At 36.1% G+C, this 144,179-nt stretch overlaps 7 protein-coding genes across 7 annotated transcripts in view; 2 read left to right on the top strand and 5 right to left on the bottom strand.

Moving 5' to 3' along the window:
• Positions 1-3,227: 3,227 nt before the first annotated feature.
• b4galt6 (UDP-Gal:betaGlcNAc beta 1,4- galactosyltransferase, polypeptide 6) lies at positions 3,228-23,593 on the top strand. Its single transcript, XM_073816817.1, has 9 exons — positions 3,228-3,963; positions 7,544-7,660; positions 9,019-9,132; positions 11,147-11,268; positions 11,358-11,474; positions 11,610-11,797; positions 15,256-15,378; positions 15,576-15,677; positions 20,241-23,593. The coding sequence occupies exons 1-9, from the start codon at positions 3,849-3,851 to the stop codon at positions 20,386-20,388; spliced, it is 1,146 nt and encodes a 381-aa protein (XP_073672918.1). The 5' UTR covers positions 3,228-3,848; the 3' UTR covers positions 20,389-23,593.
• Positions 23,594-25,464: 1,871 nt separating this feature from the next.
• On the bottom strand, positions 25,465-33,877 carry ttr (transthyretin (prealbumin, amyloidosis type I)). The gene is made up of 4 exons (XM_073816379.1): positions 33,740-33,877; positions 30,353-30,492; positions 27,876-28,011; positions 25,465-26,887 (listed from the first exon to the last, which is right to left on the bottom strand). The coding sequence occupies exons 1-4, from the start codon at positions 33,803-33,805 to the stop codon at positions 26,780-26,782; spliced, it is 450 nt and encodes a 149-aa protein (XP_073672480.1). The 5' UTR covers positions 33,806-33,877; the 3' UTR covers positions 25,465-26,779.
• Positions 33,878-37,986: 4,109 nt separating this feature from the next.
• Positions 37,987-54,858, bottom strand: LOC141283371 (desmoglein-2.1). The gene is made up of 14 exons (XM_073816652.1): positions 54,802-54,858; positions 53,114-53,221; positions 51,815-51,973; positions 51,283-51,421; positions 50,848-51,017; positions 50,613-50,747; positions 50,243-50,428; positions 48,633-49,294; positions 48,320-48,462; positions 45,305-45,526; positions 44,971-45,210; positions 44,768-44,886; positions 44,326-44,664; positions 37,987-41,007 (listed from the first exon to the last, which is right to left on the bottom strand). The coding sequence occupies exons 1-14, from the start codon at positions 54,856-54,858 to the stop codon at positions 40,150-40,152; spliced, it is 3,537 nt and encodes a 1,178-aa protein (XP_073672753.1). The 3' UTR covers positions 37,987-40,149.
• Positions 54,859-57,238: 2,380 nt separating this feature from the next.
• dsg2.2 (desmoglein 2, tandem duplicate 2) lies at positions 57,239-67,743 on the bottom strand. Its single transcript, XM_073816651.1, has 14 exons — positions 67,690-67,743; positions 64,793-64,915; positions 63,867-64,022; positions 63,563-63,704; positions 63,267-63,436; positions 63,021-63,155; positions 62,659-62,844; positions 62,110-62,513; positions 61,714-61,856; positions 61,346-61,567; positions 60,927-61,166; positions 60,703-60,821; positions 60,294-60,590; positions 57,239-58,312 (listed from the first exon to the last, which is right to left on the bottom strand). The coding sequence occupies exons 1-14, from the start codon at positions 67,741-67,743 to the stop codon at positions 57,239-57,241; spliced, it is 3,465 nt and encodes a 1,154-aa protein (XP_073672752.1).
• Positions 67,744-70,275: 2,532 nt separating this feature from the next.
• On the bottom strand, positions 70,276-96,034 carry LOC141283101 (desmoglein-2.1-like). Its single transcript, XM_073816378.1, has 13 exons — positions 95,885-96,034; positions 90,687-92,388; positions 89,521-89,662; positions 89,225-89,394; positions 88,938-89,072; positions 82,925-83,110; positions 82,413-82,783; positions 82,081-82,223; positions 80,460-80,681; positions 79,973-80,227; positions 79,672-79,799; positions 79,265-79,555; positions 70,276-71,210 (listed from the first exon to the last, which is right to left on the bottom strand). Exons 2-13 carry the CDS (start codon positions 90,861-90,863, stop codon positions 70,368-70,370), a joined length of 3,063 nt encoding a protein of 1,020 aa, XP_073672479.1. The 5' UTR covers positions 90,864-92,388; positions 95,885-96,034; the 3' UTR covers positions 70,276-70,367.
• A 9,725-nt stretch (positions 96,035-105,759) lies between these two features.
• dsg2.1 (desmoglein 2, tandem duplicate 1) lies at positions 105,760-118,609 on the bottom strand. The gene is made up of 15 exons (XM_073816380.1): positions 118,365-118,609; positions 116,529-116,657; positions 115,338-115,499; positions 115,072-115,213; positions 113,877-114,040; positions 113,497-113,628; positions 113,208-113,393; positions 112,721-112,838; positions 112,405-112,681; positions 112,172-112,314; positions 110,291-110,512; positions 109,823-110,086; positions 109,528-109,655; positions 109,109-109,411; positions 105,760-107,917 (listed from the first exon to the last, which is right to left on the bottom strand). Exons 1-15 carry the CDS (start codon positions 118,416-118,418, stop codon positions 106,889-106,891), a joined length of 3,453 nt encoding a protein of 1,150 aa, XP_073672481.1. The 5' UTR covers positions 118,419-118,609; the 3' UTR covers positions 105,760-106,888.
• Positions 118,610-140,810: 22,201 nt separating this feature from the next.
• The window catches only part of dsc2l (desmocollin 2 like), a 10,906-nt gene continuing 7,537 nt past the window's right edge, over positions 140,811-144,179 (top strand). The window contains exons 1-6 of the mRNA XM_073816649.1: positions 140,811-141,068; positions 142,581-142,683; positions 143,261-143,451; positions 143,541-143,654; positions 143,809-143,964; positions 144,083-144,179. The exon at positions 144,083-144,179 is cut by the window's right edge and continues 45 nt beyond it. Coding sequence (XP_073672750.1) covers positions 141,027-141,068; positions 142,581-142,683; positions 143,261-143,451; positions 143,541-143,654; positions 143,809-143,964; positions 144,083-144,179 — 703 coding nt within the window. The 5' untranslated portion in view covers positions 140,811-141,026. The remainder of the gene's footprint in view (positions 141,069-142,580; positions 142,684-143,260; positions 143,452-143,540; positions 143,655-143,808; positions 143,965-144,082) is intronic.

Below are 144,179 nucleotides of genomic sequence, written 5' to 3'. Positions count from 1 at the left end.
GACTATGGACATATCAAACTCTAATTGCATAGACCAAATATATAAAATATATATAGCACTTATTCATAATAAAAAAAAAGCCTGGATAATCTTATTTAAAAAAAAAAAAAAAATGTTTAAAGGTTGAGATGACATTGTGACATTTATTCATCAGTGAAGGCTTAAGTAATTACTAAAAAGTCTCAAGTCATAGTATTAATTATTAATTAGAAAGTTATGAAGCTAGTTTACAGGCTGTATTGTATTATCACTTTTGGTTTGGTAGCTTTTGACAACATATGATGTTAATATTCTGTGCAGTCCAATTCTGTGTGTTTAAGAAACAATCTTTTTTAAAACTAAAGAGAATAGTAAATCAGTAATATCATGAGCTGACGAATGCTGTAGTGAACTAGCTTTAGGACAGTTTGTTAGCAGAAGTTGTTAGCAGTCTTGTCTTATCATGTTCTCCCCAGTAACATAAACCTCAATTACTCTAGAGAGACAGATTAGTCTGTACAGTATAATTGCTTTACATAAAAAGCTTCCACCAGATAGTAAGTTATAACCACAGTTTAGATGTTTGTTCTCTTTCTAGCTGTCCTTTGCAATGCATAGCCTACATTAAAAGTCATATCCCGAAAGAAAGAAAAAAAAAGCTCATGGCATTTCCCAGGTGTCTTTTAGTTTTCATTTTCATCTCCAGTGGTGTATCAGCAGGCACTTTGCCAGCTGGCATTCTTCCAGCAGGCCTAAAAGCCTCGTTTCTGAAAATATGAAATCTAGTGCATGTTGTGTTTAGGACCTTGAAATGACATTGGATGAAAAGGGGATGACAATTTCCTTTAGCTGAGGTCTTGCGTCAAATGATCAACCTATCTGTTAGTTTATGTGCTACTTACAGCAAGAAAGCCAGAATTTCTTGTTGGAAAGTCATGCTAAGATCAAGCACTCTATATTATTTAGTCTGAATATGGAGATAGTAGCTGCATGACTGGTATTAATTTCAGAAGCAATGTAGATAGTGGTTGATGTGTGATTATATATGTGTGAAGGGTGTAAAGATTGAAGATAAAAGAGCTGTCTAACCATTTGCATATTGTCAAAAAAGTACTGAATTATTTCTCTCTAGAATATCAGAGTGAATATCTTAAATGATAGTATTTCTTCGACCTAAAATGAAAAGGAACCAGAAAATAATGTCCTGTAGATACATATATTCAAATGACATGGTTACTGGTGGTTACAGGTGTATATATAGACAGTATATAGTGTGTTAATGTATAGGTCACCCTTCACTGTACTGTAGGTTTGAACGCCATAGTGAGGAAGCACAATCAGGAACAATATGATAAACAAGGAAGAATAGATAACGTCTCAAACAAATGATGAGGTTACCATTTCTTAATAGACTCTTTTGAAACCTAGTAACAATCATGTGTTTTCACACACACACACACACACACACACACACACACACACACACACACACACACACACACACACACACACACACACACACACACACACACACACACACACACACAGGTTTACATGTTTTATGGGGACATTCCATAGGCGTAATGGTTTTTATACTGTACAAACCGTATTTACGAACTGTATTTTCTATCGCCCTAACCCTACCCTACACCTAAACCTAGCCCTCACAGGAGATTGTGCAAACTTTTACTTCCTCAAAAAAATTCATTGTGCATGATTTATAAGCCTGTTTCCTCATGGGGACCTGAGAAATGTCCCCACAAGGTCAAAATTTACTGGTATTCCTATCCTTGTGGGGACATTTGGTCCCCACAACGTGATGAATACCAGGTACACACACACACACACACACACACACACACACACACACACACACACACACACACACACACACACACAAATAAATGTTTTTTGAGGCATATTTGTTTTTCGTTTATTGTTCAAGCATTTTAAAATTCAATATGAAATAAATTACACCTAAACTAAAGCACCACTGGTCACTGAAAAATCACAAAGCAATTGTGTTGCGTTGTGTAGTTTTTTCAAAAAGTGGTGTGTGCATACTGTTTCCAGCCACATATCAACAATAATAGTGTTTGAATATTATTAATATATTATTTATTATTATTTGTAAAGACCTATAGGGCTGTAAGTAATATAATGGCATTTGATCTAATATTTTTTCAGCTGTAAAGTGTCTAACAATACTCTAACCTAGCCTACAACAACCTTGAAAAAATAATTCTTCAAGGGACTGACAGCTGAAGATCTACTGACAGACCCTGTTGGTCTTAGCTCAGATATAGTTGTTAAAAAAATATATATCTGTTCACAAACTTTTCACAAACTCAAAAAATAAAACTTAAAAACCCTGGCCCACAAAACCATATTTGTAGCAATAGCCAAAACACATTGTATGAGTCAAAATTATTGATTTTTCTTTTATTCCAGAAATCATATTAAGCAAGGATCATGTTCTATTAAGATATTTGTAAATTTCCTACCGTAAATATATCAAAATGTATTTTTTGATTAGCAATATGCATTGCCAAACTTCATTTGGACAGCTTTAAAGCTGATTTTCTTGCACCCTTAGAGTCCAGATTTTTTTTTTTAATTAAACTTTTCAGTAAAACAACAGTGGTACTGGTATCTCGTAACAACAAGTACAGCAGTTTTTGTTAGACATTCAAATGCATACAAATGCTTAGAATCAGAGTCTAAATATCTTTTAAATAGTGGTATCAAAGTCAAATATTGTCCTATCCATCAATGTGAAGTTTGTTTGTTCAGCTTTCAGATTATGTATAAATCTCAATTTCAAAAAAAATGACCCTTATGACTGGTTTTGTGGTCAAGGGTCACATTTGTGTTTCATATGCACAGTATTTCCCAGTTCTATTAATAAATAGATGAAGCCTTGAATAAAAAATGTTCATTGCAGGGAGCCCGCAAAAACGTCTATCAAAATTATTCTGAAAACAAGCCAAGAATAAACGTTAATAACATTAAATATTTAAGCACATTTGTCAGTGGTACGAAAATACATCGTGTTTTTCTTAGATTTTACATTAGTCATATTTTTATGCCTTTTGTGTATTTCTGTCAGCATCTTTTATCTAACGTTGGATACTTTTTGCACAATTTCGTTCTGTTGACGAGACTTTTATTTTGAAAACATTCCTCAAGCGTGAACCATGATGACGCCTCTTCACTGGCAGCCATTTTGTAGGTCACGCCTACCGGAAACGGTGTCTGCACCTGCACCGACAGCAGAACCGAAATCGAAGGAATCCCGGTCGAGCCCTGTCACGTTTCGCTCGTCTTTCCCACTCCCATCCCGGTCACCGCGGTTTCCTCTGCGGCGCGAGCGCCTTTTCACGCGGCCGTCTCGGAGGAATAATCGCTGGAGCGTGGGGGGATTTTCCAGAGAGAGGGGGAAGAGGGAGGAAGGGCAGGTCCCTCATCATCATCATCACTTTCACTCCCTTCATCATTTCCAAACATCATCATCATCAACGCGACGAGGCGTGTCTGCGTTTCGCTAGAAACATACCGGAACACTAAAACCAGCAGCAGCACCGAACAAAATGCACCGCGTTGACCGAACGCCGAGCCCGGACGCCGTTTGATGTAGCACGTTTTATTATTTATTTATTTTTTGATCTGGAAATTTCTTGACTTTGTTGAGAGCGAGCGAGCACTGCGGCCTTGCATCCAGCTGAATGAACGATGCGGACTTTACCAGCACCCTGATTTAGCACCGCATTTCCCACGGATGACCGTTTCAACGCACCAAACTGCGTCTCTTTTCTCCGATCTACGTGTTTTTATGGGAGTGACGGATAGCTAGTAACAGCCGAGATAAAATGTGGAAGTGGAGGCGGCTGATGCGGTTGTCCAACCGCTCCTTAATGGCCTTCATCTTTTTCTTCTCCATGTCCACGACCTGCCTCTACTTCATCTATGTGGCTCCCGGAATAGGTAAGCCCTCTGATAAGTCGCAGCATCGCTCATGTGTCTCATTGGGAGTGATGCGATTAAACGTGTTAATCGTGTTTCATTCATCACTGACTCCAGATACTGATCATCACCTCCCAAACAAACACCAGTGACAGGTTGTGTTTAAAAACCCAGTGAGCTGCCTAACTAAATGGCCATTATATTGTGATGCTCAGAAACGCTACACGCGCCTGTAATGACCAACAATGCCGTCTAGTTAGGCGGCTCACTAGGTTTTGGGACGCAGCTGGTATTGGAGCCCACATTAAAATTTGATTTGGCAATTAATTAACCAATAAAGGGTCTATTACGAAGTTTCCGCCCTCTTTAGGCAACAACTATCTTGTCCAAGTTTGTATATTTGAGGTATGACCGTTATTGGCTCTTGTTGGATCTGGTCATATCATAAACTCCATGACTACAGTACGTTTTTCTCTCCTTCGGCCTTATTTACAATATTAATTGAAAGTAATGGAAATTTATCAGTGATATTTGTAGTAGGGACCAAGTGAACACAGCTATAACAGTGTATGACTGCTCATTAGCATATGGTGTCTATAACATTTACTATGCATGCAATAGTTTCATTACAAATACTATGCTTACCATAGTGTACTAGCTATATACCCTTGGTTTAACATTGGTTAGACTTTTACTTTTGAACAGTATTTTTTTGGTCTCTTCTGTTCACCGAGTCTGCATTTATTAGATCCAAAGTACAGCAAAAACAGTAAGATTTTGAAATATTTTTAGTATTTAATACAAATGCTTTATATGTGAATATATTTTAAAATGCAATTTATTCCTGTGATCAAAGCTACATTTTTAGCATCATTACTCCAGTCTTCAGTGTCACGTGATCCTTCAGAAATCATTCTAATATGCTGATTTGCTGTCAAAGAAATTTTTATTATTATTATCAATATTTAAAACAGTTAAGTACATTTTTTCTTGAGATCAGCATTTATCTGAAACTAAAAAGCTTTTGTAACATTCTAAAAATTGAGGATGTAAATGATATAAATTAATACTTTGTTTAGCAAGGATGCATTCAATTGATCAAAAGGATGATAAAGACATTTTTAAAGTTTGAAAAAAAAATCAATTTCAGATAAATGCGGTTCTACTGAGCTTTCTATTCATCAAAGAAACCTGAGAAAATTCTACTTAGCTGTTTTCAAAATAATAATTATAATAAATGTTTTTTGAGCAGCAAATAAGAATATTAGAATGATTTCTGAAGGATCATGTGACTAGAGTAATGATGCTAAAAATTCAGCTTTGAAATCACAGGAATAAATTACATTTTAAAATATATTCAAATATAAAACAGTTATTTAAAATATTAAAAAAATTTTTTTACTGTTTTTGCTGTACGTTGGATCAATGTTTAAAAACATTACAAATCTTGCTGTTCAGAAACTTTTGGCTGGTAGTGTAAGTATATTTACTTTTATCTTTACTGTCATATTTGTCTTTTAAATGTGGTTATGGTACTTATTTACCATATTTAAATATGGTTAAATATGGTTAATAAGTGTTCTACCAAATACACCAAGCATGGTAAGGTAAAATATACTTTAACTTTAAATATACTTTAAATATACTTTTTAAATGTAATACCAAAGAACGCAGTACAAGGAAAATTAGAGTCCAGTACTTAATATGTCAGGTTAACTGACATACTAAAGCACACATGTTGACAAAAAAATAAAGACATAATGATATAAAATGTACTTAATTTGGCATTACTACAAAGTGTATTCTCTTGTCTTGGGATGCTCACACAACTGAAGTGTATCTTAACACATTTGCAGTTTGTCTTGACTTGCTTAACTGAATGTCTATACAAATGTTAAGTTGCTTATAACCAGATGTAATATTTAATTTTCAACAGACTGTTGTTGTCTTTAGAGAAGTTAGAAGAACTAAGGAATTTCACTGCCTTCTTGGCAGTCGCAGTTTTGTGTTGATTTGTGGACATGAAACAGATCAGTCTGCCGTCCCTTTTTCAGTGTCTGTACCAAAATCTTTATCTAGAAATCCAGGCAACCCTCCAACACATGCCACTACACCGACAAAACGCAGCCAAATCCTGTTTAATAGCTCTTGCTGTATTTGTATAATCAGTGCCCAAGAAAGGTAATGTTTTTTCCTCACCGTTGTTTGACCGGCGCTCACTGGACTGTATCTAATGTATGAAGAGCTCTGGTCGGTTAAGAAGAACCAATGTGTTTTTTTTGTCCCTAGGCTTGGGTTAATTTTTTTCTACCGTTAATGGCTGCTGTTTATATTCTGGCTTTCTGGCTTGAGGATTTGTATCAGCATTGGGAATCTTCTTGCTGTGGTGCAGTTTTCATAAAGCAAAGCTCATTTTTATAGATAGGATTGCTAAATCAACCTTCTTTTTCATTTCTAGACTATGTATTGCATTTTTTTTTTTTTTTTTTTTTAGAATATATTAGTGGACCAATGTAGGTTTTGCAGTATATCAATGTGGATGTGCAATAATATGTTGACAACCTATTTTAATTCACAATTTGTTCATCCACGTGGCGTTTTCATTTTAAGCGTGAGGATTATTTTTGTTATACCTTGTAACCCATGTATATATATGACCCTGGACCACAAAACCAGTCGTAAGTAGCTCTGGGATATTTGTAGCAATAGCCAAAAATACATTGAATGGGTCAAAATTATCGATTTTTCTTTAATGCCAAAAATCATAAGGCTATTAAGTAAAGATCATGTTCCATGAAGACATTTTGTAAATTTCCTAACATAAATATATCGAAACTTAATTTTTGGTTAGTAATATGCATTGCTAAGAACTTCATTTGGATGACTTTAAAGTTGATTTTCTCAATATTTGGATTTATATTATATATATTTTTTTGCTCCTTCAGATCTTAGATTTCAAATAGATGCATCTTGTCCTATCCTAACAATCCATACATCAATGAAAACTTTATTTAGCTTTCAGATGATGTATAAAGCTCAATTTCAAAAAATTAACCCTTTTTATTGTGGTCCTAGGTCACATATGAGTAAAGCTTGTCCTTTATATAGTCGCCAAGTGATTTTCTCATTTAGATTTAGGTTTACTCTTATATGCTTATATAGGTTTTCCCATCGAAGGATGTGAAACTCAGACTTCCCTTCAAACCTACAGCTGAAATTCAGCGGTAGACTTTCTGCTGATCTCGGTTCATTTCTCCTCATATCTGGATTCAGAAATGTTGGACTCAGGAGTGCTGACACAACCTGTGTAGTAGTTAAATTAAAACTACATTACACTGACAAGAACCGAGGCTAAACCACAGACAGCCGTCGATGCTTACAATGTTAGGATCTTGTAGTTTAAAATTTGCCATTTTCTCACAATGTTGCTCTTAAGAGCTTTTCTGTGAGAAGAAGAGATTCGAAAACAAAAGCCTGAATGCCCCAATTTGGGCATTCGGTTACAGGTGTTTTTAAAGTGTGGAAATGTACATTTCTCTTATGATTGCGTACTGTTTTGTTTCCTATTTACGTCATTACACGTTCTCTCTGTCTTTTTCAGTCAACACATATTTCTTCATGGTACAGGCTCAGGGTATCATGTTACGAGACAACGTGCGGACCATTGGTCACATGATCAGGCTATACACCAATAAGAACAGTACTCTCAACGGCACAGGTAAGAGTAAACGTCCCTTCATAATAACATTGACCAGACTGAGCTTTGATATAAACACCATTGCAAGGACTGCGGCCTGCAGAATGTTTCACTTTATGTAGCGTGCAGTTAAGCGTGCTAGTCTTTCAAAGTGTACACTTAACCGTAAGCGTGGACGAGTGCACACTACCTAGTGGACTTGTTTTTGAGTGCACTGCTGTTCACACGGATACAAAAATCAATGAAAATTTGGACGGTAATTACTTCACACAGACTGTTCATGAGACAGGAAGGGAAGTACGCTTTCAGTTTAATACATCCTTTTTCTCAGCTACAGAATCAACATGAAGTGAATTTGACCTTATTTCCTCACTCAATGAATGTCTCTGGTCTCATCTATTCATCAATGTTGTTCCACAGGAAAATAAGCAGTGTTTGTTAATCTTTAATCAAAATGTAATAACTTGGGTGTCTTCTTAAACAAAAATGCTCTGGTGTCAAACTCTACAGACTTACATGATCTTAAACAATTACCAAAGAGCTATTTAGATGCACTCATTCAGTCCGGCTTTTTTTCACATTGTATGCCTTATTATCAATATCCTGATATCACGATAGCAAAACTGTCTCGATATTATCATGGTCACATGACGATATGAAACGATAAAAAATTGTCTGTTTTCGGTGCACGTTTTAAAGAGAAGCACACACATTGTTAAGGCTATCAGCTTGTGATCCGGTGTTTTCCACACCTCAGAACGTCTCTGTTCGTAGTTAATGAATGCAGTGAACTTGTTTATTGCATGTACTGTGAGTTTAGTGCATATTTGGGAAGGCAACAGCCACCAGTTATGCTTTATTTTCGCAGCAGATGATTGCAGCAGTTCACTAGATTTTTAGTGAGGCGTTTTTGTAAGCCTATTTTCACTGAATCTGGAATTTTTCTTCAAAATAAAAGCTCTACTGCTGTTTTCGTCAAAATTAAAGCTTAAAAGTGCAGTATGAATTGCTAAAAACTGTAGTTTAAAGCAAAATGAAATGTTCATTTTCATTTATTTTGCAGTGCAATTGTTTTACAATGTATGTTGTTGTTATCACAAATAAAAAGAGGGTTTGAGTCCTCTTTAAAGTTTAGGTACAAATCGATTCACTGACTTTTTTTCTGATTCATTAGATAAAATAATTTATCTAAAAAAAAAAAGTCCAATTCTTCATTTGTCTTTTTTTATTTTAATTATCACATTAAATATTGTATTGTGGACATATTGCTATGTTATTGTATTGTGAGATTTTGATATTGTTACATCACTAGTATACCGTGATAAATAAGTCAAACCACTTTGACTTTAATGTGTATCTTTCGATCTTTACTTCAACAGATTATCCAGATGGAAATAACTCTAGCGAGTATATCGCTCAGCCAACCACATACCTCCCTGAGAACTTCACATATGCTCAGAATCTACCCTGTCCCGAACGGTTACCTTCTATGAGTAAGTTTCTTGTGTTACACACTGTGTTTGTTTGACTCCGAAATGATTTGAATATAGTTTGGTGTTGCTTATTCAAATAAGTATACAAATATGCAGAAGGCACATAAAGAGCGCCAAGACTGAGTAAACCAGTTTGCTGTCATTAAACTGACTTTTTTTGGCTCTGAATCACATACTTTTCTACTATACAGTAGATTACTAACAGTGTGGTTTATTAGAGTACTTTATTAAATGGATAGTTCACCTAAAAAATAACATTCTGTCAATAATTACTCACCCTCATGTCATTCCAAACTCGTAAGACCTTTGTTCATTTTCAGAAGACTAATTAAGATATTTTTAATGAAGTCCAAAAGCTTTTTGACCCTGCTGAAACGGCAACGCAACTGAAACGTTTCAAGTCATAGAAAGGTAGTAAGGACATTGTTTGAAATAGTCCATGTGACATCATTTTTTTTTACATTCATACTATATACAGTTGAGGGCAAATGTTTACATCCACCTTTTAGAATCTGCAAAATGTTATTTTACCAAAATAAAAGGGTCATACAAAAATGCATGTTATGTTGATTATTTAGTACTGACCTGAATAAGATATTTTGCATAAAAGATGATTAAATATAGTCCACGAGAAAATAATAGTTGAATTTATAAAAATGACCCTGTTCAAGTTTACATCACCTTGATTCTTAATACTGTGTTGTTACCTGAATGATCCACTTTTGTCTTTTGTGTTAGTGATAGTTGTTCACGAGTCTCTTGTTTGTCCTGAACAGTTAAACTTCCTGCTGTTCTTTAGAAACATCCTTGGCCCATAAATTGTTTGCTTTTCCAGCATTTTTGTGTATTTGATCCCTTTCCAACAATGACTGTACGATTTTGAGATCCATCTTTTCACACTGAGGACAACTGAGGGACTCATATGCAGCTATTACAGAAGGTTTGAATGCTCACTGATGCTCCAGAAGGAAAAATGATGCATTAAGAGCCAGGGAGTGCAAACTTTTTGAATTCGAAGTTCAGGGTTAATGTAATTTATTTTGGCTTCTGGGAAACATGTAATCTTCTGTAGCCTCTAAAGAGCAGTACTAAATGAAAAAATATGATATTTAGGCAAAATAAGAAAAATGTATCTCCATTCTGTTCAAAAGTTTTCACCCCATGGCTTCTAATGCATGGTTTTCCTTCTGGAGCATCAGTGAGCATTAGAACCCTCGGTGATAGCTGCATATGAGTCCCTCAGTATGAAAAGATGGATCGCAAAATCGTACAGTCATTGTTGGAAGGGTTCAAATACACACAACTGTTGGAAAACCAAACAATTTTTGAGACCTGAAGGATTTTTCTGAAGAACAGCAGGCAGTATAACTGTTCAGGACAAGCAAGGGACTCATGAACAACTATCACTAAACAAAAAACACATGTGGATCATTCAGGTAAGAACACAGAAAACATCTGTTTTGTGAAATATCTTATTCAGGTCAGTACTAAATAACAATAACATGCATTTTGTATGATCCCTCTTATCTTGGTAAAATAATTAACATTTTTAAAATTCAGTTTGACCTCAACTGTACAAAATGCTTTAACATTCTTGAATTAAGTAGTTATTTAAAAGAAGTACCTTCTCAGAGAACACGTGATTTTGGACACGTTCTCTTTCAGGTTTTTTTGTTTGGCCAAAAGAAGGCATTCTAAACAGTCTTAGAAGGCAGCATAAAAAAGCCTTTGTTTTGGGAGTGTGGCTATGTTGCCTTTCTAAAATCTGTCTATCCAATTAGCTTCTTAATCTAGACAACCCAGGATTAATATGCCTTTGTATCTAATTCGTCTCTGTGTGAGGCACGCCCGTCAAATTAGATGTGTAAAGCTTTTTTTGGCTAGTCTTCACACATTTTTCATTCAAAAAAAAGCTCTTCAGCTTTGCAAGTTACTAAGAAGTTTTATTCTCAAAAATCTCTTTCCAAGTAAGACCTGTTTTTACTTAGTTCCCTGTTATTGTATTTCCTTGCAGAGGGTCAGATGGAAGTGAACACGACGGAGGTTCCTATGGAGGAGATTGAACTGAGGCTCAAACATCTGGGCATTCAGTTTGGAGGCCATTGGAAGCCCAAAGATTGCAAACCACGCTGGAAGGTGTGTCATTGTTGTGGTTACATTATTCAAAAAAGGTCATTCAGGACATCAGCATGACTGGTTTGTCTGTCTCTCTTGTTTTCTCTCAGGTGGCCATTTTAATCCCCTTTAGGAATCGCCATGAGCATCTTCCCATTCTCTTTCAGCATCTCGCCCCTATGCTCCAACGCCAACGCTTGCAGTTTGCCTTTTATGTCATTGAACAGGTGCCCACATACACAATTTTAATGCAGTACCACCATCCAATAATGGTCTGCTTGAGTAGTTTATATTTGACCTCAGAGTACCATTATCATGTGCCAATGATTGAGAAAATCAGTGATGTGTTTGTGTGCCTTCAGACGGGTACTCAGCCGTTTAACCGTGCCATGCTGTTTAACGTGGGCTTTAAAGAGGCCATGAAAGACCTGGACTGGGACTGTGTGGTGTTTCACGACGTCGATCACATCCCAGAAAATGACCGTAATTATTACGGCTGTGGTCAGATGCCTCGACACTTCGCCGCCAAGCTTGACAAGTACATGTACATGTAAGTATATCACCTGAAAACATCTTTTTTAAAAATTACTTTTACTGTCCCTTTTTGTCTTTTTTATTGCTGATTGTTTAATGTTTATTTTCTTTATTGCTCGGCTCTTGATGTTCCACTTTTTGAATGCAGCTAAGTTGAGTTCAGTTTGTTTTCAAAGTTCATATTGTAAACAATTCAAGGCTTCTGTTTTAAACAATTCTAGTGTCATAGAGCACACATTACCGTGTTTAGGTCGTGTGTGAGTGTATAACCTCGTATGATATTATCCACTGCCTGTAGACCCGTACAGATCCTAATGTATATAACCAGTGTTTGTGTTGTTTAGTTAGTTGGTTGGAGTGTTTGTGAGTTACTATCTTTCTAATTTAAAAGGCACCGGTTATGCAAAATCCACTTTTACATGGTGTTTAGACTTAAATGTGTGTTGGCATTGTGTGAACACAACCACCCTACAATGATAAAAATCCACTCACTTCTTATTTTTTAACCCCCTATAAACCGAATTAGTCTCATTAGACATGCCGTTTTGATTCTGTGAGCAGTATGACGTCACATTGTTTAGGCCCCGCCCACGGCTGCCAACTGACAGTCCTACATTAGCACCATAGTTTCTGCCCTCAACGAGTTGTTTTCGGTCGTACGCTGTTCTCCAATTTCTCGGTGCTCAAGCAGCTGTAACATCAACAATCTCGTAAGCAATCCCGCTGTTCTTTGTTTGAATGTAAGACTGAACGTTGAGTTTTCATTTTCTCCCGACATCTGACCCACTGGGGACGCAGTTGATTACTTTTGAAGGTAACGCACCTCAAAATCTACCTAAATACGTTTATGTTTGTGCAGAGCATTTTTACTTGGGGCAAAACAAGGCAGGATTAGTGCTTAGCTAATGTTTTAACCTTGTTTGTGTGTATGTGTGTTGCTCATTCGTCATTGCAAATGTGCTGTGAAAACTCTAGGAATACAAAAATGTATCAAATAATCATTCTGATAGGTCCTGGTTCATTCTCATACAGTTGAGGTCAAAAGTTTATATCCCCCTTGCAGAACCTATTTAGTACTGACCTGTATAAGATATGTCACATAAAAGATGTTTACATAAAGTCTACAAGAGAAAATAATAGTTGAATTTATAAAAATTACCCCATTCAAAAGTTTACATCTTGATTCTTAATACTGTGTTTTTACTTAAATGATCCACAGCTGTGTTTTTTGTTTAATATTAGTTAGATACTGTTGCAGAAGATTTAAACGCTCAGTGATGCTTCAGATAGAAACACGATGCATTAAGATCCAGGGGTGTAAACTTTTGAACAGATGTCTTTCTTATTTTGCCTAAATATATTTTTTCATTTAGTACTGTCCTTCAGAGGCTACAGAAGATACTGTTTCCTAGAAAACAAAATAAGTTAAATTTATCCTGATATTCACATTCAAAAAGTTTTACCCTTAGCTATTAATGTGTTGTGTTTCCATCTGAAGCATCAGTGAGAGTTTGAATCTTCTGTAATAGTTGCATCTGAGTCTCATATTTGTCCTCAGTGTGAAAAGATGGATCTCAAAATCATACAATCATTATTGGATAGGGTTTAAATACACAATGCTGAAAAACCAAAGAATTTGTGAGATCTGAAGATTTTTTTCTGAAGAACAGCAGGCAGTTTAACTGTTCAGGACAAACAAGTGACTGATGAACAACTATCATTAAGCAAACAAACTGTGGTAAGAACACAGTATTAAGAATCAAGTGTATGTAAACTTTTGAACAGGGTCATTTTTATAAATTCAACAATTTTTTCTTAAAGACTATATGTAAACATATTTTATGTGAAAGAACTTATTCAGGTCAGTGCTAAATAAATAATAACGTGCATTTTGTGTTAATATAATTAACATTTTGCAGTTTCTGAAAGAGGGATGTAAACTTTTGACGTCAACAGTAGGTGTTTCTTCTGTCTTAGTCTCTCCTTCATCTGTGTACGTGTACGGCTGAACACAGGTTTTCTTGCTCTGTCATGTTGGTTCTACCGGCTGTTTATTGCTGTAGGTATGTAAAGCAGACATGTAAATGCTTCACCCTCTTCTAAAGACGGGGGCGGGAATATGCAGCTCATTTGCATTTAACGTGATATACACCACATCAGTTTTCTTAAGTAATTTTTCCCCAAGTTATAATAAATGATCTGTGGGGTATTTTGAGCTGAAACTTCACAGACAAATTCTGGGGACAGTCAAGACCAATAAGGGGTATATTAGGTGCCCTTTAGGTGAACCAAACAGAAAAAAAGTCTGTAGTTTTCAATTTCATTCAACCAAAATCTGGATACATTTTAAAAACTCATTGGAAATATAGTCAAGAATGTTCAAAGCTTAACCTTAAATGCCACCAGAATAGAGTTTCTCACTTTAACCTACAGTGCCATTTTGTGATGTTGTTGTTTTTCTATTTCCTAGTCATCTTTAGATTTACTGTATGTTGTCGTGTCACTTCCTTTATCACAACTTGTGATTATGGCCAGAAGAAGGCGGAAACTTGTCAACTTTTTGCTTGCAAAACTAAATTGACTTTAAGATAAGACTGCAGCATTTAACCTTGTGATGTTGAATATTCAGGGTGTATTTACATAGATTTGAATGTGCTTTTTATTTGGCTATTACGTTTCCTAAAGAAAATTGAGCTTGTTTGGCCATCCTTGTGCTTTTATGCCATAGTTGAGACTCTTTTATTACAACAGTGCAAAGATGTTGAAACATTTCCCTTTTCCTCATTCATCCAATTCATCATAATATCTGTCCAAATCTTTTTAAAGGACTACTGGAAACCTCTAATTTTGTAGATGTTGAGGATGTTCAGAACCCTACAGACCCTTAAGTTCACGCCCTGCTGTAATGTATCTGTAGTAAGTTGCAAATGCAAGAGTGAGGTTTATCCTCACTTGTTTTTTCTTACAGGAGTTCATTGAACTTGTTAGGTAGAACTGAAATGCTTTAGGGACATGCAGAATTTAGGGCTGTTTGTTATGCAGATTATGTCATTTGTGTAATGAGGTATAAACGCAGCTCTAATTGCCTCTCAAAAGTGTTTGAGGTAGTTGGAGAATTTACCCTTATTTCGCATGTGACCAAGGACTGATTAAAGACCCCGTGGTGCAGCTTTGCTCTGGTTGAGTTTGAAAGGAACATATTCTGGTTGGGTTGAAACCAAAACTGCTTTGCGGAGACTGCAAGGAAGTAAATGTGTCCAGTATCGCCTTAACGCCTTGTGAAGAAATCTGACATTCTGTACTATTAAAAGACTTTTTTGTTGCCTATTGCTTTCAAGTGATTCCTGATGGTAAGGTTTATGTTTCTTCTTTTTATTTTCCCCTTTTCCTTTTTTTTTTTCTTAAGAGTGTTTTACAAATGAACGCATATTTTTGATTTAGTTTGCTAAGTGTTACATGTTTGTGTGTTTTCAGTCTTCCCTACAATGAGTTTTTCGGTGGAGTCAGTGGACTTACTGTCGAACAATTCCTCAAGATCAATGGCTTTCCCAATGCATTCTGGGGTTGGGGCGGAGAGGACGATGACCTCTGGAATAGGTCAGTTATGTTTAATTAGTAGTATGTTTGTGTGTTCCGAAGAGCAGCATAACAAGTAGTTTATACCTATCTAGTTACTTTTGTGTAACAAGCAATTGTTGCTTCATGTGTGACTAAAATAGGTATCATGTTATCATAAACAAATACGAGTATATGTAACAAATCTGTGTGTGTGTGGGTGGGTTTCTTGTTCTCAGGGTTCATTACGCAGGTTTCAATGTGACCAGGCCAGAAGGTGATATTGGGAAATACAAATCCATCCCCCATCACCACAGAGGAGAGGTGCAGTTCCTGGGGAGGTCAGTGTGCACACATACGCAAACACTAAGGGGGGTTATACGTGCAGAAATATGTACTAATATAGTAACTAATTTAAACGACCATTCAAAAGTTTGAGATGAGTATTTTTATTTATTTTTTTTTTACTTGAAACTTGATACAGGAATGATGCAATAAAGGAGTAGTTTATTTTCAGAACAAAAATTTACAGATAATGTAGTCACCCCCTTGTCATCCAAGATGTTCATGTCATTCTTTCTTCAGTTGTAAGGAAATTGTTTTTTGAGGAAAACATTTCAGGATTTCTCTCCATATAATGGACTTCTATGGTGCCCCCGAGTTTGAACTTCCAAAATGCAGCTTCAAAGGGATCACAACCAAGAAAAGAAGGGTCTTATCTAGCAAAACAATGGGTTATTTTCCAAAAAAAATTACAATTGATATACTTTTTAACCTCAAATGCTTGTCTTGTCTAGCTTGGCAAGACGAGTGTTTGAGATTAAAAAGTATATGAGTTGCAGTGTTGTTTACGTCAACGATGACGATGACGAAATCATTTCGTTGACGCAACTTTTTTTCATGACGATAACGAGACGATGACGAGATAAAAATGGCTCGTTGATGACTAAAACATGAAGAGACGTGTGTGAGTTTTCGTTGACGAGACGAGAATAGACGAAAATGTTAGTGGGTGGTCCGTCAGACGTTTAAAATGCACGACATTTCTGCTTATTGTGCATGCCAATTAAAACCTAAAAAGTATCTGCTGCTATGGCAAGCCGTTTTAGCATTAAATACTCTTTGCCATACTAGTAGGCTATGGCAAGCCGTTTTAGCATTCCATCCTTGTTTGGTTACGCCCACCACCTGGCGTGCAGCGCACAACGCGCTCAACATGTCACATTGTTGTCACTCAGACAGACAGGCGATTAACCATGATGGCGGCAGTTTGCACATTATTTCAAATATATGTTTTTTATGTCTAAAACCATTCCTTCATTATTGTAATTATTGGTGAAAATAGTCGATCCGGAAGCTCACATTGTGTTGAACTATAGATCTGCTATTTTCAGAACTTATAAGTGACACTACCCAGCAGCAAAATACTTACTAACCTACATTAATTTGTTAAAAGACTACTTTTCCCCCTTTTTTTGACTAAAACTAGGCTAAAACCTTTATGACTTTTCGTTGACTAAAATTGGACTAAAACTATCACATATAGAAGTGACAAAAATTTGACTAAAACTAATAAGCATTTTAGTCCTAAAGACTAAGACTAAATCTAAGATGGTTGTCAAAAACAACACTGATGAGTTGTAAATGTTTTTTGAAAATAACCAATCGTTTCACTAGATAAGACCATTCTTCCTCGGCTGGGATCATTTACAGCCCTTTGAAGCTGCATTTAAACTGCATTTTGGAAGTTCAAACTCGGGGGCACCATAGAAGTCCATTATATGGATAGAAATCCTGAAATGTTTTCCTCAAAAAAAAAAACACCATTTCTTTACGACTTAAGAAAGAAAGACATGAACATCTTGGATGACAAGGGGGCGAGTACAATTTTTTTTTTTTTCCAAACTTTTGAGCAGTAGTGTAATATAATCCCAAACATTGCCCAAAAAAGGCCTTCATTTTATTTAAGCCTGTTTCCACCACTAAATAAAATAGAACAAAAAATAGAATAAAAAAACTTTTTCTCTCAGAATTCAGACTTTTTTTCTCGCAATTGTGAGATCTGAGATATATAAAGTCGCAATTCTGAGAAATGAAGTCAGGTTTGCTTGATATAAAGTCAGAATTGTGTGACAAACTCGCAATTCTGAGAAATGCGAGGTCATATCTCGCAATTCTGAGAACAGTCTTTTTTTCCCTCTCAAAATTGGACTTTATAACACACAATTGCAAGTTTATATCTCACAGTTCTTAGAAAAAGGCAGAATTGTGTGAAAAAAGTCAGTATTGCAAGATATAAACTTGTAGTTGTGAGGGGGAAAAAAAGTCAGAATTACAGGATACAAACACACATTTGCGAGATTTATTTTTTTCTCACAATTCTGACTTCATAACTCACAATTGCGAGTTTATATCACACAATTCTGAGAAAAAAAAAGATTTGTGAGAATTATTTTTTTTTATTCAGTGGACAAAACGGGCTTGCAACTTTTTAGAAATAAATCTAATAAAATACTACTTGGCAGTATTATTACTGTTTATTGTTTTCTTTTCTTTTATTTCATTTATTTATTTGTGACCCAGGACCAAAAAAACCAGCCATGAGGGCCTTTTTTTATAGAGATTTATATGATGTGAAATATATGGAATATATAAGCTTTCCATTGATGTATGATTTGTTAGTATAGGACAATGTTTGGCCAAGACACAACTATTAGAAAATCTGGAAATCTGAGAGGGCAAAAAAATCAAAATATTGAGAAAATCACCTTTAAAGTTGTCCAAATGAAGTTCTTAGCAATGCATATTACTAATCAAAAATTAGGTTTTGATATATTTACACTAAGAAATGTACAAAATATCTTCATGAAACATGATCTTTACTTAATATCCTGATGATTTTTGGCATAAAAGAAAAATTTTAACCCATACAATGTATTTTGGGCCATTGCTACAAAGCTACTTAAGACTGGTTTTGTGGTCCAGGGTCACATTTTTGAAAACTTGTCTTTTCCATTGTTTCTGAAAGCATTATACTTCTTTTTTTTGTTTTGTTTTTGCATTACATATTTAAGATTTTTCTTGGCTAGATTTTATCATGTCCAACAGTCTTTTTTTTTTTTTTTTACTTTTAAAAAAAATCTTACCAACCCCAAACATTTGAAAGGTCGTGTCATATAATTATCCCAGGCAATGCCCTAAGTAGAGGCGTAACACGTTAAAAGTTTTGAAAGATTGCATCAAGGAAATAACAACGAAACAGAAATAATTCTAATTAAAAATAAATTAATAATAAAATAAAAAATCTAAATCAACCAACCCCAAACTTGAACGGTACTGTAATATAATATAATTATCCCAAACAATACCCAAAGTAAAGGCCTAACACGTGAAGTTTTTCAACAGTCATGAGAATAACAATGAAATAGACATATTAGAAATACATCTGATAAATACTGCTAATAAAATAAAATAAAACAAATCTAAGTCTAATTAAAATTCTACTTGGGAGTATTATTACTATTTATTGTTTTATTTAATATTTTTACTTATTTATTTTTGGAAAGTGCTCTTTCTGAAGCAAACCTTTCCTTTATACTTTTTTATGATGTTAAACACATTACTTCACTAGATTTCATTACTAAGTCGTGCAGTAGTTTTTTGTACTTTTATACTTCTATCAAAAAAAAAAAAACAATCTTACTAATCCCAAACACTTGATCGAGAGTGTAATATAAAAAGTTGGTAATTATCCCAAACAATTCCCAAAATAAAGGCATAACTTATACAAACAGTCATGGAAATAACAATGAAACAGACCTATTAGAAATAAATCTAATAAAAATACTGCTTGACAGTTTAATACTGTTTATTGTTTATTTTGTTTTATTTTATTTATTTTTGATTTTTTAAAATTATTATTTTATATATATAAAAAATGATTACTTTTTATTGTTTAATTTAGTTTATCTATTTTTGAAAATTGGTCTTTCCATTGTTCCATTGCACTTACTTTCTTTTTTGACATTGAAGATGTTTCTTGGCTATATTTTATTAATAACTCTAGCAGTATTTTTTTTTTTGTACTTTAAAATACTTCAAAAAAAAAAAAAAAAAAAAAATCTTAGCAACCCCAGACTTTTGAATGGTAGTTTAATATATTTATCCCAAACAATGCAAAACAGTCATGGAAATAAAAATGAAACCAACTTATTAGAAATAAACCTAATAAAAATTATTACTATTTATTGTTTTATTGACTTGAATTGAATTATTTTTCCATTGTTTCTAAAGCAAACATTTCTATTATACTTTTTATTGACATATTGATGATGTTTCTTGGTTAGATTGTATTACTAAGTCTAGCTGTATCATTAATCCAAATGTTACTTAATATTTCTCAAGGTAATTCATCAAGTCCAGTTGCTTCTCTCTATGTGTCTATGTGTGCCTGGGGCAGAACCAGCACTAGTAGGAAAGCCTGACATAAGTAAAAAATAACAGGAACTACATGCTTGGCGGTGGATCAGGTTGACAACATTGAGGAAGCACCTTTTTTTTTGTTCTAACAAGCACTTTGTGAAGAGAATTGTTAACTAAACCACCTCCTTACTCAGTCTTCATTTTGTTTATAAGCAATTTTGAAAGTTAGGACTTCAATAATTAATATTTGCAAGGTGGAAAATGCCTTTTTTGTCACTGTGCTGTTCAGTCTTTATCTCTGACCTGCTTACACTCGACCTGATCTTAAAAGTTGTATTCATCTGTTTCTGTGTAACCCAGAGTGGATTGACCTATACGTGTGACAAAAACATATTTGCGGTCATACATGCATAGATCATCACACATTACACAGATTATCTCAAGGACGCACTAACCCCCGGTTCATCTCGCCCTCCCCTCAGGTACAAGCTGCTGAGATACTCCAAAGAACGACAGCATCTGGACGGCTTGAACAATCTGCAGTACTCTCCGGAGATCTCTCTGAGCAGCCTGTATAAGAACATCACGGTCAATCTGAATCCCGAGCTCGCCCCCATAGCGGAGTACTGACAGGCCGTGACCTCCCCGAGTCAAAAAATGTGATGTATGGATGCCAAATGCCCTTAAAAAAACAGGAGCGAGGAGGGCAGAGGCCTGTCTAATGCACAGTTAGTTGCGTGACGTGAGTGTGCGTGTATGTGTGCGATTTACTGGATCATATCTGTGAAAGTGTATTAGCGTGACTGCGTGCGTTTAACTGCATGTTCCTATGTCCATGCTGGCTTTAGCGAATCAGATCACAACACATTTCAAAAAAAGGTGGGGAGTGCCAGCGACAACAAATCAGATGTTTACTGCGAAGCCTTAATTGAATTTTATAGGCTATCAAACTCTGTAGATCCAGTCATCTGTGCTTACATTGTAGAAAGCTTGGTTTTACATCGCAACAGCACTCTTGACGCCAATAGACGTTTCGTCATGTTCTGTTAGTATAATTTTTTATACATATCTATCGTTTTTTTTTTAAAGAGACGTCAATGCAGTTTAAATGGATGTATTTTAAATCTGTTCTTCAGATCTTCAGAGGTTTTGTTCTTGTTTGACGAAATACATTTCACCTCGATGTGTTATGGGTTTTTTTTTTATCTCCAAAATCCCATGGCTATACAGAAGGCTGTGACAAGTTGCATGCATAACCTAAACTCCCCTGTAAATACCTGGCCTTTTAAACAACGCTTTAGCTTTGCCCCCCCCTCAAAAGACGCCTGTGATTCCAGTGGAAACACTCTTCTTTTTGGCAGCTATTTGTTGTTTTTGATTTCTGTTTAATTGTATTAATTTTTTATCTTCAGTGGTTCGGGACACATAACCGAAGGACAGAAATCAGCGATGACTATAGAATGCAAGAAAACGAATCAAAAATGACATACAGATATCATTACTTGCTGCATGCCTTAATTTATTTTTTGTTACGTGTCTTAAACTCTGTTTTTTAGTTGTCATTGAATGTTTTTTTTGTCTTGGCTTTTGTTCATAGCATAATCATTCTCATGTCTCGCTTTTGAAGTGCACTCCACGGTAGCGAAAGAAGATGAGGTCGTTCACGGGAAGACCTGGTGGTCGGTCGGGTTCGCAGCTGCTAAAGCCAAAACGCCCTCTCTGAGGGTTTGGCGTGTGTCTCAACCTGTGTGTTTTTGTCTGTTTGTGTGTGAAGTACTGGGTGACGTTGCGCTCCGGTAGGGCCGAGATGAGAGAGCGACGGCGCCGTTGCTCTTGAATGGCATTCGGAGTACACTTGGGCCATGACGACTTTATGCTGTTAAAGTTTCGAGCATTACAAGATGTTGGAAAACTGACTTTTTGTTGGTACATGTTTGCCTTTTGTATATAATTAAATTTTTTGGAGTTGTCGATATAACGTTGCATTCATTTTTGTGTATATTTTAAGTTATATATATATGTCCTCAAACTGCTGTTTCATATCCTCTCATACTGTCTGTGTGTGCGTATGTGTGTCCACACAGAGAATTTCACATTGAGGGCGAGATTTTGTCAGTGTCGTAGTTTGCGACACTAACTGGACTTTCTGACACTTGAAGTTGAGACACACTCGCAACTTTCCATCTGCGTGTCTCTGAGGTGTAGTTGAGCCATGGCTTCTCTTTGGTCTTTTTCTGAGTGGATGTTGTCAGTACAGTCCCCCGCCTTTGATAGTGACCCCGACGTGATCTCCAGTGTCCAGTCTGTTGTTTACAGTCTCTTCTTAAACCATCAGACTTACAGTTGGGTCTAACCAGACCTGTTTACTGTGGTTACGGGTTACACCATTTGACCAACTCAGTTAACCGTACTGAACATGATATGGAGGTTACTGGTGCCAAAGTCCGCTTTTCCTCGTCTCTTTCGCTCTCCTCATCTTTCAGCGTTGTGTAGTCAAACGTAGCTCTAGGGCATCAGCTCGATCCAGTCACATTGAGTGTGTGTTCAAGTGAGTTTGTGTATATGTGGTGCCACAGTCCAGTGTGAGAGGATGAAGGCTGAAAAACCTCTCGCCTCGCTTTTCCACCGCACAGGGCCGGGAAATTTACATAAGCAAAGTTTAAGCAAAATTTGTGGTACTGAGCTATTGGTTTCCGCCCTGTGTTTGTGTTGAAGCAGCCGGTGAAATATAACCACTTAATAAATGTTGTTTAATGTACAAATAGAGGCATTTTAGACTGGATTTAGGCTTTTGAAGAGGGAAGTGTGGCTTATGAGCACTAGTTTCCAGAATGCTCAAATTAACAAATATCATTCCACCTTCACAGTGCACTGTTTTCTTATTTTGCAGGCACTTTAATGAAGTAATGATTAGTCTTATGCCGCAATACGAAGGCAGATAGGCCTGTTAGGGTTTCATCATTAGCTTTGCACCACAGCGAAGTTGTTTTATTTTTTTGGTGTTCAAAAATTGGGACTGAAAGATACACCCAAGAAGCATTAAAGTGGGTTGCAATATGAATACTGAATGTTAAGCTGAATTTTTGTAATTTATTTTTCTTTCCCTGCTATGAAGAGGTTTTTTGTATGTATGTGTGTATGTAAAACATACCGGTGAGACTGCTCTGGTGTGTTTGGATCCGGTAGTTAGTCGGTCGTAGCTTTTGAGGAAGTGCTGTCTGCTAATTTAGATTCATCTCATTTCATTTTTCACCCCCTAACCCACCCCTCTCATAGCTGCCCCCATCCTGTTGAGCTGTCTGAAAATTATCAAGAAGAAATAATAGAGAATTTTAAAAGATGATTTATTCACCATTACAGATCTGTAATGTGTAGAGTGTTACATTTTTGCAGTATTCATATTCGTGCCTTGATTTATTTTTTTGTTTTTTTACTTTAAATTTTTCACTTTCGCATTCGCAATGTTTGTTGAGATGTGCAGTGGGGTGCGTGTGGATGGTGTTTAAAAATAAGACTGGGTGCACATTTACATTTTCTTTTACTCAAAGCTTTTTATTTCGATCTGGGGATGTGTCTTTAAAACTGAAATGTCCGCTGGTCGTTGAATGGGAACTGAAAAACATTGAGTTTGAGTTTCTCCAATGTTGAGGGTCCACTTTAACTGTAACATCAGTACGAGAAGCAGAATGTCTTGAGATGCCAGCTGCTTTGACTGACATGTACAATCCTGGTTCCAGACTTCTCTTTTGTTTTGTTTTGTTTTTGTTGTTGTACCGGTCTATTCACTGCGTTTCGCTCTGTAATGATCATTAAAAGACTTTATAGTTGAAACTTATTTAGAGTCTGATTCTCTGTCATTGGTTTAGGGATGAGCAGGCGTAATTAAGGTCCAAAATTAAAGGATTAGTTCACTTCCAGAATAAAATGGCATAAGATACTCATGTCTTTCTTTCTTCAGTCGAAAAGAAATTATGGTTTGAGAAAAAAATTCCAGGATTTTCCTTTATATAGTGGACTTCAGTGATGGCCAATGGGTTAAAGATCCAAATTGCAGTTTCAGTGCAGCTTCAAAGGGCTCTACACGATCCCAGCTGAGGAATAATGGTATCATCTAGCGAAACGATTGGTTGTTTTCTCAAATAAATTAAAATGTATGCTCTTTAACCTCAAATACTCATCTTGCACTAGCTCTGCGATGCACATGTGCGTCTTCCTCAAAAGCCTTAATTTCTTTTAGCCCGAAAGAAACATGAACGTCTTGGATGACATGGGTGTGCAAAATTGTAATTCTCGAGTGAACTAACTCCTTTAATACTTGCCAAAGCACCAAACCCAAAAAACTGGCTTAAATGAAGTGAATAACCATTTGATTCTTGATGTGATTCAAATACCTTTTATTTGTTTTATTTAATACTGAATAAGCTATTTCACACAACATATGTTTATATATAGTCCAAAAGACAAAGTAATAGTTGAATTTAAATGAATATAAATGACCCCATTCAAAAGTTTACATACCTTGAATCTTAATATTGTGTAGTTTCCTGAATGATCCACAACTGTTTTTATGTTTTGTGATAGTTGTTCATGAGTCCCTTGTTTGCCCTGAACAGTTAAACTGCCTGTTGTTCTTCAGAAATATCCTCCAGCTCCTACATTCTTTGGTTTTCCAGCATCTTCTGCATATTTAAACCCGTTTCAAAAGTGACTGATTTTGTGATCCATCTTTTCACACTGAGAACAATTGAGGGACTCATGCATAACTATTACAAAAAGGGGAAAACATGTAATGATGCTTAAGAAGGAAACCCAATGCATTAGTAGCCAGTAGTCAACTTTTTCATTTAGTATTACACTTCAGAAGCAACATAAATACTTGCGTGTTTCCCAGAAGACAAAATAAGTGAAATTTAACCTAATCATCCAATTCAAAAAGTTTACACCCCACGGCTCTTAATGCAATGTCTTACTTTCTTGAGCATCAGTGAATGTTTTCATTATTTTGTAGTAGTTATGTAGGAGTCCTTCAGTTGTCCTCAGTGTGAAAAGATGGATCTCAAAATCGTAGTCACTTTTGGAAAGGGTTCATATATGCAGATGATGCTGGAAAACCAAAGAATGTACAGGAGCTGGAGGATTTTTCTGAAGAACTGGCAGTTGAACTGGTCAGGACAAACAAAGGGACTCAGGAGCAACTATCGCTAAATATTAAAACAGCTGTGGATCATCCAGGTAACAGCACATCATTAAGGTTTAAGGGTATGTAAACTTTTGAACATGGTAATTTTTGTAAATTCAGTTGTTATTTTGTGTTATGGAGTATATATAAACATCTTTTATGTGAAATAGCTCATTTAGGACAGTACTAAATAAAGAATAACATGCAATAATGATCCTCTTATTTTGTTAGAATTATTAACATTTTGCATATTCTGCAAGGGGTATGTAATTTTATGAGCACAACTATATAACAGATTTTTATAATACATTTGACAAGAAAATACTACTTCATTCTTTCTACTTCAAAATTTCATGTTTAATTCAATGTGTTTCCAATTGTGAAAAATTTCGAGACTTAAGCAGTCACTAATTTCTGAGTAAAATTTGTTGCTATCACATTTGTTTATCACATTTTCATCATTCTGGAATATTTATTGCATAATGTTTGCAAATATGCAAGGAAAAATAGCCACATAAATAATCAAATTGCTGCCAGGACAAAATTGTATTTATTAAATAAAAATGCAGAATACAATGCAAAATACAGTTTCATGGCTACTTTGGAAACATTCTGATGTTTTAATGAAGTCTTTTATGCTCACCAAGGCTGAATTTATTTCCTTAAAGAGGGGTCCAATGCTGTTTCATGCATGTTAAGTTATTTACACTGTGTTACAAGAGTTGGATTTCCATGCTACACATAGCCAAAGTTTCACAAAAACGATTTGGATGTATAACAGAGAATTTCTGTGCCAAATACACACTTCCGGGTTTCTTACAAGTTTTTACATTTTATATATTTTTTTAATTAATACAAGAAAGAGTTGACAGATTGTTTGCACATAAAGGTGTTAAGAATACAAGAGAAAAGCATGGGAAAAAAAGTTTCGGAAAGTTCTTGTCGATCATGGACATCCTGAAGGGTGAAACTCCTTGTATGGTCATTTTTCTCCCGGAAAAGCGCGTCCGCGCATACATCGACTAGAGCGAGCGCAGGAGCGTGCTTCATTCGACTGCACTGCTGCACGGGACTCACTCGGGAAGAATGTCTCTAAAAGAGTGTGGTTTTGGTTGTAAGGCAAAAATAACCTTGCTCAGCTTCCCAAAGAACCCAGCGTTACGTGAACAGGAGATGCTGTTTTTTTCCGGGGCAGAAATAGTTTTGCAAGTGTGTTTGTTCACAAACGTTTTATAAACAAGGCCCAGTTCGACACTGGATTTACACATCGTTTGATACTGAAAGATGGAGCGGTCCCAGCTATGAAAAATCCCGTTCATGATTCGGAACAGCTGGTAAGTGAAACGACGTCAAATGTATGTTTTGTAGGCACTCGCTCGTCAATCTTTAGCTCCGCCCACGACGCGCCTTCAGAACCTCTGCTGTTTTCGGAGAGAATCGTAAAGCTGAATCTTTCTTTTGTAAATATGATAAAACTAAAGACCTTTTGGAGATATGAAGGATGCAGTACTACTCTATAGGTACTCAAGATTAACATGAGATTGGGTGAAACCCCCTTTAAAAATACAGTAGTATTGCAAAATATTTATTTTTTTATTGTGATATATATTTTAAAATGTAATTTATTTCTGTAATACTGACTTGAATTTGCATCCCTGCAGCCTTTGTGAGCATTAGAGACATTTAAAAATCATACTGTTTCCAAACGTTTTGACAGGACATTGACATTGTGAATTTCATCAATCAACCTGACGTCGCAAGGTGTGACAATACTTAATCTTGAACCCTGGATGTAAAGTAACATCTCTTTGTAGGTTGTTGATGTGGATCTGTTGTGTGCCGTCACTCATGTGCTTTGACGACCACAGCTGTTGTGGTGTACGAGAAGGGGCTCAGAAGAAGAGCCAGAGTGTAATGCCGATGCCCCTCGGCATGAGCCTCAAACACCACCTGCAAAAACACAGAAGAACCACTGAGAAGCTCAAACGAATATGTTTTTACATCAGTGTTCATTTTGACAGCAAATTTTGATTTAGTCTTAGTCTTTTGATTAAAATGCCATATAGTTTTAGTCATCTGAATTGTTTTAGTTTTTTGGTCTAGTTTTAGTCTAATAAATAAAAGATTTTAGCTGACTAAATTTAGTCGGCTAAAATCGAATGGGTTTGTTTACAGTGCAATGCGTTTATTAAGCATTTCTCTAAAATGACCAAACTCATTGTACAGGCTTGATATTAAGGGTTTATCATGATAGACAGAGATTTAACGGCTGTGGCTTGCAACATGTTTTAAATTAAAATGAAATGAAACCACCTTCTCATAAATTAACAAGAACGTGGTCTTCTTTTCAGTAAAATACCAATGGTTATATAGGCTTATGCATTCAAATTTAGAATAATCTTTATTAGGGCTACTAAAGTGATTCAGTCAAGAGCAGTGAGTGATTTTCTGTTTTTCTTTTGTTGTTTTATTAGCATCAATGCAACAGACAAAAGCAGACAGATTAGGCTGCTGTCCCTTTAAAACCGGTGAAAAAATTACCACTGCTTTACATACGTGTATATCTGTCAGTGCCTGTGTGCTCAGTATGTTTGTGCATGTATGCATGTGTTGTCCTTGAATGCTCTGTCCTCTTATCTAGAACTGTCCATTACTGTGTGTCTTTAGAAAACAAGATATAGGTTCTTAAATATTTACCTCCCCACAGTTATTATAGCTCTTGGTTCACATCCAAGACAATCATTCAGGGTATTAATATACACATATTTGCTGCAGAAACAATCTAGTGGATAGCTGTTATAAATCATGATAATAGAAGCAATCCCAAGTTGACCTAGAGTGGAAAATGTGCTTTCTTGTGGTTTAGGTGTCTTGATGCAACAATAACCCATCACTTGGCAACTCATGAATATATGAGTGCCGTCAAAGCGTTACTTACGTCGGCCAGCTGGTGGAAAGGTGTACGACCCTCCGCCTTCCAGTAGGCTTTAGTGTCAAACTCCACCCGATACACGCCAGGAGTGAACTCCTGCTCGGTGATTAAGTTGTGCACCTCACCAGTCGTATCCACTTTACTGTGTGTGAGAGGAAGAGCATATATATGATAATGGCAGTGACAGGAAAGCGGAACCATCAGGATGTGACTAAAATGAAAATGTGCAGAATAGAGAACAAAGCTGTTTGCCCTATAAAGACAAAACCACAGTAATGCAATCACTAAAACTGAAACTATTTTAAACTATACTGTTTCTTATGAATTAGCATATTTTTTAGTCAAATCTGTATTTCAGGACAATCATATTATCAATCAGTGTTATTTTAGGATAATTTAGTAATGGTACGTGATGTAACTATAGCTTTTGTTCATATTTTTTAATTAGATTGTATTTATATATTTTCTGTTTTCTCTCATTTTGTTGTAGTTTAGAAAATGATAAATAATGTATTGGCAACTAGCTGAAAGAAGTTTTATTTATTTATTTATTGTTTAACAATAAATAGCCCACTATCAGTTTTAATAATTTTACATACATTTTCCCTTTCTTTCTTTCTTTCTTTCTTTCTTTCTTTCTTTCTTTCTTTCTATCTATCTATCTATCTATCTATCTATCTATCTATCTATCTATCTATCTATCTATCTATCTATCTATCTTTCTATCTTTCTATCTATCTATCTATCTATCTATCTATCTATCTATCTATCTATCTATCTTTCTTTCTTTCTTTCTTTCTTTCTTTCTTTCTTTCTTTCTTTCTTTCTTTCTATCTTTCTATCTTTCTTTCTTTCTTTCTTTCTTTCTTTCTTTCTTTATTGACAATAATAACCCCACTATCAGTTTGAACAATTTTTCATACATACATTTAGTCACCTAGTTTTATTTCACAATAATTTCCCCACTATCAATTGTAACAATTTTTTATTTTTTATTTGACAATAATAACCCCACTATTAATTTTAGCAAATTTTAATACATTTTTATTTTTTCTTTCTTTTATGTCTTTTCTAACTAACTAACTAACTAAATAATGGAAAATGTATTAACATTTTTAAAAATTGATAGTGGGGTTATTATTGTTAAATAAAACAAAAATAAACATGTATATTTTTTTTAATTGATAGTGGGGTTATTATTGTCAAATTAAGACTAAATAACTAAATAAATAAATATATAAATAACATTAAAAATTTAATAAATTGATAGTGGGGTTATTATCATCAAAAATAAAACATAAATAAATGTATTACATTTTTACAATTTATAGTGCAATTATTATTGTTAAATAATGTATTAAAATTGTTAAAATTGATAGTGGGGTTATTATCATCAAAAATAAAACATAAATAAATGTATTACATTTTTACAATTTATAGTGCAATTATTATTGTTAAATAATGTATTAAAATTGTTAAAATTGATAGTGGGGTTATTATTGTCAAATAAAACAAAAATAATTTAATGGAAAAATATTAAACTTAAAATTGATAGTGGGGTTATTATTGTTATATAAGTAAATGTATTCAAATGTGTTAAAATTGATAGTGGGGTTATTATTGTTAAAAAAACTAAATGTATAATTTTTTTTAAATTGATGGAGCGGTTATTATAGTCAAATTAAGACTAACTAAATAAATATATAAATACATTACATTTACATTTTTACATTCGATACAATTACATTTTTACAATCGATAGTGGGGTTATTATTGTTAAATAAATGATTAATAATGTATTAAAAATGTTCAAATTGATAGTGGGGTTATTATTGTCAGAAAAAAAAACATTTAATAAATTAAAATGGAAAATTAAACTTTAATTAATAGTGAGGTTATTATTGTTAAGTACAGCAAAAATAAATAGATGTGTTGAAAATAATTAAATTGATAGTGGGGTTATTGTTAAATAAAAAAAATAAATAAAAATTGAAAATGCAGAATTGTTAAATAAAACAAAAATAAATAAATGTATTAAAATAGTTAAAATCAGGTCAGTATATATTATCATTGAAGTATCAGGGTTAATATTTAACTTTATTGACTTAAAATACTTATCCATACAATTATTAGCATAATTAGATTTTTAACAACATTTATTAAAAAATCCTTCATGAACAGCTTTTTACATTTTTGTTCCAAAGACCATGGTAACAGGAATAGTGCAATGAATAAAGCACTGAATTGTCATTTTTTATAAATCTCTGATTCAAAAATGTCATTCCTGAGGTCAAATTGGGCCCGAACATAATGAACAATAATACCAAATTACATTGGATAGCATTCGCACTTAAACTCACTCACAAGATTCTAATTAGATTAGATGAAAAATCAGAAATGTAATTAATTAATGTTTAATATATAATATAAATATATTTGAACTAAAAAGTCTCTATAGACTGTGACAGCTAATGTGATCTTACCCACTGGCAATCTTTTCCCATGTCCCACCTTGACCTTGGCGATGGACATCCACAGCTATATTTCCAGCAGGAGTCCCTTTCACAGCATCGAGGATCTTTACTGTGAGAGGGCAGTGAGCATCCGAACCACCATGAAAACCCTGGAACACAGTCAATGTGCATTCAAACACTCCTTGGTTTTGCTTCGTCTAAACATGGTACTTAGTTTTTCTTGTTCTTATTTAGGCCTGGAGATAGTGCTTGAGATGAGCTTATCAGTAAGTCACTTTTAAATAAAAAACATCTGCTAAAGAGAAATAACGGAAGTAGTTGTATCAGCTCTGAGCCGTTTGTTGAGTCAGTGACTGCCTGGACTTACAGCACTGTATATGTGTGTTTTCCAGGTAAAGAGTTTACTGCAGCACTTTGTAGTATGGCAGAGTGCAGATAACATTGTGACCCATGTGTTAGCCCATCCAACAACTGAAAGTACCTTGTTTCACCCAGAAGAGGCCAACTTAGGGGACATTTTATCTTTCATATACATTTCATAGATTTTGTGTCACTGCCAAGTTAAATATAACTAAAAGGTGCTGTAAGGGATCTCAGCTGGTTCAGTTCACAGCCTCTCTCCAAAATTCACTCGTCCAGAGTCCTGAACATGTAAAATCAAACGGAAAGCAATTCTCACTGGCTAGGTTTTTTTATTCTTAAAGTGATAGTTCACCCAAAAATGAAAATACTGTCATGTCAACCCTGTAAGACATCAAATATATCTTAATTTGTGTTTCAAAGATGAGCAAAGACATGAAGGTGAGTAATTAATGACAGAATTATCATTTTAGCGTGAACTATCCCTTTAAAAACTTAAACTGGCCTTTTTTCTCTGTATAAAGACAGACGTCATCTCTCAGAAAATGGACGCTTTTTACATTTTCATGGTTCTCAGAAGTGAAAGCTGTCATAGTTTGGTAAATTTCTATGGTGGTAAATGGAAACTACAGCAAATATAATTTTGTGTTCCCATTTGCTCTATAGCAAAGAAAAAATACATAGCATTTCTATTACCCTACAAAAGAGGGAAGAAATATGGAGATATCACTCTATTATTTTTATCAGGGGTGTTTTCTCTGAGGAGGCAAAAGAGGCAGTGTCTCCTCAAAATATTGTATAGTTTTTTTTTTAAAGAAACATTGTCCAATAGCAACACCAGCAGGTAAAGTCTCTCGCCTCCCCTGAGCCCACTGAGTTCTCTTACGAGAGGTCTCTCGTACTGCGTAAGTATCTTACGCTAGGGGAAAATCCTTTTCCGCGAGATATTGAAGCCAAAAATTATCCTTAATTTTGTAATAATCCAAAACGCGTTGCAGCAGCATACAGACATAGGCGAGACAGCTCGCGCGCCTATTGGCTGTTCTGCGGCAACTGCAGCAGCCTATCGAGCGAGGCCTAGCGTGGCGTCAGACCCAATGAGGACGCTTCACGCCTACTGCGTCATGTCCCGCCATTATGGGCGTGGTCTAGGCCTATAAATATCGCTCACAGGCAGCTATTATCTGATTTTTCATCCTTCAAGCGAAGCACACGCCTTGCTGGAGCTGGAGAAGAAGCCGCGCCGTCGACAGAGAGCATCTCAGCGGGACGAGTCACGAAGCTGCTGGCTGCGCCGCCTTCTTTGCCTTCCTGCTGCGCTTTCCGGCGCCCGTATCCTTACTAAGCTCTGTGTGTGTTGCCGCTGCGACACACACACTATTTCTAAACTTACTACATCTTAAAGATGCCTTCCTGCGGCTCGTGCCGAGCCACGCTCAGCGAGGGGGATCGTCACGTCATCTGTGTTTCCTGTCTGGGAAGGGAGCACGCGGCTATCGCTCTCGCCGACGGCGGATGCCCTCACTGCGAGCCTTTGCCAATGGCGACTCTGCGGACTCGTCTGGCCTTTTTTGATGAAGTTGCTCCACTGCCTGTTGAGGTGTCGCGCCGTAAAAAGCGCTGCGCTCCCAGCGGCCCCCAGAACCTTCCCCCAGCCGACTGAGCTCGCCGGTTCGCCCGCCTGCTTCACCGTCCTCCTCGGCTTCCGTCCCGGATGTGAAGCAGCCGCTGTCCACCGCTGCTGGTGAGGCCATTTTGATGGAGGAAGAGGATTCATGCTCTATCCTAGCATCAGGCAGTGAGGATTGGGCGAGCTCTACGGATCTTGCCACTTCTGTCCACGCTCCTTCAGGAAAGAGAGCTTCGATTGAGTCAGAACTCATGAGAATCCTCACCCAGGCCACGGCAAGCCTGGGCCTCGAGTGGTCTTCGCCCGAGCTACCCGCTCGCAACAGGCTGGACGGCTGTTTCCTACCTAAAGGGGAGCGTGCTGCACACGCAAAACAGCGCCTTTTTCTTCCTGAGCTTCACGAAGAATTGACGAAGTCCTGGAACGCCCCCTACTCGGCGAGAGTGCGTTCATCTACTTCTCTGGCGTTCTCTACGGTGGACGACGCTGAGAGCAGAGGATATGTCTCTCTCCCGCCGGTCGAGGAGGCCATTGCAACGCACTTATGTCCGCCCTCCGCTGGACGGCGCGCTAAGTCAGCTCTACCCTCTAAGGCCTGCCGCCAAACTTCAGGCCTGCTTCAGGCCTGCATATCCATCGCGATATGATTGAATATGACTGGTTATGTTCGGCTGTGATTGGTACATGCAATAAATCCCGCCTCTTGTGTTCCTGCGTGTTCCGCATTCGCGAATCATTCTGATTTAACAATATAATAGCATTAATGAGAAGACTGATTTAAAAAAGAAAGTGAAGGACTCACACTTATATAGATATAACCACTTTATGTCAAAATAAGACTTAAAATGGCATGAAAACATGATCTGTGGGAGTTTTTAGTGAATAATCAGCTTGTGGAATTTAAAGTAAATATCCATGTCTGTGACTAATATTTACCGAGATTTAATGACTGATGACCCGAAAAAAATAAATAAAAAATAGTTAAAAGTTAACTATTAAAACGAATAGCTAAACATAAGTTCACAAACAAAATATATTGTTTAAACTGTTACTGCCTTGAGTTATTATTTTGGAATTAATTAAAAAGGTTTTAAAACATTAACTTCTTGAAATGTATGACTTAAAAGAGAAAAAAAGGACTTTGATTTATTTCAGAACACCAGAACTGAGAAATTTAAAATATATAAAACTTTGCTAGAATTATAATGGTAATAATTACAGAAACATGTCATCACAGTTTGTGAAAAGTGGCTTTTTGTAGGGAATTACACTGTCAGAACTTTAAGAATGTGTACAATTGCACTTTCTCTTGCTTTAATTAAACTAAATATTACATTTATTGCTAAATTCTGAAAATATGTTCCTGTTATGTAGCTCTATTCTATACAACAAGCAATTGAACTTACCACTGGTGCAGATCTACAGCAGGCAAACAGAAATGCAAGAAGCGCACAAATGACTGCTTTAGCCATGTTAAACTCAACTGCATGAGATAATACCCAGAATGTCCTTTATACAGCTGCCGACCCTGTCATCAGGTGACTGCGGTGCCCTGTTGACATAGTAAATAAACAGGGGAATCAGTAACTTCATACAATTTGGTTTATCCAGTGGAAACAATCAAGGGCCTTTGCCCGTAACTATTAAACAGCCCTCCTGTCCTTGGAATTTGTGCATTTCATGAATGTTAATTCCCAAAGTTCCTCCACTCTGTGTGAGATCTGATTCATTGCTTGTTTACTTTCTGAGGACCTTAGTTCAGGCTCACTGGTGAAATTTTTACTGGGCAGCACATATTTGAGAGCCTGAGCTGCTATTGACAGTTCAAAGAAAAGGGTACAGTTATCCGTTGAGAGGCGGGTACACGCTTGTTTTTCACATATTTTCATGTGCTAGCTGTATTGCTAAAGGCACTGAGAACAGCAGAATTCCTTTGCTTGCAAATAGTTTGTCAAATTCACAACAGACCCATGGTTGGGTCATACAGAAGTCATACAGTCTCATTTTTCTAAACTAAACTTACTTTATTTAGGCACAGCAACAAAAAAAAAAAAAAATCGAACAGGCACTTTGTATCTGTGAAATGCTGGCTCAGTGGTGTCATGCACAGAAGGTGTGACTGTACTGATGGAATTTGGATAATGCATGACTTTTGCCAGTGTTGAAAAAAACTTTGGGACTGTAGTAAACTAAACTAAAACCTACAAGCAAAAAGTAGCTTTAGCCTATCCTTAAAGGGATAGTTCACCCAAAATTTCAGTGTATTTCTGTGTGAAAGTGTAATCAATTGGTTGATGCTTTCCATTGACATAGTATTTTGTAACTGAGAAATTTTTTGGACACCATCCTTTGTTTGGTTACCCAAATTCTTTGAAATATCTTCTTTTGTGTGTATATATATATATATATATATATATATATATATATATATATATTTTTTTTTTTTTTTTTTTTTTAATTAATCAGAACTAGCCTATGTTTTGCTGACATTTGAATAAATTCATTAAATAATGTATGAATACAGTGAGGCTGACAATACCAAACTTGAACCTGTAAATACTAATGGCTAAAGTCATTATTACTGCGTGTACTACATTACAGGAAGTCAAACTGGGGAATCTTTTTGGTCAATCTGTTAATTTATGGATCCATTTAAATGAAGGGATTCGCTATAATGAATTGGACCATTAGGATGAATTGATTCTTTAGAATGAACTGGACGGTCCAATGCAACAATTGTAAGAGGTTAAACATATTCATTTGAATGAATAGGACTTTCCAACCCTACACATAAGAGAGTGGGGAATCATTTTGGTAAATCTGTTCATTTGCAGATTCATTCAAATAAAGGGATTCACTATAAAGAATTGGACCATCCACCGCTACCTGAGAGGACCATTTGGACGAATCGATTCACTAGAATGAGCCAGACATTCCAATGCAACAAGTGTAAGAGGTTAAACAGATTCATTTGAATGAATCAGATTTTCCAATGCTACACATGAGAAAGTGGGAAATCGCTTTGGTGAATCTTTTCATTTACGGATCCATGCGAATGAAGGGATTCACTATAATAAATCGGATCATATACCGCTACCTGAGAGGATCATTATACAATGAATTGATTCACTAGAATGAACCGATTGTTCCAATGCAACACATGTGAAAGATTGAACAGATTAATTTGGATGAATCAGACTTTCCAATGCTATACATGAAAGTGTGGTTAATCGTTTTTGTGAATCTGTAAATTTACAGATCCATTTTAATAAAGGGATTTACTATAATGAATCGGACCAATCACTACCTGGGAGGACCATTAGGACAAATTGATTTACTAGAATGAGCCGGACATTCCAATTCAACACGTGTAAGAGGTTGAACAGATTCATTTTAAGGAATCATAATTTCCAACGCTACACGTGAGCGAAGGTGATTCACAGACTTTGCAAAGCTACATATGACAGAGAGAAAACAGTTTAGGATGAATCAATTCACTAGAATGAACCAGACATTCCAATGCCACGTGTGAGATGTTAAACAGATTTATTCGAATGCATCAGACTTTTCAATGCTATACATGAGAGAGTGGGAAATCATTTTGGTGAATCTGTTCATTTACAGATCCGTTCGAACGAAGGAATTCACTATGATTCAGACCATCCACCGCTACCTGACAGGACCATTAGGACGAATTGATTCACTAGAATGAATCAGACGTTCCAATGCAACACTGTGAGAGCTTGAACAAATCAGACTTTCCAACACTACACATGAGAGAGTGGGGCATCATTTTTGTGAATCTGTGCATTTACGGACTCATTCGAATGAATTGGTTTACTAGAATGAACCGGACGTTCCAATGCAACACATGTGAGAGGTTGAACAGATTCAGTTGAATGAATCAGACTTTCCAACACTACACTTGTAAGAGGGAATTGTTTGGTGAATCTGTTCATTTACGGATTCATTCGAATGAAGGGATTCACTATAATGAATGGGACCATCCACAGCAACCTGAGAGGACCATTAGGACAAATTGATTCACTAGAATGAGCCAGACATTCCAACGCAACATGTTTGGGAGCTTGAACCGATTAATTTGAATGAATCAGACTTTCTAACGCTATACATCAGAGAGTAGGGAATTGTTTTGGTGAATCTGTTCATTTTCAGATCCATTCGAATGAAGGGATTCACTGCAATGAATCAGACCATCCACTGCTACCTCAGAGGACCATTAAGACGAATTAATTCACTAGAATGAACCAGACGTTCCACTGCAACAAGCGTAAGAGGTTAAACGGATTCATTTTAATGAATCAGAATTTCCAACACTACACATGAGAGAATAGAGAATCGTCTTGGTGAATCTGTTAATTTACGGATCTATTCAAATGAAGGGATTCACTATAATAAAACAGGCCATTTATCACTTCCTGAGAGGACCATTAGGAAGAATCGATTCACTAGAATGAACCGAACGTTCCAATGCAACACGTGAGGGGTTGTACAGATTAATTTAAATGAATCAAACTTCCCAAACGCTACACATAAGAGACTGGGAAATCAGTTTGGTGAATCTGCTCATTTACAGATCCATTCAAATGAAGAGATTTACTATAATGAATCAGACATCTACAGCTTCCTGAGAGGACAACCATTAGGACGAATTGATTCACTAGAATGAACTGGACATTAAAATGCAACATGTGTGAGGGGTTGAACAGATTCATTTGAATAAGATTTATAAGAATCAGAATAAGAATCAGATTTTCCAATGCTACACATGAGAGAGGATGATTCATGGACTTTGCAATGCTACATATGAGAGAAAGGACAATTTTTCTGAAAAGATTTACTAGTATAAAAAGGACTTTTTAACGCTACACAGAAAATGGTTTAGAATGAATCGATTCAATTGAATGAACCAGATGTTCCAATGCAACATGTGAGGTGTTGAACAGATTCATTTAAACGCTACATATGAGAGAGGATCATTTGGACGAATAGATTCACTACAATGAAAAGGACTTTCCAAAGTACACATGTGAGAGAGGACAGTTTAGAATGAATCGATTCACTAGAATGAAATGGAGAGACCATTTAGCCGGTGAGTACACCCTACAACTGAGCTACCTAAATATCAAAGATGCATAGTCTGTATTAATAACAGTAAACATGATGCTTGTCTGGCTCAAACTTTCTCAATCCTTCCTGATAAACAATTAGATCTGATAAGTTTGAACATGACTAAAGTAGCTGTCAAAATTCTCTTATAATAGTGACTCCCATCATCTATTTCGAATTGGGCAAAGCGTGGGAACTGGACTCCCTGTAATAGTTTTAAATCAAATAAGTGACAAAGTTTTGTGTTCAAACTAAAAAAGATGCAGTTGAGTTGTCATTCTCATTCCTCAGCTCATACCCTGTGGCATGAGTACTCACGTTGAAAGCGTTGCAAATTTATGACTGCATTAGAAAACTGCTGGTAAGGCAGGTTTCAGCAAGCAGCGTGAAAAAAATAAAATTTGATTTTCTCTTCTTTTTGAAAGAGCTCCTCAGGGTTAACAGAAAAACTGTCAAGCTGACAACACATGACTCACAACAGTAACAAATAGAAAAACAAGATTCTGCAGAACTGGGTGTCAAAGGACTTTATTATTATTGTCAAAAATCCTCACGATTAAAAATTTTCATGAAAACAGAATAAATCACCACTGGATAATCACCACAATTATCAGTATGTAATTAAACAGGAAAATAGGTTAGTCAGTGCATGCAAAAATACATTTTGGAAAAAAAAGGCCATTTTTGACATTATAAACCTTTTTTTATGTTTATAATATGTTTGGGTCCTTGCTAATTTTTCAAACGTTAAAATAGAGAAATAATCATGAGAACAGCAAGAGGACAGGTCAGGATACAACATTAGTTGGATTCAAACTCTCACATTCCAAGTTACTACCTGGAGCACATATATAACTTTTAAAGATTCCCTTTTTTAAGTTTTTTTTTTTTTTACAATTTCTTCCCACAGGCTGTCTCCATCTGTAACATTTAGCTCACACACAGCTACCATTCCAGTTTACTGATCATGGTCCCTCGAATGATTCCTCCATCAGCTGTCAGAACATCTAGCCACATGAATGTCTGTCAATGTGAACGCCGATAAACCTCAAGGCCAAATGGTCCAGATGGTCTCTCTGACTCAATAAACAGTGCACGAGATGATCTTTTAGTGAAGACATTTATTGACAAATAGTAGCTTCAGCTGAAGAAAAAGTGGCTGGATTTTCAGGTTGCGCTTCTCGTGCTTGTTCTCCTTTTCTCCGAAAGAGAAGCAGCCATTTGCTTCAGGGTTAAACGTCTTTTGATCCAAGTCTATGATCTTATCTGATCAGAAATTGAAAAGAAAAATTCCTTTTCTTTCTTCTTGTCATGCAATTTCTTTTGACTGACAGACATTGGCTGTGTCTCAAAGAATAGTAAGCTAATAGGGAGTTGTCTTCATGTGACTATACAGGCATCAACCAAAAAGAAACTTAATGAGTGATTAATTTGTTGTTTTTCATAGAGAGCAACAGCCACTGAATGATTCTTTGTGGAACCAAATATGGTTGTTCTATGGCATCACTGTGAAGAACCTTTAAAAAACAGTTTAATTTTGTGTAGAGGAATTATTCCATCAACAGAGTAGTGTTTTTCCTGATAAACTTATATTAATGCTAATATTAATTTTAAAAAATGATTCAAATTAACAGTAAAGACTTTTTCCTTGTTAAAAAAAATTAATTTTCCATTCATTAAAGAAGCATAAAAAATATCAGTTTTCACAAAAATATTAAACTATTTTCAACACTGATAAGAAATGTTTCTCGAGCATCAAATCAATCAATCTATCAATCTATCTGTCTGTCTGTCTGTCTGTCTGTCTGTCTGTCTGTCTATCTATCTATACTACGGTCAAAAGTTATTAAACAATATAATTTTTTATGTTTTTTAAGCCTCTTCTGCTCACCAAGCCTGCATTTATTTGATCTAAAGTACAGCAAAAACAGTAACATTCTGAAATATTTTTATTATTTAAAGTGACTGTTTTCTATTTGAATATATTTTAAAATGCATTTATTCCTGCGATTTCAAAGCTGAATTTTTCAGATTACTCCAGTCACGATCCTTCAGAAATAATTCTAATATTCTGATTTGCTGTTTAAAAAACATTTATTATTTATTATTATTATGTTAAACAGTTGAATAGAATATTTCCAGTTTCTTTGATAAATAGAAAGTTCAAAAGAACAGCATTTATCTGAAATAAAAAAAAATATTTTGTAACAGTATAAATGTCTTTATCATCATAATCAATTTCAAGCATCCTTGCTAAATAATTAATTTATATAATTTCTTTCCCAAAAAGAAAAAAACTAAACTGATTCAAAGCATTTGAATGGTATAGTGTATAATGTTACAAAAGTTATTATTTTTTTTTAATTTCAGATAAATACTGATCTTTGGATCTTTCTATTCATCAAAGAATCCTGAAAAAATATTACTTTTTAAATATTGATAATAATACTAAGTAATGTTTCTTCCATGTTATAATGAATTCTAAAGCATCATGTGACATTGAAGACTGATAATGATGCTGAAAATTTACCTATGGTGACAGGAATAAATTACATTTTAAAATATATTCAAATAGAAAACAGTAATTCTTAAATAGAAAAAAAATGTATCGATCTACAATGATATCTGTTTTTTTTTTCTTTTTCCCTGAATATGGGTTAATTTTGGAGCTTGGATCTCCTCATATCTATTTTGATGGTGCAGTATTTTTTCCTTTAGGCTCCACTCCTTTAGTACCCAGCGACTCGGCTGTCTTCTTTTTCTTTAGTTTGCCCGGTGTTGGAACATCAGCAAGCAAGATTGGTGGTGCGCCGGTCGCCCCTTGCAATGGGTTCTCCTGAAAGTGTGTTTGCATTAGCAGTATCCCACCAGGTGATCCGACGGGAGACGAGAGTGGGCTAAATCCCAGCACCGTCTCCTGTTCCTGTCCTTCCATTTGCAGCTGTATCGGTTGATTAGCAGCTACAGGGGATCCATTAATCACATACATTGCTTGTTGTCCTTGGCTCAGAGTTGCCTGTGAAACGTTTCTGCCTTGGAGCATCAAACCTTCCATCCCGGGGTTCCCATTTATTACATACAAACCCTGAGTGGGACTCTCAACAAAAACCGTGTTTGGAATTTGCTGCTCCACTAGGTAGTATAGAGGCTGCTGTTGCACAAAAACCGTCTGGCTTGGAAGCGTGGCTGATTTATTAACCGTCTCAACTTTGGTAACAGAGGTTTTTTGTATTTCTTGTGGAGGTGGGATGGTTTTGGAAACCTGGATGGTGCTGGTGCTGACGGAGCTCTCGGATTTGAAACTGGTTTCGACTGATTTGACTACTTGTTCAGTTTTGGGAGGGGGTGCAGACGGCTTTGGAGGATGGCATATCTCTGCTAGTGTAAGGAACTTTGGCCCCAGGCTGTTAAGGAACTCCAGGTCACTGTCAGATTCAAGGAGGCTGCAACGGCCAACAGAGCCAGCAGGACTACCTTGACCCTCATACTCGTAGAACAAAACGCTGTCTGTCAGAGGTGGGTTCAATGCAAGACAGCGTGCTTTCTGCAGTAAAGAATCAAATGAAAGTTGATTAACCTTATTTGCTGAACACTAAATTTGAATTTTTGAAGAATATCCTGCACTCTCAGAAAGAAAGCTGGGTCACTTGGTACCCTGGTACATCTTTGTATTCTTTTTACCCCTAAAGGGTGCATATTAGTACTTTAATAATACATATTAGTACCTAAAGTGTACATATCAGTACCTAAATAGTACATATTACCAACAGTATTTTTTTTCTTTGAGAATGTGGCCACTTTTTTCAATATAATAAAAGACAATGAGCATGGGGGTGTCATAAAAATTGTCAACATGACTTATAATCCAAGTAGTATATTTAAGGTCATATAATAGATTTGTGTGATCAACAACAACATTAATGCATCATTTAAAGATAACTTTTAAAGCCAATGAGAGGTCAAATGCTGCCAATGGATCATTAATTCAGTGAGTTGAACTCAAGAACCATTTGTTGAATCATTCAGAAACTGGATAAATGGTTCATTGAAGGGATTTTGTTTAAAGAGAATCCAAGGTATTAAAACTTGTAAGACAATATGTAATGCAAATGTCTCTTACTGAAATATGTAGTAGAAAAACCATGAGATTTACATTATTTAAAAAATCCACAACGTTTTATACATTTTTTGAACTATGGGGGGTGCCATTATTTTGATAATGTGAAATTTTTGCACTCAGTGAGAAGTTGCAGTTGCACTGGCACTACCTGTTGCTATTTTTACCACAACACAACTCGGAAATTAAATATTGAAACGATGACCACAGCTACTGAAATAGCTTAGAGGCTTAAACCAAATGACGTACCATTGATTTTCCCCACAAGAAGTATAAACGCCCCCGGATATCGAGTGAAATCCCTGCCGAGAAACTCCTTCAGTGTGCTGTGGCGTCATGACAAGCATCGACATGTTTATATAGCATTTCTTGTCTCTGCTGTTTGTAAGTTTTTTCAGTAGCTGTGATCTACTTTAGTCTCAAAGGCATCAGGGCTGAGAACAAAGACACAGGTCTTTAGTAAGTTTTATTCGTCCACATGCATCTTCCCATTCTTTTCTCCTCTTCATATCACTAGGAAAGCAGTGAAGACTGACATCGCTTTTCTTTCGTTTCAAATCAAAATTACAACCAAAAGCCACATAATGTAGCATGATATCAGAAAAATTGCAGTAAAATAGCAACAGGTAGCACCAGTAGGTCACTGAGTGCAACCATTTCATGTCATCGAAATACCGGTGCCTCCTAAAGTCCAAAACAATGTGGATTTTTTTTAAATAACATATATGTGACCATGGACCACAAAATCAGTCATAAGGTTAAATTTTACAAAACTGAGATGTATACATCATATGAAAGCTCAATAAATAAGCTTTCTATTGATGTATAGTTTGTTAGGATAGGACAATATTTGGCCGAGATACATCTATTTGAAAATCTGGAATATAAGGGTGCAAAAAAATCTAAATACTGAGAAAATCACCTTTAAAGTTGTCCAAATTAAGTTCTTAACAATGCATATTACTAATCAAAAATTACATTTTGATAGGTTTACAGTAGGAATTTTACAAAAAATCTTAATGGAACATGATCTTTACTTAATTTCCTAATGATTTTTGACATAAAAGAAAAATCAATAATTTTGACCCATACAATGTATTTTTGGCTATTGCTACAAACTTACCCCAGCGACTTAAGACTGGTTTTGTGGTCCAGGGTCACATATATTTTAGTAAGAGACATTATTTTTGGTATATTAAGCCATACAATACTTAAAGGTCCCATATTGTCAAAATCGAAATTTCCTGGCTTTTTTTCATGATAACTGAGGTCTAGGGGCTATGTAACTACCATATGAGTTTCAAAACAGTCAATCCACAGTAAACTGCACACAGCCTGCTTAAAGTAGCTGTTCATTTTCACGAGCCACTGTGACTTCCGTACAGATGTGACGTCCGATCTACTCAGTCAACCCCCGAGCGCCAACCACCGTCCCACCCTCCTTTTGTCAAACCCCCAGACAATATCGTGTCCATAACATTGCTAAGCAACAACAACACGGAAACTAATCTAGAAAACCCGGTTCAGTCTATAGATGTCGAAACTACATCATTGCACAGGCTTCCGAACAACGTGAATATAAGAGACCAGAGGCACGTCAACTTCAGCCTCTTTCACACAGCGATTGCGGTAAATACACGGATAATGTGTCCCATGATTTGTTCCGGAGTTGTTTGATTTGATTCATTCACAGTTGTTTTCTGGAATCTGTGCGTGCTTTACACACAACCCATAAAGACATGTGACGTTTGGATGTGAGATGTAATGCGACGCGTACGTTTCAATAAACTGAAACTAACCTGAACAAACTGTGCTTCAGCGCTGATAGTGCGGAGCTGGCTCTGCCTGATCGCTGCTTCATTCCACTTTGCACGTATTTTTTCATCGTGAAGAGTCGCATGATAACGTGCATCATCACTACAACACTGCCTTTATGGTTCTGGCTTTTGTTCACACAGCGCTCGTTCCCGTAATTTTCCAGAATCAGCGCGCATTGTGAAAGGGGCTTTACTAAAGCAACAGTTATGTAGCTTACTGCATTCGGTGTTTGAAAAAGAAAAAAACATTAATGATCATTCTGAATGATCCTGTTGAGTATCAGCAAGCTAGGCTCTCTATGGCTCTGGGCTCGGCTAAAGCATACATGACCGTAGTTACCTTTGGTTGGCCTGGCTGTGCGTCACTCAGAAAACAACAGGCCAATCAGAAGAGAGGCTCATGAATATTAATTAGATGGGCCAAAATCGACCTGTTTTTGACAGAGCTCCTAAAAAAGGAGCTGTAAAAATATATTAAGATGGATTTTGGCACTTATACTGCAAATATATATTCTTAAGGACATCAACAACTAAAATAAACCTCCAGAAATGTGTACAATATGGGACCTTTAATACCCAGGGTTCTCTTTAAGAAATTAACATTGCTACTTTAATTTTCGTGCCAAGAAGAACTTGCATGGATGTCAATATATTTAGTGAATAACAGTCTAAATTTTAATATATTCCTCACATAAAATCTTTTGTATTACATTAGAAGACTTGGAATATGGTGCATAAGTTGTATTAACTATTTTTATGATTCCTTTATGGTGTTGATTTGTCTTTTAGAGCTTGGCAACCAGAGTTCTCATTCATTTTCATTCGACTGAAAAGAATGGCCAAGATCCTTGTTAGTGTTCCACAAAAGAAGGTCCTACAAATTCTTTGTTTGAATTTAAATATGAATCATCACGGAAAAATCTCATACCTGAGAGTAGTATTCATTGAGAAAGGCATCTCCCACTGCCATATCTTCATAAAGGTCTTGTTTTTCATATGTGAGTGATGTAGAGTACAGAGCACTGTTGCGCTGGTTGGCTGTTGAAAGGGTGTTTCGCTGGTACCAAAACTTTTTGCTGTCAGTTTCTGTAAACCCGTCGTTTATTTCCTGCTTGAGTGTTCTACACTCATTACCGTTGCTGGCTTGTAAGTGCATTGAGGATACATTGTTGGATACATTGTTGGATACATTGTTGGAAAATGTTCCACCCTGGAGTAGTTGCTTCTGGTCTATTGCAGCAACAGGACTGCTGAGAAGAGGAACCTCCTAAAGTGCATACAGAATCAAGTCCACATGTTGTAAACCTGAGGAATGTTGTATGATATAAAATCAGGTTCTAATTTTACTTGTGCATCTGCTTTTTTTTTACCTTGTCCTCTCCTATCCCTTCAGTGTGATACGCAATGAGAGATTCTTTAGCATCAAAGGGCAAATCAGTGAATTTGCCTATGTTTCCACACTGGCAGAAGACCAGGAGAAAGGGTACCACTGAAAATGCAAGGAACAAAGAGTTTTATAAGCTCTCAAAGGATACCAAGCTCTATGAATGTAATTCACACATGCATAACTTACACAGGAGCAAAGCTACGCCACTGAGGAACATGCCAATGGCTGGTGTTCCTATTTTAAATGGTAAGCCAGTTTGTGCAGCCATCTTCGGCCCACATGAGCCTTTTTTCTCACAGCTGCAAACTTCTACATCAAACTTTTGGTTGTCCGGACAGGCCAGACCCTGAGCATCAGAGACTTTCACTGTCAGTTTGTAGATGCCTGGCCACAAAGCCTCCAGTGAATGAAAGCTCGCTGTTGTTCCTACAAATAAGAGAGAATTGCACTCTAGTCATTGCAAAATTGCATTTGAGTGTTAGTTGTGTGTTTTAAGTGAATAAACCTGCTTTATTTTTACCATTTACAGGCATCATCTCCCATTTTCCCACACTATCCTCTTCTATCAGAACAAACTGGTAAGGTGCGCCATTTGGATCAGCATCCTTATCAAAAGCCGTGACATTTACAACTTTATTTTTATCACAAGTTTGATGATAGGTGCTGGTCAGTGTGGGGCAGTGGTCATTTGAGTCCTCCACCTTTAATGCTATTGTCCCAGTTGCTGTCTTAGCTGGCACATCTAAAAATATAAATAAGAAAAATATCATAATATTTCAAAGGAAAACATATCTAAATGCTTATCTAATATACAGTGAGGAAAAAAATATTTGATCCCCTGCTGATTTTGTATGTTTGCTCACTGACAAAGAAATGATTTTACTTGAACAGTGAGATACAGAATAACAACAAAAAAATCCAGAAAAACGCATTTAAGAAAAGTTATAAATTAATTTGCATTTCAATTAGTAAAATAAGTATTTGACCTCTTTGCAAATCATAACTCTGTACTTGGTGGCAAAACCCTTGTTGGCAATCATAGAGCTCTGACATTTTTTGTAGTTGGCCACCAGGTTTTCACACATCTCAAGAGGGTTTTTGTCGCACTCCTCTTTGCAGATCCTCTCCAAGGATTCAAGGTTGACATTTGTCAACTCGAACCTTCAGCTCCCTCCACAGATTTTCTATGGGATTAAGGTCTGGAGACTGGCTAGGCCACTCCAGGACCATAACGTGCTTCTTCTTGGGCCACTCCTTGCTGCCTGGGGCGTGTGTTTTGAGTCATTATCATGCTGCACTACCATTCACGACCCATTTGCAATGCCCTCCCTGGTGAAAAAAAAACCCAGCTAAAACCAGCCTAGGCTGGTTGGCTGGTTTTAGCTGGTCAACCAGCCTAGTTTGAACTGGTCATAGCTGGAAGGCAGGCTGGTTTTAGAGGGGTTTTGGCCACTTTTCCATCCTGGTCAGGCTGGGAAACCACCAGCTAAAACCAGCCTGACGAACTTGGCCAGGCTGGGAGACCAGCTAAAACCAGCTACTTCCAGCTTAAACCGGCTAAGACCAGCCAACCAGCCTAGGCTGGTATTAGCTGTTTTTTTTTTTCAGCAGGGCTGGCTGAGGGAAGGAGGTTCTCACCCAAGATTTGATGGTACATTGTCCCATCCATTGTCTCTTTGATGAGGTGCAGTTGTCCTGTGCCCTTATCAGAAAAACACCCCCAAAACATAATGTTTACACCTCTATTTTTTAAGGTGGGGATGGTGTTCTTGGGGTCATAGGAAGCATTTCTCCTTCTCCAAACAAGTGGAGTTGAGTTGATGACAAAGAGCTCAATATTGGTCTCATCTGACCACAACACTTTCACCTAGTTCTCCGCTAAATCATTCAAATGTTTGTTGGTAAACTTCAGACGGGCCTGTACGTGTGCCTTCTTAAGCAGGGGGACCTTGCAGGCACTGCAGTATTTTAATCCTTCACAGTGTAGAGTGTTACCAATTGTTTTCTTGGTGACTATGGTCCCAGCTGCCCTAAGATCATTGACAAGATCCTCCTGTGTAGTTCTTGGCTGATTCCTAACCTTTCTCACGATTATTGAAACTCTATGTGGGAGAATAAAGGAGATTGACAGATTGATAGTTATTTTGTGTTTCTTCCATTTGCGAATAATCACACCAACTGGTCACCTTCTCACCAAGCTGCTTGGCGATGGTCTTGTAGCCCATTCCAGCCTTGTGTAGGTCTACAGTCTTTCCCCAGACATCCTTGGACAGCTCTTTGGTCTTGGCCATAGTGGATAGTTTGGAATCTGATTGATTGCTTCTGTGGACAGGTGTCTTTTTACAGGTAACAAAATGAGATTAGGAGCACTCCCTTTAAGAGAGTGCTCCTAATCTCAGCTTGTTACCTGTATAAAAGACACCTGTGAGCCAGAAATCTTGCTGATTGATAGGAGATCAAATACATATTTCACTCAATAAAATGCAAATCAATTAAATCAACTTTTTTTTTGTTATTCTGTCACTCACTCTTCAAATAAACCTACCATTAAAATTATAGACTGATCATTTCTTTGTCATTGGGCAAACGTACAAAATCAGCAGGGGATCAAAATCTATTTTTAACATTAAGACCACTGACAGGTGAAGTAAATAACACTGATTATCTCTTCATCATGGCACCTGTTAGTGGATATTTTGTCAACACATCAAGTTTATGTGTAAAAAAAAATGGGCAAGCTTAAGGATTTGATTGAGTTTGACAAGGGCCAAATTGTGATGGCTAGATGACTGGGTCAGAGCATCTCCAAAACTGCAGCTCTTATGGGGTTTTCCCAGTCTGCAGTGGTCAGTATCTATCAAAAGTGGTCCAAGGATAGAACAGTGGTGAACTGGTGACAAAATCATGAGGCTATGAAGGCTATGGACAAAGTATTAAGGCCCCACCTCGCAATTTACAGGACTTAAAGGATCTGCTGCTAACATCTTGGTGTCAGATACCACAGCACCCCTTCAGGGGTCTAGAGGAGGTTGTCATAATGCTATTTCTGATTGGTGTAACTATACCTAATCTAAATAAATAAATATTAAATAACAATATTTAGATACTTATAAAATTTTAAAATTGTAGAGATATTTTTTGGCATTTTTGCCTTATATTATGTAGGATAATAGCTAGACAGGAAACAAAGTGGAAGAGAGGGAGGGGGATGGGATCAGGAAAGGTTTGCAAGCTGGGACTCGAACTTGGGACGCCCGAAGTGCAACAGTGCTACATGTCGGAATGCTGCCCATAAGGCTGTTGGTGCCAGTGATAATTATTAACATTTACATATTTACAGTATGCTATTATTTAGTTTAATTACTTACCAATCCTACTTATACAAAAAAATACCCACCCATAAAAATAATGACATTCTGTATTTACAAAACGCCCCATTCTGGACTTGCAGTGGAAAGAAGTTTAACAGGTTCTCTCTGCTTATTTGAACATAAATACTGGAGTTCATATTCAGTTTATCTTAGCAGATGCTTGCCTTGAGTCATGCAGATAATCTTTGCAAAGTAGGTTCCATTGACCAAAAACTTTGATTCTCGATCAGGAGCCTTTGTGAGTTTAATCTCAGCAGTTTCCTCATCAATGGTTAGCCAGTTTTCAGGATCATGACCTTTAGCGTACCTGGGTGTTCAATTAATAATAAAACAATGACATGAACATAACTGATCTAAATATAATGAAATCAATAATATGGATCAACAACAGCAAAATTATTATTTTCAAATACAATCAGTGAATATCATTCTATATTAAAAAAAAAACATTACCTTAAAAGGCTGATCAAAGCTCACCTCACATTTTCAGCTGGTTCTCCAGTGTCACCATCCAAAGCTGCAAACGTTCCCAGCACTACTGGGAAATCTTCATCATCTGTATCTTCTGACACTGGGAAGTCTTTTACAGAAGGTGAGAAGCCAGGACCATCAGGTAGGTTGTTTACACTGATCTTTACTGGGTAACCTTTCCCAGCTGGCTCGGATCCGGGTTTGCCAGAAGGTTTAGTGCCAGGTTTTGTTCCAGGCTTGACACCAGGTGAGGGGCCGGGTTTGGCTCCAGGCTTAACTCCAGGTTTAACCCCAGGCTTACCATCAGGTTTAAGCCCAACATCACCACCTGCATCCACTCCCAGATCCACTCCACCACCCAGATCCAATCCAGCATCCAGTCCAGCATCTACACCCAATCCAGCATCCAAATCCAGTCCTGCATCCAGTCCCGCATCCAGTCCTGCATCCAGTCCAGCATCCAGTCCTAGTCCCAAACCTAAACCTAATCCTAACCCCGCTCCCAAACCTGCTCCCACCCCGGCTCCTGCTCCTAGGCCTGCTCCAGCCCCTTCGAAATCCTTGTCCAGGTTTACGTCCAGCTCTATAGCACTTCCATTTATGAAAGGAGCTACATTTGCAATAACCAAACTGAGGTCTAATTCTTTTACCTTTTCAAAATCAACAGGCTTTAGAGAGGCAGAAGGAAAAGGAAAAAAGACAAAATTATAGAAATAAGATTATAGATTGTATGTATTGTAAAGATCGTAACATGAAATATCCAGAGAAATGTCTCAAACTTGAAAAACATTAAAAATAAAATAATCTGGACTTCAATTGGAGCCAATGGGTTAAAGGTCCAAATTGCAGTTTCAGTGCAGCTTCAAAGGGCTCTACACGATTCCAGCCTAGGAATAAGGGTCTTATCTAGCAAAACGATTCGGTCATTAATCACGTTGGAAAGGTCATGCGCAATTAGTTCGTCTGATTACTTTAGTCTAAAAAGTTAGGATAGGGTGAAAAACCCTTTTTCTGCTCCAACTTTAAAAATCACCCAACATAGTTGTTTTACCTTTTCTTGTAAAAGGTGTTCAACTTTCTTTGCATGTTCACTTTTTAAACACTAGGTCAGTCCCTACGTCATGTGTGAGGTTAAGCTAGTGCAAGACAAGCATTTGTGGTTAAAGTATATACTTTTTTTTTTTTTTTTTTTGAAAATGGCAGTTCGTTTTGCTAGATAAGACCTTTTTTCTCATCTTGGATTGTGTAGAGCCTTTGAAGCTGCATTGAAACTACAATTTCGACTGTCAAACTATATGGAAGAAAATCATGTAATGTTTTCCTCAAAAAACTTCATTTCTTTTCGACTGAAGAAAAAAAGACATGAACATCTTGGATGACGAATTATCAGAAAATTCTTATTCTGAAAGTGAACTAATCCTGTAAGATTTTCTTTTGAAGAATTGCATTCCATTGTGACTGTTTACACAATACTGACATTTTGTATGAATTGCACTTTTTAAAGCAAATTAATAGATTATTAATTGATTGATTAGAAATTGTGTCAAGCCATTGACCCCTCAACAAATAATCATATGAAAAGGTTATTAATTCCACAGTAAAGAAAAAGCATTTACCTTGACAAGTTTTAAAATCCCCTCATTTGTTTTAGGGTCCGTTTCAATAGTGAAGAGATTGTCTTCATTTCCTTTATGAATATCAAACACTGCCAGCCAGTTATCAGTGAATTCCAGATCCTTGTCCAGGGCTTTAATTCTCATGACAACCACATCAGTCACATCTTCATCAACACTGCCTGAATACTAACAGAGAAAGACACCAGCTGATAAACACAATTCCTACTATAACACACACACACACACACACACACACACACACACACACACACACACACACACACACACACACACACACACACAAAACATTTATGTCACTAAATTATTCTACCAATCACAGCTTGCAGGCCAGGATATTTTAAGTTCTTACCTCTTCTTTCTCAAGAGTGGGAACATTGTCATTTATATCCAAAATGTGTATTTTCACCGTGCCTGTTCCTGTGTTGCCAGACGGAGCTCCGTCCATATCAACTCCCTGAACTATTAAAGAATATGTGTCGTGTCTCTGTAAAAGACATTTGGCTGTAAATCTGGATTTAAATGATCATGTTGCATTTTTCATGAACTTCTGAATGTCATGCGTTGACAGTTTTCACATCGGTTACCTCTCGATCCAGGGTTTTCTCCCTCACATAGACTATCCCAGTTGTTCTATCAATGGAGAACATATGCCCGGATTCGGCTGGGCTTTGTCCTAATATACTGTATGCTATTTTGGAATTAAGAGTGTCTGGCTCATCTGCATCAGTAGCTTTTATCCGCATGACAGGGGTTCCTGTAGTTTCACAAGCATGTTGACAAAAAATATGACCTTTTTATAAAGTATACACTGTAGAATAGGGGGCTGTTATGGAGCAGTAACTTATTTGCAGTAACGATTTTACTATGTTAGGCTAACTTATTAACTATGCAAAAAATAGTGTTATATTTTTAATCTGTAAATACGTAACCTGTAGAACAGAATAGTCCGTGTGTACCGTGTGAAACTAGCTCTGGTTAAATTAATAAAAACAAAAAATAGGGTAAGAAATGCAACCCACCAATCTTGCTGCTTTCCCTCACAGATCCTCTTTGTGATTTGAATATTGGTGAGTTATCATTCTGGTCCTCAACTTTAATCTTCAGTTCAATGTTTTCCTCTGCTATTGATCCGTTACGAAATTTTGCTATGCCAGTCAGCTACAGAAGAACAAAAAGGATATGTGTGTACAGTTGAGGTCAAAAGTTTACATCCCCTTTTCAGAATCAGCAAAATGTCAATTAGTTTAGCAAAATAAGAGGGATCATACAAAATGCATGTTGTTGTTTATTTAGTACTGACCTGAATGAGATATTTCACATAAAAGATGTTTACATATAGTCCACAAGAGTCCACAAAATGCAGTGTTATTTATGAAGCATTTCTATAAATTTAACTATTATTTTCTCTTGTATATGTAAACATCTTTTTTGTGAAATATCTTACTCAGGTCAGTACTAAGTGTCAAGGTATTTCTTGGTTCAGTCATTATATCAATCATCATGTCATTTATGTGTCTGTAATGAATTACCCAAGCATGGGGCACAACTTACGTTGTATGAGGATGTTTTCTCTCTGTCTAGCAGCCCGGTGACCCTAACAAAGCCATTTTCAGGATTGATAACAAACAAGTTATAGGGTGCCTTGTCAGCGCCATGACCTCTTAGTCCATATTCCACCATCTGCCAGTTAATATCTTTATCAGACCTTATCTAGAAAAGAGCAAGACAATATTGTGAATGCCTGTAGAGTACATATGTGACCCTGGACCACAAAACCAGTCATAAGGTTAAATTTGACAAAACTGAGATTTATACATCATATGAAAGCTCAATATATAAGCTTTCTATTGATGTATGGTTTGTTACAATAGGACAATATTTGGCCGAGATACATCTATCTGAAATCAGAAATCTGAGGATGCAAAAAAATCAAAAATGCTGAGAAAATCACCTTTAAAGTTGTCCAAATTAGGTTCTTAACAATGCATATTACAAATCAAAAATTACATTTTGATATGTTTACAGTAGGAATTTTACAAAAAATCTTCATGGAACATGAACTTTACTTAATTTCTCAATGATTTTTGGCATAAAAGAAATTAAAAAATTTTGACCCATGCAATGTATTTTTGGCTATTGCTACAAACAAACCCCAGCGACTTAAGACTGGTTTTGTGGTCCAGGGTCACATATATTAAAGTACAGGGAAACTTAAGTGAAGTGTTGTGGGCAAAATAGATCCACAATGTAACGATACAGAGCCAGCATTTTCATTTAGTTTTAATAGGAGTTTAGCTTCATGCTTCAGCAGTGAGTTATGGGATTGACAGAGCAGACAACGCGATTTGTCTGAGATCATCAAAAGCTTGGGAAATGCTCAACTTCATGCAAATATTAGGCGAAAAACTTAGGCGGTAGCCATTTTTAAAAATATGCAGATTGTGTTTTTTTGCTGGATTTTTGTGTAAATCACATTTTTTAAACATTGAACACTTTGCAGTTGATATATATACATTAAATATTGACATTTGGATGCTTTCATTTCAAATGCTGTGTGCCAATACACAAATCTAAAGATTATAGAAGAATACTAGGTTTAACCAAAATACATTTTAAAAACTCCTATCAGCTTTCTCAGTCTCAGGAGGATATGTTGAGCAGTATGTATGTAGGGCAGCTTATGAAACAGGTGAAAATGCAAATCTTTAAAAACCAGTAGATCCAGATCTCAAGTTTTGCAGATGATAGCACAAACAAGAAAAGATTGACATTAGGACCTCACAGTGCAAGCATATGCAAATGATGTCTTTAGGGTATGTACAGGAGGGGTGAAAAAATGAAATTGCTTACTTTTGCCACAAATTCCTCTTTTGTGTAGTCAACATTCTCATAAAGTCTTGTTGGTGGAAGAATCCACTCTCGTTTTCTTCTGTTAGATCTGCTGTTGGCTCTCGATGCCTAAAGAATTAGATTTTTTTTTTCAGAATGTTAGACGTTAAGTAAATCCAATGCATTGATATATACAGTATTATGGTATTTAAACCCTATCAACCCTTAAATAGTATAAAGTACTACCTTATTAATACTTTAAAAGTAAATATTAGTACATAAAGCATATGTATTAGTACCTATAGAAGGAGGGCCGCCCTAGTACCTTTTTACCCGAGTCTATAAAGAATAACTACCTTTAAATATATTGTATATTAAATTTTTACAATTCTTGTTAAGATCTTTAGATTTGTTGTTTACATATGTGACCTTTTCATCCCTAGTCATGCCGATTTTATCTACAGTGTCAACTGTTTATGGTTGGTAACTGTTGATGGCTAATGAAAATAGATCCAAATGCTGTTTTTCAAATGCGTAAATTCCACCAATACTGTGAAAGCAGTTTTATGTTTCCTTTCACATACTTTCTCTCTCTGCTTGTAAATACTTTTGGGAATTATTTATAGCCTGCCATCACAGGAATGAACAGAATTGAAAAAAAAAAAAAAATATTCAAATCGATATTCTTGCCTAAAAACAACAGGCCAGTTACGCTATGCATTAAAGGTTGTATCAGCGATTTCTAGCCTGAAACATAAAGTGTCAAATTCAGCTGACCTTTCATCACGATCCGCTCGCTGCCTGCCCCATAAATTGTCTGTGAAAAAAACCGCGTCTCTCTGGTCAGCCTAGGGTCCGAGATATGCCAAAAAAACAATCGGCACTACCAACCTTTCCACAGATAAACAAACAGTGTTCCAACCAATCAGCGTCAGGGGTTTGGTGTTGTGGACTTTCGCTCCGCCTCCCTCACATCCCTGCACCAGTAGGAAAGTCCACAACACCAAACCCCTGACGCTGATTGGTTGGAACACTGTTTGTTTATCTGTGGAATAGTTGATAGCGCTGATTGTTTTTTTTGGCATATCTCGGACCCTAGGCTGACCAGAGTGACGCGGTTTTTTCACAGACAATTTATGGGGCAGGCAGCGAGCGGATCGTGAAGAAAGGTCAGCTGAAATTGACACTTTATGTTTTAGGCTAGAAATCGCTGATGCAACCTTTAAATCAAAATGATCCTTGTAACTAACCAAGCTTATGCATTTCATGTTAACCTTTAATATTTACTGTAAACTGAACTAGTTCACGTTGTTCCACGTATGTGCTGAGGTGACAGTTATGCTGTCTATAGAAACCTGCATCTGTAGCACAGAGTGCAGGTTTAAACTTGAGACTATGCTGCCCACAGGCGTTTTTCCTATTAACTGTAATATGTGTTATGCCTCTGCCTGCCAGTGGTAAGATAACAATAGGCCACAGCTATTAATGGCATTTATGATAATCATTTGTCTATTACAGCGTAGTGGCTTGCTTTAAATATGCAAGAATATATATAAGTGTAAAGAACATGATCAGATAAAACTAAACAAATCAGACCAAATCCAAATCTGTAATCATTATATTTGCTTTAACATGTCTAAAAGAAACACAGTTGAGCTGAATGATCAATGTATATGAAACTAAAACACCTGTTGGTTCAGGTCACTTACCACAATCCTGCACAGCAGCAGGACCAGACATATTCTTCCAAGCCAAACGGGAGACATGAGAGCTGTAGGTCAGATTTAAGCAGTCAGTCCTTGTTTCTCGTATCTTCTCCTGTCCTCCTCTTTCAGTCGTGACCTTTCAATCAGAACTGTGCTTGTGTAGAGGTTTGGAAATGGGGGGCAGGTTGCTGATGACTTTTTGGGTGGGGCATCTGAAAGAGCACTTTCTTTTGGACACACCCAGGTCTGAAGAGTTTTCTGCTAGAGGAGACCCTTGCCACCTCTCTCTCTCCACCCTCTGCTTTTACTCACACATTCATATATTCTAAATACATTATAATTAATGTAATGCAACAGATTTAAAATGTAAAACTCACGATATAATGACTTTGACAGCTGTATGTGAGGTTCCCATGTATTTGGACACTTAAACTTAAAGGGTAGGAATTATATCGCAAATATAGCAAACTATCAACCAAATGTAATTTTCAGTTAGTGGCTGAATGATCAGTTCTCCTCAAGTTCACACAGATGTAACCACTGTAGAGTAAACAAAGTAAACACAGGTGTAGAGAAACACATTAACATATTCACAAATGTTTGACAGTGCCACAGTACTTTAGTACTGCACAGTTTTATCACTTAAAATCAGTAGGCAGACCTCTTTTTGTCAAAAGTTTGGCCTGAAAAGCTATATATTACAGTAAAACAAAAGGCTGCTGGCTTGATATTTTGCTAGAAAATGCAAAAACATTTGTACGATTTTCTTTCTTTCTTTTTTTTTTTTTTAAAGTGTGGCTTACGTGTTCAAAATACTTTTTGGTTCCTCTAAATAGACTGACAACACTTTAAAGAACTTTGAGAATTCACCTGTGCTACAAGTGCATGTGCTACACCTCTCACCGAAATGCAGTCTGCCCCAAGCAAAACATTAACAAAAAGGAAATACCTAGCCAGTGTGGTAAACACATCAATAAAGTATCACACCACTAGATGGTGTGTGTATCAACGAATCACTCCATAGCCAAATAAATAAGGAATTTTTTGCTTTATTAAGCATATGAAAAAAAAAAAATCCAATTATTTACATTGAAATTATCTGGGTTACATAAAGTTTCATGGGAAAAGGATAGATTATTACCATACACAAGACTTGCACACAAGAATCTTATGAACACCTTAAAAAACAGTATCTTACAGTCATAGCTCCATCAAAAATATGTTCCATGACAAAAATCCAATGAGAAACCACATTTTGAAACACTGAAAGAAATATTTAATACAACATCTGTGGTATGAGTTCCAGTGTACATAACATTGACACCTCCCTACTGTTTACAGTAATGCAAATATAATAGAAGTCTATGGAACAGTTTGACTAAGCTGACTAAAAATAATTAACAGTCATTTTAAATCAATCACCTTGTTCATATTTGAAATGATTCAAAAAATTCAACTCAAATCTGCAGACTGGCTCTGACTTTTAGCAAATAGTGCCAAATTCTCCAGACTGAAAATCAGTGGAAAACCGGGGCAAAAATTATGTAGTGTACTCCAGGCTTAAGTAGTACATAAACGCGGCCATCAGGTGCTACAACTGTCACATGGTCCAAGGTCGTAACTTTCAATACATTCCAAGTTATAATTACCAGTTCTGGAGCACATAAGGCATTGCCATTGATAGTGTGGCCATAGAAACACATTTTTCACATAATTCAGCTCCAAGTAGAATGTCACTGTCACACCCATGGATGTTCTGTGTTTTGTGGTTTCTCCCTCTTGTGCCCATATTTGGTTATGTTCCTGTTCCTGTTCATGTTCTGAGTGTGTTCCATTTGATTCACCTGTGTTCCCCTTATTATCCTCAGTTAGTTCTTTGTTACTTAAGCCAATTATTTCCTGTGTCCAGCTTTTTGGTGTTGAAGTCATAACATCATTTTGTGTTGTTTTAGTTTATTCCATGTCTTCTCCTTCCTCACTTTCATGCAGAAGCAGAACCCTGACAGTCACATGTTGCTACCTCGGAATTACGGTAATCATGACATGAAGTCAAGGTAGCTTAAGTTTTGGGAAAAGGGAAGAAGTTACTGATGTTCTTCCGTAACTTCTTCCGGAAGAACATCAGGGATCCAATATATATCACATCCAGTAGCTCGATTGATTTTGGAGAGAGACGATGCAGCTGTATCTGTTTTTTGTAAATCGGCATTTTCAAATTGGTTCTTTAGGAACCTTGCTGGCTGGTCTCAAGAACTGAGTTCCTAGATCTATGTGGTGCGAAAACCAATTAATCTAATGTTTAATTTTTTTTTTCTGTGAAATATCATCCTGAGAATTGATGCTGTATTAATGCCACTAGACCAAAAACTAGATCACTGCTTTACTTTCAGTTGCCTATTTGCTGCAAGTCCTTTGGATTTTGGCATCATATACACTGAAGTCAGAACTGTCTGTTTGCTACCTGAGGCAGTACTCCTGGAGTCATGGCAAGTGGAAGCTCACTTGGGCCCTCTAGAATAGTGGGACCACTAACCAGTCTACCTTTCCCTGATACAATGTTCTGAACACTCTGCAGGGGACCATTTACTAATAGACTGTTTTTTACCTGTCCAGTTGGAACTTGAGGCAGTCTCACTAGGTTTGGAGTTCCTGGGCGTCCTATCAGTACATTGCTTCCATTAACAGAACTTTCTGCAATTGCTACTCCACCAACTACAGTTTGGCTCATATGTACTGATCCACTCACCTCTTGAGAACTTACTGGGTAAAGTAGTTGAGGGCTCATGGGGAGATGACTTGGACCTAGACTGCCAACGAATACTTTACCTCCATTTACTGAACCATCTATTAAAGTTACTCTACCCTCTCTAGATACAACCGATTCCACGGGTACGGATACCATCCGCAGCGAACCGATTCCATCTAGTTGTTGCTGTGTCATCATTACAAGGTTTGGAATTGGTGAAAAGTTCTGAACTACAGCTGCATTAACTTCTGTACCTTTGGTAATCATGACTGGACTTTGAGGTCCAATTTGTGAGTACAAGACGGAATCACCAGTGATGTTGTTTGCTGAAGTTCCACTGATTATGTACAAACCTTGCCCAAGCCCATCCTCTGAGAGCAAAACATTGCTTGGCATTGACTGGTTGAACCCATTATACATATGCTCCTGTATGGCAGTCCCCTGATTAGGTGCAGGTTGGACAATTGGTGACTTAACAGGTATCTCCCCAGGACTGAGCTGGATGTTGGTCACGTGACTGGAAGATGCAGTTGTGTTCAGTGTTGTCTTACCAGTATTAACAACAACTTTTGGGTCAGTTTGTTCAAATCCACACACCTTAGCCAAAGTGTTAAACTTTGAACCCAGGTTGTCCAAGAACTCCAGATCATCATCAGACTCGAAAAAGCTGCAGCTGTCAATAGAACCAGTAACAGATCCTTCACCCTCATAATCATAGTGCGTTGGTCCTTGCATTGGAGAACCTTCCTCCAATAAATACCTGTATTTCTGCAAAAGAATAAGGATAAATGTCATTCTACATATAATTGCATTCAGTGTTAAAGGGTTAGTTCACCTAAAAATGAAAATTAGCTCATGCTTTACTAACTCTCCAGGCATCCTAGGTGTATATGACTTCCTTTTTTCAGACAAATCCAATCAGAGTTATATTAAAAATTATCCTGGCACTTCCAAGATTTAGAATGGCATAAGCGGGTATTTCTCTTCACCAGTCTAAAACAAGTTGCTACAAGTCCTGTAGTGAATTGATCTGTTTTTGTAAGAAAAATATCCATATTTAAAATAATTTGTGACCATGTTATCATGGTTATCACGTCATCAGCCCAGAGCTGCTTCTGGGTACGACCAGTTGGTTCAAGCTCGATTAAAATGAATATTACGTTTTAAATATGGATATTTTTCTTACAAAAATGCATTCATTTACTACAGGAGGCCTTTATTCACCCCCGGAGCCATTTGAGTCACTTTTTTATTATGGATGGATGCACTTTATTGGACTTGTTTTAGGGTGCTTTCACATCTGTGGTTCGGTTCATTTGGTCCGGACCAAGAGCAACAAATAATACATTGTAGCATTTTTCTGCCGTTTTGGGTCCTTTTCACACCACACTGATTGCTCTGGTCCGAACCAGTTGAAACGAACCAAAATGCAGTCATGTGACAACATCCACCTCACTGGTTGGCCAGATCGTGTCATTGAACCACTGATCTATAATAGAGAATTATATAGATCAGTGTGTTGAACGTATTTTCTAAACTGTTAGGGGCCATTCACATGTCCCGTCTTTTGCGTGCTCAAGCTCGTTATTTCAAATGTAGACGTGCGGTATGCGCGCTCAGCATGGTAGCGACGTGGTCGCGACGCGCACGTTTTTTCCATTCGCGAGCGCGTCGCATCGAGATAAAAACATCGCAACTTTTCAGAATGCTGCAAGCGCACTGCAGGTCATGTGACACAAACCAACCAATCAGCTTCGTCCTTTCCCTTAATAACATTGAAAGCATTGACAAGTTGGAGAAACAGCTTATCATAGCTGTACAGGCGTTTTCCATGCGTTTTTAGGCGCGACATGTGAACGGCCCCTTAAACAATGAGAGTTTTCGAAAGTTGGGACCTATATGATCATCAGACCAAATTTATGAGGCTCCCCGCCTCCTCACAACTCCAGGTTTGTCCGCGAGCTGTCATGGGGCTATGTTGCTAAAGCGCTAACTGTCAACAAATACTTGTCCTCATCCCATAATGAACAGCGCAGCGGACTACGGCAGCTGGATTAGTCCAAAAAGGCGCAGTACTTTTTGCGGTTGGGTCTGTTCTAGTTCGGTTCATGTTCTCACCACAAACGAACCGCTCCAGTGTTCGTTTGAAAGCGTACCGAGACCACCTCTTCAAGGAGGTCTCGGTACGCTTTTTTGGTCCGCTTTTGGTGCGCACTCGAGTGCGATTGCTACATTCACACCTGCCCAAACGAACCGCACCAAGAGGGAAAACGAACTCTACACTTATGCCATTCTAAAGTTTGGAAAAAGCTGTGTTTGCTAATAATAAAATCCATAATTAAGGCATTTTAACTTTAAACGGTCCATAAATCCATAACAACACTTCCGGCAGTAAAAAAAGCTCATCCCCTGTTGTCCTCTCAGAATAAAATTCATTAACATTTTTAGAACGGTTTGACCTGTTTCTGCTTATAAGCAGTGCTTGATCTGTTCATATTTCTCTCCTGATTCAGACGAGACAACTTTTCCACTTAATGATTTGTATTTTAGCTGGAAGCAATAGTTTTAGGTTAAAAACACTTAGTGATGAATTTGTTTATTATGAACAACATGTAGCTTGTCACTTCACAAGATGTTAACTGATTGGTCTTGAATGGCCTGAGAGTGAGTAATTTTCTGCATATTTACATTTTTGGGTGAACCATTCCTTTAAAAACACCTCAATACAAATAAAAAAAAAATCACATACTTGAGTGATGTGTTCTCTTAGAGCTGCATCAAGCGAGACACATGTTTCTTGCCACCTGCCGCCAGAGTTTTTCATGTTCATGTCATAGTAAAAACCCCCAACTGCACTCTTCTGCATTATTCCTACCATTTGAGAAATGTTACCGTTGTATACAGCCTGGTTTGACCTGTGGACCTGAAATTTATTCTCTGGGATAATAGAGTTAACTTCCACCCTTTTTAAAGGTTCTTTGGATATTTTTTTTTCATCGCCCCCTTCATTGTTTTGTTTTGGTGAGATGCCCATCAGAGGAACATTCTGGAAAAGAAACAATATCAGTTAACACACGGCAGAAGTGTTTTACACTTTCACTTGTTCCCTCAGCATATAATTATGAGCTGTGCAAGATCATAAAGGGATTTTTTTTTACCCCATCTCCTTTTCCCTCTGTGCTATAGGAAATAAGATGTTGCTCGGTTTCAAATGGAATATCAATAAATTTTTCCACAGTATTCTTACAGTCACATTTTATTATGGTCATGAGCGGCACTAAAAATAGAGACAGACAAACAAACACACTTATACGTATGTCTATGTCAGAATGTCACCACCAATTATAAATTTATATTGGTAGCAAAGTAAACTCATGCTCACAGATTAGGCAGAGGAATCCTAGAATCAGTAAACCAACTCCTGATGCTCCAAAACTGGATGATGTAGTGCGTAGTGCAGCCTTTTTTGAAGCACAAAATGTTCTTTCAGAGCAAGTGCAAACCTCTAAACTGAGGACTTGCTCATCAGGGCAGGCAAGTCCTTGCTTGTCTCTGATCTCCATGGTGACTTCATAAAAACCAGGCCACAAATAATCTTCAGCAAGCAGCAAGGCACTTACATCTGAAGATGTAAGAAACAGTGCGAGATTTGACTATTACATCACTTTCTACTCAACAGTGAACAAGAATCATGATTCTACTGAATGTGCCGCAATTGCAGATCAAGACAACAGTGTATGTTTCACTTTTTTCATCATTTAGACTTGCAAATTAATTATATTATTATCTGTTTGGCATTACCATTTATTCTCTGCAGGTTCCATTTGCCGTTTGTCTTCTCTTGTATCAAAGTGAACTCTAGTGGAGCTCCGTTGGGATCTGAATCTCTATCTTCTGCTGTGACATTGACTACAGTGGTATTACTGCAGACAAACTGCACATTATTAAGGAGTTTAGGGCAGTTATCATTTAGGTCCTCCACCTGCAAAGCTATAGTCCCTGTAGACGTCTGAGGGTGCAGTTCTAAAATGATAACAAACACAAAATATGTTACAGTTAACCTTTTTAAACCATCTTTACTATTTGATGTAGACTCCTTCGCTGCTGTTTAAAAAACATCCCAAGACACACATCATGAAGTTAAAAAATTTAACAGTGTGCATACTGACCATCTGAAATGCAGAGGATCTTGGCATAGTAGGTCCCATTTACCACAAACGGAGACTCACGATCTGGTGCTTTGTTCAGTTTTATCTCAGCTGTATCCATGTCTATAGAAATCCAGTTGTCAGGGTCATATCCCTTCGCATATCTAAACAAACATGGACCATTATTGCAACCATTCGGTTTAGCTAAGTTTATAACAAAGTTTCTGAATAGTTATAAAGCTCAAATATAGTATTTGATCAAAAATTGTAAAACTGTTAATGCTAAACATGTTTGATGCGCATGGCTTGATTTTGTTATGCATTTCATATTTGACCAAATAATTTTGTTAAATCTTGGTAAGTCTTAAAACTGACCTTTTTTTTTTTTTTTATAAAAAATGCTTGGAGAACACTTACTTCACATTTTCTGCTGCTTTGCCTGTGTCTTCTTCTATGGCAGTGTAGGTATCAATAAGTCTTGGAAATTTTTGGGGGGCATTTTCAGATACAGATATTGGCTTGGTTTTTGGCTTGAACTTTGGGCCTTCTGGTTTGTTTTTCACACTGATCTTTACTGGGTATGACTTTTGGTTGGCCACACTGGAGCTTCCTCCAAAAAACAAAAAACCGCTTGCTCCAGAAGCTCCTGCTCCACCTCCTGCTCCAGAAGCTCCCGCTCCACCTCCTGCTCCAGAAGCTCCGCCTGCACCTGCTGCTCCTGCTCCAGCTCCAGCTCCACTCCCTAGAGGTGCTCCTGGAAAAGCTTTGTTTGCAACAACTAGGTTCAGGTTCATATCAGATGCTGACTCAAAGTCAACAGGCTAGAAAGAGAACAAGGTGCAACTGGTTAATCAAAGACATTTCATGACAAGTATGTAAACAGCACTCCTGTATTGCATTTCAGCCCTAATCTTCTTGCTTCCATCACATGAACTTCTTAGAACTGTGTACAAAATAAGCACTGACCTTGTTCAGGTACAAAATGCCCATATTTGTCTTCGGATCAGTTTCAATAGAGAAACGTCCATCCTCATTCCCCGAGATTATTTTAAACTCGGCCAACCAATTGTCTGTCCTTTCTTCATCATTATCCAGCGCCTGGATCCTCAAAACCTCAACAGGTGCCTCATTCTCATCAATACTTGCAGAATACTATGAAACCAAAACAGTTTAAAAAAAATTTTTTTTTTTCAAGATTTGAAGTACACAATAAACACTGTATAGTTAAGCAATTCTTTTTTTCACAAGGGTATTAAGAAGGCAATATTTAATGCCAGAATTATGACCTTATGGCTATGTATGTTAGATTATCCATTGCATATAGTCACCTCATCCTTCTCCAAAGTAGGAATATTGTCATTGACATCCAGGATGTCTATAATTACAGTAGTAGTAGCAGAATTTCCTTCTTCACTTCCATACATATCACCAGCTTGCACCGTGAGAACAAAAGCTCTGTGTTCCTGTTCAAGAGAAAAGGAACTTGAACATCCAGTCTGTTTGGTGGTAACTTTTGAAGCTACACACACATACACACATATACAAAAATCAGTATAACAACTGGTAACAAATACCTCTCTGTCAAGTGTTGGGTTGCTCACAGTGATTGTTCCGTCGTCTTTATCAACAGCAAAGTAAAGCTTGCCATCGTTTGGCTCTTGTTTGATTAAGCTATATGCTATCTTAGTGTGAAGAGTGTTTGGCTCATCTGCATCTTTGGCTACAACTTGTGTTACAGAGGTACCTAGAAAGAAGAGAGCTATTAGAAAAACAAATCTATCACACAAGATCTTTAAGTTTAATAATTGGTCATTCCTAATTTCAGAAAAGCAAACCATTTTTGACAATGTCAATGCAGTGGCAGACTCACCAACTGGACTCCCCTCATAAACGCTGCTTCGTTCTGGCTTGATGAAAACTGGTGGGTTATCATTCTGGTCCTCCACAATAATGTTTATTCTAACATTATCTTCAGCTATGGTGTTGTTAGTATACCATGCAGTGCCAATAAGCTACAAGACAAAAAAAAAAGTTTGTGTTTGCTAGAAAAATGTTTCTAGAGTTTCTTTTCATGATATATATATATATATATATATATATATATATATATATATATATATATATATATATACACAGTATATTTTGCATCCTAAAAAAAAGTTTGTTATACTCACAGTGTAGTTTTGTCTCTCCTCGCGATCCAGAGGCCGTGAAATACGAACGAATCCTGTGTACGCGTTTATTATGAAGGTACCAACAGGTGGCTGGTTAGTTCCTGGTCCCCTCAGAGTGTAGCGCAGCATCACATTCTCATCATTGTCTGATCGCATCTGTAGAATGTAACATTCCATGGTCAGACTATTGTCAATCAAAAGTCATGTACATAGCAATTAACAAAAAAAAAGTGTATGTTTAAAATCACAATCAGTATTATAAATATTATCACCCTCTGCCTCCATTATAGAGAGTACCACAACACATGCACTTGCTTTTATCTGCATGTAAAAAATGCATGAAGCATTGTTGAATAAAATCATTATTTTAGTTATTTTTTGTGCACAAAAAGTATTTTCGTAGCTTCATAAAATCACAGTTGAACCACCGATGTCACATAGACTATTTTGTAGTTGTCCTTACTACCTTTCTGGGTCTTGAATGTGGTAGTTGTGTTGCTGTCTATGCAAGGTCAGAAAGCTTTCAGACTTTTGTTTTCAGTGTATGCATAAATCATGTCAGTACATACACATTCTCCTTCCTTTTTTCCTTCAGCCCTCTTACTTTATGAAAGATCAAACAAATATGTATATTTTCATTTATGGATAATCAAGTAAATCTAATCCTAAACCTAATTTCTCCTGAGCTGTACCTTAATTTAGATACATTTCCAACCCTGTAATCCTATTCTAGTAGTACTAGTTTGTACTGACAGCTGGCTCTGTAACACAATTATCTTTTAATAAAGAACCTGATTATTGAGTGAATAAACCAGGAAAGCTGAATAACTTGTATTATTAAATGTTATAATCGAGGCCAGCATTGTAATGTGCTGTATGTCCAATAAATGGGGAAAATCGCTGTATCCTACGATGTTATCCATTACCTTGCTGATATAGGGCAAATGACTGTAGTCTACATTTTCTGTAAACCTTTTGGCAGGGACGACCCATTCCCTTTTATGGCGCTGCTTCTGTGAACCTGTCCTGCAGTCTCCAGTGCTCAGGATCTGTTAATAATAATAATAATAATAATAATAATAATTTCATGGCCTTGGTGGTTAGATTTAATTGCTTTGTTTTTTACAGTGATAGGTCATTGTGCATATTTGGTAACTTTGTGTATGCAAATGTGAGAAAAAAAAAAGTACCCAAATTATCTGAAATCCACCTTTATTTGCATATTGAAGCCATAAAAACATATGACCATACTGATTGGCTTGCTATCAGCTAAGATAGGCCTTTTTAGCATTTTATTCGATTTAGATTTATTTTTGGTAATTAAACAGTATGGTAAATACCGTATATTGGCCATTCTACAGAACTGGTTCAAAGTCATTACTGTTATTAAAACTATTTTTTTTTTATTAAGTTTTCAGAGGTAAATCAATTACAACTAAAATTTAAACAACATTTCAAATGTGATTTATGAGATTTATTGTATTTAGAATCAAATTTTTCTTTGTAAAGGGCAAAAAGTTAAACATACTGATTTTAAACTAGATTCATTAGTTTGAATATACATTGAACCAAACACTATAATAACATCCTAGTGATAATTCAATATATTTCATTTATGACAAAACATCACATGTTTTGATAGTGAAGTTAATGTTTTGGACAAGACAGTTACAGAATTTTAACACACATTCCAAAAAATAAATTTAAAACATTTTAAAATGCAAAAAAAAAAAAAAAAGTGTAACTGTACTGTTTGGTTGCGACTATTCTGGTAGTGACAATTTTAGATATTTTTGAACCTAGATCAAAGATGCTAATCAATACAAGGTTAGCTAGCACAGTTCTGAACAGTGGTATGTATATAAAAATAAAAGTTATAGAAAAACTTCCAAAAAAGTCTTTCATTATATGTGACATTGCTTAAAGTTACAGGTTTTTCAGACTTTTGAATACATTTAACTTAAAACTGTACCTTGTAGCTATGGGAAAAAGGGACATATAATTATTTTTCTGATCATAAATGTGGGGGTTTAGCTAAAATAAGTGAGTATGGGCTATGGGTTAAAACATACATTGTTTCGGTAGTGACCTGAAAATGCAGGACACATTTTTTTTTTTACATAAAGTTTCCTAATTTTCAATGAAAATATAATATATTTGAACTGCAAATTTTAAAAGAATCAAAAAGATACTTTTAAAAACAACAATAGAAAAACATACAAACATTTCGACATGGTTGCATTTCGGGTGACCTCGAGATCAAGTCCCGACTTGAGGACTTTTTTCTCGATCACATCCACTTCTGTCTGTCTATACTATCATATTACAGTGAAAACAAAAGGTTGTTGTTTTGCCAGAACAAATACTATGCTTGATTTCACTTAACTATCAGGCAGGACTTGCTTGAAATGTAAAGAGAGTAGTGTATGCTAATAACACGCTTAACAAGTTATTCATTGCTATGTTGATACTTTGAGTTCAAGATTATTTAAGTAGGTCTGTCTTGTTTTCACAATGATGTTTCATTTGTTAACATAGCATTAACTAACAATGCTATGTAAACTTGTTTTCTTTCAGTTAGCACAGGATATGTGTTTCTTCTTTATCAATTATAGGACCTGATGCACTTTAGTTTTGGAGTGATTGTTGGCAAAATTATCCACAAATTCTTTACTCAAAAACTGAGGTGCATAAACGCAGATCAGTGAGGCAAAACAGAAATACAAAACCTGTGCTAACTGAAAGAAAATAAGTTTATAAAAGACTGAATCTGACGACAAATTTAGCTTTAGGCAAATACAATAACATTGTCTAGAATTTTTTGGAAATAGAAAATGTGCTCCGGGTCGAAATGATTCGATTACAACATTAGGGTTAATCTCAACATTTACTAATAAGTAACAAAAGTTGTATCTGTTAACATTAGGTCTCTTGACTAATAGAGACGCACTAATAGATATTGCGACTTAAAGCTGTCCTTCAGTTATTTTTGTTTTTGTTACTTCATTGGCATATAGGTTTAAACAATTTAAAAATCATTATAAAAAAAACAACATGATTGTCTGTCATTAAATTATATTATGTTAATATAACAATCTTTGAAGACATCAGTTTATTACCATAAAATATACTGATAAAAGGGAATGTTAATAATGCATGTTAACATACTGAATATACTAAAAGAATATTTTACAATATATTACAATAGTTTTATTGTTTGCATAATATACTAATATTGGATTCACTTTACAATAAGGTCTCATTAGTTAAATGTAAAGAATAACACATCCGGGTCCTTTTTGAGAAGAGAAACATGAAAAATTATTTTAAAAATTGTATATTTTTTAAGTAAGAAAACAAAGCTTAGAAAGTTTTTGTAAGTTTTAATATAATATTAATGAATTGATTGGTTGTTATTTAAGAGATATAACCATTTTTTAAAATGCATTAGCTGTCATAAATACATAAATGCTGTAAAAACATGGTAATTCAAAAATTATTTTTGCATCACTCATTAATGAGAAGTTGCTGATCAGATACAATATTTAGTTGCTAAATATTAAGTTACGACTGTTTTATAAATCAACATTTCTTCAAGTCCAAACAGACCTGGAATGCGAAAATCAGTAAGACTTTCAGTATATTAATGTATTTATAAATGCTGAAATAACACAATAAGATTAATACAATTTAGAAGTTGTTTTTCATTGTTACTTCATGTTAACTAATGTTAACAAATGGTAACTTATTGTACACATTAAATTTGACAAACCTTCACAAATCGTTTAAATTATGTGCCACATCCACATCTCTTTCTACTCACCTGCACAGTGAGAATCAGCAACACGGTCAGAGACAGCGAGGAGCGAGGAAACATGTTCTAGAAGAAATGCAACAAATCTGTCAGTGAGAGAGCTGTCAGTGACAGAGCTTGTCAAACAGACAGTGTTTTTGGCACCATAAAAATACAAGACTAAAGCATCTTTTGGTCCGCCCAAAAAAGAAAACCCCCATCGCGTGCCTCTTTCACCCTGCATTGATGTGTGTGGGTTGGGGAATGACATTAATTAAGACCTATGTTACTACACAAGCAACACATTAGTAACAGTTCTTTCATAGATTGGTTGTTCTAAAGGTTAATTACTCTGTGAGTTATGGTACATAGATGAGTTATTACCAGTACAGTTCTACAGAATTACTTACTAACATGCAACCACACACCATTTCCTGGTAATTGGCCAAAACAGAAGGCAGTTTAGCAAAGAACCCATCTAAAAAAAAAATAAACTTTTTAATTAATTAATTCTGAGGAATGCATTACATGTTTGCCGCTATTTTCTGAAGAAGAACCCCTACTTTTGTTTTCCAAGGTAAAAGTCATTAGAGTCATGACATGTTTGTTTTCTTTTGTCTGTCTTTGATGTGAACAGCTTGCATAACTTACATAGTTTCAAACCTGCCAAGCAGTTTCATAGGAAGTTGCATGACACTGGAAATGTATTTGGTGCTGTTTAAAGTTTTCGATTTTTTTTTTCAGCTACTTTAACTCAACTTGCTAAAATAATGAAGACCACCCCTAAAGTGACCTTTTATCATGTTCATTACTACAGTTTTATCCACATTTTTCTTCCCTTAAGTGTGAGAATATTATAGGTGTGGCTTCTGCTCTCATTTGCTATTTTTAGCTATACAAGGCATCCTGTTTTGCTGCTTGATATTGCAAATAGGTGTGTTTTACCATATTATTTAATGTATTATCTTAATTATGAGCACACTGGTTTGTAGTGCAAACAGTTTACTGTTCAATACACATTTTTAATCTTCTCGTTATTTCCATATAGCGGCTAATGAACCAGAAGTCTCACCCATTTTCAAGCCCTATTTGAATGGTAATTGTTTCTCAGGAGGACATAAGTTATTTTCACCATATACAGAGAGTTGTCTGTGATTTTACTGTCACCTGAATACAGAATATTGGTGTTCTCACCGTGTAAAAATCCTTGGGCAAATCACCAACAGTTTTCTGGACAAACATCAAGGTCATGTGGTAATTTCATGTGGCCAGCCAAATCCACATCTTTGAGTTTACGAGAACAAATCAATTCAAAATGAAATATTTGATACCTTTTAGACCACTGTTGAATACTGTATGTTAACTGTTGACCTTCACTGTAATTTGCATACATAATTATTTCAGAAATGCTGGAAAGTTCTTAAAAAGAAAAATACTTCAGAACTGCTCCACCACAGAGTGGGAGCAGAAAGAGAAGAAAAGCAATTAAAATTTTTAAATGGGTATTGATTTTGACAGCAGCAGGAATGCAATAGCTACAATTTTAAAATGTGTATTACACACACACACACTGTCAGTATTGTGTGCTGTTTTGTTCCGTTTTCCTAGTGTTTTCCCCCCGTGTTTGTAGTGTAATTGGTTTAGTCCTTGTTTCCCCCTTTTGTTCATGTTCGTTTGGTTCAGTCTTGCCCATATTTGTACTTCCCCTTGTTATCTCGTTTGTAGTTTGTAGCCACTCGCCTGTTTCAGTGTATATATTGTCCTCAGTTCCTCACTCCCCTTGTCGGTGATTAATGTCGTTTATGTTACTCAGTTTCTTGTATTCCTGGTTTTGTGCCATGTTCCCGTTATGTTTTGTTTTGTTTTCAATAAATATCCATTTCATTTATTCTCTGGTCTCCTTCAAGTCTCTCCTGGCTCGACAGCTGTGACACACACACACACACACACACACACACACACACACACACACACACACACACACACACACACACACACACACATATAAATATATACAACTACAGCATGTCTATTTTCCTATTTTTAAAGAGATTTAAAGGGTTAGTTCACCCCAAAATGAAAATTAACCCATTATTTACTCACCCTCAAGGCATCCTAGGTGTATATCAGATGAATCGGAGTTACATTAAAATAACTACTTCACAGATTTCAGTTTTTGTTAACAATTGCCCACAGACAGATACAGCTTACATCGGATGATGTTAAAATGACTTTTTATTGTCTTTTGGATTTCTGTTCCATAGTGAAGCATATGAAAAATATAAAACCAGCATAAAAAGAAGTTCTAAACAGCATTAAGCTGCTTTGCAATATATTTAAGTGACCCTGCAAAATAAAAGTTACCAGAAACACACTTAAAAAGTAACCAGTAACACACTTTCACACAATGCAACTAAGTTCCAGAGCTGTGAATACAAAACATTTCAAGACCACAACTGTAATATTTAAGTTGTTTGATAACATTTAACAAATTCCTACACAAGTACTACACAAAGGGAATGTGCTTAAGCTATGGTATTCTTAAATACAAGCATTTAAGAAAAGAAAAGAAAAAAAAACAACAGTTTATAAAAAAAAACTTTTTTTTTCTTTCCTTTTTTTACTACATAATATTAATTTCACTATTACTGCCTGGAATGTGGGTTTAGTCTTTTTATTTAACCGCACTGCAAAAAAAGATTTACCAATCAGACTTCCAACTTGTTGAAACTAACAACACCCTTTTTAACGGACCCCTGAATCAATTGACCTCCTTGTCCTTCCACGACCATCAGGCCCTGAGATCCAGCAACCTCTCTCTGAAGCTTTTGCTGGACTTGACCACTGTTGGCTCCCGCGTCCACCAGGAGCACTTGTGATCTGGACAGGTTACTTGTATGCATCAGCCCAGCCTGAGAAGTTGTACCCCTGTCCACAAGCACCCTTCTCTCACCGCGGGTCAGGTTATTTGTTGCTATGTTTCCACCTTGGACTACAACTCCCTTGCCTACTGGGCTGCTGTTCAGCACGTACATGTTCTGTCCCATGGCGGGCCTTTCGGTGAGGAGTACTGTGCTGGGCTGGGGCTCGACCATGTAGTACATTGGCTGCGGTTGCATCAGGAGTGTTGGAGCGGGTTGGACATTCGCAATCACTGTGGGTCGGCTGTCAGTGACCACAACATTCTCCACACAAGTAGATGTGGCCGTGTTGGAAGCTAGATTCACTGGGTTTGAAGGTACTCTGCTAGTGACAATATTCCCCGAACTGATAACGTTGGTTGATGAAGATACCACGTCGGTACGGTTCACGATGGGTCTGGGAGCTGGAGGAAGAGGAGCGGGGGCAGGGGCTGGGATCTCAGGCTTTCTCCCTCCACATACGTCAGCAAGAGTAGTGAACTTGGGCCCGAGGTCATTGAGAAACTCTAGGTCATTGTTATCTTCGAGGATGCTGCAGCAGCCCACAGAGCCCACAGGAGAACCATTCCCTTCATAATCATACACCGTAGGTTCATTCTTAGCAAACCCATCCTCACTTGCACGGCTGTTCTGTAAAACACATAAAGCAATACATTTACATGTCCTCCACATGGATTGAACAAAGATGAAATGATAGAACAATAGATAAAAATAAAAATATGATAGTTACAATAAACAACAGAATAAACAGAACAATAGAAGACAGATAGAATCATATATAGAATGCTAGAATGATTAAACAATAAAATGATAGTCTATCTAATCTATCTATTCTTCTAATGTCCTTAATCTAGATAATTATATAGATTGATACATCTATCTATCAATCTAGATCTATCTATCTATCCCCAACTCATTAAAACTGTTGACAATTTACCTACAGTAGGTGCAATTCTGAGCATGCTCCACACAGGTGAGTGGACTAGACAAACCACCTGTAGTAACACACTTATGTACACTAGACCATAGGCGGAGCGTGTGTAAGGCTCTGGCCATGGGCAAAAAATGCCACTAAATTGAACAAAAATTCCCCTGTGCACACACACATTAAATATATTATGCCTGTTACTAACAAAGTGAAAATGAATTGAAAGTGTTGATTGCAGCATTGAATTAAGATCTGCTCATGTTGCACCGTAATCCTTTTATGGCGTTTTTGGTGTTGTGTATCACAATCAAATTACACACAATTCTGTTGAGTTTAGGAATGCTTTGGGATGTCCAATCAGATGAGTTCAAATTAGTCTCGTCAGTAATTAGCTTCAGTGATTATCAGTGGCATATGCAGGTGTACAGCTGTATCACAAGCACTTAGACCTGAGATTTGCCTTGCAAACATTTCAGCAGTTAGTACTGTAGCTATATGTAATATATAGCTATATTTCTGTCGACTGAACCAGCCATGCCAATAATTATGAACTTATCAGTATTTTTCATATGAATGTAAATTTTTACATAGCCAATAAATATTATGCCAAATAGAAACAGAAAACCGTGCTATATGCACCTTCATCATGAAATCGGGTTAGCCTACAACAATTAATTAGGCTATTTTACAAATTGGAATACAACAAATTCATGGTTACATTCAAGCTACCATAAAATGTATATTGAAAAAGTTCTTTAAAAGCATCTGGAATGTAATAAAGTCATTTTAAAGCTGTTTTTAGAGCATTTGTGGTATAGATTAAAAATACTAATAGGCTAATAAATAATTCGCAAATATGTGTATGCATTGCAGGAAATCCTTTACATTTTTAAGCTATTCAGAACAGAGAAACAAAAATCAGAAAATATGAGCAGCTACAATAATAAGACAAAGTTTTACATATGGCATTATAATCTGTTTTATATTTTAATAGAATTATAAAATAAAATAAAATTATAACCGGGCCTGTTTTAGACTTATTTTTATATTTTAGACATTCATCAATAATGGTGATAAAGAAAAAAAATTACTTGCCATTTCCTCACTGAATGTGCCTTTATATAGAAATTGTAATGATGAGTCTGAGGCAAGAGGATCCATCTGCAGCAAGTTTATTAAAGATAAAGACATACACACAATAACAAACAGTAATCGTAATCGAAAGGCAGGTAAAATGGTTGGGGCAGGTGGCTAAAATCAGAGTCCAATAATCAGGCAGAACAGTCAGGGCAGGCGACTAGAATCACACACAAGGAGAAAATCCAAATGACAACAGGAATAAACACAGGAAAAAACAATCAGAAATGATCACCGTGGCAAATCAAGGCTTCGTGAGGAACAACAGGAAGGAGGCCATTTTATAGGAAGTGCAGGTAAGGGGTCAATCCCATGCATGGGGCACATCGGAAAAGGAGTCCGAATCAGAAGGTTAGTACTCGGGTGAAAGCTCCCTCTGATGGTGCGAGAGATACGCTGTGGGAGTCTCACTTGTAACAGAGCCCCTACCCTGCGAGTGGCTCCTGAAGCAAGGAAGCTGCTGATGCCAGGGTCTTTCACGTGGGGGAGGGGCCAGTTTTTCCGGATGAGTCTGATGAAATGCTTCCTTGAGTGTGGGGACCAACACATTCTTGGCGTTGACCCAAGACCGTTCCTCCAGACTGTACCCCTCCTATTCGACAAGGTACTGGAGTACCCTGTCCCAGCGTCTAGATTCGAGTATGTCTCGGACCTTGTGTGCTTCCTCGCCATCGACCAGGATGGGTGGGGGGTCTGGACCTCAGCTCCCTCCTCCTCCAATCTCTCTCCCAGACCATTACTGGGTTTCAGCAGCGAGACATGAAAAGTAGGAGAAATGCCGTAATTAGCATGTAAGTCTAAACAGAATGAAACAAGAGTTTGGTATGGTATGGTATGGTATGGCCCTGTGAGCTGGGCTGGTTGGTAACAAAGTCAAAGGCAATATGGGACCAAGGGCGTTGTTGTATGGGTAGTGGTTGGAGTAATCCGGCTGGGAGTTGGAGTGCTTGCTGGTGTTACAGGTAGTACACCCTTTGACAAATGGTGTCTTGATTCATGGTTGGTCACCAGAACTGGTTATTGAGTAGATGGAGAGTTGCGGTGATCCCTAGGTGCCCAGAACTAGGAGTTGAGTGGATGTGGTGCAGTAATTGCTTACGGTGTGCTTCTGGGGTGTAAGTCAGCTGTGGCGGACATTCAGGAGGTGGTGGATATGGGTCATTGGCTAAATTGATCTCGGTCATGATATCCCATTGGACTGGAGCCACAAGCAGATTCGCGGGGACATTGTTTTCTTCTTTTGGTCATGGAGGTCAGGGGAGCTGCAATGATATGGTAACCCTGGATGAAGCGACTATAGAAATTAGCAAAGCCCAGAAATCATTGCAGTTCCTTCAGTGTTTGAGGTTGAGGCCATTGAGTCACTGAACGAACCTTAGCCTCATCCATCGAGACCCACTCATGGCTGATGATGTAGCCCAGAAACTAAATGGAAATCTGATTGAACTTACACTTCTCAGCCTTTGCATAGAGTTTGTACTGGATGAGTCGTAGCACTGCATGGACATGGAGGATGTGATCTTGGAGGGAACTTGAACACATGAGAATGTCGTCAATGTGCACAATTACCCAACGATCCAGCATATCCCTAAAGATGTCATTAATGAATATGGATGGACTGTTCACTAGCCCGAAGGGAATTACCAAATATTCATAGTGGCCAGTAAAGGTTGAGAAAGCAGTTTTCCACTCGTCACCTTCGCAGATCCGGATGAGGTGATCACCTTTGATGATGATGTCATCGAGGCCATGATAATCGATGCAGGGTAAAGGGAACTGCCCTTCTTTTTGACAAAGAAGAATCCGGCTGCTGCAGGTGAAGTGGACGGTCAGAAGTTCCTCTTAGATATATTTTTTCAAGTTGGGAGGCCTTGGACTTGCTGAAAGTGACTGCCAGATCCTGATACTTAGCGGGTAGGCCTGGAACTTCGGTGGAAGAATCAGCGCACGTAATGGTGTTCATGAGAATGGAGGGTTCAGAAGACATGCATTGATCGTGACAGTGTGGACTCCACTGTTGAATCTCACCCCGCTTTTAGGAGATGTACGGTTTCAGCCAGGGTAGTCTGATCGTTGGAAGAGCGAATGACGTAGAACTTGAATGTTGCGATGTCCTCCGTAAGGGCGGTGATCTTTCCCTCTTCTAGGGGTCAGCCATTTAGCGCTTCAATTACCATACATTTAACAAACAAAAAATGCTTCAAACTTTTTTATGAAATAACTTAATAAAAAAACTAAATGAAATATAATCACTTTTCCATTATAAAGCTGAACTATTTTAATAGCTGAAAGCATGCTCTTGATAGATGTATTCTACCATTTTGTTGATTTTAAACCATGACAATCGTTATGCTTTCATTGATAATTTGGCCCTCCCAAAATATAAAAAAACTATGTGTATACCCTTGGAAGAAATCCTGCAGATGTCCCTGGTGATAATGACATGTGTGTGTTTTTGGAGAGTGCTTAAACTCACCTTAGATCAAAGTTAGTGATGATGTTTTCTGAATAGGCCTAAAAATGTTTTGCTGTTTGAATAACCGGAAATTAAACATTATAATTATCAATTTCTAATGTTTTTTATTAAACTGCAATCACATTAAATGCAATTCAGTCTCATTAAAAATATTTTATTAGTCTACATGACACCCGCATCTGTTAATTTGTAGTTAGCCTTAACCTTGAGCTGGTTCACTCTCCTCCTGTGCACTAGACACTTTCTATAAATACTCGCTGCTACAAAGACTCAGTATGATTATATGTTTACTTGTGCTTTACACTACAAATCTACAAATGTGCTGCTTCCCTCCAAATCTCTTATCTGTTCAACTTAATGCACAAAACTCTTTTGCACAATCCCATGTACAAAATATCTTCTTTTGTTCAATTTCATGTACAAATTTCTCTTTTGTAAAACTTCATGTACAGTGCTTTTGTAAAGTCTTTGTAGTCTCAGTTTTTGCATGTGTAGTCAACTATTTATTGTAGTTATATTTATACACTGCTCAAAAAATAAAGGGATCACTAAAATAACACATCCTAGATCTGAATGAATGAAATATTCTTATTAAATACTTTGTTCTTTACATAGTTTATATGCAAAATCACACAAAAATATCAATGAAAATTTATTAACCCATGGAGGTCTGGATTCGGAGTCACACTCAAAATTGAAATTGAAAAACACACTACAGGCTGATCCAACTTTGATGTAATGTCCTTAAAACAAGTCAAATAAGTTATGTGGCCTCCATGTGCCTGTATGACCTCCCTACAATGCCTGGACATGCTCCTGATGAGGTGGTGGATGGTCTCCTGAGGGATCTCCTCCCAGACCTGGACTAAAGCGTCCACCAACTCCTGGACAGTCTGTGGTGCAACGTGGCATTGGGGGATGGAGCGAGACATGATGTCCCAGATGTGCTCAATTGGATTCAGGTCTGGGGAATGGGCAGGCCAGTCCATAGCATCAATGCCTTCATCTTGCAGGAACTGCTGACACACTCCAGCCACATGAGGTCTAGCATTGTCTTGCATTAGGAGGAACCCAGGGCCAACCGCACTGTCATGGTCTCACATGGGGTCTAAGGACCTTATCTCTGTACCTAATGGCAGTCAGGCTACCTCTGGCGAGCACATGGAAGGCTGTGTGGCCCTCCAAAGAAATGCCAGCCCACACCATTACTGACCCATTGCGAAACCGGTCATGCTGGAGGATGTTGCAGACAGCAGAACGTTCTCCACGGCATCTCCAGACTCTGTCACGTCTGTCACGTGTACAGGGCGCCATTGGTGAATTTGCCAGTCTTGGTGTTCTCTGGCAAATGCCAAACGTCCTGCACGTTGTTGGGCTGTAAGCACAACCCCCCACCTGTAGACATCGGGCCCTCATACCACCCTCATGGAGTCCGTTTGAGCAGACACATGCACATTTGTGGCCTGCTAGAGGTCATTTTGCAGGCCTCTGGCTGTGCTCCTCCTGTTCCTCCTTGCACAAAGGCAGAGGTAGCGGTCCTGCTGCTGGGTTGTTGCTCTCCTACGGCCTCCTCCACATCTCCTGATGTACTGGCCTGTCTCCTGGTAGCGCCTCCAAGCTCTGGACACTATGCTAACAGACACAGCAAACCTTGTGCCATAGCTTGCATTGATGTGCCTCCCTGAATGAGCTGCACTACCTGAGCCACTTGTGTGGGTTGTAGACTCCGTCTCATGCTACCACTAGAGTGAAAGCTCCACCAGCATTCAAAAGTGACCAAAACATCAGCCAGAAAGCATAGGAACTGATAAGTGGTCTGTGGTCATCACCTGCAGAACCACTCCTTTATTGGAGGTGTCTTGTGTAGCGTCTCAGCGCGAATCAGACAATTCAGGAGATTCGATTAGTAGATAAAACACTTCTACAGACTCAAATTCCACAAGAGGCCCCGCCATAAATCTGACGTTTGATACCCTGGTGCCAGCCAGCCTGAAGCAAACCTAACCGACTAACCAGGAGATCTGAACAACTTGCAACATTAACACAAAATAATAAGGAGACTGTCAATTTTGGAAAAGTAACCAAGATTAATGGTCAAAGAGATGCACATCATGAACATCATATAAGTAAAATCATTAAAGATTTTGGTTGGTGGGCTCCCCCACCCAGGACACTGAGATTCCTTCCGTAACCTTTTGACCTTCCAGCTCAAAGAACATGCCATCACGTTTCAAATCCGGCACAGAAAACTAATGTTTCATGTATATATGCAAGAACTTATGAGCAACTAATTATTTCTATGCATAACTTTCTATAATTTATGTAACCCATACATTTGCCTATTATGTTTTAATCACCCGTTGTGTATGTCCTTTTTAATAACAATTGAATAGCTTAATAGTTTATATTGGTGTTTGGTATGCCTGAGCTTGAATTTGCATTCTTGAAATGTTTCTATAATTCAATTATTTGTTAAATGTTTTATAGTCTTGTTATAGAAATCACATCCAAATTTGACTCAAAAGTCAAAAAAATTTGGACCACTGGACTGATAAAATAATATTGTGATTTATGTTTTGGGAGGAGAAACCAGTAGTTCCCCAACTTAGGATAATGTTCTAATTGGTCAAGACACCATTTAGGATGTGTCCAAAAGCTGAGTTTAAATACTCAGGACACCATCAAATCGCTCTCTCTTCCTCTTCGCCCTTCTTCATGCCACCGCGTTTCGACGCTGCTGTTTTGCATTCCTGAACGCTCCCTGACCTGCATGCCAGCCACTCCTCTAACGTAAACATGAGGAGATCGTTACACTTCTGCCTTTTAATTTAATTCTTTTATTTCTTTCCGTTGAGAGTTTTGTGTTCTAGTTAAGTTTTGCCATGACCCAAACGTCTGTGCCCACCTGAACTTTAACCAGTGCACAACTCCGCATCCTCAGCCAACGCCCAATACTTCATATACGACCACAAAGGAATTCCCTCAACAAAACGGCAACGCAAGCACAACCTCCAGATTCTAGCCGCACTGGTGCATTTGATATAAAGTTTAATAACCTCATTGAGAGACTCAATACGAATGTTAATGTAAGTGATTGATGGTTGTTGAGGTCTAAGCAATTGCACATATTTCTATAAACTTGGGACTTCATATTCTCATTCCTTTAAACTCATTCTTTCCGCACTTTCTCTTTCTGCAACCTGTGTGAATGTGTGTGTTTATGTGTTAGACTAGTTTGTATGTTTTAGGTTTATCCAATAAAATCATATTTTTATTAGAAAAGATAAGTATCTTGTGTTATGTGGCTACCATTTAATGTCTTAAACTGACGATCTTGCCACTGTGCTGATATATAGTGTTAAAACTATATTCTGGATAGTAATATCCATTGCAGAGTTACGTTATTTCGGCTCTTTCCATGAATTGCGCGCTGACTCTGAAGAGCCGTAAAACTGTTCAAATTCCCTATTCAAACTGTTCAAATTCCCTATTGAATCATATTCGATTCCCTTTGAGCTAAATTAAAAATGTAATAACCCTACACTTGCTAATTGCCTATAATTTCCACCTGTTGTATATTCCATTAGCACAACAGCATGTGAAATTGATTGTCAATCAGTGTTGCTTCCTAAGTGGGCAGTTTGATTTCACAGAAGTGTGATTGACTTGATGTTACATTGTGTTGTTTAGTATTCCCTTTCTTTTTTTTTTGGAGCATTGCAGTTTGTGTATGGTCATATGGTTAACTGTTGTATACTTCGATAATTGCTTTTCTTATACTAGTACTGTTTTATGTTTATGTTATGTTAAACTAGTATGTACCAGCGCACCATGGTCCTGTGAGACATGACATTTCATTCCACTATATGTCCACACATATAGCAGAATGACAATAAAGCTTCACTTGACTTGATGTATAGATAGATAGATAGATAGATAGATAGATAGATAGATAGATAGATAGATAGATAGATAGATAGATAGATAGATAGATAGATAGATAGATAGATAGATAGATAGATAGATAGATAGATAGATAAAATTAAAATGTGTATTAATCACCCAGAATAAACACATTAAATTAACTTCATACACACACATGCACACACACACATACACACTACTCTGTTGGTCTTTACTAACCTGTGAATAGTATTCTGCCAGGAACATATGAGACAAGGCCATTCCGTCAAAATCTCCAGCCATTTCTCTACCCCTAAAAGCCTCACTTCTCCTCATCAAGTCCATGTAGGACATTTCCATTTCATTGTAGCCACGGCCACCCATTGTGGATGAGGAGTCCAAGTATGCAGCTCCTCCGGCTCCTCCAGCTCCTATCATACGCATGCCATTCACTTCTCTTGACGAAAAATTCCTTATACCACCACCACCATCAACAAAAACATTGGCTGGTTCAACAAAAACAGGAACATCCTAGAAGAGACAAAAAGGTTTGTTTCAATTAGCTTTAAGATAACAATAACATCTTAATTAGATTTTGTTCCTAATAACATATATTGCAAATCTATCAAAAGTTCAGGAGTTCTTACCCGGTCCTCTCCCTGACCCTCAGTGTGGTAGGATACGAGATGCTCTTTAGTGTCAAAGGGCATGTCTCTGAAAGCTCCTACTATCACAGCAGCTCCACACTGACAGATCAGCATCAAGAGTGGGATGACTGTAACAGAGGACAAATCCAGCAGTTATTTTTACTGAATTATAACTATCAACCACAATCTGTCCGATATTCTGCTTGACACGTAAGCTTATCAAAGGTAGTTTGATTTAGTTTTTTTTTTTTTGTACTTCGGACATGGAGTTAAGATGCTGGTGTGAAGTAAATGAACTCACGCAATAATGAAAGGAGTCCAAGGAAGAGTAGACCGATTCCAGCAAGTCCCAACCTAGATCCCCTCTTAAGCCCTCCGGCTCCTCCACTTATTCCACCTTCTCGGGCACAAGCCCCCTGTTTGCTACAGGTGCACACTTCCACCGGAATTTTCTGAGGTTTTGGACATGACAACCCCTGCTGGTCCTTGACATCCACCATCAGCTCGTATTGTCCCGGCCACAGCTTTTCAGAGGCTCTAAAGATGGCAGTGGTATCTGATAAGAAAAGAACAGAAGATATCAACCACAGAGTTGGTAGGGACATCTTAAAACAGTTTTTAACATGTGGCTCAAGGCCACCAAGTTACACATGGAGGTTCTGCAGCAGTATATTTTAAATATTGATGGAAATCTTTAAAGTTCTATGTAACGTTAGTCAAGTGTTTTTGTGGGTCAAAAATTTTTTATGAGTGGCCCACACAGTGGTGTTCCCAACGGACATACATACCATTTAAATACTCGACTGTCCATTTCCCTTTAGTTCCTTCTGTAACAACATTAAAGGTAAATGGAGCTCCATTGGGTGATGCATCCTCATCCACTGCAGTGACTAAGAAGGCATCCTTGTCAGTACATAGTTTTGTGACTGTGCTTGTCACAGTTGGGCAGTGGTCATTAAAATCCTCCACCTGGATGGCAATGGTGCCTGTGGCCGTCTCTGAAGGAAAGTCTATAAGAGAAAAGAAAAATTTATATTTAAAAACATAGTTTTTTTTTTTTTTTTTTTTGAATATGATACTGCAAATATAATGCATATACTACTATTATATGTAATAAAACCTGCCGTGTCAAAAAGTAAAATAAAAGAAAGCTATGTAGAAAAAGAGAATGTAATGAAAATTACAAAGTAAATCAAAACCTGGCAAAAAAGTGCAATAACCTGGCAACTTCTGGCACCAGTATAAGAATTAAAACAATAAACAATAAAAAAATAAAACAATAAAACAACAATGATAGACAAGTTTTCCCTGAAACCATTGCTATTTTAGTATCATTTATTTACTATTATATTTTTGTTTGTATTTTGAAATAGAATTTATTTTTATATATTTATTTTTATTTTATTTTTATTTAAATGTTTTAGTCATTTTGTTGTGTGTGTGTGTGTGTGTGTGTGTGTGTGTGTGTGTGTGTGTGTGTGTGTGTTTGTTTTACTTAGTTTAGTAATTCAAGATTAACTAAATGAAAATGAGATAAAAATAAGTTATAGTTAGTAAAAATATCTTCTGTGTCAACAGAAGACATTTCTGAAACTACGGTTAAGGGTGAGTAAATGATGACAGAATTTGTCACTTCCAGAACAAAAAATGTACAAATAATTACTCATCCTCTTGCCATCCAAGATGTTCTTGTCTTTCTTTTTTTTTTCAGTCATGAAAAAAAAAAATGTTTTTTGAGGAAAATATTTCAGGATTTCTCTCCATATAGTGGACTTCTATGGTGCCCGCGAATTTGAACTTCCAAAATGCAGTTTAACTGCAGCTTCAAAGGGCTCTAAATGATCCCAGCCAAACACTGCTGCAGAAGAACCGATCAAGTGTTTACCTTGACCGAGTGAAGATCAAACGCCCTTTGAAAAAAGCTAGAACAGTGATATAGGATGATTTAAGTTGGAGGAGAACATGAGATGGCAGTTTTTCAACCTACCTTAACTCGAACCGGAGTACACGCAAAGCTATAGACAATTATTCAAGGTTAACAATATTTTAATTGTCTTTTTTTTAAATAACAGTTCATTTTGCTAAATAAGACCCTTGTTCCTTGGCTGGGATTGTTTAATGCCCTTTGAAGCTGTTAGCAATTAGCAAGTTTTTTAGAAGTTCAAACTCACTGGCACCATAGAAGTCTACTATATGGAATGAAATCCTGAAATTATTTCCTCAAAAACTATTTATTTATGACTGAAGTAAGAAAAACATGAGCATCTTGGATGACAAGGGAGAGTAAATAATCTGAGAAGCTGAGTAAATAATCTATAAATTTTTGTTCTTGAACCTAAATTCTCCTTTAAAAAACATTGTGGGACACACATCATGAAGTTGAAGAAATCAAACAGTGTGCATACTAACCATCTGAAATGCAGAGGATCTTGGCATAGTAGGTCCCATTTACCACAAACGGAGACTCACGATCTGGTGCCTTGTTCAATTTTATCTCAGCTGTTTCCATGTCAATAGAAATCCAGTTGTCAGGGTCATATCCCTTCGCATATCTAAACAAACAGGGACCATTATTGTGACCTTTTTTTTTTTTTAAGGCTGAAGTTTCTGAATAGTTATAAAGCTCAAATGTAGTATTTAATCAAATATGTAATGTATTTCATATTCAACCAAATAATTTTTTAAAATCTTGGTAAGTCTTAAAACTGACCTTTTTTTAAAAAAAAATGCTTGATACTTACCTCACATTTTCTGCTGTTTTGCCTGTGTCTTCTTCTATAGCGGTGTAGTTATCAATTACACTTGGAAAATAATTATTGGTGTTTTCAGATACAGATATAGGCTTGGTTTTTGGCATGAACTTTGGGGCTTCTGGTTTGTTTTTAACACTGATCTTTACTGGGTATGACTTTTGCTTGGAATCACTAGAGCTTTCTCCCAAAAACAAAAAAACACTTGCTCCAGAAGCTCCTGCTCCACCTCCTGCTCCAGAAGCTCCACCTGCACCTGCTGCTCCTGCTCCAGCTCCACTCCCTAGAGGTGCTCCTGGATGTGCTTTGTTTGCAACAACTAGGTTTAGGTTCATATCAGATGCTGTCTCAAAGTCAACAGCCTAGAGAGAGAACAAGGTGCAATTGGTTACTCAAACAACAACAACAACAACAACAACAAAACTCATAACAAGTATGTGAACAGCCCCTTACTACATTTCAGACCTGTACTCCTTAGAACTGGGTACAAAATAATCACTGACCTTGTTCAGGTACAAAATGCCCATATTTGTCTTCGGATCAGTTTCAATAGAGAAACGCCCATCCTCATCCCCTGAGATTATTTTAAACTCAGCCAACCAATTGTCTGTCCTTTCTTCATCGTTATCCAGCGCCTGGATCCTCAAAACCTCAACAGGTGCCTCATTCTCATCAACACTTGCTGAAAACTATGAAAACAGAAAAAAGTGTCCACCCCTTTTTCCTTGATCACATATAATTTAATTTGTTGTAATACTTTAGTAGATAACTGAGAGGAATACCGTTGAGAAAATGAAGTACACATTTTTTTACGCATACTTAAAAAAAAAAAAAAAACATATTTTGAAAAAGAATATACTTAAGTATGAACTGAATGTAATGCGCTTTTTTCTTTCAGACACTGTTACGGCATGTAATTAAAATCAAATACTTTCAAGTGTGTTCTTTAGCCTGCCTGATCTCATGACAAAAATGTACCTGTGGGAGCTTTTTTTGCAAAATGCTAAATACATACCAATAAGTACAATTGCAATCAAAACTAGATAAAAAAGTTTGTCGAGACAAACTTTAAGTTGGCTTGAGAAAGCGTTGCCTTAGAGTTTAAAGAACTTTTGAAAGCTTTAAAAAGTAGTCAAAGTTTAAAAAGTTTAAAAAGTTTTAAGTTTGATGGTTTTCAGTCTGAAATAGTTTAAAGTTTTTAGCAGTTTTAAAGATTGAAGATACCTGAGGTACCTGAGGTGGTTGCTAAGGTGTTGCTATGCAGTTGCTAGGGTACCAGGGGTGGTTGCTAAGGTGTTGCTATGCGGTTACTAGGGTACCTGGGGTGGTTGCTAAGGTGTTGCTATGCGGTTGCTAAGGTGTTGCTATGTGGTTGCTAAGTTGTTGCTATGCGGTTGCTAGGGTACCTGGGGTGGTTGCTAAGGTGTTGCTATACGGTTGCTAAGGTGTTGCTATGTGGTTGCTAAGGTGTTGCTATGCGGCTGCTAGGGTACCTGGGGTGGTTGCTAAGGTGTTGCTATGCGGTTGCTAAGGTACCCAGGGTGGTTGCTAAGGTGTTGCTATGCGGTTGCTAAGGTACCCATGGTGGTTGCTAAGGTGTTACTATGCGGTTTCTAAGGTACCTGAGGTGGTTGCTAAGGTGTTGCTATGCGGTTACTAGGATACCCAGGGTGGTTACTAGCATGTTTCTAGCATGTTGCTGGCATGATTAGCTAGTTGCTGGCATGATTTTAGCATGACTAGCAAGTCGCTAACATGATTTTAGCATGACTAGCAAAGTCGCTGGCATGTAATTAAAATCAAATACTTTCAAGTGTGTTCTTTAGCCTGCCTGATCTCATGACAAAAACGTACCTGTGGGAGCTTTTTTTGCAAAATGCTAAATACATACCAATAAGTACAATTGTAATCAAAATTGTTCAACCCCCCAGTGACTGCAGTACTTTACAAATACAAGCTTTTATGAAGATCCGGGACTTTATAAAAATTGCATCTATAGACCTTTTTCACAGAAACCGGAAATACGCAATCGCAGGGTATGCAGACTTCCTGTGTAATGTCAACACAGCAGAAAGCCGGGTAATTTAAAATTAAAATGGAGAGAGTCTACACAACTTCCCTCGCTGGTTTGTCAAAGATAACTTTTGCAGACCCCATAAGAGTCGTGTAGGAAAACTCCGTCACAAAGAGGAACAAATTGGATAAAGGATATATGTTTTTCCACTAAGAGTTTATCCGCGTTTATACACGCTTAACGTACGTAAAAAATGACCAGAAAACCCCAAATTTCTGTCATACCTTACTTGGAACAAACACTAACTACTATCAAAAGAACGAGCCCTTATTCCACAGATAAAGCGCATAATATCACGTTAAGCGTTTTCTCCCCCATAGAAGCCCATTATAAGTAAACAGCTTGCTTTATTAACTTACCTTAACAGCGACCAGGGAAGACCAAACTTCTGTTAAATTTCACTTAAAATAAACACTTGCTGCTCTCAAAAGAACGAGCTCTCATTCAGCATATAAAGTGATCGCGCCCCATAGAAGTCTATTATACAAAAAAAAAAAAAAAAGCTTAACGTGGCTTAAAATTTTACTTATAATAAACACTTTCTGCTGTCAAAATAATTAGCTCTTATTGAGCATATAAAGTGAATAATATCACGGTTTTCTCCCTATAGAACTCCATTAAGGAAAAAGCTTAACATTGTTTGTTATAATGGACTTCTATGGGGCGCGCACTTTATATGCTGAATAAGAGCTCGTTCTTTTGACAGCAGCAAGTATTTATTATAAGTCAAATTTAACATACGTTTGGTTTTCCCTGGTCGCTGTTGAGGTACGTAAACCACGTTAAGCTGTTTCCTTATAATGGGCTTCTATGGGGGAGAAAACGCTTAACGTGATATTATTCACTTTATATGTGGAATAACGGCTCGTTCTTTTGATAGTAGTTAATGTTTGTTCCACGTAAGGTCTGACAGAAACTTGCGGTTTCCTGGTCGTTTTTTACATACATTAAGCCACGTTAAGCGTTTTTCACGTTGTTTAACTGGTTACCGGCATACCGGGGCGGAAATGGGTTTACACAGCAATTACGTATTTCCGGCGCAAAATACGGAAGTTGTGAGAAAGGTCTATAACAGATTACTGGAGTATTAAAAGTGATAATGTCAATATATAATATAATGTTTCTGAGTTATAGGATTTTTTAATAACACAACTATGTCATAATTATTCAACCTCTGTTCAACATTGCTGTTTTCTAGTCAGTTATTTTTATAGTGCGGAACAAAATTGTCTTAAAACACAATAAAGCCTTTAGAAACACTATTAAAAAACAGAATGAGCTCGAGCTGTTACACATACAGTTAGTCCATGCATGTGCTGAAGTTGAGTATCAAATATGGTAAAGTCAACAGAGCTCTCACAAAAGCTATTGAGAAGAAATAGTTTTATTTAAGCAATAAGGTACGAGAGGCCGTGCTGTGTCATGAATAAATCACGGCTGAAGGGCGTTGTTAGGCACGACGCGAAGCGGAGTGCCTGCATCCCCTTCAGCCGTGATTTATTCATGATACAGAACGGCCTCAAGTACCTTATTGCTTTTATAAAACGGTTACCACACAATAAAAATATTAAAATCAAAAATATATATTAATTTATATATATTAAATTGTACATTTTCATAAAGTAAAATCATTAACTGCCTTCCGCTGTAAAAAGTAGTCCCTAACTGCTGCAGCTGTGTTTACGTTGCTAAGGGTGGTTGCTAAGGGGGTTCAATGATACACAAAACCGTTGAGTGAAGCGGTCATAGCAGTGCCGTATCATGAATACGACACAGCTGCTGACCAATCAGAATTGAGGAATGGAACTAACCGTTTTATAATATATTATAAAGTCTAAGGCTGTATGAAGATTTCCAAGACATTTAAAAGTTCCTAGAGACACAGCTGGCAGCATTATTCTTTAGTTAAAGTGTGTTGTACCAGAAAACCTTTGAGGGTGTTGAACAAAAAAGCACAATATCATAAAATGTTTGATCAGAGCAACTGAGAAAAACCTGCAAAGTACAGCCAAATACTTGCAAGATGACCCGATGAAAGGAAGAAAAACATTTCAGTGCAGAGTATAAGATGAACACAAGACAAGTATGGCCTTCATGTTGAGGCATCTTGCCGAATACCACTATTGGCCAAGAAGAACAAAAAGACAGACTTGAACATCCTAAAATTCATCTGGATGGACCTGTGGAGTTCTGAAAGAATGTTTTTTGGAGTGATGTGACCAAACTGGAACTTTTTGGACCCATGGATCAGCAGTTTGTCTGGTGCAAAAAAAGGCAAAACTTGTAAGCAGAAGAACACCATCTCCATCGTCAAACATTGAGGTGGATCAGTCCTGTTATGGGGTTGTTTTACTTTAGCAGGAAGTGGAAAACATGACTTTGTAAAGGACATCCTGGATTCTTTGAAGTATCAGGCCATTTTGGCAAGAATTGTGATGCCTGTGGTGCAAAAAACTGAAGCTGATGATCAGTGGACTTTCCTGCAGGACAATCATCCCAAAGTACACATCCAAATCTACTTCTTCTTGGTTCAGGGATCAGTGATTTAATGTTCTTGAGTGGCCTGTTCAGTCTCTAGATTTTATTCTCATGAAAATATTTAGTTGAATTTGAAGAAAGCAGTAGCAATGTGAAACTAAATATTATCTGTGGTCTAAAAGCTTTTTTAGGCGAGGAATGGGCCAAGATTGCAGTAGAGAGGTGACCGAAGCTTCTAAACACTTCCAGGCAGTGTTTATTGCTATTTTTAAAGAATAAAAGATTCTGCACCAGATTTTACTTTTGGGGGTTGAATAATTTTGAACATGAACATTTAGAGCCAATTTAATTTTCTTTCATTAGTCATCAACTTACTTTCTCAAAATTACTCAAATATGTATGAATAAACTTACTCTACTAGTGTACTGAGGCCTTTGTTGAATTGTTTTCACAAAATTTTGTTCTCTGCAGCAAAATGTCTTGCAGGTCAAGGGGGTTGAATAATTTCCATTGCAACTGTACATATCACTGGAGGTTGCAACAGAAATGAACTCTAGAGGTCGTAAAACTGTGAACACTTTTGATTGTTTGCGTACACAGTTATGTTATGATTACAGCTTCATATGTTTTGCGTTCTGAATGTAACAAGCTTGCTCGGTAGCTTAGCTGACACTGAATTGGATTTAGGATGTGGAATCCTTGGGTACGAATTCTTTAAAAAACATGACTTAAAATAAAGAGCTGAATGATGAGAGATCTAAAAACAAGCTAAAACGACATGCTAAACTTTTATTTTGGATGCGATTAATCGCGATTAATCATTTGACAGCCCTAATATATATTCATCCTACTGGAGGAAAAAGTAACATTCTTTTAGCGCCACTCACAGTGGACATTTCACATGTACATATGTCACAAAACATATATATGTACTTATTTCACAACATGTGAAAATTTCCCACAGGTGCATTTTCATCATGAGGCAGGCCCAGTTCTACGGCAGTTCTAAGCACCCTCAAACGAAACAAATAGCCCCCTCAGTTGTAATAATACCATTTAATTGCATTTTGGTAAACCATCCAAAAGAATGGTGTTATGTTTTTGGCATGTTTTTGTAGCTTTGATGTAGCCAAATCACAGATTTTTTTGATTTCTTGAATGCAACAGCAAAACAGGTGGTTCGGCAGGACACGATGTAAATAAGAGATTTGTTTTGCAGAAAACATCATTGATTATAATTTGCAGAGGCACAAAAAAACCTAAGATGAAACAAAACTAACAACAGTTAGAAAAACCTAACTGAAATAAAACAATAGTTATCAAAAATAAACGTTTTCATAATCATTACGTTCTCATCCTGGCACAACCTCCTGAGTGCACTGTGAAAGGTATAATCAGGAATAGGCCTATATGGATGATCGGTGCATTTAAATTTGTGTCGCTTGAGGTTTAAATTACATTTACTAATACTGAAACCAAACTTTAGCCTATGAAAAGTAAATAGAAATGTGTTCACAAAATAAAAACTAAACTAAATGAGGAGGGGGAACCACCAAGCAAGGTGCTGGATCTGAATCACCGGCACAAAGATGAGTGACAAATTTTTGTGATTATGCCTATGAACAGAGCACTCTTTGCACCATATTAATGGACGGCACTAAAACTCATAGAGCACCCTCACTATTTTAAGAGGCACCCTCAGCAATTTGATTGAGCTAGGCCTGTCATGAGATCAGGTTGTTTTTAGCATTTGGTCGTCAAAGTATTTGCAATGTTCACATTTTATTTTATTTTTTTCATATTTTTTTAAATGCATTTTTTTAAATATATTTTAAAGATTTGAAGCACACAATAAACATAGTTAAACAATTGTTTTTTTCACAAGGGTATTAAAAAATACAGTATTTAATGTCAGAATTATGACCTCCTGGCAATTAAAGTTAGATTAACCTGCATATAGTCACCTCATCCTTCTCCAAAGTAGGAATATTGTCATTGACATCCAGGATGTCTATAATTACAGTAGCTGTAGCAGAATTTCCTTCGGGACTTCCATACATGTCAGCAGCTTGCATTGTGAGAACAAAAGATCTGTGTTCCTGTTCAAGAGAATGGGAACTTGAACATCCAGACTGTTTGGTGGTAACTTTTGAAGCTACCGACACACACACACACACACACACACACACACACACACACACACACACATATATATATATATAGAAAGATCAGTATAACTGGTAACAAATACCTCTCTGTCAAGTGTTGGGTTGCTCACAGTGATTGTTCCATCGTCTTTATCAACAGCAAAGTAAAGCTTGCCATCGTTTGGCTCTTGTTTGATTAAGCTATATGCTATCTTAGTGTGAAGAGTGTTTGGCTCATCTGCATCTTTGGCCACAACTTGTGTTACAGAGGTACCTAGAAAGAAGAGAGCTATTAGAAAAACAAATCTATCACACAAGATCTTTAAGTTTAATAATTGGTCATTCCTAATTTCAGAAAAGCAAACAATTTTTGACAATGTCAATGCAGTGGCAGACTCACCAACTGGGCTCCCCTCATAAACGCTGCTTCGTTCTGGCTTGATGAAAACTGGTGGGTTATCATTCTGGTCCTCCACAATAATGTTTATTCTAACATTATCTTCAGCTATGGTGTTGTTAGTATACCATGCAGTGCCAATAAGCTACAAGACAAAAAAAGGTTTTTGTTTATTGGAAGAATCTGTCTAGAGTTTCTTTTAGTAAAAAAAAAATAATAAAAAAATCAGAAATGTACTGATTTGGTTGAGCAGTTATAACAAATGTACTGCGAACAGCCTAGTAAATTTGTTTATTTTAAATAGTAAAACAATAATAATGATATAATATAAATAAAGTACCATAAAAAGTTTAAAATATATTGTATTGGCCAAATAATTAATCAATTAATTAATCAATTAATTAACTAATTAATGGATTTGTAATATTTGAGACACACATGGCTCCTTTCAAACTAATGTTTAAGATATTGCTAATACTAATAAAGTTTTCAGTTTAGTTTGAAATTTCTCAATCAAAATGTTATGATAATGTAATTTTACCTTGTAGAACTGAATTCATGAAAAGTTTTGATCTACAGTATGTATAATTTTTATTTTATTATTATTATTATTTATTTTATTTATTTTTTACCTCAGGGCTTTTGCTCCATTTCAGCTGTTATATGAATGCTTCTGAGCTTAAGTTTAAGTATTCCAGAATGAATACCATATGAATACTTATGCAAAGGAATCATTTAAGGCTTTTTTATTTTTAATACGTTTGAAAAGATGTTAAACAACTTTTTTTCTTTGACATTACTGTGTATGGAGTGTTAATTGATGTGGGATAAAAGTAATATAAAGAGATTTAATATAAGTCTGCAACATAAAATGTGTAAAAAATAAAGGGGTTTGAATACTTTTGTAAGGCACTGTATGTAAGTTTGAACTTTAAAAAAGTGTTTGTTCTATCTTAAATTTGATAATAAATTTAGTCAACAAAAATTTCCAAGTTGTTATGTAGTACAACATTTCAAATTGACTAAACTTAAAGTTTTAAGGCAGCATGAACACTTTTTCTTAGAACCTTTAAAATGTAAATACATATAGTCCTTGTGACAACTAGGCAGTCTACAGTATATCACATGACCTATACTTTGTATCTTAAATCTGAGTTTGTTATACTCACAGTGTAGTTTTGTCTCTCCTCCCGATCCAGAGGCCGTGTAATGCGAACCAATCCTGTGTACGCATTTATTATGAAGGTACCAACAGGTGGCTGGTTAGTTCCTGGTCCCCTCAGAGTGTAGCGCAGCATCACATTCTCATCGTTGTCTGATCGCATCTGTGAAATGTAACATTGCATGGTTAGACTGTTGTTACTCAAAAGTAATGTATATAGCAATTAAATTTTTGCCCACAAAAGGTATTTTCATAGCTTCATAAAATTACGGTTGAACCACTGATGGACTAAGGACTATTTTGTTGTTGTCCTTACTACCTTTCTGGGTCTTTAACGTGGTAGTTGCGTTGATGTCTATGCAAGGTCAGAAAGCTTTTGGATCAAAAATATCTTAATTTGTGTTCCAAAGATGAACAAAGATCTTGGTTTGGAACGATTTCTGTGTGAACTATCCCTTTCAAATTGTTACGAAGATTTTTTTGAAGGAAATCCTACAAGTTATTTCTTTTTAGTGTATGCATGAATCATGTCAGTACATAAATAATTTCCTTTCTTTTGCTTCAGCCCTCTTACTGTACAGTATGTAATCTTTTCATTCATTTATGTAGTGTTGTTTTAGGTGACCTGTTTTATTTTAGTTTTAGTAGTTTTAGTCACGTTCATACTCTTTTTAGTCAAGTCAAGTTTTAGTCAACTAAAAGTGTGAGCATTCTATTCTTATTTTAGTCAGGATTATCCATAACTATTTTCATCTAGTTTAATGCCGCGTTCCAGGCAACCCGTTACTTGTGTTTTTCCAACCTTCTACCCGTGAAAGTGCACCCAAACGGCAGTCAAACCTGTGACTTCCCACTCGTGAACTCGTACTAAATCGATGTACTCCCAGTTCCGAGTTCTGACGTGACCACTATGTCAGCATCTACGGGTGCGGTGTTTATGCAAGTGGTGCACAGTGAAAAAATAGACTTTAAGACAATATAACATTGCAAACAAAATAATAATAATGTAATAATAATAAATGCGCTCAGGCAGTTTGGGGTGACTTGCCTGGAACACTACAAAGTCGTGAGTCGTGATTTGAAGTCGTGATTTACGAGCTCAAAAACCTGCCTAGAACGCAGCATAAGTCAGCAAAAACTGATGACATTTCAGTGTAGTTTTAGTCAATTCAAGTTTAGTTAATGCATATTGTGATGAGCGACCCCAGGATCTATCAGCGTCGCCATGGAAACGGACACACCTGCACGTCCTCATCACAGTCTGATCGGCCTCAGCTGCGGCTCATCAAACGGTGTCCTCATCAGCAGAGAGAACATTTATAGTATTGAGAATGATCTCCATGAGCATGAGAACTAATGCTTTCTCTCCCTATCTCTTCAGAGAGCAGCTGAGGACCGACCAGCCCCTACACAATCCTGGTTAAATCGGCCCGGTCACCTACCGTCAGCCAGGATGAAGGAGGGCTGACCAGCTGTACCACATCAACCTTTTCAAGTAGTGGGTCTGGACTAGAGACCAGCTCATGGCCCTCATTACCTCCAATCCCGTGGTTGTAGACCCCCCCCTCCCCCCATGTCGCCCATGGTGTTTACATTACCTTGCTGATATAGGGCAAATGACTATAGTCTACATTTTCTGTAAACCTTTTGGCAGGGACGACCCATTCCCTTTTATGACGCTGCTTCCTGCAGTCTCCAGTGCTCAGGATCTGTTAAAATAATAAATAAATACATACATACGTAACATATCATTCCATACAAATTGTTGCTTGGTGGTTAGGTTGAACAGCTATGTTATTAACAGTGATAGGTGGTTGTGCATATTTTGGCAACTTGTGAGGCAAAAGACAGAAATATTTAGTACACAAATAATAATAAGAAGGGTTATATTGACCTATTAAGATTTTGCTTACATCTTCCTTTTATATGTATAGTTTATCTTTTTGTATTAAGTTTTCAGAAGTAAATCAATAACAACTACAATTTTAACAACATTTCAAGTGTGATTTATTTAATCTAAAAGGCAAATGTTAATTATACCGATTTTAAACTAGATTCATTAGATAGGTTTGAATATACTGTACATTGAACCAAAGACTATCATATTATCTTAGCTGATTATTGAATAATATATAATAAATATATACAAAGTGTATTTATAATGTATAGCCCACATACTTTTATTCATAAAAATACACATATTAATTAAATAAAATATATGAATAATATATAATAAATGTATACAAAATCTATTTTTTATGTATTTTTATGTATGCAAATATGTGGACAATACACTCATTATTAATTATAATACATGAATAATATATAATAAATATATACAAAGCATATTTATAATGTATTGCCCACATATTTTATTAATAAAAAATACACTTATAAATTAATTAAATATATGAATAATATATAATAAATCTATACAAGATGTTTTTTTAGATATAAACATTGAAAAAAAATGCATTAGCAGTCAAAAATACATAAATGCAGTAAAAACATGGTAATATCATGGTAACATTCAAAAAATGTTTTTTTTTTTTTTTTCATTAATTAATGAGAAGTTGCTGATCAGATTCAATATTTAGTTAATAAACATTAAGTTACGGCTGTTTTATAAATCAACATTTCTTTGGATTGAACGGACCCAGAATGTGAAAATCATAGTCAGACTTTGAATACATTAATGAGGGTATATAATTATTATTGTTATCAAAATTGTCAAGATTTGAATAATGTATTAATAAATTCTGAAATAACACACTAAGATTAATACAATTTTAGAAGCTGTTTTTCATTGTTAGTTCATGTTAACTAATGTTAGATCTTTATAGTTCAGATTGACATACTTCCACAAATTATAATAAGAAGGGTTATGTTGAACTATTAAGATTTTGCGTACATCTTCCTTCTATATGCATAGTTTATCTTTTTGTATTAAGTTTTCAAAGGTAAATCAATAACAACGACATTTTAACAATATTTCAAGTGTGATCTATGAAATTTAAAAGGCAAAAGTTGACCATACTGATTTTAAACTAGATTCATTAGATAGGTTTGAATACACTGTAAATTGAACCAAAGACTATCATATTATCCTAGCTGATTATTGAATAATATAAAATAAATATATACAAAGTGTATTTATAATGTAAAGCCCACATATTTTTATTCATAAACAATACACTTATTAATTAATTAAATATAGGAATAATATATAATAAATGTATACAAGCCATTTTTTTTTTAGAGATATAAGCATTGAAAAAAAATGCATTAGCTGTCAAAAATACATAAATGCAGTAAAAACATATAAATATCATGGTAACATTCAAAAAAATCTTCTTCTTTTTTTTTTCATTAATTAATGAGAAGTTGCTGATCAGATTCAATATTTAGTTAATAAACATTAAGTTACGGCTGTTTTATGAATCAACATTTCTTTGGATCGAACGGACCCAGAATGTGAAAATCATAGTCAGACTTTGAATGCATTAATGAAGGTTATATAATTATTATTGTTATCAAAATTGTCAAGATTTGAATAATGTATTAATAAATGCTGAAATAACAAACTAAGATTAATACAATTTTAGAAGCTGTTTTTCAGTGTTAGTTCATGTTAACTAATGTTAGATCTTTATAGTTCAGATTGACATACTTCCACAAATTATAATAAGAAGGGTTATGTTGACCTGTTAAGATCTTGCGTACATCTTCAAAGGTAAATCAATGACAACGACATTTTAACAATATTTCAAGTGTGATTATGAAATTTAAAAGGCAAAAGTTGATCATACTGATTTTAAACTAGATTCATTAGATAGGTTTGAATACACTGTAAATTGAACCAAAGACTATCATATTATCCTAGCTGATTATTGAATAATATATAATAAATATATACAAAGTGTATTTATAATGTATAGCCCACATATTTTATTCATAAACAATACACTTATTAATTAATTAAATATAGGAATAATATATAATAAATGAATACAAGCCATTTTTTTAGAGATATAAGCATTGAAAAAAATGCATTAGCTGTCAAAAATACATAAATGCAGTAAAAACATGGAAATATCATGGTAACATTCAAAAAATCTTTTTTTTTTTTTTTTTTTCATTAATTAATGAGAAGTTGCTGATCAGAGTCAATATTTAGTTAATAAAAATTAAGTTACGGCTGTTTTATAAATCAACATTTCTTCGGGTTCGAACGGACCCAGAATGTGAAAATCATAGTCAGACTTTGAATGCATTAACGAAGGTTATATAATTATTATTGTTATCAAAATTGTCAAGATTTGAATAATGTATTAATAAATGCTGAAATAACAAACTAAGATTAATACAATTTTTGAAGCTGTTTTTCAGTGTTAGTTCATGTTAACTAATGTTAGAACTTTATAGTTCAGATTGACATATTTCCACAAATTATAATAAGAAGGGTTATGTTGAACTATTAAATGTTGCGTACATCTTCCTTCTATAGTTTATCTTTTTGTATTAAGTTTTCAAAGGTAAATCAATAACAACTACAATTTTAACAATATTTCAAGTGTGATTTATGAAACTTAAAAGGCAAAAGTTGATCATACTGATTTTAAACTAGATTCATTAGATAGGTTTGAATATACTGTAAATTGAACCAAAGACTATCATATTATCTTAGCTGATTATTGAATAATATATAATAAATGTATACAAGGCGTTTTTTTTTTTTTGGAGATATAAGCATTGAAAAAATGCATTAGCTGTCAAAAATACATAAATGCAGTAAAAACATGGTAATATCATGGTAACATTCAAAAAAATATATAAATTTTTTTCATTAATTAATGAGAAGTTGCTGATCAGAGTCAATATTTTGTTAAAACACATTAAGTTACGGCTGTTTTATAAATCAACATTTCTTCGGGTCCGAATGGACCCAGAATGTGAAAATCATAGTCAGACTTTGAATGCATTAATGAGAGTATATAATTATTATTGTTATCAAAATTGTCAAGATTTGAATAATTAATAAATGCTGAAATAACCAACTAAGATTAATACAATTTTAGAAGCTGTTTTTCATTGTTAGTTCATGTTAACTAATGTTAAGTGGAACTTTGTTGTTCAGATTGCATATGACATACTTCCACAAATCTGTGTTTTTTTCCTGCCGCATCCACATCTCTTTCTACTCACCTGCACAGTGAAAATCAGCAACACGGTCGGAAACAGCGAAGAGCAAGGAAACATCTTCTAGAAGAGATGCAACAAATCTGTTAGTGAGAGAGCTGTCAGTGACAGAGCTTGAATAAAAGACACTGTTTTTGGCACCACAATAATACAATTCTAAAGCATTATTTGGTCCGCCCAAAAAAGAAAACCCCCATCATGTGCCTCTTTCACCCTGCATTGATTTGTGTGGGTTGGGGAATGACATATTATTTATTACATGTACCTGTTTCTGCTTAACCCCTTAACTGTCACTCCCATTTTTTTTAACAGAGATGTTTAAATGAAGAATTTAAACTTAATTTTTTTTATAATTCATGATCAAAATATTTTGCAATATGTTTCTAATGTACATTTTTCATGCTAATGCAATGTCTGATTTTAAAATGGCTTTCAAATGATGATTTTTTTAAATTGTAAGTTTTTAACTGATAAATCATTTCATATGATTTCTAAAGTGAGATAAGGAAAAAGGCAACGAGGCAATGAAAAAGGCAATGAGGAAGTCTGTTTGTGACAAAGGTCAGAACTCCTGTTATGAAATAGATTTTTGAGGTGCACTCTTGTCATGAATTAATATATTACTTTTCCTACATAATTTGTAACACACACACATACACACTCTTTTAAGAGAGGTTGTTCTGAAAAGTTAATTACTCTGTGAGTTACATAGATGAGTTATTACCAGTACATTCTATATAATAACTTACTAACATGCAACCACACATCATTTCCTGGTAATTGGCCAAAACAGAAGGCAGTTTAGCAAAAAACCCATCTAAAAATAACTGATTTAAAAAAACCTTTTTTGTTAATCAAATCTAATGAATGCATTTAATGTTTGCTGCTAATTTCCAAAGAAGAAAGAAGTTCTTTCATTTTCCAAGGGCGAAGTCATTAGAGTCATGACATGTTTTGCTTTCTTTTGTCTGTCTTTGATGTGAAGAGCTTGCATAACTTACATAGGATCAAACCTGCCAAGCAGTTTCTTAGGAAGTTGCATGACACTAGAAATGTATTTGGTGCTATTTAAAGTTTTTACCTTTACTGAAATTATGAAGGCCACCCCTAAAGTGACTTTTTAACATGTTCATTACTACAGTTTTATTTATATTTAAAGGGGTCATCGGGTGCAAAACTAACTTTTCCAAGCTGTTTGAACATTAATGTGTGTTAGTAGTTTGTGTACACAACCACCCTACAATGATAAAAATCCACCCAGTGGTATTTTTTTAATCTTTAAAAGTAATATCCCCTTTTTAAAATCAGTTTATTCTTAGCTTCTTGTCGTTGTGACCAGAGCCATAGAGAAAGAGAGTTGCGACACGTTTTGATCTCGCCGCCGCTTTGGTTCATGGAGCTCTCAATAGTTCCAAACAACTCTGCGCTGTCAATGTTTGAATGGTTTAAGTAGGATAGACAGCAGTTTTACTATATTTGCAGCAATTTCGAGTAGTTATTAACACATAATGTGCATTAATTGTTTATTGATTACTTCTCTGAATACGGTTTACAATCGCATATTATACTGGGGAATGATATAGAGACATAGTTAATATGTTCTCATACTCTTTGGCAGTCAAATGTGACCAAACACCTAAAGTGTAACTTTTATTCAATTAAATAAATGTAATATATAGTTCAGTTCTATTTAGTTTATATTTTGAGGAGTTTACATAGTTTACAATAGTATTTACAATAATATGTGCAATAATGATCCTGACCATTTAAAAGATAACATTTTCCTATATAATATTTATATTACAATTAGTGTAATATTTAAGGTTAAATACATTTGAAAGTGTATTTGGACATGATCAAACACTCTCTTTTTTGATAAACATTCATATTTTTTTATATGTTTCGATTTAACAATTTAATGTTAAATAAAAAAAAGTAATTTACTCGTGTTATTTTATGATATTCAAATATACAACATAAGTGAATATTATAAAAGGCAAGCAAATATGGCATTTAACATAATAGAAAAGATGAAAATAGTGTTTAAATAAACACAAGGCAACCAACTGCATTCAGCATACATTTTTATCTTATTTCTTGAATGCAGTCTTTACTGAAACTCATTCAACCTCCTACAGTGAGAGAAAGATTGCAGAAAGACTAAAAACGTACAAATATGACAACTAGTATCTGGTTATGGTCGCTATTACGGTGTTTCTCACGTTATCTAACTGCATTTACAGTATAACTGTTCATTTTTTAACGATAAGCATTAACTATAACACGCTTCATAAAATACCACTACTGCCAGTTTTTCGAGAGGTTAAATGATGCGTTAAAATGTTAAGAAATGCAGTAATTTCTTCAATTTACCAGCGACTGTGCTTGAGAAGCGCTGAAATGAATGGGCTTCAATGCAGGAACTATTGGTTGTTTGGAACTATTGGCCACTCCACGACACGCTTTACTTCCGCATTCCTCAGTTCCTATGGAAGCCTATGGGAGTGTCGCAACTGTGTTTCTCTATGGCTCTGCCTTGTACCAGGGAAACCCGGAAGTATGTCGAAGAGATTGAGAGATTTCCTGCTCTGATAGATTATTCACGGAATATGGCATGGACCTTCAGGCCTTGTTCATCAAGATTGTTCATTGATATGAATGTGTCCATCTCCTCCAGATACTCAAAGATAAATAAAAATACATCCCTGCTGAAAAAAACAGCATGTGCTGGTTAGGTATGTTTTGGTGCTGGGATGCTGGTTTTTGCTGGTTTATGCTGGTCCTTAGCTGGTTAGTGCTGGTACTTTGCTGGTTTACGCTGGTCATGTTGGTGATCAAGGACCAGCATAAACCAGCAAAGGGCCAGCATAAACCAGCAAAGGACCAGCATTAACCAGTAAAGGACCAGCATAAACCAGCAAAGGACAAGCATAAACCAGCATCCCAGCACCAAAACATACCTAACCAGCATATGCTGTTTTTTCCGGAAGGGATCTCTTGCTTCATCCAATTCTCCACCCAGGTAGTCTTTAATGGCATTCTGTTGATTTTTACTGCTTATTTGGAGAAAGGCAGGCCCTTTCACCTCCCCATAGAATAACTCATGGTGACTCTTTACGACCCTGGACCACTGTCCCTTGCAAACTTCCACGTCTTCTTGGTGCTCCTGTTAAAAATAGAGAATACATACATGTTGGGGGTATATTTGTCCACTAAAAAAGTATTAACTCATCATTTACATCATAATTCCATATACAAATATATTTATTTATAAAACATTATTATTTTAAACGACAATAATATCTAGAGTAATGCTCTCACCATACCTCCACGCACCACTGCATGTGCATGTGGTCCTCCAAGTGAATTGTACTGAGTCATTTTCTTTACTGGTGAAAATGCAGGGACCCCTCAACCCAGGAGAACTGCCATGCATCAGGCTCGGACTGAATGCTGTAAAACATGGCAAACAAACATTGACAAACATTATGCTTGTCATTAATATAGCAGAATACGAAGATAATTTGTGACATACACAAAGTTATCTAGCAAGATGTAGTGAAATGATGTAGTGAATGTTGCTCAGCTGAGTGTATGGGTACTGTACTGTGATCAATGATGTCATATGTATGTGAGTGTTTTCTATCTGCACATTCATTCAACATTCATGTTATGTCGTAAGACTGCACTGTCTATCTATCTATCTATACTAGAGGTCGACCGATATTGGTTTTTACCGATACCGATCGCTAGGTTCGACCACACTGTCCGATACCAATTAATTAACCGATACTTTTTGAAAATGGATACTGAGAGGCAACTAAAATAGTGCTCTACTATTTTTTAAAAAAGTACTAAACCATACTTTGTAATTTAATAAAAATATTAATATTTATTATATATTAATCATTAAAGTTATTTCATAGTTCATTAATGTTAACAAAATAAACTTCAAAATTTAACAATATATCAGTAAATGTTGAAACTAATACACTCTGACAAGGAACAACACTTCTATTCTACAGCTTTCATCAATCTTAGTTGATGTAACAAATGGCCTCATTGTAAAGGGGTGGGAATCTTTACATTTTAACAACATGTAAAATTGCAGTTTGTATGCTTTTTGTTTATATTTGGAATCTCTGTATGTCAGAACCGCCACCTTAAAATTAAGATTCAATTTAATTACAGTTTATATCAAATTTATTTTGTGCTAAATTTACTTTATTTTTTGACAGGCTTCAATGAATGCACAGATCTATTTCGATATATCAGATGTTTGTCCTGCTCTGAAAACATAACTGACTATTCGAAAATGCAAGTGCATATAACCACATCCACAATCGAGCTTTTTTAGGACGAACAAACACAAAGCTAAAGTGAAAGTCTGTCAGTGCGCAAGTTTAGTGCATCAAAGTACACCAGGTTTCAAAATACTGGCTATTGTTGACATTACAAAAACTGCATAGACTTTTATGTTTCAGTTTTACAGGTATTTGCATCCAAAACATGCAATCCACCGTTTTGACACTAAATTTCTTGGTTGGGAACTGTATGTCCACATGTACAGTAATGTTCACATTCAAAAGCATTACAGTTAAAAGCAGATACGTTTTTTTTCCCTTTACTGTTTACTACAGGAGGTACAGTAGAAACACGGTATGATAGAACAGAAAAAGTTTTACAATATTGCTTACAGTGAACAAAAAAATCCATGAAACACACAATAGCATTCTGAACAAAAAAACAACAGCAAAAAGGCCAGATAAAAAGAGGGGGGGGGGGGGAGTCTAAAAAAAAATTACTGTATCTAATCTCTGCGATCTTCAGGGTTAGGTCACATCACTCCTCAAAGTCCTCCTTTTACTGTAAGTGTAAATGTAATAGAAAAAAAAAAAACCTGCCCCTGAGTCTAAGCCAGACTGCAATCAGCTGTGGTTGGCCCAATTTATGTATCTAAGGTTTGGAATATTGTTTTTGCTATTGTGGGATGTTGTGTGTTAACATTCGTAAATACTACAAAAACAATGCACTGTAAATAAATCCACCCTCCGGGGCCTTGTGTTCACTAAGCCCCCTTGTCGAGTGATTCTTCACCCTGTGACAGTGGTGGAGAATGCGGGCAAGTGTGTGAAGAATCACCGGCAAGTTCACTGCCCCAGCCCCTAATTTTTTTCTTTTGTTTGTGCACCCCAGGTTGTGGAAAGCGGCGCGCTCGTCCCCGCCATGGAGGAAGTGCTGCAGCGCCATGCTGAAGTGAGCATCCGCCAGCAGCAAATAGTGGAACATCTCGCCACTCGCCAGGGCAGGAATGGCCGAAGTACTCACCGCCATCTGTGCCTCCGCCGCCTAGCGCGTTCCACTACCTGATCCTCGCACCAAAAGGCAACCCGCCTGCTGCCAAAGATGACTGCTGACGACGATGTGGAAGCCTTCCTGCAGGTCTTCGAAAACACCGCTCGATGTGAAGCCTGGCCCGAGGATGAGTGGGCACGCGTGCTGGCACCCCTCCTCACTGGAGAAGCCCAACGGGCTTATTTCTTGCTTCCCCTGGCCTTTGCCGAAGACTACATCGAAGTCAAGTGGGGAAATCTTGGCGAGCCCAGCAGTTCCACGAATGGGAGTTCAAGCCCCGGGTGCCAGCCCGTGCCCAAGCAGCCGAGCTCATCATTGGCTGTTGGAAGGAAACCCCACCGCAGCTCAGGTAGCGGAACGAGTGGTAGTCGATCGCCTTCTCCGCGCTCTATACCGCGCTCATCGGCAAGCGGTTGGAATGAGGAACCCCACCGACACCCTGGAACTCGTGGAGGCAATCGAGCTGGCGGATGCTGTTCATCACCGCGAGGCTGGTTCCCCCACCGTAAGAGGAGCCCATGCCCAACGCTGAACCACTGTCACCCCCGCAAGCATGGTTGGCAGGCTGCATCGTTCACCAGCACATACCATCGGGAGCCCCCGAAGCAGACGTCACCCTCATCCAGTTGCGGTTGTGCGCCCCCCGAAGCGGCCAGAAGAACACCCTGCCGATAACCTGCATGCATGGAGACACTCGCCAAGTATCGGCCCGTAGAGTCACCATCTCGTCACCCCGGTGGCCGTACTGCATGGAAGGGATTGGCCCGGCTTCGACCGATTGCTCACCGCCGCTACACAGCCTGCCAGCCCAGAGTGGAACCGTCAAAGACGGAGGTGACCTCGTGGACCCCATCACCACCCAGCCCTGCTTGCCTCCGACAGCGGGAGAGATGGTGAGTCCCCCTCCCAAACTAATAATCTGTTCTATGATGTCTACCAACAGGCTGCTGGAGGGGGCTCTTTCGCCAAGGAACAGGAAATTTCGCCGGTAGGACGACCGACTCAAGCACTGTTGGACTCAGGTGCGAGTCATTGACGGGAAGGACGTCCTCCCACGGCCCCATCCTCTCCCGCAATTTGTCGTTGAGAATGGCCTGCTGTACTGTGTCGCTCAGCGGAGGGGGGAGGAGAAGAAATTGCAGGTTGTACCCCGAGCCAAGACCCAAACCATCCTGGAGCCGTCGCATTCCCATCCCATGGCAGGTCAGGGCCGTTGCCAAAGTCTGCCCGCGGACACGAGCACATCCTGGTCATCGTCGATTACGCACCAGGAAGCAGTCCCCCTGTGTAAAGCCACCGCAAAGTCCATCGCCCAGGAGCTGTTTCTGCTGGCCAGCCGGGTTGGCCTCCCCTCGGCGATCCTGACTGACCAGGGAACGCTGTTCATGTCCCAGTTGATGGCGGATCTCTGCAGGTTGCTGCGGGTGAAGCAGTTGAGGACCACAGTCTACCACCCTCAAATGGACGGACTCGTGGAGAGATTCAATCAGACCCTCCAGCAAATGCTTAAACGGGAAGAGGAATCAGCGTCGCCCTGGTAACAAATGGCAAACACCTGCACATCCTCACTGCCGGCTGATCGGTCACATATATATATATATATATATATGTATATATATATATATATATAGGGGTGAGCGGTGCACAACCTAACACTGGGTTAATCGTAACACACGTGGTTCAAATATTCCCACCCACCCTAGCATAACCAAATTTACGGTATTTACTAGTTGCCATAGCAACACTATGCAGAGAAAAAAAGAGCGCCAAAATTCAAAAGCATTTTGAAGATATTGCTGAATATTTATTTTACCATAGTAAAAGTACATTTCTGGCTGAAGTAAACTTCCAATTTCAGTTTTTAGTATTCATTTAAAATTAGACAAAACTGCTATTATTTTAATCTCCAATTTGTTATTTATCAGTTTAGATGGTTTATTAATGCTTGGCAAACCAGCAGAAGAGACTAACCTGTTTTAAACTCACTCAGTCACGCAGATGGGGAACGTTGTAACACTGTGTTACAATGTGCCCCGCTGTTATTAAACTATGCTATTCTATGACATAAGCCATGCAATTTACCCTATTTACTTCTAAGGATTTTGATAAGAAACCACAAGAAACAGGTGAATAAAGGCTGACAATCAATGTTTAATGTTCAGATGTTATTATTTCAAGAAATGTAAAGCATTTTGGCTCGTTTATGTGTGTCGTGTTCTATGAGAGTTGTGTGTGGAGAGAGGGGATTGTTTTTCTGAATGTCTAAATGTGCTTCATTTATTTGTCCACATTGTTTTGAACTACTGTACAGCTGTGTGTTGCGATCAGGGCCGTTCAAAGCATTGTTGCGATGTGTTTGTCAAACTCCAAAATTAGATCATTTTTATTTAAAAAAAAAAAACGTCATTACTTCATTTGAAAAAGTTAACACATGTATTTTACTGACAAAATATTTTAGTTTGTTGTGTATATTTTTTTCATTCGATCAGATAACATTTTAACCTGTCATATGGTCTTGTTACAACGTGTCCCTCAGATGAAAAACATATACACTGTAAATATGAAACAAAGCGATATATTTGTACTAGACAAGTGTGAAAATAATGTGGATAAAAATTGTACTCTGAACCCCAAGTGGATTTACATAAACCGCGAAATTCAAAAATTGTTTGGTTGTGCCCCACTCTCCCCTATACACACACACAAACACACACAGAGTGCACTGTTTCTTCTGATATATTTGTTGCTATCTGAGTAATACACACATGAACTGTTGCTTATGAACATGCACACAAACGACTCACATTCCTAAAGTTGTCAACGTTTTAAGACAGGTTAATCTTGTTTTTACTTACCGACGCGGCAAACAACTTTTAAGCGGTTGGTAAACAATACGAACGATCTTCTTATGAATGCTTCTTCCTGTTTCAAAATAAATTGGAATGTGACATATTTGGACGTAGGCGTGGCTTGCGACATGACACTTGGATGTGGGCGGAGTTGGATGTCCACTAAATGCGGCAAAAGTAAACATAGGCTCTGTCCAAATTCAGAGTCTGTATCCTCCTTAGGATCCTTCCTACCCGGTTGAAGGAGGAGGGGTCCTCCTCCGACCGCAAAACCTGGAAGTAGGTATCTGTGAATTTGGACAGCCTTCCCTTCTTTCAGTTCCCTCCCTTACCCGTTGCTTATATGCTGTCGCCTAGCAACCGTGACAGCGCTAAGCAAAAAGACAACCGCTGTAAAAAAATATTTTTTTTGAAACGCCAGTTTTAAGTTTTTTTTAAACTTACATCGAAAAGCATATTCCTCTCCCACTCCGATACCGCTCGCTTCGTCCGCCATTATTTAAAAATTCTGGAAGCGCTCTGCCAAAAGGAATTATGGGATAGGTAGGACGGGAAAGGATCCACCAGTCCCATCCTTCCAATTCGGGGAAAAGGAGGACGTATTTGTTGGCCGCATTTGAAGAATCCTACGAATTTGGACAGCCTTCGTTGCGGCGCTGTGACGTCAAATGAGTGCTCCGAAAGGATGTAGACCCTGAATTTAGACAGACTGGCCATAATCCCAGAGAGGGGCGGGCGAGCAGAGCTCGAGCAGGGCCATGCCTTAAAATGATCTGAAATTTTGCAGAGCTGATTTTGACAAGGTAAAAGGGTGTTTTTTTTTTTTACACTACTATTGAGAATTTTTGACCAAAGTATATTAGAGACATTTCATTAAGACCCTAAAGAATCATATGAACTTGTGGAAAATGGGCATCCGATGACCCCTTTAATACGTAACGGGCCAAATCAATTTTCTCTAGCTTTTAACTGTCGTACTGTACTTAGAAGTTGTTCTGTGCAGATGTCATAGGATGTATGAAAAGTTTATTATAGATGGATGGATGCACTTTATTGGACTGTTGAACAGAAACACCCACCGCCATTATAAAGCTTGGATAATTTTTTTATGTAACTCCGATTCATCTGATAGAAGAAAGTCATATACATATAGGGTGCCGTGAGGGTGAGTAAATCATGGGCTAACTATCATTTTCGGTTGAACTAACCCTTTGAATATTCAAATAATAAAAATGATTATAGATTATAAAATAGGATTTAGTATTTTTTAAATATTTAAAATATCTCAGTAATAAGAAATGTGTAAATTCATTTCGTTTAGACAATAATATTTTGAGTGGCACCCCTATTTTAAAATGCAGAATCCAGGATATTCAAGTTTAACACTAGTGTTTGGGGACAGTTATGGTGACCAAAGGTACAGTACAGTCACACAAATTGGTAGCTTTGATTCAGCATCCTGCAAGTCATAACCAGTGTCCCACATGTCAGTTTATCTATATTATTTTTATTGACTAGCTTATGTTCAGTTCATCACAGAATCAAGTAGTCCAGAGTGCCTTTGGATGCCCTAGCCAAATTCTGCAAGAGGAATGACTGGCCTCCTTTGAATTACTACTTTACAAATTCCAGTTTTTGTTGACACTTGCCCACAGAAAGACACAGCTTTACACAGGATGACGTTAAAATGACTTTTTATTGTCTTTTAGATTTCTGTTCCATAGTGAAACATATGAAACATTTATAAAAATCAGCATTAAAAAAAGAAGTTCTAAACAGCCTTAAGCTGCTTTACAATATATTTAAGTGACCCCTGAAAAATAAAAGTTACCAGAAACACACTTAAAAAGTAACCAGTAACATACTGTCCCACCATGCAACTAATGAGTCCATTTCTGGGAAAGTTAAAAACCACTGCCCATCCCTTCAACAAACATCTAAAAAATAAACAATTGTTTTTGTACCAAACCAGAGCTGTGAATAAAAAAATCCCAGCACCACAACTGTAGTATTGAAGCTGTTTGATAGCATTTAACAAAATCCTACACAACTACACAAAGGGAATGTGCCTGAGCTATGGTATTCTTAAATACAAGCATTTTAGAAAAAAATAGTTTATAAAAACTTTATTCTTTACTACATTATTATTCCTTTCATCATTACTGCTTGGAATGTGGGTGTTTTTATTTAACCACACTGCAAATAGAAACCAAAAACTTTTAAACAGACTTACCAATCAGACTTACTTCCTACTTGTTTACAATCAGTAACTAAGAAAAGGAATTAAAAATACTGTAGAAACGCAAGCCATACCAGTGCTGGTTAATAAAGCATATGAACGACTACCCAAAATATACATTGCTAAAAATGATTTATTAATTGTCTTTACAGAACTGTACTTTTCTAAAAAACATCTGTCCCCCTTCAGCCTTTTGAGGCATGTTGACTCAACTCGACCCAATTGCTGTGTTTATATTCTTATATATCTGCACATTACTAAAATAGCTTTGATTTGCATAAACTGCACAGGAACGGCCTCAGGGCTACCAGAGCTTGTGCATACTTTCTACAAACAATAGTCTTTACAGAGCACACACTGAGTACAGTATAATCTACAGGCAAAATGAAAGGAACAGAGAAGTCAAGGGCATTAAAAAACAGTTTTTCAAGCACTAATTTGCTGATTTTCTATGACCTAACATGTTGACAACATGAAACTAATAGTTTGCATGCATGAGCTCTGAGGACTTGATTGATGGCTTTCTAAACCCTCTAACACTTTTAAGACTGTACAAGTAATGCATTGTTACTTGATATTTTGTGTTGTCATAACCTTACTCTCATGGAAGATTTTATGTGACGATGGGTTTTGGTTAATCTGAACAGATCCTCCGCCTAATCCAACGCTACCAAATGACCCTGCGGTGGATGTCATCCCCTTCTGAAAACCTCCTTGGCCCACACCTGATGGCCCTTTGCTCTCCATATAAAGGAAATTTTGAGATCCACCAGTGGAAACGCCCTGTTGGGTGGACCCCTGAATCAATTGACCCCCTTGTCCTTCAACAACCATCAGGCCCTGAGATCCAGCAACCCCTCTTTGAAGCGTCCCCTGAAGGACTTGACCGCTGCTGGCTCCCGCATCCACCAGGAGCAATTGTGATCCAGACAGGTTACTTGTGTGCAGCATCCCAGCCTGAGCAGGTGCACCCCTGTCCACAAGAACCATTCTCTCGCCGCGGGTCAGGGTATTCGTCGCTATGTTGCCGCCTTGGACTACAACTCCCTCGGTTACTGGGCCGCTGTTCAGCACGTACATGTTCTGTCCCATGGCGGGCCTTTCGGTGAGGAGTACTGTGCTGGGCTGGGGCTCGACCATGTAGTACATTGGCTGCGGTTGCATCAGGAGTGTTGGAGCGGGTTGGACATTCGCAATCACTGTGGGTCGGCTGTCGGTAACCACAACATTCTCCACACGAGTAGATGTGGCCGTGTTGGAAGCTAGATTCACTGGGTTTGTAGGTACTCTGCTAGTGACAATATTCCCCGAATTGATAACGTTGGTTGATGAAGACACCACGTCGGTACGGTTCACGATGGGTCTGGGAGCCGGAGGAAGAGGAGCGGGGGCAGGGGCTGGGATCTCAGGCTTTCTCCCTCCACATACGTCAGCAAGAGTAGTGAACTTGGGCCCGAGGTCATTGAGAAACTCTAGGTCATTGTTATCTTCGAGGATGCTGCAGCAGCCCACAGAGCCCACAGGAGAACCATTCCCTTCATAATCATACACCTTAGGTTCATTCTTAGCAAACCCATCCTCCATTGCACGGCTTTTCTGTAAAACACATAAAGCAATACATTTACATGTCCTCCACATGGATTGAACAGAGATGAAATGATAGAACAATAGATAAAAATAAAATGATAGATATAACAATAAAAAATAAAATAGATAGAATGATAGACTGCTAGAATGACTGAACAATAAAACGATAGATGACTGATAGAACAATAGATGAATAGATAAATGATAGACTACCTATCTATCGTTCTATCATCTAGATTGATATCTAGATGAAAAGAACAATAGATAGTTGGATCAATAGATCTATCATCTAGATAGATTCTATCTGTCTATCTTCTAACATCTACATATATAGATGAACAGAACAATAGATATCTAGATAAACAGAACAATAGATAAATAGATAGATAGATAATCATCTAGACAGACAGATATATAAATGAATATAACAACAGACAGAATCTATCTAGATGACAGACAGTCTATCTGTCTGTCTGTCTGTCTGTCTGTCTATCTATCTATCTATCTATCTATCTATCTATCTATCTATCTATCTATCTATCTATCATTCGTTCTATCAATTGTTCTATCATCTAGATACAATCTATTTATCTAGATGATAGAACAATATAACAATAAATAGAACAATAAATAAATGTATGATAGAATGATAGAATGATAGAACGATAGATAATAGAATAATGGACAGCATGATAAATTGATGAAAATAAAAATAAATGATAAAACAATACAGGACGAAACAGAACAACTCATCGATAGACTGATCAAAAAGATGCAAAATTAAACGACAGATCAATGATAAAAGTAATAAGAAAGTAATAGAACAATAAATGGTGGAAAAATATAGAGTAAAACTAGAATCATGAATAGAATTACAGAATTATACAGAATGATAAACAATACATGACAGAAGGATAGATGATAAAACAGTAGATATTGAGTAAAAAGATAGAAACATATCTGTTTATCTATCTATCTATCATTTTATCATCTAGATAGAATCTATTTATCTAGATGATAGAATGACTGAACGATAGATAGATAGATAGATAGATAGATAGATAGATAGATAGATAGATAGATAGATAGATAGATAGATAGATAGAGTATAAACTAATAAAATGCATAATTATTCAGACTGAATAAAGACATTAAATTAACTTTTTATACACACACGTAACCCTGTAGGTCTTTACTAACCTGTGAATAGTATTCTGCCAGGAACATATCAGACAAGGCCATTCCGTCAAAATCTCCAGCCATTTCTCTACCCCTAAAAGCCTCACTTCTCCTCATCGAGTCCATGTAGGACATTTCCATTTCATTGTAGCCACGGCCACCCATTGTGGATGAGGAGTCCAAGTATGCAGCTCCTCCGGCTCCTCCAGCTCCTATCATACGCATGCTATTCACTTCTCTTGACGAAAAATTCCTTACACCACCACCACCACCACCACCACCATCAACAAAAATATTGGCTGGTTCAACAGGAACAGGAACATCCTATAAGAGACAAAAAGGTTTGTTTCAATTAGCTTTAAGATAACAATAACATCTTAATTAAGTTTTGTTCCTAATAACATATATTGCAAATCTATCAAAAGTTCAGGAGTTCTTACCCTGTCCTCTCCCTGACCCTCGGTATGGTAGGATATGAGATGCTCTTTAGTGTCAAAGGGCATGTCTCTGAAAGCTCCTACCATCCCAGTAGCTCCACACTTACACATCAGCAACAAGAGTGGGATGACTGTAACAGAGGACAAATCCAGCAGTTATTTTCACTGAATTATAACTATCAACCATAATCTGTCTGTATTCTGCTTGATACGTAATTTAAAGCTAATAAAAGGTTGTTTGACTTTTTTGTACTTAGGACATGGAGTTAAGATGCTGGTGTGAAGTAAATGAACTCACGCAATAATGAAAGGAGTCCAAGGAAGAGTAGACCGATTCCAGCAGGTCCCAACCTAGATCCCCTCTTAAGCCCTCCGGCTCCTCCACTTATTCCACTTGTTCCACCTTCTCGGGCACAAGCCCCCTGTTCGCTACAGGTGCACACTTCCACTGGAATTTTATGAGGTTTTGGACATGACAACCCCTGCTGGTCCTTGACGTCCACCATCAGCTCGTATTGTCCCGGCCACAGCTTTTCAGAGGTTCTGAAGATGGCAGTGGTATCTGATAAGAAAAGAACAGAAGATCTCAACCACAGAGTTGGTAGTGACTTCTTACAACAGTTTTTAACATGTGGCTCAAGGCTACCCAATGACACACGGAGGTACTGTAGCAGTATTTTTTAAATATTAATGTTCAATGTAAAGTTGTGGGTCAAAAAAGCTTTTATGGTTGGCTCACACAGTTGTGTTCCCAACGGACACGTACCGTTTAAATACTCGACTGTCCATTTCCCCTTAGTTCCTTCTGGGACAACATTGAAGGTGAATGGAGCTCCATTGGGTGCTGCATCCTCATCCACTGCAGTGACTAAGATGGCATCCTTGCCAGTACAAAGTGTTGCGAGTTTGGTTGTCACAGTTGGGCAGTGGTCATTAAAATCCTCCACCTGGATGGCAACGGTGCCTGTTGCCGTCTTTGAAGGCAAGTCTATAAGAGAAAAGAAAAAATAATCTATAATGCATATAATACTATTATTATAATCCTATAATGACAACTGCCATGTCAAAAAGTAAAATAAAACAAAGCTTTTGCGCTACTTCAAAAAATGTTTACACATTAAAGAGAATGTAATGTAAATGAATTAGGTAAATCAAAATGCAGATGGTTAAGAATACAAACACTGACCAGTTTTCAGTAACTATTGTTGATTAATGTGAAGATGGCGCCATCTTCAGGACAGGTTATGTACTTGCAACGTTCATTATATGACACTATGTGGCACACTGGAAGTATGATAGCTCTACAACGTCTATTAAGTATATTTTCATATATTATGGCAGAGAGCAATAACCTGGTAACTTCAGGCACCAGTATAAAAATTAGAACAGCAGGATAAATAAAACAACAATGATAAAAGTTTTCCTTTTTCCCTGGAACCACTGTTATTTCAGTATCATTTATATTAGGGATGCACCGATCCGTATCGGCCGATCACTTGCGCGTTTTGTCAGTAAAGCCGGTTCTGTAATCAGCGGTAAATACCATCAGGTGCGTGATTTCACGTTGAGCCGTATATACTACACACAGCCGTTGTTCACTGACGAGCTGCGCACATTCACACTGATAATGAACATTGATTTGCGCAGCTCGTCGGTAAACAACGGCTGGGTGTAGTATATACGGCTCAACGTGAAATCACGCACCTGATGGCATTTACCGCTGATTACAGAACCGGCTTTACTGACAAAACGCGCAAGCATGATCGGCCGATTCGTATCGGTGCATCCCTAATTTGTATTTTAATTTTAATGTTTTTATTTAAAGAATAAGTTCACTTCCATAACAAAAATGTACAGATAATTTACTCACCCTCTTGTTATCCAAGATGATCATGTCTTTCTTTCTTCAGTCATAAAGAAATTATGTTTTTGAGGAAAACATTTTAGGATTTCTCTCCATTTAGTGGACTTCTATGGTCCCCACAAGTTTAAACTTCCAAAATGCAGTCTAAATGCAGCTTCAAAGAGCTAAGAATATTTTTTTCCAAAAATATTTACAATTAATTTACATTTTAACCTCAAATGCTCATCTTGTCTTGCTCTGCATGAACTCTGTGTATTACGGTTCATGACAGTTAGGATATGTCAAAAAACTCCCATCTCATTTCCTCCAACTTCAAAATCATCTTACATCGCTGCAGAAGTACCGATCAAGTGTTTACCTTGACCAAGTGAATGCAAAGAAGATCAAACGCCCTTTAAAAAAAGGTAAAACAGTGATGTAGGATAATTTTGAAGTTGGAGGAGAAAATGAGCTGGAAGTTTTTCGACCTACCCTAACTGTCTTGAACCGGAATACACAGAGTTCACACAGAGCTAGACAACACAAGCATTTGAGGTTAAAAAGTATATAAATTGTCTTTTTTTTTTTTAATAACTCTTCGTTTCGCTAAATAAGACCCTTGTTCTTTGCCTGGGATCGTTTATAGCTGCATTTAAACCGCATTTTAGAAGTTCCTGAAATGTTTTCCTCAAAAAAAAAATTCTTTACGACTGAAGTAAGAAAAACATGAGCATCTTTGGAAGACAAGGGGGTGAATAAAACTGGAAGTAAACTTCTCTTTTAAGAAACCTGCAGGGAACTTGCCTTGAGTTATGCTGTAAATCTTGGCGTAGTAGGTGCCGTTAACTAGATACTTGGACTCGCGGTCAGGAGCCTTGTTCATTGTGATGGCCCCAGTTGTCTCATCGATGGTCAGCCAGTTATCTGGGTCATATCCTTTAACATACCTATAAGAAAAGGGAACATAGTTCAGGTTTGTTTTTCATTGTTTTATATGCTGTTTTCCCTTAATTGTTGACAGAAGTTGTTCTACGTACTTTACGTTGGTAGCTTCCTTTCCTGTGTCTGTATCAGTGGCGGGGTATCTTGCAATGACCTCAGTTCTGCTAAAAGTCTTGCCTTCTGAAATGACGATGGCTTTTGTGAGGGGCGTGAACTTGGGTCCTTCTGGCTGGTTTTTCACCTTTATGTTCACATTGTATATCTGACTGCCTGTCATTGACCATGAACCACCTCCACCGCCGCCGCCGCCACCGCCGCCACCACCTCCGCCACCGCCTCCGCCGCCGCCACCTCCACCGCCACCGCCGCCGCCTCCACCTCCTCCGCCTCCTCCGCCTCCGCCATCACCGCTGCCTCCAAAGTTGATATTTATTCCTTGTTGTCCTCCACTTACAGAGGGGTGGAATGGAGCAGCGTTAATTACACCAATGCCAAGTTTCAAATCTTTGACATCCTCATAATCAACAGCCTGCAATGAAAACAGACATGAGATTAGGGCTGGGCGATAAATCGATAACAATAATTATCCTGATTTACTTTTCCTCAATAAAATGATAACAAGAATTCGTTAAATGTTCAATACAATGTCTAATCGCCAAAAGTGACACAAAACAGCTCTACTCATTTGAGCCGTGCCGCACGGACCATTTATCCTCTCGTTTCAAAGTTCAAATGGCAATCTTACTAGATGCGCTTACTCACTGATAAGTCTCAGTCACACAAGTACTGAATACTGACATTTTAATATCTCAAAAAAATCTTCTCACCACTATAGAACTAGAACTCACCACTAGAAATTGTAAAGGAAAAAAAACCAACAACAAATATCATTGCACACCTTGTCAAGCATAATGATTGCCTCATTGGTCTTTGTGTCAGTGAAAATGCTGAAGTATCCAGCCTCATTGCCTGATGCAATAAAGCACTTAGTCACCCAGTTGTCCGTGTCTTTAAGATCCAGGTCGCTTGCTTTGAGTCTCATCACCTCTACTTTCTCTGTATTTTCCTCAATACTAGCTTCAAACTATGGAGAAAGAAACAAGAAGTTGTGAAAAAAGGGGACTTCTTAAACAACATTCAAACTGTGTGGATGACTGGATGTAATCATAATGTAAATATTTTCTTACTGGGCCTTGCAATATAGGCGGATTATCGTTGACGTCATTGATCTTGATGGTAACTGTCCCTGTGGCAGCATTGCCACCTGGGGCTCCATTCAGGTCAGATGCTTTGACAAGCAGGATATACTGATCAATAGTCTGAAGAGAGAGATGGAGTGTGAATAAACAGATGGAATAATGTACATGTTGCTCAATGCGCTAAACAAAAGCAGTCATTGTGTCTTTTTATGTTTCTGCATTACTCATTTAAACTGAAACAATAGAGGAACATCTGGCACTGACACAATAAAGCTCATAAATGCTGTAAATGAAGTAGAGCCAATGCAAACACATGTAGCATGTTGGATATCAGAAATGCATTTGATACAGTGATGGTAAGATCTCACCTCTCTGTCCAGGTTAGGATTGGCAATAACGATTGTGCCTTCTCTGTTAATTGTGAACATTCTCTCCCCGGCTGGTTGCTGCTCAACAATCTCATACTTGATTTGAGAGTTTGGGTTTCCAATTTCATCAGCATCAAAGCAATTAATCTTCATCACAGATGTACCTGGATCAAAGAAGAGTTCACACGATAAATGAAGGGAAAAATCTTTTGAAAATATAAGTTTAAACACATGCAAGTTCTTAGAAATGCGCTCTTTGTATTCATATTAGCTTCATATGGTTTTAAAAACGTTATATACTGTTTACATATCAACTTAAGTAAAAAATATTTTGAATTATACACCACTGTGTATAATGAATAATTTTATACAGCAAAGATGCATTAAATTAACCAAAAGTCACAGTAAAGACATTTATAATTTTACAAAATATTTCTTTTTAAATTTCATCAAAAAATCCTGAGAAAAACAAAATGCATCACCATTTCCACAAAAATATTAGGCAGTACAATGTTTTCAATATTGATAATAATAAGAAATATCCAAAGCACCAAATCAGCATATTAGAATGCTTTCTAAAGGATCATGTGACACTGAAGACTGGAGTAAGGATGCTGAAAATTACCTTTGCATTAAAGAAATTAATTAGGTTTAAAAAACATATTAATATTCAAAACAGTTATTTTAAATCATAACAATATTTTCACTTCTATATTTTTGATCAAATAAATGCAGCCTTGGTGAGCATAGGAAACTTAAGAGACTTTCAAAAACATTTTACAATCTTATAGACTCAACTTATTTCAAAATTCTTTTTTAAAATATCTTACATTATTCATTCATAAATATCATTACATTTGATATGTAATGTGTTCAACATGAAATTTTGCAACTAACCTTGTATTACTAAATATTAATAAGTGCAGCTGATTTTTTTTTCTTTATAAGAATTAATTTCCTTTTAAATTCCTGTTAAATAATAATTAAAGATCCTGTAAAACTACTTCATAAAATGGAAATTATTTATAATACAGAAAACAGATTAACAGATCAATTAGAAGATCCAGAATAAAAAGTGTTGTTTTGAGTTAATGACCCAAACACAGAATTTTGAAAAATATCATAATCACCACCATTATGTTTATTCAACAGACATTAGTTTATTATATCCCTGTATCAACTGCAGGTCACATACCTTGTGGACTGAGCTCATCTATAGCCCCAGCAGTCATCTGACCGAAAACAGGCGGATTATCATTCTGATCCTTTACTTTTATTCTCAGCCCAATGTCATTTTCTGCAATCGTTCCATCTGTGAACGTAGCAACGCCTGAAAGCTGCAGAGGTATAGAAATACATTTACTGTAAGATCACCATGACTCATAATCAAGCGTAGGTGTTAAAGCCACCTTCATCATCGTTATCATGAATCATCATTGTCATCGTGGCACTTTCACTTACGTTGTATTGTGCGATGGACTCTCTGTCGAGGATCCCCGTTACCCTTACAAATCCATTTTCAGGATTCACAACAAATAAATTATACGGCTCCTGGTCTGCACCAATACCCTTCAGTGAGTACCTCACATTTTTCATTTTGACGTCTTCCTTATCCGAGCGAATCTAAATAAATCAAAAAACATTAAAACTCGAGCCACATTGATCTGACACATTAAGCATTGCAAATCTAAAAATTATATATCAACCTCCTCTGGATATCAAACAATTGATATACACATATACCAAGTGTACCGCAGACATCAGTTTTTATATACAAAGTTTGACTGACAAGAAACTAAAATTGCATTTTTCAAGGAATAGCTCTCCCAAAAATGAAAATTAGCTCTCAAAGATGTAGATGAGTTTGGAGATTTTAAGAAATTTTGCATTTTAGCATTAGAAATTTTGCAGTGAATGGGTGCCATCAGAATGAGAGTCCAAACAGCTGATAAAAATGTTACTCTAATCTACAACTAATCAACATGACTCCAGTCCACCAATGAATGTCTTGTGAAGTGAAAGGTTCATTGTTTGTAAAAAAACAAATCCATCATTAAGGTGTTTCAACTTTAAACTGTTGCTTCTGGCAAAAATACTATAATCCACAATTCATAATAATGCTTCCTCCAATATACAAGTTCAACACCTATTGTCCTCTCACATCAAAATCCACCAACATATTTGTTTAGAACCGTTTTGATCTGTGCATATTTCACTCCTGATTCAGAAGAGACCACTTTTCAATGGAGGCAGCAATATTATGGATAGAAAACTGTTAGAAGCAATGGCCTTCATTATTTAGTTTGAATAATGTGCATTAATTGTGGATTATTGTGATGTTTGTATTAGCTGTTTGGACTCTCATTCTGACGGCACCCATTCACTACAGAGGATTTAAATTTCTCCAAATTTCTAATGTTTCTAATGAAGAAACAAACTCATCTACATCTTGGATGGCCTGAGGGTAAGTAAACTGTCCGCATTTTTTTTACTAGCATAAACTATCTCTATAATTGCAATATGATTTGCATCTTGTTTTTCCCTTTTCAACTTCCTGGTGAAAAAGCTGATGCCTTGTGATTCATTTCCTGATTCATGCACATATGTACATTAGCATATCAATGCGTTTAACACAGAAAAAGTCTCACTCACTTTTGCAATGAATTCTCTCTTGGTGTAATCCACATTCTCCTCAAGGACTTGGGGAGGGACGATCCATTCTCTCTTCTGCCTGCGGAGGGCCGCAGAGTGCTCGAATTTGGCTTCAACCTCAAAGACATGCTGTGGGAAAACAGAAATGCACAACAACAATTTGTGAAGATGATCTGGTGAGAACGTTCTCATAAGCAGCACTTGTAAACGATACACTAGTGAGACAATAAAAATGATCGAAACTTCGTGGTCGCAACTTTTACGCATGCATAGTTTGACACTAAGCTCATCCTTATGTACGCAAACTAAATTAAAAAGATGGCATCATTTGTATGAAATGAGTTAAAAGTGATGTAATAATATAAACCTGAAAAGGCACAACCACAGAAAAAAAAAAACACTGCATAGAAGTCATTAATTTAATTCAGCAGAACTCTAATTAAAAAGATAAGATGAAGACTTGGCTAAAGTAAAATACATTCCATTTGAGTCAAGATCACCTTAATCAGACCACACACAACTAAGAAAAAGCTTACGCACACACAGTGGCAGAAAGGAAAGAAAACACTGCACTATCGCAAACAGAAAATGAAAGGTCTTAGTAAGGGGTTTTCTGAACTTTATTCCACAGTGAATTTCTGAATCACACTGCACAATGTTTCACTTAGTGTTTATGGTGATAATGGAGAAATTGTGCAGTATTTACATGAGGTTTGTTTAATGCATTAGGCTGTTTTACGTAAAGTGAAAACCCAAAGATTGTCATAACAGTATGTGGAAACAGAACAGACTAAAAATGTGATTTTAAACAGTGTGATTCACTTTCTCATACATACATGTATGAAACATGTTTGTTTATAATGTATGCAATAAATTAAAAACGAAAGCTAACAACCAAGACTGCCCTTTGCATATCTCTCCACTATAAAGTATTCCAGTTAAAATGATTTCCACTCATTCAGTAACCATTCTACACAACTGTTAGGTAAAAATCAAACTCATCTTCCTAAGAATTTAAGTCATTATTATTAAGAAACGTCAATCATCACTGTGCCAGGGGGTGGAGATTTCAACACTCAACACTGAATTAGAATAGAATAGGCTATACAGCCTTATACTTGCAGATCCAGCTTGACTGCTGTAGTTTGTCTGTGTATTCTAGACAGAGCTTGTTCTAAAAACTTTCCTACAGAATACCTCAACTGCTACTACTATATTACTATTACTATAGTACAGTTATTATGGTAATAAGATAATAAGATAGTTAGGGATCTAAATTTATATACATTATATTTACCTGCTAATAAACCATTAACAGTGGTTGCTAATTTCGTATCATTATGTATAGTAGCCTAACTTATAAAAACTGGGGGCTACACTAAACATGTTTTAACTCACTAAAAGCTTACATTGTTGTCTTTGCTGGTTAAAATCAAAGTGACAACCTTTTTATTCACTGCTTTAAATTAATAACTGATTAAAAACGCAAACCGAATCTCTCAAAACCTGTTTTTGCATGTTTAGTTGACATGGTAAATTTCTGTCAAGGGTTGGACAATTGAGGCGATTGCCTCCGGCATTTTAAGGGTTAAAGACAATGCAAGACTTTTACCTACATTAACTTTATAAACATAAATGTTTAAGCTTTACACATCGAAAGTATTATAAACAAACACTGCTAAACAAACAAAAGCAGTTTCGGTTTTATAAGAGACGCATTGCGATCGTTTCGGGTTACAAAAAGACAGTTTGCTATACATAAGAAAGACTAAAATGAAGTAGCCTAACTCAAGGTGGATATCTATCGATTTAGATGTTAAAAAACGACAAACTTACCGATAATCCGAAACACAGCAGAAACGCAACAGCGGGCGAAATACGCCGGGCCATGGCCGGAGGAACACACGATATTTCCTGATCACCTGAGATCGGCTGCTGTCATCGACCAACCGCTTATGGAAAAGTTTTGAATAGATCCCGCTACGGAAGATGTGCGTCCTGTCGCTGTTTGATGCGCGATAATGAGAACGAGATCGTTCAGGAGCGCTTTAGAGAAACTCCGTATTCATTGTTTCTCCCACACCCTTACCTTGCGGGTTAAAAGGAGGACCAACGTCACAGATGGGTGTGTGTGTGTGTTGAGTGTGAGAGTGTGTGCATGAGAGAGAGAGTGAGTTCCACAGAAAGAAAGGGGTGTGGAATATATAATTTTCAAAATTATTCCATGTATCATAAAGGGTGGCAAGTGTTCTCACCTAGAAGTATTAATATATCTCCACGGAACCCATCCTTAACCCTTTATGTGGTGTATTATGAGTAACAATACTTAAATCATGTGGAAAAAAAGTATTCATTTTAAATATATATGAATATAAACTACTATAAAATATAACAGTTAACTAATATAAAATAAAAAAATAATGATTAAATGTCAAAACAAAGATGTGCCATCTTCAGCTAAATGATTTTAACGTTTGTTGGAACTATAGCTATGCATTAAAAAGCAACAGATAAATTGAATTGAATTGAATTGAATTGAATATACTTTATTAATCCCTTGGGAAGATCCCTCAGGGAAATTCAGGTACCAGTAGCAATACACACCGACACTAAGAGCAAAATTAAATAGAAGAAAAATAAATAAATAAATAAATAAAAATAAAATATAAGACTAAAGTAAAAAAAACAACAACAACAAACAAAAAAACAGGGTTTTAGGTTGACTGTTTCATACTGACAGGCGAATTAAACTTTTAGATTAAATGTAGAAAAGTTGAAAAGTTAGGGGTTTACTGTATTTATGTATCGCTGTATAAAAACTGTATAAAAAATAATTTATCAAACCTCAAATAAATGTAAATAAATAAGTAAACACATGGTATACACTATATAACATTTGTTAACGAAGAAGTAAAAGAAAGGCCAAGAATACATCCGCATGCGGAAAGTTAAGCAAATGAATGCATAAAATTAAAATAATAATAAATAATAAATAAATAAATAATCTATCTATCTATCTATCTATCTATCTATCTATCTATCTATCTATCTATCTATCTATCTATCTATCTATCTGTCTATCTGTCTATCTGTCTGTCTGTCTGTCTGTCTATCTATACACACACACACATACATATATGTATTATTTTATATACTAAATAATCTTTAAAAACACAGTATCTATATACTTTTTTCAGTGTTACTTTTAACTATATATATATATATTTTTTTTTCATATTAAAATATTTGTAAAATTGCATAGTATATTTTAAAGTCGCACAGTTTTCACATACAGTATGTTCATGAGAAAAAGGCAGGTTTTTGCAAATGACCCACCTGTATGTTATTCTCTTACTCATTGAAGTGTGATGTTGTTAACTCACATGAATGTTTTCACACCATCAGTTTTATGCTTGTTTAACAGAAATAATACATTCGAAAATCATTCTAAGAGCATTCACATAATGCTTTTTTTTTAATCACACAAAGGCTTTGAGCAATTATAGTGTAGTTTTCCTAAAAATCTATTGTGCTGACCCAAAGATTACCTTTACTAGCAGACCAGAAGCAATGCTTTTTGAGATGCTCTTCTTAGGAATTATTATTAATCACACCTAGTAAAAAAGCTCACACCTTAGCATGTGCGGATGTGCTTATTAAAAGTTGATCATACTTGAAGCGGCTTAACCGAAACACGTCTAAGGGTTTGCCCAACTAAACAAATAATCAGCAAATAGTTTTCTATTGTCTTTTATTAGTGATGGACATATGATTGTACACTAAATTATTTCTGATCAATAGTTTAGCATGTGAGTTTAATGGACAATTATTTGGCTGCGAGACATATCCCCAAACATATTCCGATAAACTCTGTGACGCAAGTGGCACTTCAGTGGAAGGGAGAGAGCGATTTGATGGAAGGTGAAGTCATGGCACGACTGTCTGCTTCAAAGTAGGTGTAATAAAAGAGTGGGAAAAAAAACACTGGGCGAGACAACTTTAGCTGTTTATTCTTTGCTTCTGTCAATCTGTCTCTTTCACTCGCTCACTCCCACTTAGTTTCTTTTACTTAATTGTTCTGACTTTGCCTCAATTTGAAAAAATACAATAAAACAAGGCCAAATCATCAAGCTGTTAAGTATGAGCACATACTTCGGCATTAAATGTTATTTTAAAGATGTTAAAAAGGCCTTGGAGTCTCCCAGACTGAAAATAGAATATAGGGTTGATAAATTTCAAGGGTGGTTACTGAGGCCCTTTAGAGAGGCTCTCAATAGCATGTTTTCACCATTTGCACACATTTAGAGAATATCCTGAATGTGAGCTCCATTCAGATGAAGCCTGCACTGTCTGAGCCACCATAAATCTGTTTCTCAGACACAACTGCTGAACAAAGGCGTTGAAAGAGAGGAAAAAAGAAAAAGAGATTCCCTGACATTTACTGCAGGTCAAGCATTCGCTAGAACATTCATGTGAAAGCATAGAAATAGATTCAATTTTGATTAAATACATTGGATTTTGTATACGGAAGAAACTGTGGGGAAATAAAATTTCACTTAGAAGTTCCTAGTAGGTTTCATAATTAATTACATGGAAATAGCAAGGATAATCATAAATTAATATTAAATTTTAAAGTAGCAAGAAAATATTAAATAGTATTTCTTTCTATAAAACATACTCCAAAAATCTTTGAAAACTATGAAAAAATTACAGTGTAAAATAAAATAAAATTAAATAAAACAATAAAATAAAATAAAATTAAATGTTTTATTTACTTTTCAATAAATAAATCTTAACATTCTTAATAATAATAATAATGATAATTTACTCGGAAATTACTAGTAAATTTCACAATTAATTACATGAAAACAGCAAGGAACACCATAGAATAAATTATTATTATTGAATTTAAAATAGCAAGAAGTTACCAAATAGTATTTTCCAATTAAAAGTATTCTAATAATATTTTATTTAACTTAAAAATGCAATATAAAATAAAATAACATAAAATAAAATTATAAAAGGTTGTATTTGCTTTTCAATAAATAAATCTTAACTAAAATTCTTAAAACAAGGTGCATTTACCCAAGCAGGGAAATTAAATAGAATAATGAGACTCTTTAAAAAAAAGAAAATATATCTAGAATTATTTTTATTTTTCTAACTAGCATTGTTAAATAATAATACAAAATAAATTTCCCTCAGAAATTGCTAGTAAAGTTCACAAATAATTACATAGAAACAGCAAAGTATACCATGAATTAAATATTCAATTTTAAAATACCAAGAAGTTACCAAAATAGCATTTTCCCAAAAATGTACTCCACTAATCTTTTATTTAACTTTAAATAAAATAAATTAAAGTGTAAAATAAAAAACATATATAAAATAAATGTTTTATTTGCTTTTCAATAAAAAAAAATCTTCAAATTTTTAAAACAAGATACATTTATTCGAGAAGCAAAATTATGCAATTTTAATTAAACTTAAGTAAATATTTCTAGAATTATTTTATTTTTCTTACTGGAATTGTTAAAAAAATAAAAAGTCATAAAATGTCACTTGGAAATTGCTAGTAAATTAAAGTAATCACTATGAATTACAAAGAAACTGAAGTAGCAAACAGATCTGAAAGTGAAATTTTAAAGTAGAAAGTATGTATGAAATAGTATTATTCTTGTACTCTTTGTTTTATTTACAGCTTTGTAAAAAAAAAACAATGTAATAAAATAAAAGATTATTTTAAGAAATTATCTTATTTTTTAGTTTTCTTACTGGTACTGTTTTATGCTAAAACTAAAACTATTTACTGAGGTTTAAACTTAAAAAAGCACTTTATATTAGTTATATTATAGTTATATTCTCTGAAAAAGTAAATTCTAAGATAGCTTTGTAATCAGTTTTTTAATCTTCTTTTACAAATGTTTGGACATTTTTGTGGTGTGTGTGTTTGTGTGTCTTAATTTTGTCTGATGTTGTCTCGGATACAGAAGTACAGAAAACCAGTTGTGCAGGAAACTCCCTTGAGTTTGGTAAACAGGCACAGGTCTGTATCTGTACAATGATTGTATGACTCATGGTGAAATCAGTGAGAGAGATTGGGAGTGTCTGGCTGGCTTAGGCAGGGTGTGTTCGAGGGAAGGGTTGTCAACGCCCTAGGTTTCCGCACTCACATGGCAAACCGTCTAACCTATAGGATGCAGTCCTACTCATCAAATAGTCGTGTGCAGTGCTGAGATGGTATATCCGTGTGCTCTTTGTTCATTTGTGGTGTGGAGACACACATCTTTCACACCCTATTTATGTATGTGGCCATATTGTTTTAGGTTAGTCCTAGTTGGACTAAGAGGGTTGTTCAGTGCTTTTTAAATAGTAATAATAGTATTATATTTATTTTCTTCAATATGGCTGGGTTTGCATGGTTAGGATTAGTTTAGGTAGTGTAAACAAATTATATGCATTTTCCTTCATAAGTGTGCCTTGAACCATATATTGGCCACACCCTATAGGAAGTTTTGGAATGTAAATTGGAATGACAGGGAAAGGAATTTATTGAACTGTAATTCAATAAAATTTAACACATGTGGTGCACTTTATCTCACCCCCTGAGATCTCACAGTTCTGCCTTTTTTTGGTAACACTTTACAATATGGTTCATTAGTTAACTTAATACTTCTACAGGATTTATTAGTCTTATGTGATGTTAATTTCAGCATTTAATTCCACATTATTTAAATCACAAGTTGTGATTGTATTGGTCATTGTTAGTTCATGTTAGTTAAGAGATATAAACTCAAATTTGCAAGATATGAACCTAGAATTGAGATAGAAACTCAAATTTGCAAGATATAAACAGAATTGTAAGAAATAAACTAAAATTGGCAAGGTATGAACTGAGAATTGAGAGATGTAAAGTCAAATTTGCAAGATATGAACTGAGAATTGAGAGATAAACTTAAAGTTGCAAGATGTAAACAGAGAATTGCTAGAAATGGATTAAAATGTGCAAGATATGAACTGAGAATTGAGATATTAACTTGAATTTGCAAGATATGAACTGAGGATTGGGATAGAAACTCAAATTTGCAAGATATAAACTGAGAATTGTGAGATATAAACTCAAATTGGCAAGATATGAACTGAGAATTATGAGATATAAACTCAAATTTGCAAGATATAAACAGTGAATTGTGAGAAATAAACAACAATTTGCAAGATATGAAATGAGAATTGAGTGATATAAACTTAAAGTTGCCAGATGTAAACAGAGAATTGCAAGATATGGATTCAAATTAGCAAAATATGAACTTAGAATTGAGATATAAACTCACATTTGCAAGATATGAATTGAGGATTGGGATATAAACTCAAATTTGCTAAATATAAACTGAAAATGTTGAGATAGAAAATCAATTTTGCAGCATAAGAACAAAGAATTGAGATATAAAGTCAAATTTGCAAGATATGAACTGAGTATTGAGATATTAACTTAAATTTGCAAGATATAAACTGAGGATTGGTATATAAATTCAAATTTGCAAGATATAAACAGTGAATTGTGAGAAATAAACAACAATTTGCAAGATATGAAATGTGAATTGAGAGATATAAACTCAAATATGCAAGATGTAAACAGAGAAATGCAAGATATGGATTCAAATGTACAAGATATGAACAGAGAATTGAGAGATAAACTAAAATTTGCAAGATATGAATTGAGGATTGGGATACAAATTCAAATTTGCAAGATATAAACAGTAAATTGTGAGAAATAAACAACAATTTGCAAGATATAAAATGAGAATTGAGAGATATAAACTTAACTTTGCAAGATGTAAACTGAGAATTGAGATATAAACTCAAATTTACAAGATATAAACAGTGAATTGTGAGAAATAAACAACAATTTGCAAGATATGAAGTGAGAATTGAGAGATATAAACTTAAAGTTGCAAGATGTAAACAGAGAATTGCTGCATATGGATTCAAATTTGCAAGATATGAACTGAGTATTGAGATATTAACTTAAATTTGCAAGATATAAACTGAGGATTGGGGTATAAACTCAAATTTGCAAGATGTAAACAGAGAAATGCAAGATATGAATTCAAATTTGCAAGGTATGAACTGAGAATTGAGATATAAACAACAAGATACAACAAGATACAAGATATTTACTGATATTTTTAAGATATAAGAGAAAAGAGAAATAAAGTTGCAATTAACTTTTTTTTTAAATTTGATATCCTATCATGGGGGAAAAACATAATTGCAAAATGTAAACTCAGAATTCAGAGGAAAAGATTTTGTGAGAATATTTTCGAGAAAATGTGAGTGAGAAAAATTGTGAAAATTGCTTGCAGTTCTGAATTTATATCAAGTATATCCTGTAATTCTAAAAATGTTTAGAAATTGTCTAGAAAAATGCCTTAATTCCACTAATTGCATATAAATTAGCTAGAACTTCATTTTTCTAGACAATCCTGTTTCACACACAAATTAGTGCCATTGTTGGTAATAATAATCACTTGTAATAATCACTTATAGTTTGTTTACGCAACTCACAAATGCAACGATCTTGTTTTTAGTAATTATTATTATTATTATTGTTATTATTATATTATTGTTGTTGTTATTATTTTATCTATTCAATTTAAAATAGATATCCCATGATGCCCCTTTCTTGTCACAGATTTGCATGCAGTGAAGTTATGTATGTTTTTATGTGTAGGATTTTCCTCAATTTATGCTTTTCTACAAAGAACAACAAAATCAAACAAATAAAAAAGATAGTTTAACAAACAGGGAAGTCCCTGATACCTCAGTGCAGGCTGCAGGGTTTGTCTGGGTGTTTATGATGATCATTTGGCCTTTGACACACCCTTGCATTTCACTGACATTCCAATGACTTTTTTTCCATCTCTTTTTTTTCACCCCATAATTACTGTCATTCTCTCCGTCTCGCTCTGTCACTTCCGCTTCCCAGATTTCTCATAGTTAGTCTCATAACAGCATTCTGTTCATTTTTTCAAAAGTTTATGCTACAGTTCTCAGCCCCCACCATCTCCATTTCTCTTCCTCCCTCTTTTCTCTCTTTGTATGAGGGCACTCTTTCTTTTACCTTCTTTCTCTTTGTGTCCCTTTAAGAGCTCAGTCAAAAGAAAACAGCTCCATGGCAACCGCTGGGAGTGAAACCTGAGCTCAGCGATAAGGCCAGAGAGACAGTAGGCGTGTCTATAGAGTCTCAAATAAACAATGTTTCCCAGCACTCAGTCATGCGGAGCTCAAGCTTTACACATCCTTTTGCTATTTCTATTCATTAAAGATGATAACCAGTAAATCTTCATTTAGATTTCATGCTCTAGCATGGTTTCAGTCAGGTGGAGTACTACAGCACATTAGCAAACCTTTTTTTTTTTGGTTTGTTTGGTTCAATTCTGTGCCTGCATGGAGGCCCTCAGCACTGGTCTGACCACTTTATATATAATTTAACTGTTAAATACTATTTTTAGAACTGAGAAATTATGCATTGGCATAGTTTAAAGTTTAAATCTAAACAAGAAAATATATGTACATTACAAGTATTGCTTAAATTATATATATATATATATATATATATATATATATATATGTGTGTGTGTGTGTGTGTATGTTAGTAAAACTAGTAAAAGGCTAACTGAATAAATTCAACTAGTAACATTCCTGAAAATCCTTAGTGATACATCGCATAAAATTATTATTATTTTTAATTGTTTTGTTATTATTTATGTACAGTATAGGGTGTTTTGCATTACATTTTATGTTATTAAGTTAATGACATTAATTAAATAAAAAACAATAACATCTGGTATTTAGTTAATGTTTACTTCATTATTCAGTCAGGTTATCATTGGGATTGGCAGGATTTTTTCAAATGTTTTCGAAAGACGCCTCTTATACACAGTGTCTTAACTTTCTTCTGTCTCAAAGAAATTAAATTTTTTTTTAAGGAATACATTACAGGATTTTTCTCCATATAGTGGACTTCAATGGTGCTCAACGGATTGAAGGTTAAAAATGCAGTTTCAGTGCTGCTTCAAAGGGCTCTAAACGATCCCAGCTAAGGAATAAGAGTCTTATCTAGCAAAATGATTGGTTATTTTCTAAAAAAATTTACAATTTATATACTTTTTAACTTCAAATGCTCATCTTGTCTAGCTCTGCAGTGCGCATGCGTATTCTGTACACTCCTGTTCAACAGAGTTAGGGTATGTCAAAAAACTCACATTTCATTTTCTCCTCCAACTTCAAAATCGTCCTTCATCGCTGCATAAACCCGGTGTTTACAAAGTGAACGCACAAGGAGGGTCAAACAACCTTTACAAAAGAATTTAAAACAGCGATGTAGGGTGATTTTGAAGTTGGAGCAGAAAATGAGAGAAAATTATGAGTTTTTCAACATTCCCTAACTGTCTTGAACCGGAGTGCACAGATAATGCATGCGCATTGCAGAGCTAGACAAGACAAGCATTTGTGGTTAAAAAGTGTATAAACAGGCCAATTATTATTATTATTTTTTTTTTAGGAGAATTATTTATCGTTTCAATAGATAAGACCCTTATTCCTCGGCTGGGGTCGTTTAGAACTCTTTAAAACTGCGCATTTAACCTACAATCTGTCGAGCACCATTGAAGTCCACTATATATATGGAGAAAAATCCTGTAAAGTTTTCCTCAAAAAACCTGATGTGTTTAGTTAGGACAAGTTCAAGGCTGCATTTATTTGATCAGTAATAATACCAATATTCTATACAATATTCAATAGAATTTAATATGTCTTTTTCACCAATTTGTTTAAATTAAATGCGTCCCTGTGATAGCAAAGCTGAATTTTCAGCAGACTTCAGTGTCACATAATCCTTCAGAAATAATTCTAATGCTGATTTTCCATTCAAGAAGCATTTCTTATTATTATCAGTGTTGAAAACAGTTGCACTGCTTATTATTTTTGTGAAAACTGAAAATTAACATTGTTTCTTTTTTGTAACAACATACACATCATACTTATTCAAACGTAAGTCTTCTGTGACTTTTGATCAAATTTTCCGAAATGTAGTGTACAAAGCAGATTTTGTTTCACATATATTTACATAGTATATAGCCTACAATACTAGTCAAAAGTTTTTGAACAGTAAGATTTTAATGGTTTTTAAAGAAGCCTCTTCTGCTCACCAAGCCTGTATTTAAGTACAGCAACAACAGTACAATTTTGAAATATTTTTACAATATAAAAAAACTGCTTTCCCTTTGAATATATTTTAAGATATAATTTATTCCTGTGATCAAAGCTAAATTTTCAGCATCATTAATCCAGGCTTCTGTGTCACATGATCCTTCAGAAAATATTCTAATATGCTGATTTTCTGTTGAAGAAACATTTTTATTATTAATAATATTTGAAACAGTTGAGTAAATTTTCTTGAGGATTCTTTGATTCATAGAATCCAAAAATCAGCAATTATCTGAAAAAAAAAGCTTTAACATATTACCATTCAAAAGCTTGAAGCCAGTATATATATATATATATATATTTTTTTTTTTTGGAAATTTTGGAAATTAATTCTTACATTTTAAAATATATTCAAATAGAAAACAGTTATTTTAAATAGTAAAAATATTTTTTGCTGTACTTGCTGAGCAGAAGAGCCTTAACACTAAAAATCTTACTGTCCAAAAACTTTTGATTAATGGTGTTTATAGTTATAAGTTGTAGATTGTACAGTCATCAATATGTCATCACATAATACCTGAAACATTGAGTAAATTATTGAAAATTTAACAGGATATTTTCCATTTATATACAGTAAAAAATATGTTTTATTTGAGTGTATTGAGGCAGAGATAGAACCAGAGGGCTTGTGTTGACATTGACTGAATGCTATGAGAGGCCAATTGAGGTAAAACCACTGACTCACTGTCTGACTGTCATCAGACATACCTACCTGTCACACATCTGTCCCGAAAATAAGGCACACCCAAATGACGCTTTCATGGCAACTTTCAATGCCCCCAAACTATATTTTAAATGCACTATAACCGTCATGTTTAAGTCAGAAAATATGATGTCGTAATACATTTTTGTACATGCTGTTATATATTACAGTTTCACACCAGAGTGTCTACATTTGTTTCATTTCGGCATTGATTGCAAAATAGGGGGAAAGAAATTAGAGAGAGGGTCACATACCTGCAGGGATGGGCAGTATTTTAGATAAATGTATTTAAAATACGTATTTGAAATACAAAATACTATTTTGTATTTTGTATTGTAAAGCCTTTGGGAAAAATCTGATGTAATTTGTATTTAAATACATTTAAGATGAGTATTTTGTATTTTCAAAATACGTAAAATACTTTGTGCCAATCAACCTCTTTATCAAGGTACTGATTTAGTTCAGACACACCCCTCCCCCCAACCTTAAAGGGATAGTTCACCCAAAAATGAAAATTTGATGTTTATCTGCTTACCCCCAGGGCATCCAAGATGTAGGTGACTTTGTTTCCAGTCAGAGCCGGCCCAAGGCATAAGCGAACTAAGCGGCTGCTTAGGGCCCCGTGGCCACCAGGGGCCCCCCAAGAGTACATGAAATTACATCGTTTTTTTATTTTTATTTTTTATTTATATATGTATAATATTTAAATGAATATCATATTGGTAAAGAAATCTATTATTCAATTAAAAAAAACAACGCAATATTATTTTAACTTGCTGCTGCAGGATGCATGCACAGCAAAGTCTTTGATGCACAGTTGGAGTATGACAGCCATACGATGCCTGACTGAGGTAACTTAAATTAAATTCATTGAGGAAGCAGCGTCACTGCAGCAAAACAATTAATAATGTCACAGAAAAGGACATCTTTCTGGTGCAGAGAAAAGAAAATGGAAGAAATCAGAGGAAGAGAAAAAACAGCAAGATAAATGTAAGTTTAAAAAAATGAGTATAAACTAAAAGAGGCTAAATTGCAAGCTAACGTTAGCTGGCTAGTTAATTAGCAAACAAGAAAGTTAATGTTTTATTTAACATCCGCAAATTTAAGCTTTGCAATATTAATATATTATAATACAACATATTACTTAGCTGGATTAAGATTCAAGTTTTGGCATTCTGTGTAAAAATAACTTTCCTAGATTATATTTTTGTAATAAAAATAAGCTATCGTAATGATATCATAAACGACTTTGCCTCCAGAAAAGCAAGGAAACACAAATTCTAAGGAAAGTGTAATACTGAGGTGCAATGTAAAGTTGAGTTAGTTTGTCTTTTCATATAAAAATACAAATTTATAGTTCTTTGGTATTTAGCTTTATATTTTATTATTTATTATATTATTTATTTCATTTGTAGTTGATTATATTGCACTTTTTACATGTTGCAAAAAAAAATTATTAAAGTGGTTAAAGTGTTTACAGTAAGAGCATTGTCTACTAGTTTATTTTGCTACTTTTCAGTACACCACATTAATTGTGCCAACTGGTACTGCAAGACTTTGAATGTTAAAGTGCAAATTAACACCTGACTACTCCTGTGGGTTTGTTGCTGTTACAATTAAAGATCATAGCAAGGGTAAAACATTGGTATGATGTAAGCAACACAGCTACAAAAAAAAAAAAAAAAAAAAAAAAAAAATTATATTGGGTGTGTTAGATTTATAGTGTGCGAATAATAAAGAATTTACAATAATTAGTCCTATTGGTGGCACAGAGGGGCCCCCAAATAAAATTATGCTTAGGGCCTCCTGAAGGCTTAGGCCGGCCCTGCCTCAGTAGAACACAAACAAAGATTTTTAGCTAAAACTGGTGCAGTCTGTCAGCCATATAATGGCAGTGGATGGGCACCAGACCTTTAAAAGAAAAAAAAACAAAACATGCACAGACAAATCACAAGTAATTACCATTTTGAATAGCCGCTATACCCACAATCTATGTGCACTGTGTAAGCAATGAATGTTGTATACATGCGACAGATCGCTTCCGGCGTTTGCGTATACTACGCCAGAGCGCGTACACATGTAACAAGTTGGATGCTGAGCTCGTGCTCAGGAGACATGGATGTGGTGGTGTATCAGAGGTAAAAATGATATGAATACTGTTCAGTTTCTCGCAAAAAACGATTGTTTCGTGTCTTAGGACATCAATGTATCGTCACGAGTCGCAGGGTGTAATTTGGATTTGTCTGTGCATGTTTTTTTTTTACTTTTAAAGGTCTGGTGCCCATCCACTCCCATTATATGGCTGACAGACTGCACCAGTTTTAGCTAAAAATCTTCGTTTGTGTTCTGCTGAAAAAACAAAGTCACCTACATCTTGGATGCCCTGGGAGTAAGCAGATAAACATCAAATTTAAATTTTTGGGTGAACTATCCCTTTAACACTCATGCATGTGAGCTGCCTGTAGCAGAGTCAGCATTGGATCAGCAACTTTTCTCAGTTTTCTGCATTAAGGTAAGGGTGTCATGATGATCAATTCCTTGTTGATTAAAGTTAAAATGGTGCATCATTCAGATTTGCCTTCAGTAAACATGAAAGAATAAAAAAGCACCGACATGTGTAGGAGAAAAATAGCATTAGCTGCCTGTTAACCAATCAGTTTTGATAGGTTTTTTTTTTTTATCTATCAACTTTGTGTTATTGAGTTCTTGTTACTGAGTTGAAGTCATGATGGTGATAAAATGTAATAAAAGATGTTTGGGGGGGAAAGAAATGTTTTGTTTTTCCTACAGGGCAGGGGAAGGGAAGATCATTTCTAATCAGTAGTACACATCTAAATGTTTTTGTTTTGCATTCAGAATATGTCCAGATATATTTCAGCCTAATAGGGATGCCTGCACTTAATGGCCAATTTCACATGTATTTTGTGTATTTTAAAAATACAAAATACTTTATTTGTATTTAAATAAATTTTTCCACTCAGTATTTTGTATTTTTATTTTAAATACATTTCTATGTATTTATGCCCATCTCTGCATACCTGCACTCAGAAAGCGAACAGAGTGCAGAGTGATCTCTCGTGTTGAATTACATGCATGCATCAGTGCTCATGCAGGCAGATCACATGATCCTGAACAAAGCTGTGCCACATAATACTGAGGTACATTTGTGAGCTATCTGAAAATAAATCTGTTTGAGAGTGAAAGTGGTTTATGCTTGAGGTTTGGATGCATCTGGGACATATGCTGTCAGCGAGTATCAATAGCAGCTGTATAACGTCACTGTCAATAGTTATCACATTCCATCTCACACTTGATTTAGTGACTGCCACAGTATCTCTTTCTGTCGCTCTCTCGGGTTCACTCTCACTCTCTCTTTCTCTTTTGTTTTTCTCTTTCACACCGGGATTACACAATTTTTAGAATTACATTTAAGAATTACTTTAAGTGTATATTTTAATAATTAATCATTAATATTTTTAATAATACACAAATTTTATTCTATTTGAATATTTATATATTTTTGAATTACACAAAAATCCACATGTTATCATGGGATATCAAAAAACCATTTATATATTTATTTGAATTACACATAAATCTTCATGTTATCATATGATATCCTGAAACTATATACACAGAATTTGTATTTATTATAATTTTTTTCTATTTGAATTACACATAAATGCATCTTTGTTAATGTTATATTATTATATTTGGGGTATCCCAAAACTTTGTTACTTTATATTTAATAAATTTGCTTTTTTTTTTAACATAGTGCAAAACTACTTAATTTTTGCCAGTATTTAATTTTAGGTTTTTGTGGTGCTGTATGGCAAAATAAAATCTGTATTGAAGACTGTAGACTGTATAGAAAGTTCAAGAATAGAAACAAAACTATAAATATGAATTGAATTTGTAGAATGAAATTCATTTAACTGCTTTAAGTGTACATTTGAATAGTACATCATTAATTTACTTAATAATACATTTAATTTTCTAATATTTGAATTACACATAAATGCACGTTATAATGGGATATCCAGAAACTACTTATATATTTCTATTTATTTTTATGTTTATATTTTTTATATGTATATTTATAATAATATTTTTGTTTTTCTATTCAAATTAAATTTAAATACAAATTAAATAGGATATCCAGAAACTAAATACACAGCATTTATATTTATAAAATATTTATTTATATTTATAATAATATTTTTTTTTCTATTTCCAGAGTATCCAGAAAAAGTATTTATATATTTATATTATTTATATGTATATTTATTATATTTTTCTATTTGAATTACATATAAATCTACGTTATCATAGGATATCCAGAAACTATATACACAGAATTTATATTAATAATAATATTTATATTTATAATAATATTTTTTTTATTTGAATTACACATAAATCAAAACTTATATTTATTTAAATCTATTTATATATAATTTGTATAATATTTAAATATATAATATTTAATTAGCTTTCATTTTATTGCTAATATTTAATTTTAAGTTGAAAACAATGTGAAGGACTTTTTGTGGTGCTGTATGGCAAAATAAAATCTGTATTGAAGACTTTAGACTGCATGAAAGTTTAAGAATAGAAGCAAAATTATAAATATGATTTAATGAAGACAAATTAAAATGGAATGAAATATATAACTCTGCTTTAAGTATACATTTTAATAATACATCAGTAATATTTTTAATTATACATATCATTTTTTTTTCTTATGAACACATAAACATGCGTTATCATGGGATGTCCAGAATCTATTTATAAAGAACATATTTATTTATATTTTAAATTATGCTTTAAATTATACTTAACTACTTTAAGCATTTTTATAATATATTTTTAATATTAATTCATTTATATTTTTAATTAATAGAATTAATTCTAATTTATTTTTGTTGGTATTTATTGATTTTAATAAGTCATCTAAAAACAACATGGCGTACTTTTTGTGGTGTATGCCAAAATAAACTTTATATTGACGACAGGAGACTGTATTTAATTAGTTCATGAATAGAAACATTAGATTAATATTTAAGTTAAAAATATTCTGCATAAAACAGATAATTAGGCAAATGACATTACTGGTTAGAAAAATACAAATCCTCTGATGGACATTTCTTGAGTTTCAATTCTGTATACCAAGCATAGCCCATTCGATTCAAACATAAACTCACTCTTGATATCAAGCCAGTTCTCAGGTTCTGATTTTGCCCTACCTTGTTTCACACACTGATTTTCTTATGATTCAGCTATAATAACAGATCTTCATGTGATTTTCATCTGTCACTCAGGCGTTGGGTGTTTGCGGCAGCTGCTCACACCCAGACTAGCAAGAGGCTCCAGGGCTTCAGCATCACCCAACACACAATGTTCATCGCTATATCAAGAAGATCAGGATTTTTATTTCCTATCAACTGGGAGTTTTCATGACGCAGAGTCACCACACCAAAAAAATAAATAAAAAAATTGCAATTAAAAGACGCAAAATAAAAAATAGAAGACAATTAAATATAATATTGCTACATTTTGAATAGTAAAATTTATTAAAAACTTAAACAGACAATAAACAAAATAAATAAACAGAGTATTTAAAGCTAAAAACAATGCTTGGAAAAAATACACCGTTGAAAATTGTATTGCCATTCAGTGAAAATTTCTATCATCTCTCTAGAAGAGAACTTGTGCTGTTTTGACCATGAGCGAAGCTCAACATTTAGGAAAAGGGTCAAATATGGTCAGGGGGAGGAGACTGGAAACTTGTACATACTGTTCACCTGGGGCCTGGGTGCTCCTCGGGACATGTGTCGCAATAAACACAGTCATTTAAGCTTCAGGGTGAGTTAGCCATTGTGAAAACTATCAATCTTGTTGTTTAAGTCATTGCTATGGCAATACAATGTAAAGAGACTCTCGTGGGACATTCCCTTAATAAATTCTCCAATTTCTATTGGTGTGTCTCATACGACATTAATTGCTTAAATTTCTGAGTTTTACTATGGATGCTTTCTAGTAGACAGGCTTTACTAGTAAACAAGTCATTAACATTTATCAATAGCCAATTCTGTTACATTTTAGACACATTTCCGCCTATTTAATGACAATAAGCTCTTGATTCCAATTGCTTTGAAGGCATTTAGACGATTAATGGATGTACTATTTTAGTGATTAAGAACTAAATGTTCCTGCAGACCAATTATCCACTAACTAGTTCTAATTTCTACAAACTTACACTTTTTAGTCCCATTTATAAAGTGCACTTGAATAAATTAGTCACCTAGCTACAAGATGTCAACGTTTTTATTTACTCTACTACTTGATCATGAATGTCAGTGCAGTTCTACAACAGACATCTATGTATGCTGTAGTAAAATGAAGGTTGTAAATGTATAACAGTTCAGCGAGCTGTGCACAGACTCGACACTAACTGACGGGGCTCTGCCAAATTCCTTTCCACCCAACCCAACCCATCCTCCACCCCCCTTCACACAAACACAATCATATTGCAACATGCTCATCTACAGGCTGTTGTGCTTCAAACTTACACTCCAAAACACATTTCAGAAGGGTCTCAGACCCTGACAAATGACCTCTAGAAACAAGAAATTCGACTTTTCTGTGAAAAACAATACCTGCCTTTGTCCATTGTTTGTTTCGGCACGTATCACTAACCGTTTTTCTCTGTATCTCTTATCAGTTTTTTCAGCAAAAAACGTCTGGGATTTAAGCAAATAAAGTGGCATACTTGAAAAAATATTTTCAAATAACGGTGCTTTACATAAAACGGGTACAAAACAGGACCTAAAATGCACTTCTCTTCTTTTCTTTTCCAAGAAAGAGTCAGTGAGAAGAAGATAGTGAGCCTTCAGAAATGATGATAATCAAACACAGGAGGACAAACCAAACCAATATTATATCAGCTGTTCAGTTTTCATTTAATTTTACATTAGATTAACCAATTTTGCATCTGTAAAATAGATAAATAAATAAATACTACACTCTAAAAATGCTAGATTATTGTTTTTTACCCAAATGCGTTCAGCTTGTTGGGTAATATATTTAGGTTATTTTTAAGCATTTTTACCCAGGTTCTGGGTAGTTTTTCTGTAACTCAGCTGCTTGGTCATTTTTACTGTCAATACAAATGATGAACCCCTTCACGTATCTACCAAGCGCTGGGTCAGTGTAACCAGTAAACTGGTTAAAACTGGAAACATTCATCAACGGTCATTTTATGTACTTTACTGACTAACAGGAAACTTCCTGAATGAAATTAAGGTTTGTATTACATTGTATTCCTTTCAAATGAAAGTTTCAAATGTAGTCTCAGATTTGTCCTTTTCTGTTTACATGGACATCGCAGCTAACATCTGCTTGGAATGCTAGCCTTGTACAAATGCAGTATTCACCAGATCTGCACCCAAAGTGATTGACGTGTCGGTGCCACCATGGAAGTTTAACGTTAAAAAAAGTTTAACGTTTCACCTCCAATCAAACAGGTTTCAGCGACCAGGGCTGAAACACGACGCGACTTTGTTGTAACATATATAACTGACCCTGCTTCCCAATGTTCATACTATACGTCCTAAATAGTATGTGAAATTACAATAAGTGTGTCCCAAAGCATAGTATGCTGAAAAGAGTAGTCTTCTATTTCAGGTCGATTTTTGAAGTGTGGATCTGTGCACACACTAATGGCTAATACTGCCCACAATCCATTGTGCTTTGGCAAAAGATTTGTTCTAGAACTACAAACACGTAAAAAAAAAATGCTTTAAAAAACTACAAACATGGCAGATGTGCACAACCGCCATTAGGTAGAGACATTTAAAAATAGGGGGTTAAAGGGACTGTTTATGTTAATGTCTATGTTTATTTGCTTACCCCCGGGGCATCCAAGATGTAGGTGACTTTGTTTCGTCAGTAGAACACAAACAAAGATTTTTAACTCAAACCGTTGCAGTCTGTCAGTCATATAATTCCAGTCAATGTTACCAAATCTTTAAGAGTAAAAAAAAAGACAGACAAAACCAAATTAAACCCTGTGGCTCGTGACGATACACTGAAGTCTTAAGACATATAACAATCAATATGTACAAGAAACTGAACAGTATCATTATTTAGCTTTGATCCACCGTACATCAGTAGGAAGCACGTTCATTTGATGCGCCATTGACTGCCATTATATGACTGACAGACTGCAATGGTTTGAGTTTAAAATCGTTGTTTGTGTTCTACTGAAAAAAAAAACAAAGCCACCTACATCTTGGATGTCCTGGGGTAAGCAGATAAACATCAGATTTTAGGTTTAACTATCTCTTTAAGTTGTAAATAATCAACATTTAACCTGTTAAAAAAATATTTATTTAATGTTATCTGTGTTATATTCTACGGAGCCCCGTACGTCACCTGTAGAAGAAAAATAATTCATCCGTGGGGACGGTTTTGCAATTCGTTCCCTCAGTTTATAAACCGTAGTCACGAATTCTTAAACTGTTCCCTCGGTTTAACAATTCATGCCCACGGATTAACAAACCGTGCCCACGAATTTCCAATCCGTGCGCTCAGATTTTGTAAACCGTACCCTCGGATTTTGAATCCGTACCCACAAATTCATAATCCGTGCGCACGCTTTCGCAATCCGTTCCCACAGTTTGTAAACTGCTCTCACGGATTTGTGATTATGATAAGTTTTTCACCCAGAGTTAGATGCATGCTGCACTATTAATGTTATTATTTAATAAGGCCTATTATTACATTGCATTTAGTTTGAGAGCAAAGGAATGGTAACATCACCTGTACATTATTTGTTTTGTATTGCTTTTTACCTTCTCCTCTCCAAAACTCGTTTTTTTTTAATTCAGGTAATTTTATATTTTGAAAAATATTATTATATAAAACAAAGCCGTTTGAACAGCGCTCTTCACTTATTCTTTTATTTTGGTACCATGACGGCACTTACAAAACAGGCTTCTTTTTATCTTTTATTTTACATTAATAACCAATAGGTTAAAACACATGATGTTTTGGCAGCTAATCTATTGGTGATTAATATAAAATAAAGCTAAAAACTCTGTTTTGTCAGTGTTGCATAGTCTCATATAGCCTACTGAGAAATAAAGTTTAATAAATGCAAAACAATGCATCCAGCACTTAAACAGGTGTCCAGGTTGAATTTGGGGGCGGGGCCACAAATCCGTGAGAGTAGTTTACAAACTGTGGGAACGGATTGCGAAAGCGTGCGCATGGATTATGAATTTGTGGGTACGGATTCAAAATCCGAGGGTACGGTTTACAAAATCTGAGCGCACGGACTGGAAATTCGTGGGCACGCATTGTTAAACCGAGGGAACAGTTTAAGAATTCGTGAGTACGGTTTATAAACTGAGGGAACGAATTGCAAAACCGTCCCCACGGATAAATTATTTTTCTTCTACAGGTGACGTAAGGGGCTCCGTAATATTTCATCTGCAACTAGGGTTGCCACCCGTCCCTTAAAATACGGAATCGTCCCGTATTTGAGAATGAAATTGCGCGTCCCGTTTTGAATCAATACAGGACGGGTTTTGTCCCGTATTTTTAATAATTTTTTTAAAGCAGCGCCTCATGCAAATCATCCCACATGCATTTTATGAAGATGCCTCCTTTCCTACTTTTAATTGGGTAATACTTGATGTCATCGTTAGTTTGATTAGTCTTTTTAACTGTCCAGTGAGGAGGGCGGGGCTTTTAAGCAGAGTCTGCCAAGTCTAAAAATGGCAGAAGATGCTTCTCCAGGTAACCCCCCCCCCCCAAATCCCTCTCCAAACAGTATGCGTCCCTTATTTATTTGTATTAAAAGTGGTAACCCTATCTGCAACAACAATGTGAACTTTTATAAACACCCATTTGGTCGTTAGCTTTTAAATGCATCATCACGCAGAAAATATGAGCAAAGATTTTATCATGAAAGACCTGTGAATGGCAGATCAACATGCTACTTTATTCTTTTCAATACGGTAGGATATTACATTAAATGTGGAGGATGTTAACTGTGACAAGATGATTGACAGGCCAGTACCTCTTCTACTACACACTCCAATGTGTGTACTTTTTCTTCACCAGAAGAGTACATACTTTAAGGGCGTGGTATTAGTACTTTTTCTTCACCGAAAAAAGTACATACTTTAAGGGCGTAGTATAAGTAGGGACACTGGGACGCAGCAAAATTTTCTGTGTGCTCCAATGACTACAAATGTGACCCTGGACCACAAAACCAGTCATAAGGTTAAATTTTACAAAACTGAGATGTATACATCATATGAAAGTTCAATAATTAAGCTTTCTATTGATATATTGTTTGTTAGGACAATATTTGGCCGAGATACAACTATTTGAAAATCTGGAATCTGAGGGTGCAAAAAAATCAAAATACTGAGAAAATCACCTTTAAAGTTGTTCAAATTAGGTTCTTAACAATGCATATTACTAATCAAAAATTACATTTTGATATATTTACAGTAGGTATTTTACAAAAAATCTTCATGGAACATGATTTTTACATAATTTCCTAATGATTTTTGGCATGAAAGAAAAATCAATAATTTTGACCCATACAATGTATTTTTGGCTATTGCTACAAATATACCCCAGCGACTTAAGACTGGTTTTGTGGTCCAGGGTCACAAATATGAGCGCCATTGATCCATTATAGTTATAGCCCATTGTTGCAGCAGTGGTCACACTAGACAAGATGGCACGAGGTAAAGCTGTTTACATTTCAAACATGACTATAAGATAAGTCATGAATACAAGTCATTTAATTAACTGGAACAGCCCACTGACAGCAGTTTTCTTCCCACAGATTCCCATAGGCTTTTCTTTCTAAACATTTTTGAAGATTTTATTGTTGTCAGACATATAATGACAAGATTTTATTTTTGACAGACATTGTCAAAAAACAACCCAGCAAATGGTTTCATGTATAAAACCCAACAAGCTGGGTCAAAATAAGCATGTGTTCTGTCCAATATTTACCCAGTGCTGGGTTGCCAAATAAACCAGAAATGGTTATTTTAAACCTAGCATTTTTTAGAGTGTAAGTTGTGTGCTTTTGTTCTTTTCTAGCAATGGGGCCAATCATATATAACAAAGTTGCACACAATTTGTCAATAATGTTGGTTTTCATTACAATTGATTTTGATTGACAAATGATCTGACCAATCAAAACGACAAATTTTTGTCCGATAAACAAACCAGACATTATTGTCAGTAGAACTTTAACTTGAAGAATGGTGATACTGATGTCTTTCCGCGGTTGAAAAAAAAAACACTTTTGATGTTTTTATCATGTTTATTTCTAGTAAAGAGAAATAGAAGATCTGTTCACGTGTTGCTTAAACTGAGGTGCTACAGCCCTTTTCCTGTTTGAGAACATGATGTGTGGTGTGAGAGCGTCACTATAGGGTCAATTGTTGGAAAAAGTCAACAAGGTCACAACGTGATCAGCCAAAATCTTCAGAGTACACCTTACTAACAGTTAGCACAACAAAAACATCAGATTTGATGGTCTAATGTTTTAAAAAATAAACTCTACCGTGTTGAGCAGGAGTCATTATTTAAACACTATCTTTGTTTTATGATGTTTCGGTTGCTATCATGAGCATCTCTCATTTATTTGCTGAGTCTGAGTCACCCTCTTATCAGTTTCAGCTTTAAAAAGCGAAGCAGTGTTTTGGTTGAAGTGAAGCATATCCTGGCAGTTCCAGTTGTCTTCGTTTTTTGTTTAACACCCAGTCCTTTTCAGTTCCTCCAAGCAAAACTGCATTCTGTGAGACTTTAGGTTAACAGGTCACTTATTTTCACCGTTAAGGCCTAATGGTGGTAAAATACAGAGCCGCACACTTGACCAGGTAGTGTTCAAAAGGAATAAATCAGGTCCCACGTGAAAAAGGCGTGCACATGTGAGCTGTTCCAAACTGGGATTTTTTTTTTTTTAATGGGCTTAACAGGTGACTAAATGCAAAAGTTGTAAAAAGCATTTCTTTTCTTTGCTAAATGTGTAAATGTGATGACTGTCTGTATAATCATGAGTACCTCCTGCGCTCCACCCAAAGAGATGGAGATTAATTGTGTCATGCATTAGTCACCTCTGAAAAGTCAGATGGTGTAGCAGGTGAAAGTCCATTCTGTTAAAGAATAACCTCCCTCTCTCACACACACTCACACACAAACTCAGAGGGAGTTTCAAGGGGCAGTTTGGGGTGGAGTCTAAGCCTTCCAGAGCTTCTCAAGCTAAGGAAGTTAGGGACAAAGCACAGTTTAACCTGTTTAGTGTACTCAGGACTAACCATTCAGCCCAATTGATATGAAAAAGTGAGAGGCTGAGGCTCTGCCACACCCATATTAAAGACTTCAATGGCATGAGAGCCGCACCGCACCCAGAGGACTTTATCCGAGCACGTCTGTGAGATACTCGCAGTGTAGTGGAATCCAGAGAAATTCAACACACACACAGCAGGATGTATGAACGCGCGGTGTTCGCTCTCTGCCTGCTTGCTTTGGTAAGTTAAAGTTACGGCTGTTTTTTTGCTTTCTGTCGTTTTATTATAAGTCGTAAAAGTTTATTGTAGGCCTACCTGAATTCTTGCTGTATCCTTTCCTATTTACCTTGGCAACCATGGTTTCCGTCAAACGCTATAGTTCGTTATAAGCCTGCATTGCGTTGAAATTTTATTAATCGATATTTTGTCCTGTTTTTTCTTTTTTCTTTTTTTCAGAAAGATATATAAACACCTTTAAATCAACATACATTTACTTAAAATATTTTTTTTAGTTACTTGACTAAATATGTCGACAAAAACGTCAATAAGTTTGAGCTGAATACTCAACTACTATACTTTTCATTTTACAGAAACAAATAGGCTTACTGATTTAATTTCTTGTTTTGTCATTTCAGTGATGGTTAATACCATGTGGTCACATTTTATTATAGTCAACTATAGACAACTAGTACTATGGTAATGTGTGTAAAACGTGTTTACCATGGCTTATTTTTAAATATGTTCAATTATAAGTAGATTTTCCTATTTGTTAGTGATTTAGGTTGTAGATTTTAAATGGACGAAACTATTTGAACATTAACAGTTTAGAACAGTGAAGTTCTCACTAATTAGTTATCTCCATTTGATTAGCCTGCTGCCTGATTGATTGTTTTTTCCCTCCATCAAACAGTTGTGTTGCTATGTTTGTTTGGTATCACCCAGGGTGAAACTATGTTAAAAGTGCTATTTCAAATGGCCTCATTCGTTAATTCACATGTCATTAATGTTGACTAATGAGAAAGGTACTATCACTTTTCTTATTAGTCAGCATTAGTGATTAGTAGACTGATGTTTCCCATTTATTTCACTGGGTGGGTCAAGTGTAAATGGTAAACTTTGTGATTTCTTGATATTGTTCAATTTATACTCTGTGGTAAACCCCTAGAACAATATGCCTGCATTTCATTTTATGTTTGTTATATTGACGTACGTTTGTTGTATCCTTTGTTGGTGTCAGTAAAAAACTTAAAAACGTAAAATTCTTTTTCACTTATTTTCAAGTATCTACAGGTTCCACTAGACAGATCAGGCTTGTTTGGAGATAAGATAAAGCTGATAACCCATAGCCCATAACATTACACCATGACATGAGAGAATACCATAGAGCAGCATGTAGAGTCACTTCCTATATAGTAGTGGCTTATTGTGTTTTCATTAGCCTCAGTTTCCCATTTCATCCTTGAGTGATGCAAGTCAATGTTTCGGTTCATCACTGCTTGTTTGCCATGCACAAACAAAGCCAATATGATGTAATGCTTTCATGTACCATAGCCGTTTAGGTCATAATGGCTTTGCAAGCCACTCTAATACAGTATCTTATCCTATGATTCTGATTACACAATCACAATCCAAGCCTGATTCGTTAGGATTAGCATTTGAGGTCAAATGTTGTTTCAAATTGTATTACTTAGATTTTGGGAATGCAATACTCCCTTGATTCTCACTCTCACTCGCATTCAATTCCTTTCTCAGGTGCCGTTTCAGAGCACTGCGTCTTGCGATTTGAGGCCTGTGCTTGTTCAGGTTCCTAAGAGGCTGCCCGCCGGTTTTATCATCTCCGAAGGCAAGAAAGAATGTAAGATTTGTGGTTTCACTAAGCCTTTTCATCCGAATGACCTTGAATGACTATGCAGACTAAGCCTTTCCTTTAACAATTGCTAATTAAGCTACATAACGTTTCCATAAAGATAATTAATGGTAAAAAAAAATTGTTCTTACAAAAATGTTCAATTCTGTTATTAACTCACCAACTTTGTTGCTTCTGTGGAATGAAGAATGACCTTCAAATAGACACAGAAACAGCATAAAAGTATCATAAATGTCAAATAATAATAAAACTGAACGGGAAGATTATCTGTGAATAATGAAGTGATTTTTCTATTATTTCTATATATTAATAGTAAGTTTTTCATTAAGTAGTTTTATTTTGCAGCTTTATTTCAATTAGCGGAAATATTTTGTACTGTAATGGTTTTAACAACAACAGCACTGGTGATACTTTTATGGTTCTTTTGCATTTTGAAGTTTGAAAGCTTTACTGATATGATATTGGGTGAAAAACAAGCAATAGATTGCACCTGCTTATGTTTTTGGAAAGATACAAGGCTTAGGTGTGAAATAATTACCTGACCTTGTTGTATTTTTTTTCACAGTGTCTCTCAAAGGCTGTGCGGCCAAACCTGTGGCCTTTACTTCCAGTGACCCTGACTTCGCTGTAAATACAGATGGAACCATTTTCACAGTTCATACTTTGGAGATTACAACAAAGCGGTTTTCTGTGCTGGTGCAGGATGAGAATGGATCGGATTGGAGGGTGGACATAATCCTGTCCTGTAATGATGGGGTAAAACTACAGCCTGTAATTGTTAACTATAAACGGTATGATCTGGATCTGCAGCATGACGAATGTTTCTCTCTATGTTCTGGCTTTAGGCATCTCATAAGTCTGGCAGTGCGGTTCACAAACGTGCTAAGAGAAGATGGAGACCGTTGCCTTTCTCTGTTGTTGAGAATGACAAGGCTCCATTCCCAAAGGAACTGGAGATGGTAAGACCGTGTAACATCAGCTGTATCTCAACTCTAGTCATTCCGTAACTCCCTTCCCGTTTCCTCCTCCATTCCATTATCTCAGTTCGACCTTTTGTTGTACTTCCTGTTTTCCTATGCTTACTGACACATTGCTGTGTTCATCTTTTCTCAGATTGCATCTGATTCTTCAGTTAATTACACAGTGCATTATAGGATCAGTGGACAGGGTGTTGACAAAGATCCTATTGGCCTCTTCATTCTGAACGAACAAACCGGTATGCTGAGTGTGACCGGGCCCGTCGACCGTGAGCGCAACCCACAATTTGATGTGAGTCTGAATATTTCAGGCCTTATACAGAAAACAGAGTATGAGTTTATGGTCTGAAATATGAATTTATCATCAGTACAAGTGAAAATGTCTGTGTCTCTTGTTTTTCTTTTTGTAGTTTGTTGCTCAAGTGTTTGACAAAAGTGGCAAGGAAACTGATCAATATCTGCCCATCACTGTAATTGTGGAGGATGTGAACGATAACGCCCCAGAAT

Source organism: Garra rufa, chromosome 13 (genome assembly GCF_049309525.1).
Source record: "Garra rufa chromosome 13, GarRuf1.0, whole genome shotgun sequence".
Taxonomy (NCBI): Eukaryota; Metazoa; Chordata; class Actinopteri; order Cypriniformes; family Cyprinidae; genus Garra; species Garra rufa.
Note: the sequence above shows the minus strand (reverse complement) of the source record. Positions and strands in the feature narration are given on the sequence as shown.

What these genes read in the sequence shown, in the direction of transcription:
- b4galt6 (XM_073816817.1), top strand. Translation starts at nt 3,849, where the DNA reads ATGTGGAAGTGGAGGCGGCTGATGCGGTTGTCCAACCGCTCCTTAATG. An exon ending in CGAACGGTTACCTTCTATGA is followed by an intron (nt 9,133 to 11,146) that starts GTAAGTTTCTTG and finishes ATTTCCTTGCAG; the next exon opens with AGGGTCAGATGGAAGTGAAC. An exon ending in CCTTTTATGTCATTGAACAG is followed by an intron (nt 11,475 to 11,609) that starts GTGCCCACATAC and finishes GTGTGCCTTCAG; the next exon opens with ACGGGTACTCAGCCGTTTAA.
- LOC141283101 (XM_073816378.1), bottom strand. Translation starts at nt 90,863, where the DNA reads ATGCAATGTTACATTTCACAGATGCGATCAGACAACGATGAGAATGTG. An exon ending in CTACTTTGGAGAAGGATGAG is followed by an intron (nt 83,111 to 88,937) that starts GTGACTATATGC and finishes CTGTTTTCATAG; the next exon opens with TTTTCAGCAAGTGTTGATGA. An exon ending in TGGCAGAATACTATTCACAG is followed by an intron (nt 71,211 to 79,264) that starts GTTAGTAAAGAC and finishes TGTGTTTTACAG; the next exon opens with AACAGCCGTGCAAGTGAGGA.
- dsg2.1 (XM_073816380.1), bottom strand. Translation starts at nt 118,418, where the DNA reads ATGGCCCGGCGTATTTCGCCCGCTGTTGCGTTTCTGCTGTGTTTCGGA. An exon ending in AGATGAGCTCAGTCCACAAG is followed by an intron (nt 114,041 to 115,071) that starts GTATGTGACCTG and finishes TCTTTGATCCAG; the next exon opens with GTACATCTGTGATGAAGATT. An exon ending in CGCCTATATTGCAAGGCCCA is followed by an intron (nt 113,394 to 113,496) that starts GTAAGAAAATAT and finishes CTTTCTCCATAG; the next exon opens with TTTGAAGCTAGTATTGAGGA.
- LOC141283371 (XM_073816652.1), bottom strand. Translation starts at nt 54,858, where the DNA reads ATGTCTCCCGTTTGGCTTGGAAGAATATGTCTGGTCCTGCTGCTGTGC. An exon ending in AAGGGATAGGAGAGGACAAG is followed by an intron (nt 44,665 to 44,767) that starts GTAAAAAAAAAG and finishes TATGCACTTTAG; the next exon opens with GAGGTTCCTCTTCTCAGCAG. An exon ending in TCAATGAATACTACTCTCAG is followed by an intron (nt 41,008 to 44,325) that starts GTATGAGATTTT and finishes TCTTTACTGCAG; the next exon opens with AAAGCACGCTGTCTTGCATT.
- ttr (XM_073816379.1), bottom strand. Translation starts at nt 33,805, where the DNA reads ATGGCTAAAGCAGTCATTTGTGCGCTTCTTGCATTTCTGTTTGCCTGC. An exon ending in GCTGTAGATCTGCACCAGTG is followed by an intron (nt 30,493 to 33,739) that starts GTAAGTTCAATT and finishes ACTGTGTTCCAG; the next exon opens with GGTTTTCATGGTGGTTCGGA. An exon ending in TGGGAAAAGATTGCCAGTGG is followed by an intron (nt 28,012 to 30,352) that starts GTAAGATCACAT and finishes TCTCACACACAG; the next exon opens with TAAAGTGGATACGACTGGTG.
- dsg2.2 (XM_073816651.1), bottom strand. Translation starts at nt 67,743, where the DNA reads ATGTTTCCTCGCTCCTCGCTGTCTCTGACCGTGTTGCTGATTCTCACT. An exon ending in AGGAGAGACAAAACTACACT is followed by an intron (nt 63,705 to 63,866) that starts GTGAGTATAACA and finishes TTTGTCTTGTAG; the next exon opens with CTTATTGGCACTGCATGGTA. An exon ending in AGGATTCCTCTGCCTAATCT is followed by an intron (nt 60,822 to 60,926) that starts GTGAGCATGAGT and finishes CTCTATTTTTAG; the next exon opens with TGCCGCTCATGACCATAATA.